Source organism: Hemitrygon akajei, chromosome 17 (genome assembly GCF_048418815.1).
Source record: "Hemitrygon akajei chromosome 17, sHemAka1.3, whole genome shotgun sequence".
NCBI lineage: Eukaryota > Metazoa > Chordata > Chondrichthyes > Myliobatiformes > Dasyatidae > Hemitrygon > Hemitrygon akajei.
Window position 1 is genome coordinate 70,337,692 of NC_133140.1, and position 144,179 is coordinate 70,481,870.

Here is a 144,179-nt window from a genome sequence, read left to right on the forward strand (position 1 = left end):
ACTTAGCTGAAATTCTCATCTGATAGACAACATTTCACACAATACAGCACTTCTCCTGTATTGCACTCTGGTTACCTATACATTAATCACATATTTACAGCAGTGTTTATGCTCCCTCTTTTTATTCACGTTACTCTCGTTCTTCCTTTCTTTATTGCTGTGTACATCTGTCTGGAATGTCTATAAACCTTTCCTAAATGGCATGTTTGCATAGCATCTGATTCTCTGATTATTCCTCCACCTCACTTGTCTTCATCAAGCCTTGTACTTACAGAGTTTAAAATGCTATTCATCAACTAAGGTAATTAATCATGTTCATTAGTGGTTGGTGAAGATGAAGAATTTTTATTCGGGGAAAAGACAAACATCTACTTGTTTCCACTCAGCTAATGCATCATTATTAAAAGCATGACAAAGTCAGAGGGAAAAAAAATCTATTTAAATTCTAGCATCACTATAGGTTTTAATAGCATATATGCAAATCACCCTAACCTGTGCAAAAGGAAATTGCAAAGAATTTTAAGCATATCATAAATAAGCCATATTTATTTTCAGTGGTTTGAACATAGAATAATAACATTGTGATATCTTCCAATCACAAAAGTAGATCATTCACAGGTTTAATTGAAGTCTTTCAATTGTTTCCATCCATTCTCAGTTTTTCAGAGAACCTTTTTATGTTTAGCTATAAACACACAGATACTATTTATTTAAGAATTATTTACTTTGATTAACAAGAACATTCATCAATGAAACTGTAAGTATGAGATTTGGCCTTGCTAAAAGCTTCACTTCACAGTTACAAATTGACATCTAGTGCTACTTTAGAGATTTGATGTTAAAATTAATGTTGATAAGTAAATACCAGACCTGATGGAGTTGCTCTATTGTCAGAGATAACATATTTCTGATGAGATGTTAAATTAAAGGTTCTGTCTGCCTCCTCAACTGGACAAATGTAATTACTTGCCGTTACTTCCAAGAAGAATACAGAGACATCTTCACCAATTCTTGATTCTCCTAATATTCAAACAACTGTCAAACTTTTTTTCTTGTTATTTACTGAGTTTCTATTTTCCTTTTCGAAACATAGAAAACCTACAGCACAATACAGACCCTTTGACCCACAAAGCTGTGCCGAACATGTCCTTACCTTAGAAATTACCTAGGGTTATCCATAGCTCTCTATTTTTCTGAGCTCCATGTACCTATCCAGGAGTCTCTTAAAAGACCCTATCATATCCGCCTCCACCACCGTCGCCGGCAGCCCATTCTACACACTCACCACTTTCTGCATAACAAACTTAGCCCTGACATCTGCTCTGTACTGTACCTAAAAAGTCAAATTCTGTATGTTCTTGGCCAGATGGCCAAGCCTGTCAAGTCCATTAATAATGTTATGGACAGAGTTTACGTTTCAGGTTGGAAACCCTTCAAGGAGTGTCCAAAGTGAAAAGCTGAAGCTTTATTTTCGTATAGGTGCGGCCTGAACTGTATTTCCAACAATTTTTGCTTTTGTTTTTAGAGTTCCACTATCTGCAGTTTTTTTTCTTAATTTTCACTCACTATAATATTGAATCATGACTGAGATTAGCAGTGAGATTATCTCTCATTCTGCTAAACCTAAGGCAGTATAGTTTCAATTTGGTTAATAAATCCTCATAACCCACCTTTTCCCAAGAATCAGTCTGGTAGGGTGACCAAATTTATGTTCAAAATTTCTAAAGTTATCTCCCCAAGCCTTCACATACTATCAATAAGGAGAAGCAAGCAATTAGGATAACAATGGGCATGTTGCAATAAAGACCATTATACCATTATCCTTGAAAAGTGCCAAAAAAAAAGCTGTGTAGGCTGGAAATATGAGAAAAAAACAGAAAATATTGTAAACACTCTGCGGGTCAGGCAGCATCTGTGGAACAAGAAATATATGTTTCAAATTTAATAAAGAGTCCTTGATATGTTCCTCTACCCATAGATGCTGTTTGACCAGCAGAATGTTTTATTAAGGTTCAGCTTTTGTACCATTTGCCCTCTCAGTTGCTTACTGCACTGGCTAACTGCTGAATGCCAACACCTCTTAATCTCTTACCATTTAAAAGAAAAAGACACCCCATTTGGCTTTATTTCCAAATAGCTTGGATGAACTTACTTTTGATATGATTTGCTGTCTAGTATGTTCCTGCCCATTCACTTAATCTGCCTTTATACCATTGAAGCCCTCTGGATCCACCACACAAAGTACACTGCCATCTAACTTTGTATTATCAGCAAATCTGAATATATCACATTTCGTTCCCATACCTAATTAATTGATATAGATTTTAAGCAATTCAGATCTATAGTATTACATCCTACTAGGCACAAACTCCCAACCCAAAATGAAACGATTATTCTTTCAATGTGCTCTCTATTTGCAATTCTATCTCACAGCTATATCAGCTTCAGTATATCACATCCAATTCCATGCGCTGTAATTTAGTTTGATAGCTACTTGCATGGTACTTTATATGCCATATTCAAGGGCTCCCCATACCTGTTGTGTGAATTGCAACCTCAAGAACTGCCTGGAAGGAGTTTGCACATAATTCCTGTGACTGCTTGGGTTTCCTTCAGGTGCTCCAGTTTCCCCCCACAATCCAAAGAGGTACCGGTTAGCAGGTAAATTGTCACATGATCAGGGGATTACTGGGTGGTGCGGCTTGAATGGCCAGAAGAGCCTATTCCGCACTGTATCCCAACAAGTAAATAAATAAAACTTTTGCAGTCTGATCATTAATTTTAATTTCATAAATCCTATCTTATTTTATTTCTAAGTGACCTGTTCTTTCAGAATGGATTCTAACACTTTCCTTGCTACTAATGTTTGGTTAGCTCCCCTGTAAGTCGTTTTATTTTCTCTCCTTCCCGTCATATGTAAGTAGTAGAGTTATATTTTCTATCTTTCAATCTGTAGAATTGTTTTAGAATCCATAGAACCACAGAACCATAGAACATTACAGCACAGAAACAGGCCCTTCAACACTTCTTGGCTGTGCTGAACCATTTTTCTGCCTAGTCCCACTGACCTGCACCTGGACCATATCCCTCCATACACCTCTCATCCATGTACCTGTCCAAGTTTTTCTTAAGTGTTAAAAGTGAGCCCGCATTTACCGCTTCATCTGGCAGCTCATTCCACATTCCCACCACTCTCTGTGTGAAGAAGCCCCCCTCCCAATTTTCCCTTTAAACATTTCCCCCTTCACCCTTAACCCATGTCCTCTGTTTTTTTTTTCTCCCCTAGCCTCAGTGGAAAAAGCCTGCTTGCATTCATTCTATCTATACCCATCATAATTTTATACACCTCTATCAAATCTCCCCACATTCTTCTACGCTCCAGGGAATAAAGTCAACCTATTCAACCTTTCTCTGTAACTCAGTTTCTCAAGTCCCGACAACATCCTTGTAAACCTTCTCTGCACTCTTCAACCTTATTAACATAATACAATCCATGGTTGATGACAACCAATGAATCTCTCTTTTCCATAGCTACTTCTTTCAAAACCTTGAGATGGATTCATTAGGCCTTGAGTGCTTATTGGTTATCAGTGCGGACAGCAAGTTTGTAAATCTGCTGGGAACAAATGATGTTGGGAATAGTGAAGGTGGAATGCTTCAGGAAGGGGTGTGGGACAGGTGGCAGAGAAGGAGTGCCAGGTGCAGAGAATGGCATGTGTTCAGACATACTGAGCCCTGAGACACCAGGCAAGGTCACTTGATTCCAATTAATTGGTTTATTGATCATTATGGAATGTCTCTCTGGTGTTTCCCACTCTCTCCTCTCTCCCTCCCCCTTTTACCAACCATGATTCCCCTCTCCCCGTCCCCTTCCCACTCTCAATCGACATTAGAGACCTTTATCAGAATCAGGTTTATCATCACTCACTTATTTCTTTTTTTTTCACTCACTTATTTCATGTAATTAGTTTTGTTTTGTGATTTCAGTAGACTGCAATACATAAAATTACTACAGTACTATGCAAAATCTTAGGAACCCTAGCAATACATGTATATGTCTAAGAACTTTGCACAGTACTGTATGTTTTTGCTGTCTATTTTCACATTTCTCACTGGATACTTCTGTATTCTATTTTTGCTTTTTAAAAATCAATTTTCTCTTTTGCTAAACTTTACACAATCTCATGAATACTTCTCTTTTTAATTACATTTTAAGCCATTTTCCGTTGATGTAATAATATCTTCAACTTCTCATGCCATGGCTGGACCGACTTAAGCTCAAGTTCATTCAAACATACATGAATACCCACAAATACAGCCAAGTGAAACAGTGTTACTCTGGGGCCAAGGTACAAATCACAGGTACTAACAGTTATACACAGCACAAGGTATATATAGCACATATAAGATAGCAAAATATAGTCACACAAAAAAAAATAACTGTCCAAGTCTCTGACTCCATGAATGTTGCAGTAGTCTGCAGTTGAACAGATTACAGCTTGTGTTCTGCCAAGTGAACACTGGGGGGCAGCACCGATACCAGCATGGACACTGTGCCACACTGACTGGCACCAACTTTGATGCCATTCTTCTGAGTGGCTGCCAACAAGCAACACCATGGCTTGAGACATAACTTTCCACTGAGCGAATACTGGAGAGCAGCATTGACACCAGCTCTGATGCCTCTCCCCTGGAGACACCATGGCTTGAGGTCTAGTCCTCGCTACGATGGAGGCTACGTGCTTCTCTGCCGTCAGTCCTGCCAATATACCAGTAAACCAGACCCGCAGCATTCCAGATTACCAATGGCCTACAGGGTCTTGCAATCACATGAAAAGTGACAAAGACAGTCACTCACTGTTAGACTGGACACCACCTTTGTGCGCCAATTCCGACACCTCTCTGTAGCAGGCAGCACCACGGTCCAGCTCCTTCAGTTTTTCTACTAAAGAGCAACTCACTGATGGGGTAGACCACAGTATTTTAAATTTTTCGTGTCCAGTAGCATCTTGTGATCATAAAAACTGCACTTAAAAAAGACAATAACACCTTTGGTTGGCCCTGCAGAGGACACTGCATCTGAGCCCACCACCATCTTACTGGAAATTCTCTTCCTCTGTCTTTTTCTGTCTCTATAGTTATATTTAAGGACACACAGTTTTTGTGAATTGTGTATCATATCTTTCGATGTCATCCTTACTTGTTTATTGCTGTACCATCAATACATTCAAGCCAATTCATCACTAAGCTTACTTGAATTTCAGATTGAGACAACTCAATTTCAATTGCAATGATTCAACCACATTATGACCAGTCAACCCTAAAGATGCAGTGGTCAGTTTGCTCATCCGCCCAGCAACCTCTAGGCAAAGAGGTGGCAAGAAATGAGTAGTAAGTGAGAGGGCTGAAGAATCTCCAACATTACCCTATGGATCTCTAGAACTTCCTTACTCAGATTCTCCCACATGCCTTCCTCTTATCTGACCAGTTCTACAGTGCATAATGCAAAGTCTATGACTGCATTATAGAACAAAGTGACCAGGTAACATGCCTTCTCCCTGATGAAGAGTGGTGACTGAATGTTAAACTGCTGATGCATACTGTAAATGTAGTTGCCGTGGATCATATAGACCTCCACCAGCTCTCACACCCTACAGTGACAACATATCATTTGCCCTGCCATGCCTGTCTTATTTTAATTCATGTAGTTTTTTTTAACCCAGTTAATTGTTTGAATATGAAGCCACACCATTGCTGTTAAGTCAGCAAAATCCCCTACAAACCAACATCAGATTCCATGGTCACTCCACTCTATAGGCTCTAAAAAGCATGCTTCAGCAGAACCCACAGATGTATTCCCAGGTACCACAAGTTCTGAGTCAGTTCTCTTCAACTATCTAGTTCTGGTCCCTTGCTTAATTACGGAGAAGATTACAGCTTACTTGCTTTACAATTTAACCTATTTGTTTACCCCTGCAAATGAAAACTGCGCATTCAAGAAAATCCTACAGTAAAACAAAATTAAATAAGTACTTAAAATGAAATCACATCTCTATTCACCAGAGTCCACAAACTCCGCACTCAGTGGGCACAGCATGCTGTGCTAAGGCATGCTGTGGCTTAGCTACTGGGATAACTTAAGGCCTTGAAGGATGTTGCTGTAATATAAATATAACTTTGGTGAATGATTCACTTTCAGATTTAAAGTTTTTTTTAAGATCAGAGTCTAGTTCGGAACAGAGAGAGGCAAGTGTACTGGTGGTGTCCTAGTAAAGCAATTCAGCCGATTCAGCTGATCAATCTACAAAGCCTTGCACATTCTTTCCTTTCAAATATGTACCCAGCTCTCTCTTGAATGCTAGTTTGAATCTGTCTTCACTAGAACCCATGGCAATACATTCCAGGCCTTAACCATTCAGCTTATGTTCGAAGTTCGAAGCAAGTTTATTATTAAAGTACATATTTGTCACCCTGAGCTTCATTATCTTGTGGGCATACTCAATAAATCCAATAACTTTAATAGAATCAGTGAAGGACCACGTCAACAAAATGGACAGCCAGTGTGCAAAGAACAACAAACTGAGCAAATACAAAAAAAAGAGAAATTAAGAAATACTACTACTATCATCACTACTAAATAAACAAATAAATAAATAAATAAATAAAGCAATAAGCATCGAGAACAAAATATGAAGGGTCCTTGAAACTGAGTCCGTACATTGTGGGAACAGTTCAGTGATGGTGCATGTGAAGTTGGGTGAAGTTATCCTCTCAGGTTCAGGAGCTGGATGGTTGAGGGGTAATGTCATTCTCATGTTACCTTTGATTTGTTGACCAATCACATTCATTTTATGTCTTCTGCTTCTTGACCATTCTGTCAATGGGAACAGTTTTCTTCTAGAACCTTCATGATTTTAAATGCCCTATCAAATCCCATCTGAGAATCTTTTGGTCCCAGCTTTAGAATGTCGAAAGAAAGTAAATAATTTCATGCCAAAATTTTTCCCAATTGCATTCATTCAACCGAAGGTTTCAGGCTTGTGATTTTGTAAGTTTGAGGAGAATCTTGAACCATCACTTCCCTCAGAAAAACAAACACAATCTCAGGTACAATATGTGCCATGTTGCTGATTGTGCCCAAAGTAGAGGTACCAAGTTGTAAGTTATTACACCCATCTATGCAGTTTTTAAATTGAGGTGGCAACTCACTCTATTTTATTTATACATTACAGAAATTTAAAGATTAGATAAGATTTAGAAAGATAAACTTTGTTTGTCATACGTTTATCAAAACATACAGTCGCTGGTGCCAATGGCTGACACAGTCTGAGGATGTGCTGCGGTCACCCCTTAAGTGTTGGTATGATTACAATGCCAACATAGCATGCCCACAATGTACTTACCCTTACCCACATGCCTTTGGAATGTGGGAACAAACTGGAGCACCTGGAGGAAATGCACATGGTCATGTGGAGAACGTACAAACTCCTTACAGGAGTTGAACCCTGTCTGATGAACTCCATTTCTGCTAACCACTGCACTAGAGATCTATCCTACTGACTGAATGGGCTGCAGTTGTTGAAATGTTGTTAGTCCTCTGATATTTTACCACCATTGTCAGCAGATTATTCTATGATGAAGAACATTCATGCACACATTGTGGACAGAGGTAAAGAACAGTTTAATGCCTAACCTCAGGCTGGTGATATTAAGATGCTTGCTACCTAAAGTCAGAGCCATCATTATTGATATCTTTACAGACAAAAATAGTGTTAATCTTTATTGGTTTCAGAATATAGGAAAGAGAAGCAGAAGTAGAACACTCAAAGCCTTACCTCTGCTCTGACGTTCAATATCATCATCGCTGATCTTTTACCACTGTGTCACTCTCATCCACTAATCCGGTGTACCCTGCTTACCCTCATACCTCTCGCTAAAGAAATGTCTTCTGATCTCTGTCCTTTGCTTTCTCTGAGAAGGTTCTGGGAGGTGAACAGCGTCCTCGAGGCCTAGAAGCCTGGAAAGTGGGTGTGAGCCTACGATCGACTCCATTTCTTGCTGATCTTGCCAATTAAACCATCAAGGAAGGCTGAAAACATTGAGGCAGGTGTGGATGGCAAACGAGTGTTTAGTGCTAACACGAGGAAATCTGCAGATGCTGGAAATTCAAACAACACACACAAAATGCTGGTGGAACACAGCAGGCCAGGCAGCATCTATAAGGAGAAGCACTGTTGATGTTTCGGGCTGAGACCCTTCGTCAGGACTAACTGAAAGGAAAGATAGTAAGAGATTTGAAAGTAGGAGGGGGAGGGGAAAATACGAAATAATAGGAGAAGACCAGAGGGGGTGGGATGAAGCTGAGAGCCGGAAAGGTGATTGGCAAAAGGGATACAGAGCTGGAGAAGGGAAAGGATCATGGGACGGGAGGCTTCGGGAGAAAGAAAGGGGGAGGGGAGCACCAGAAGGAGATGGAGAACAGGCAGAGTGATGGGCAGAGAGAGAGAAAACTAAATACATCAGGGATGGGGTAAGAAGGGGAAAAGGGGCATTAACGGAAGTTAGATAAGTCAATGTTCATGCCATCAAGTTGGAGGCTACCCAGCCGGTATATAAGGTGTTGTTCCTCCAGCCTGAGTTTGGATTCAGTTTGACAGTAGAGGAGGCCATGGATAGACGTATCAGAATGGGAATGGGATGTGGAATTAAAATGTGTGGCCAGAGTGTTTAGTGCTGTCTACCAGCCTCTCATTCACTGCTGCCGGAGAAGTTGGCTGTGCTGGCACCATCCTCCAACAGCATCGATGATCGCTTTCTTCCTCCATGCTGTCAGAGGATGGTGCTGGAGCAAGGTTTAATTGATGCAGTTTGTGGATTGGACTGTAGTTCAAATTATGATGTGTCCTCTGGTTTTAGGTCATTTCCTTTTCTGTTGCTATTTTTGGGCGATTTTGAATTAGGGCAGCTTGCAGTGTTACGGATTCAAGCAACAATAAATATATGAGTTAGGCAGGGGTTTTTATAACAAATAACATGTTTATTAAACACTGAAAACAAACCCCCCAAAAGTAAACAAATCACTAACCTAACCGGAAATCAGCTGCTGTGCGGCAGCTTAAACAGTTCTTAAAGCGATGTTGCAAAAAAAACAGTTCTTCAAAGTAGTATTGCCAAAAGTTCAAAATGCTCACGGTCCATTTAAGGGAGAGACTTTTTAAGACGATTTAAATTCTCTTTCACGTCGTGTTGTTTCGGTTCCTAAATCGAACTTTTCCCACCAAGAATTTACGAAACGAAACGGCTTAAAGGCACTGCCCTTTCCTTTACAACACTGTTCCCAATCCTTTCTGATATTTCACAGGGATTAACACTAGAACAGTCAACGAATTCCTTCTGAATAAGGATCAAACAAGGTCGAACCTGTTTCACTGTCGAAATCGATTCTCCTCGATCTTTTATCTCCCGAACTCCGATCTTCACTCTCCACTGAATCTCAACTAGCAGTGTTATAAAGAAACTGCTGGCAATGACCTTTTAAACTTTAGGCATTAAATAAAACCTCATCTTTCAACTAAACTGCGTCATAACATTAAATCACGCAGTGGCATGAAGTCAACATGGCAAATCCAGCCACGAACTGCCCCTCCTCACAGGGAGGGGTCCTCCTTTTATACCCTGTAAAAAAAACCTGTCACATGACCTCTACTGGTGGGAAAATGATGTCACTCCACCATCACAAGACCACTACCTCAAGCCCAGTATAGCTTCAACCCCAGTCACGTGTCAAGGGTACGTAACAGCAGATAATGAACCCTGAGCTGAACTAAATAGGGACTCTTTCGTTTCTGTGTTTTATATTCTGTGCTTTCACTCGTTCCTTTCTGTTGCCCTGTGTGCGGTTAGTTTTCTGTGCTGGGAGAGGGGTTGATGTTTTACTTTGAGTGGGTTCCATGGCTTTCTTTGTTTCGTGGCTATCTGTGAGGAGACGAATCTCAGGGTTGCATACTGCATACGTGCTTTAATAATAAATGTACTTTCAATCTTTTGAATATCCAACCACAGATTTTGAGACCATTGACTCGAGACATTGGTAAGCAGCGAAAACATGGACACTGCACCTGCTCTCTTTACTTTCATTATACTTGTGCATATGGAAATAAACTCAACCTTACTCTGGCAAACATCTAAAGAAACTTGTCCATTTAACGAGACTGCCCTTCATTCCTTTGAAATCCAGAGAGTATCAGCTCTATCTGCTTAATCTTTCCTCATTCACAGCAGATCTGTTACCCTATTAATCAACTTTTTCCCAAATTCCCTCCGATACAAATATAAGCTTCCTCAGGAATGAAGAACAGCAATGTATACAGACACCAAATCTGGCATTACTGGAGCTGGAAGCAATTGGAGGGAGTTGCCTTCATACTTTTACTCAAAACCTCAAGTCAATGCCAACACAGTTTTGCCTTTCCTAATTACCTGCTGAAACAGTATATCAATACTCCACCATTTCTAGCATACTCAGTTCGAGTGGGTGATCTTAACTATTTCCCATATTGGGTTTTATTGGTCATTTCCTTGTCCATTCATGTTACATTCACTGTCTTCCTGAGCCTTTTTGAATCCTTGTGACAGCACTCTCTTCTGCCTGGCTTTGTATCATCAACTACACCTCATCCCTCAGGCAAATGACTGATACAGACTGTGAACAGCTGGGCTCCAGCCCCACTGGTTACAGCTTCCTTACCAAAAATGACCCTTTTATTCTTAACTCTGTCTTCTCATTCATCTATCCCCAGTTAACCTGCTACGTTACATAGTCTAATTTTGTTGAATAAACTACTGTGTGATACTACATTGAAAGCTTTGTGAAAGTTCAAATGCACCACCTCAATTGCTTTGTTGTTCTACTAGATATAGGCAGTCCATGCATTAAGGCAGTTTGTGAAATGGAAACTTGTTCTTACAGAATTCACATATCACTACCAAGAAGTCTAGGTATGGAATAAAAAAAAATACTTTTTTTTGAAATTTATTTGAAAAAAATTAAAAACAATGATGTTTGTACTCACTTTTCTTGACGCTTACACAGAAGTATTATTTATTTTTTGTTATTGTGGCGAGCATTCGGTCAATGATGACAGATGAGAGAAGCTCGTTTAGCTCAACTGCCGGTTTTATTGCGAGAAGCACAAGAACAGACCAGGCACTAAGACCCAGGAAGAGAAACCCCTCAGTCATGTACAGTCAGAGGAGGCGATGATCCCTCAGTCAGTGTGACCCACAAACACACATGCAAATAACTGTATAACCCAAGCTAAAATGTAACAATAAATGAACTTGAACACCCCAGCATTTTAAAGCAAGAACAATAAATAGCACTGGCCACTAGGAAAGCTGCTGACCACAACCCCCCTCCCCTGGAGTGCTACATTATTATTTGTATTTTTTGGTGTTTGCATAGCTTGCATACTTTTATCCATTAGTTGTCTGTCAGTCTTTAGTGTATAGTTTTTCATTAATTCTGTTGTATTTCTTTGTCCTACTATGAACGCTTGCCAGAAAATAAATCTCAAGGTAGGACATGGTGACATATACATTGTTATGTTTTCCTGATCTGGATTGTTATGTTATCTCTAATTACCGGATCTCACTAGTTGTAAGTTCACAGCTGTTGATTGCTCATTATCGTGTTGTTATGCAATTCCTTTTTGTCATCAGGGCAGCCATTTTTGTACATTTCAGTCTGTTAGAAGCAATTTGTTGAATGTCGACGGAGTTATAATCAGTGCTTGAATCTTTCTTTTATTAGAACACTGAGAAGTACTGCCTTTTTACTTACACACGCTCTTTGCGTATTGTAACACATTGGTGAATAATAAAAGCACCTTCAAACTACAACTACACTAGGACTGGAGTTACCTACCTAGCTAGCTTAAGAAAATGGGAAAATTCTTGATCGAGAGCAGGATATACGTACATTGATAATAACTTTACTTTGAACTTTGAAATTATAATTTTACATTAGGAAAATTGTGATATGAACCATTTTTAATATCACAACTTCTGTAATATGGGGGTCACTTGTACATCATCAAAACATAATTTCCCTTTCATTAATTCACATTGACATTGACCATTTCTATTATTGTTTTACAATGATAGATTCCAACATTCTGGGTTTGGAGGTCAAAGTTAAAGTCAGGTTTATTATCATGTGCACAATTGTATGTATGCACGGGAGCAATGAGAAACCCGCAGCAGTGTCACAGGTACATAGTACCATATAAGCAGCATTCACCAAGGAAAATATGAATTAAACACAAATTGTGTACAAATTTTATATGGAAGAACACAAACTGAATAAAGAAAAACAAAATTCATTGTAGTATAATTTGTTCAAATTAGTCCTAGTATTGCTCTTCTGAGGTAGTGATTCGGGTAGTGTAGGTTGGTTTGAGAGTTGAATGGTTTAAGGGAAATAGCTCTTCTTGGCCCATGGTGATGTGGTCTTTGGGATTCTGTACTTCCTGTCCAGTGGTAATTGCAAGAAGATGGCCTAGTCCTGATGGTGGGGATCACTGATGATGGATGTTGCCTTCCTGAGACAGCGCCTCATGTAGATACTACCTAAAACCTATTCTACGGGGTGCAATCCTGCTGCAACTTCTTTCTCCTGAACTAAATTCAGCCAAAGTGTATGTGCTCAGTGGATATTCAGTCTCCAGTGAAGTCCACTGTTGAGTACAGTGCAGTACAGTTCTACACTGCAGTCATTGAGTCTGTCCTGTGCACCTCCATCATTGTGTGGTTTGGAGCCGCCACCAAGCAGGATAGAACCAGACTACAGCACACAGTGAGGACTGCTGAGCGCATCATTGGAGCCTCCCTGCCCTCTATTGTGGACCTGTACTCTTCCAGGTAGAAGAAGAGGGCGGGGAACATCATAAAGGACTCCTCCCATCCTGCGCACGGACTGTTTGATCTGCTTCCGTCTGGTAGGCGCTTCAGATCCCTCCAGACTAAGACTAATAGGCACTGGAGAAGTTTTTTCCCTACTGCGGTCAATTTGCTGAACAGTTAACTGCCGGTTAACTGTCGGCTAACTATTACTTGGATTGCACTACCTGTATGTATAATCTATATTTTCATTTATATTTATCATTATTATTGTTATGAGCAGAGAGACAACATCTGCCGGATGTAAATTCCTTGTATGTGCATAGGTACTTGGCGATTAAAGTCTGATTCTGATTCTGATTCTGATTCTGATATACACAGGTACACATGAAACACAAGGAACTCAGACAAAGTAGTTTATTCAATGGCTCTTCACAGATAGACTGTGGAACTCTCAATAAAATATTGTTGAATCCTTAGAACATTTTGCTTCACTGCTGGACATGCAATGGAACCTGGAAGAGAGGACTAGATGCGCAGAGCAAAGTTTCCTTCTCGAACTACTAACTTGTGGATTTTTCTTTTTTCACATGGAGTCTCATACTCATACAGAATGGACACAGATTCTTTGAATCCCGCTCACCACCAACCATCTAGATACATTAATCCCTTTGTTTTTCATCTATCCACATTCTGCTCCACCCTCCACCCTCTACCCTGATTCTACCACTCACCTACACACTGCAAGTAATTTACAGTGTCCATCTTGCTAGCCTTCACACCTTTGGGATGTGGGAAGAAACTGGAGCACCCTATCACTATGTAATCACAGAAAGAAGGTACTGGCTGCACAGACAGTGCAGGTGGTGAGGAATCAACTAGGACCATCTCAGTCACCTACCAAATCATGTACATGACTCTTCCATTTCAGTAGGGATTTTGGGGCCCATAGGAAGGAAAGGGAAGAGTAATTTACTTTTTCTCCCTTATATTATTTCACATTAATTATATTTGTTGTGGTTTTCTTAAGCTAAGATTTTAAATACCTATTCCCATTTTAGTGGATGTTAAATGAAGAGACATTTGAAAACTTCTGAAGTAATTTATAATTTTTACCATCAGCAACAGCTCCACCTGCTTCCATTAAGTCTGCTGGTTATCATAGGCTGTTAGAGGCAAGTCTCCTCTCTGGGCTGTGAGTTCCTGTATAAGTTGCAGTGCTACAGGCCACTCAGATAGGCTGTTTGTATCCAGGGCAAATAATTATATGTGGAATCATCGGCAATGACTTAGGGTGTGAAGACTGAACCAGTGTAACCTACTAAACAGTGGTAATGTGGGATGGAGTGGTAAGATAGCGGTTAGGAGAGGAGATACACACGAATGCTATGGTTGAGGGACTCCTGTAAAGTGTAAAACCAGAGAAACTTTGTTTGTCAGTATTCAAGTGAAGAAGAGTCACAGAAATTTTAAAAGAGTGGTCAAAATTGTGAATGGTTTTGACAGGATGTAAAAAGAGAAAATGTTTTCACTGGCAGGGAGGTCAGTTAGCAGATTTGAAGAGTATTGCCAAAAATACCATGGGGAAGAAGAGGATTTATTTTTGCAGGATGAGTTGTGAGCTGGTATGCCCTGCCTGTTGGTGTGGTGGAAGCAAATTCAATGCTAACTTTCTAGAAAAGACTTTACGCCTGCTCGGAGGAGCTGGGCTGTAGAGAGAAAGAGAGCTGAGAAGTGGAAAACTGGTGAGCCACAATGGGATAACTAGTCATGTGCTGCATGGTTCTATGATTCTATTCTTTATATTCGGAAAATTCTAGCTCTAAAGTTTAAATTAGTTGGAAAATAAGTAAATTTTATTATATGTAGCAAGTATTGTAAATTCCTTAGGATTCACACACACTATGTATTGAATTACTTAATTCTAGTGGACATTGAGACTGTATAATTACCACCCAGTATCATAGAGTCACACAACATGGAAACAAGCCACTTAGCCCACTATGTCCATACTGACCAATATGACCTGACCGATATTAATCCCATCTTTCAGTACTTGGCCCATAGCCTTCTATACCTACAGTAACTGATTTAATGCTCATCTGATCACAATGTAAGACTCTGTGGCATGGGAGCAGAATTAGACTATTTGGCCCATCGAGTCTGCTCAACCATTCCTTCATGGCTGATATATGAGCCCTCTCAACCCCTTTCTGCTGCCTTCTCTCTATAACCTTTGACATCCTGATTAACCTCTGCCTTAAGTGTACGCAACGACTTGGCCTGCACAGCATTCTGCGTCAATAAATTCCACAGATTCAACACCCTCTTGCCCTCTGGTCCTAGACTCCCCCATGATAGGAAACATACCCTCTACATCCAGTCTATCTAGTCCTTTCATTATTCGATAGCTTTCAAAGGATCTTCCCTCGTTCTTCTAAACTTCAGTGAATACAGACCCAGAGCCACCAAATACTCCTAATATGTTAACCCTTTCATTCCTAGGACAATTCTCATTAACCCTCTCTGGAACCTCTCCAATCCTTTCTGAGATAAAGTGTCCAAAACTACTCACAATGCTCCAAGTGTGGTCTGACCAGTGCCTTATAAAACTTCAGCATTATATCCTTCTTTTAATATTCTACTCCTCTCAAAATGAAGGCTAACATTGAATTTGCTTTTCTTACCATCGAATCAACCTGCAAGTTAACCTTTATGGAATTCTGCACAAGGACTCCCAAGTCTCTTTGCACCTCTGATTTTCTCCCCAATTAGAAAATAGTCCATATTTCTATTCCTTCTACTAAAGTGCTTGACCATGCGCTCCCTTACACTGTAGTCCATCTGCCACTTCATTGTCCACTTTCCAAATCTGTCTAAGTCCTTCTGCAGACACCCTACTTTCTTAGCACTACCTGTCTCTCCACTTATCTTTGTATCATTTGCAGTCTTGGCCACAAACCCATCAATTACTTCATCCAAAAACAAGAGAAAATCTGCAGATGCTGGAAATCCAAGCAACACACACAAATGCTGGAGGAACTCAGCAGACTGGGCAGCATCGATGGAAAAGAGAAAACAGTCAGCATTTTGGGTCGATTCGATGCTCCTGATGAAGGGTCTCAGCCTGAAACATTGAATGTTTACTTGCTTCATTCAAATCATTGACATTTAATATGAAAAGCAGTCTCAACACCGACCATTGTGCCATATCACTCGTCACTGGCTGCCAATCAGAAAAGGCTCTCTTTATTTCCACTCTTTGCCTCCTGCCAATCAGTCAATCTTCTGTCCATGCTAGTATTTTTCCTGTAGTACCATGGGCTCTTATTTTGTCCCACAGTCTCATATGTGTCACCTTGTTTGAAGGTCTTCTGAAAATCCAAGTAAGTGACAGCAGCTGACTCTCCTTTGTCTATCCTGCCTGATATTTCCTAAAGAATTCCAACAGACTTGTCAGGTAAACTTTGCCCCCTTACATGCCTTTTTTATCTCCTGTTGTAATTTGTCGTTCACTTCCTGACTACTGTTATGAGGCCCATGTATAACTCCATCAGAGTCTTTGTACCCTTCCAGTTTCTCAACTTTACCCACAAGGATTCTACATCTTCCGATCCTTTGTCAGCTTTTTCTAAGGATTTGATTTCATTTTTTTACCAAGAGAGACACTCAACTCCTCTGCTTACCTGCCTATCCTTTTGATACAATGTGTATCCTTGGATGTTGAGCTCCCAACTATGATCTTCTTTCAGCCACAACTCAGCCATGCCCACAACATCATACCCACCTGTATTGTGTGCATTCAGGTATAACATCTTTGGTCCTATGTTCATCATCCTTTTTGATTTTGGCCCCTTATTTCACTTTAACTCATCCCACTGCACTTTTGCCCTATCATCTGCCTGTTATTCCTCTTAGTCTCACTACACACTGCGCCTTGTTGCATACCAACTGCCCTGTCCTTCGCCCTATCATTCTGGCTCCCATTCCCTTGCCACATTAGTTTAAACCCTTCCCAACAGCTCTAGCCAACCTACATGCAAGGATATTGGTCCCCTTTGCGTTGAAGAGTAATCAGTCCTTTTTGTACAGGTCATACCTTCCCTAGAGGAGATCCCAATGATCCAGAAATCTGAAATCCTGCCGCCTGCCCTTACCCTTCAGTCATGCATTCATCTGCCAAATCATCCTATTCTTATCCTCACTGGTGCATGTCCCAGGCAGCAATCCAGTCATTACTACGCTAGAGGTTCTGCTTTCAGCTTTCTCCCTGACTCCCGATATTCTCCTTCCGGACCTCCTCCCTTTTCCTACCTATGCCATTGGTACCAATATGTATGTACCACGACTTCCAGCTGTTCCCCTTCCTCCTTTAGAGCTGTGGCCCAAATCCACAGACATCCCTGACCCTGGCACCTGAGAGACAACATACCATCTTTCATGTCCACAGAATCTGTCATCTGCTCCTCTAATTATAGAATCCCCTATAACTACTGCACTCCTCTTCTCCCTACTTCCCTTCTGAGCCTCAGAAGGGAATATGCAGCCACTGGGGAGCACATATGTATGTGAAGTCTTTGGTTAGATCATGAAATTTGGCAGGAGAATTCAGATATCAGAATTTTAATGTAGTATCCATCACAGCAATAATAATTTGATTTGTATTATTGAATTATAAATTGGGTTAATGAAGTGAGTTTAATGTCAATTTGACATTTACAAACCCCATTTCCAGAAAAGTTGGGATATTTTCCAAAATGCAATAAAAACAAAAATCTCTGATATGTTAATTCATGTGAACCTCTATTTAACTGACAAAAGTACAAAGAAACGACTTTCAATAGTTTTACTGACCAACTTAATTGTATTTTGTAAATATGCACAAATTTAGAATTTGTTGGCTGCAACACACTCAACAAAAGTTGGGACGGAGGCATGTTTACTATTGTGATACATCACCTTTCCTTTTAATAACACATTTTAATCATTTTGGAACTGAGGATACTAATTGTAGTAGATTTGCAATTGGAAATTTTGTCCATTCTTGCTCGATATAAGACTTCAGCTGCTCAACGTATTTTAAAGTACCAGGCAGTCCCTGGGTCACGAAAAAGTTCCGTTCCTGAGTCCATCTTTAAGTCTGATTTGTACATAAGTCAGAACAAGTACATCCGGTATTATTTAGCGTCAGTCAAACGTTTGTCTTAGTATATAATATATATTTTACCTTTCTATGCATATAAACCACTTAAGAAGCATATTTACTCCAATAATTAAACCACTGTGTTGCTTAGTAATAATTGTAGCTTTCATCGGGGCAGGGCCGTTCACATGCTCCATTATTCTCACTTTATCCTTTAAAATTGTTCCGATCATTGACCGACTGTAGCCTAATGCTTTTCCAATGACCGATGGCCTTTCACTTCTTTCCAAATGCTTTATTATTTCCACTTTATTTTCAATTGCGATCACTTGTCATCAACGGAACAGAAACACTGCGGGCAGCGGGTCCCGACCTCTGCCGGCTTCCAAGGTCTGCATCCTAACGACCACCGCACTGAATTCCTGGGTTCGAAAGTCCACCGCACTGAGACAGGTTAAATGGGACAAGTGGGGGCGGTGCTGGGTTTGGGTATTTGATCCTCCTCAATATTCTGTGTGGGAATTTAAACTGGAGGTGGCAGTGTTTTTTTTTTACGATGTCCAGTTGTGAGCTCGACATCAACCCAGCATGGATGGTACGGGAGTCACTGGATCGACATTAACCCGGCACGGGAGTGGTTTGTCACTGGATCGAACTTGGGAAACTTCGTTCTCAAGCCCAGCGCTGATCTCACTGCGCCACCAGCCAAATGAATGGTGGGGGGGTGGTGGTGGGGTCAGGGTGAATCTTGCTAAGAAAAATTTAAGCCAAATACAAAGTTACACACTCAACACAGTGTCAATGGCAATGACGTAAAATGCCGGACGGCATTCTCCTTCCTCGGTTCGTAAGTACAAGTTGTCTGTAAGTCGAACGTTCATAACTCCGGGACTACCTGTATTATGAAGGGGTACATTTTCAACAACGGTCTAATTGATATGGTATTCAGATTGCAATCTCAGAGAAAATGCTGCTTATTATTCATTTGGGCTGTCAAGCAGGCCATTAACTTTCCAGTTATAATGATAGTGTCATCAACCCAATATTCAAGAGCTCTCACAGGTATATGACTGGACATGAGTGTGCAGTGGCACACAAGCAGCCCCAACACACCACCAATGATTATGAGGGGTGATTGATAAGTTTGTGGCCTAAGGTAGAAGGAGTCAATTTTAGAAAACCTAGCATTTTTATTTTTCAACATAGTCCCCTCCTAATAACTCATCTCCTTCTACCTTAGGCCACGAACTTATCAATCACCCCTGATGCGTTCTTAACTTCAAACTTTCTGCATAATCACTCAAAGATTTGGACTGCATGCGCATGTAACAAGAACTGTATAACTCATTTCCTTCTACCTTAGGCCACAAACTTATCAATCACCCCTCGTAAGCTGTGCTTGTAATCATGTGCATCTGTTTAACATTGCCTTACAAAACTTTCATTCTTTTGTGACTTGATATCTTCCGCCCTGTCATCCTCACTAAATACCTTCCATTCAAAATATCCCAAAAATCCCACTCATAAATCTTTTCTCTCGCTCCTTATGTAGGAACATATGAGTTAGGAATAGGGCATTCAGTTCCTTGAAACTGCTCTACCACTTAATAAGATTGTGACTCATCAGATTGTACCTCAACTCCGCATTCTCATTGACACAAAGTGGCCTTCTGGCCCACGGGTAACAAGGAATTATATATCTCAACTACAAAAATATTCAGCCACAAAACTTCTTAGTGGAGAACTCCAAAGGCTCATGATCATCCAACAGAAAACAGAATCAATTTTATACTAAGTATGTGACTTCCCATTTTAAAATAGAGATCTCTATTCTGGACTCACCCACATTTTCTCCCCATCTACGCTATCAAAACTGACATACTTCAATCAAGTTACTTCTCATTCTTCTGAACTTCATAAATTGCCTCACTACGTTTTCCTCCTAAGGCAATCCACCCATTCCAAGTGTTGGTTTAGTATATCTTCTCTGTACTGTTCCCTCCCTCCTTAAATAAAGAGTCCAATACGTGGCTTTAATTAATGCCCTATGTAACCGAAGCAATATCTCCTTTTTTTCTAGTTTATTTCATAAACAATTACATTCTGTTAGCTTTCCTAATCAATTATACTTGCACACAAGACTTCTTTGAATCAGGCCCTTGGACCCTCGGATTTCTCTGCAATTCAGAATTCTGCCAACTCACACAATTTAAATGATATGCTTTGCTTCTTAATTGTCATGTCCAAATGAACAATCAAAACCAGAATGAGGTTTATTACCATTGTCTTATATGACATTAAATGTGTTGTTTTCAGCAGCAGTACAATATAAAATTACTATAAATTACAAAATAAATAAATAATGCACAAAAAGGGAATAATGAGGTAATATTCATGGGTTCATAGGCAATTCAGAAATCTAATGGAGAAGGGGACATTTCTTTCTGAATCATTCTAGACCTCTTCTCTGACGGTAATAATGAGAAGAGGACATGTCCTGGATGGTGAGGGTCCTTAACAACAGATATTACCTTCCTGAAGATGTCTTCAGTTTTGGGGAGGGTTGTGCCTGTGATAGGGCTGGCTGAGTCTACAGCCTTCTGCAGTTAATTGTGATCCTGTGAATCGGAGCCTCCATATCAGGTTGTGATGCAACCGGACAGAATGTTCTCCATCTGAAGAATACCATAGAAACCTCAAACTTCTTATGAAGTGCTGTTGGCGTGCCTTCTTCATAATTGCATCAATGTGTTGAGCCCAGGATAGATCCTCTGGAATGTTGACACCCAGGTTCTTAAAGCTGCTCAACTTTTCCACCACTGACTCCTTTGAGGACGGGTGTGTTTGCCCCAGTCTTCCCCTTCATCAAGTCTAAGGTCTATTCCTTGGTTTTGCTGACACTGTATGTGAGTTTGCTGTTGTAACGCTACTCAACCAGGCTATCTTTTTTACACCCATATGCTTCCTCATTGCTATCTGAGATTTTGCCAACAACAGTGGCATCATCCCTGATTTTAGATGATGCTTGCTTAGCATCCATTTTCAGGTCTTTTGTCCAATTACGTATTCTGTCTGAGCAACACACACAAAATGCTGGGGAAACTCAGCAGGCCAGGCAGCATCTATGGAAAAGAAAACAGTTGATGTTTTGTGTGTGTGTGTTGTGCTGCTTGGATTTCCAGCATCTGCAGATTTCCTGTTGTTTGTGATTGGAATACATATTCTATCTGCATACATTTGTGGCCTCCTTAACTTTGTAACTTTAATTTCTATCCCTGAAAGGCCCTGGAATGTACAGGAGTACAGAGGGACCTAGTGGTACAAGTATATACTGTGGAACAGAAAGACTCAGGAATACAATTTATAAGATTCTCCGAAAATGGTGATACAAGTAGACAAACTGGTAAAGAAGGTGGGTAACATGCTTGACTTCATTGGCCGGGGCATCGAATTGACGTTGGGACCTCACATTATAGCTACACAAGGCTTTCATGACATCACATTTGGAATATTGAGTACAGTTCTAGCTGCCCACTTATAGGCAGGATGCCATAAAGCTGGAAAGGATATGTAGAAGATTTACAAGGATCTACTGGGGCTAGATGATTTGAGCTACAAGGAGAGACTGGATAGGAAGTTGAGTGGTGACCTTTAGAGCTTTATAAAATCATGAGGGGCATAGATAAGGTGGATGATCAAGGTCTTTTTCCCAGGGTTGGACTCCGGTTTAAGGTAAGTGGGGAAAGATTTGAGAAGCACATTTTTCACACAGACGATGGTAAGTGTATGGAATGAATTGCCAGAGGAAGTGGTAGAGCAGTTATAATTAAAAGTTGAAATGTTTAAAAAATATTAGATACTGGATAGAAAAAAAAATGGTGTGATTATAGGTTAAGGGTAGACAACTGGGACTCGCTGAAGAAGACATTTTGGTCAGCATGGACATGTAGGCCCAAAGGGCCTGTTTCTGTGCTGTATGATTCTATGACTCCATGTATCCTCAAAATCTCACTTGCTGTTAATACAAAATCTTAAGGCTCCAAGCCCTAAATGCAGTGAGGCGAGTTCAAAGAGTTGGTTAATAAAGAACACCTATCATAATCTTCATTTGGTTTATTATTTTAGCTTTTATGTTCTTTTTACTGATCTACCCTTCCATTCTTATTAACATACTTGACAAATAGAAGCCAGATTCCTTTTCCAATTTTACATGAATGTAAAGAGCCTTAATGCTACATTTTATTATATGTATCCAGAGTACAATAGAATTCCTGCCTGTGAGTAGAAAATGGTGCAGCAGAAACTACAGGTTCATACAGTTTAGCAATCCTTTATTTTCTTTTGGAACTGGTTGCCATGACAACATCTGTTTCTGTGGTTTGTAATGATTCATTTGATGTCCTGTACTATTGCTCACATTTCATATACTGCCAAGAACACAAATCTAATGCTTAGATGTGAGCTTGGCCTAACTCGTGTTCATATTTTTAGTTAGCCTCTTCAAGAAAAATGTTAAGATATGTGCTAAGCTTCACTAGATATTAATTATTGGCATTCTTGCATGCTGCTTTATGAAGTTGGGCACTATGGAAGCATAATGGTTAGTACGATGCTATCGCAGCTTGGGGCAATGGAGTTTGAATTTCAATTCCAGCTTCCTCTGTAAGGAGTCTGTAAGTCCTCCCCATGATTGAGTAGGTTTCCTCTGGGTGCTCCAGTTTCCTCCACAGTCCAAAGACATCCTGGTTAGTAGGTTAATTGGTCATTGTAAATTGTCCTGAGATTAAGTTAGGGTTAAATAGGTGGGTTGCTGATTTTTTTTCTATAACCTAAAGAAACCTTGGTTATTAAAGACAGACAAGAAAAATTGGAAATAATTGGATTTAAACTTATTCAGTTGTTGCTACAAGTATTAATGCATGGTGTATAAAAACTTCTCTGAAATATCTATGTCAATGGCTAGTGTAATTATGGATTAATGCTATAACATGCTATAACATCCAGTATTTGTTCTAACTGGGATACGAAGAAATACGGAAAGATTTGTAGACATCTGTATCTCGTTTATTCCACCCTTCTTAACCTAAGCCTGTATGCATATATTACAAATATACTGTATATGATATATATTATCTGTGCTACCTTCTCATTGTTAAAGAGAAGAACGATCTGAACATTTACCAATTTAATGTTTACATGTTTCCTGAGTCTTTATGTTCTTCCCAAAAGAATTTGTGCCCTTGTAGTTTTATCAGCTTCTTGTCCTAAATTAAGTACTTCTTGACTGATCAGTACAATATTATTTAGTTTCTGCCAGACTTTCACTGGATTACCTCCTGGAATACACTTATCAACATATAAATCCTTGATATTCTCTTGCAATTACACAAATACTTCACATTATTTCAAAGGGCATGTCTTGGTTTCACAAACTTCAAGTATCATTCTACTCCTGAATGGCAGGTTTATTAGACTGTGTCAACAGACAAATTCTACTGTATTAAAATTTGAGTTGCTTTTCTCTAGAGCTTGGGTTCATTCCCGTCTTAAATGTTTCTTCCCTACTATCATTGCAAGATTCAGTTGATCATGTTCTGAACCTCCTGTTCATTAGGAAGTTAGCAAGAGAATGACCTCTTTGTAGATTCTGTACTCTTACAGAGAGTTTTACAATCTCTCATTTCAAATGTAAGCGCCCCTGTAATACTTGCTTCTTCATTGTTTCCTTGACAATTATCATTGGTCACTTTGTTGTAATGTTTAACATTGAATGATATAGTCCATCAGGATATGTTTAATAGTATTTTTCTCATAAGGAGCTCAAATAGAATTGAATGAAACTGAGGACAATTATCTGAAATGAACACATTTGGAATGCCATGATATAAGAACTCAGTAATATAGCCACACAGTCATGAGTCATACTGAACAGAAATAGGTTCTTCAGTCCATCATACCATGCCAGTCATTTTATGTTCATTTCTAATATAGAACCTAAACTTTTTCACCTTGAACTAGACTGGATCATGACCAATTAAAAACTGAACAGTCTTGCTGTTAGAACAATCAAGGCATATTCTTTGCAAAGATCATATTAGACTCTTCCTATTCTATAACAGTGTCTGCATTGGTTTTTCTCTCTGCAATCTTGAAAATCAGTGTACTGTTCTGTTTATTTAGCGATACAGCACAAAATAGGTCCTTCCAGCCCTTCATGCTGCAGCACCCAGTAACCCCTGACAAACACAATTAACTCAGATCTATTCATGGGACAGTTTACAATGGCCAATTAACCTACCCAGCACATCTTTGGACTGTGGAAGGAAAGTGGGGTACCAGGAGAAAACCCAAGCATTCCCAAGGGAAGACACACACACACACACAGGGACTCCTTAGCGAACAGCACTGGAATTGAACACTGAACTCTGAAACACTCCAAGCTGTAATAGGGTGGAGGTGCTAACTGTTACGTTACTGTGATGCCCGTTTTACTACAGTAAAATGTTTATAAAATTCATGATTCATTGTTTATTGTCATTCGTCAGTATAGAAGTGTTAAGGAAAACAAAATGATTGTTACTCTGGAACTAATGCAGCATAAAAAAATAAAAACACAATAAATACAAATACTCAAGATTAGACTGTGTGTATATTATGGACATTAGGTATAGGAGTATCTGTGATAAAGTTACTGAAAGGAAATGATAAAGTAGTGGTGGTGGGGAGTGCAGTGAGATGGGTTAATGAGTGGAGGTGTTGATCAACCTGACAAAATCCTGATCAAGAAACAATGCCTCTTGTAAACCTTCTTATGAATAATACCAGAATGTTAAGTTCAAAAATACTTCTGCTCAACACTCCCAGAAGACAACTGTGTTCTCATTTAACATAACCTTGCTCTTGACAGCTCAAATCCTTGATTGTTGTAAAGCTCTGCTCTCATACTCTAAACGGTTACTCGCACTGGTTGATGCCAAAGTTGGACCACAATCAATTGGCCAATCAACATCTACAATTACATGTGGTAAATAGGCACCTGAGCCAGGTGGCAGTGTTCATACATAGGATGCAGATACTGTAGGCAATGCCAGCACTTGTTGTCTATTCATAATTGTTCCTGGATCATTTATAGGCCAAACTTTTCTGTGGGACTTTAATGAATAAGGTAGGGGTTTGTAACAATCCAGTAACTTAAGCTGATCTGAAGAGCTTGAGAGCAGCTTGGGGCTGGGTGGCAGAATCTGGGCCCAGAGCAAGTTGCTGGGTGGCGTGGTCTATGCCCCAAGTCCTAGTGCGAAGCACAATCTGCTGTTTAGACAATTTAAATTTTCGGCCCAGATCGGAGGTGAGAGTTTATTTTGCTTGCTCTCTGCGATGTTCACTATTTGCTCCAAGACACTGGAACCTTGTGCTGTTCCATTGTTTGGTCAATTTAAACACTGGCCCAGGTGGACTGAAAGACAGGATGTTGGGATCTGAGGCGGGAGCCGCTTTTGCTCATTCTCCGCCATGGTCACTCCTCTTTCCATGGTGCTGAGGCTATGAAGACTGCTGTGCTTTGTGCCTGCTAATATGATGATTTGATAAGTGAGGCTTTGGGCCTACTCTGGGGTGCTCTGGGGTTTGCATCCGAGTACTCAATTTGGCTCAGAATGTTGCTGTTTGCTTCAATTGTTTACATGATTTGTATTGTTTTTTCCCCCTTTCTCTTGCATATTGGGTGCTAGTCTTTTATTTTTATTCTTTAATTGAATTATTTTGAGTTTCTGGCTTTGTGACTACCAGTGAACAATCAAATCTCAAGATTGTATTATTTATACATTCTTTGAAAATAAATGCACTTTGAATCTTTGAATAACACACACAAAATGCTGGTGGAACGCAACAGGCCAGGCAGCATCTATAGGGAGAAGCACTGTCAACGTTTCGGGCCGAGGCCCTTCATCAGGACTAACTGAAAGGAAAGATAGTAAGAGATTTGAAAGTAGGAGAGGGAGAGGGAATTGCAAAATGATAGGAGAAGACCGGAGGCAGTGGGGAGAAGCTAAGAGCTGGAAAGGTGATTGGTAAAAGGGATACAGAACTAGAGAAGGGAAAGGATCATGGGATGAGAGGCTTCGGGAGAAAGAAAGGGGGAGAGGAGCACCAGCGGGAGATGGAGAACAGGCAGAGTGATGGGCAGAGAGAGAGAAATAAAAGAAGGGGGAAACTAAATATATCAGGGATGGGGTAAGAAGGGGAGCGGGGGCATTAACAGAAGTTAGAGAAGTCAATGTTCATGCCATCATGTTGGAGGCTACCCAGATAGTATATAAGGTGTTCCTCCAACCTGAGTGTGGCTTCATCTTGACAGCAGAGGAGGCCATGGATAGAAATATCAGAATGGGAATGGGACGTGGAATTAAAATGTGTGGCCACTGGGAGATCCTGCTTTCTCTGGTGGACAGAGCGTATGTGTTCAGTGAAATGGTCTCCCAGTCTGCGTCGGGTCTCACCAATATATAAAAGGCCACACCGGGAGCACCGGACACAGTATACCACACCAGCCAACTCACAGGTGAAGTGTCGTCTCACCTGGAAGGACTGTCTGGGGCCCTGAATGGTGGTAAAGGAGGAAGTGTAAGGGCAGGTGTAGCACTTGTTCCACTTACAAGGATAAGTGCCAGGAGGGAGATCGGTGGGAAGGGATGGGGGTGGGGGGGGACGAGTGGACAAGGGAGTCGCGTAGGGAGCGATCCCTGTGAAAAGCAGAAAGGGGGGGGGGGAGGGAAAAATGTGCTTGGTAGTGGGATCCCGTTGGAGGTGGCGGAAGTTACGGAGAATTATACATTGGACCTGGAGGCTGGTGGGGTGGTAGGTGAGGACAAGAGGAACCCTATCCTGAGTGGGGTGGCGGGTGGATGGGGTGAGGGCAGATGTGCGGGAAATGGGAGAGATGTGTTTGAGAGCAGAGTTGATGGTGGAAGAAGGGAAGCCCCTTCATTTAAAAAAAGAAGACATCTCCTTCGTCCTGGAATGAAAAGCCTCATCCTGAGAGCAGATGCGGCAGAGACGGAGGAATTGCGAGAAGGGGATAGCATTTTTGCAAGAGATAGGGTGGGAAGAGGAATAGTCCAGGTAGCTGTGAGAGTCTGTAGGCTTATAGTAGATAACAGTAGATAAGCTGTCTCCAGAGATGGAGACAGAAAGATCTAGAAAGGGGAGGGAGGTGTCGGAAATGAACCAGGTAAATTTGAGGGCAGTGTGAAAGTTGGAGGCAAAGTTAATGAAGTCAATGAGCTCAGCATGCATGTAGCAGGCAATGCCAATGCCACAGTGACCCCGCAGCTAAACCACTACATGGCAACAGGCCAAGTTAAATTCAGACTAACTATTTTGAATCATATTTAACAAAAAGTCCTTTGCAGAAGAAATAGACTATTCTTACCTAGTCAGGAATACACACTAAATATACATTGAGCGGCTACTTTATTAGTGTATATTCATGGTCTTCTGCTGCTGTAGCCCATCCATATCAAGGTTCGACATGTTGTGCATTCAGAGATGATCTTCCGCACACCACTGTTGTAACACTTGGTATTTGAGTTACTGTCACCTTCCTGAACCAGTCTGGCCATTCTCCTCTGAACTTTCTCATCACCAAGGTATTTTTGCCCATAGATCTGCTGCTCATTGGATATCTTTTGTTTTTTGCACCATTCTCTGTAAACTCTGGAGACTGTTCTATGTGAAGATTGCAGGAGATCAATAGTTTCTATCAAATCTCCCCACCTGTTATCAACAATCTTTCCACAGTCAAGCACTTAGGGTACATTTCTTCCTCATTCTGATGTTTGGTCTGAACAACTTGACCAGGTCTGCATGCTTTATGCATCGAGTTGCTGCCACATAATTGGCTGATTAGATATTTATATTAACGAGCAAGTGTACAGGACTACCTCACCGTGTAAATATGATTGAAGAGCTATTAATTCTGAAATGGCCGATTTCCATTTGGGAAAGGGAGAGAGCTCCCTCTGGGGTAATAGCCACTGTAGTACCCAAGACATCTTCAAGGAACGGTGCCACAGAAAGGCAGTGTCCATTAATTAAGGACCCCCATCACCCCAGACATGCCCTCTTCTTATTGTTACCATCAGGAAGGAGGTACAGAAGCCCAAAGGCATACACTCAGCTTCTTTGTCTCTATCATCCAATTCCTCAATTGAGATGGAACCCACTTTTTATAAAATATTATTTCTGCTTTGCATTACTTTGAAACTAACTATTTAATATATTATATATATATATTACTGTAATTGATTTACTTATTAATTTTTTTCTTTCTATATTATCATGTATTGCATTGAGCTGCTGCTGCTAAGTTAACAAATTTCACTACACATGCCGGTGATAATAAACCTGATTCTGATTCTGAAATGCTTGCACTGACAGTGATGCCCAGGAAAATGAATAAATAACAACAAAATGTCTTCTATCACAGTGAAAGTCAGGATAGGAAAGGTGAGAAACGGATGAGAAGAATGGGAAGGACTGTACAAGTTGGATTTGTTGTTTGATTTTCCCATTCATTTGCAAGTAAGCTTCTCATCTTTATGGAGAATTGTCCGTGCTACATCACATCATCATCATTATCATCAGGTGCCATGCCCAGTTTGAGCTTTGACTGCCATGGCCCACACACTCCTGTTTCAGGTCCAGTGGATCAATTCATTGGTATTCATTTCCAGTTCTCTGGCTGCTGTCTCCATCATCATTTGTCTTTGCCTTCCTCTTGCTTTCTTCCCTTAAATCTTTCCCATACTTACCGTGCATTCTAATTTCTCTTTCCTAATCACATGTTCAATGAAGTTATGTTACCTTTTCATGATCTCATACATTATTTCTCTTTTCGTGCTTGCTCTGTTCATGACATCCTCACTAGATTTTCGTTTCATCCAAGATATTCTTTCAATTCTTCTCAAAAACCACATCTCTGCTGCTTCAATTCATTTCCTCATGTTACTAGATATTGTCCAATATTCTGAACCATATAACATAACTGGATAAATGTAGCATTTCAGTACTCTGAGGCGGGTTGTAATGCCTAGTTTAGTGTTGGTCAGTACATTCTTCATTCTCATAAAGGTGTCTTTTGCCATCCCTATTCTTCCTTTGATGTCCATGTGGCACCTGCCATCTGATGTCACCCAGCTTCCTAAGTAGCAAAAGTTCTGTACTTGTTTTATGTCTTCTCCATTTATTCTCTGCCTGCAGATAGGATTCTCCTTCTTTTTGGATATCACCATACATTCTGTCTTTTTGCAATTGACAGATAGACCCATTTTGCACTTTCTTCAACAACTATATCAATTAAGTTTTGTAGTTCTTCCTCTGTACTTGCAATTAACACAGTGTCATCTGCATATCTGAAATTATTGATGTTTTCACCAACAACTTTGATTCCCCAAATGTCTCTTATTTTTTGTAATATTGTTTCACTGTACACATTAAAAAAATCAGGGGAGAAAACATACCCTTGTCTAACGCCTCTCTTGATTTTCGTAAACTGACTCACTTCTCCATCTATTCTTACAGCGGCAGTTTGTTCCCAGTACAGATTTCTGATTAGGCAGAGGGCTTTCGAATCTAGATCTAGAGTTTCCTGTAATATTTCAAATAACTTATTATGCTTCACTTTATCAAATGCTTTTGTGTAGTCGATAAAACAAACAAACAGATCTTTTTGCACTTGAATAGCTCGTTCTGATAATATCCTTAACATCAATATCACGTTTCTTGTACCTTTGTCTTTCACAAAACCACATTGTTCTTTAACTATTTCAGCTTGTATCTTACTTTTAGCTCTTGTCATCAATATTCTTAGAAGTATCTTGGTGATATGACTCATTAAACTTATGGTCCTATGTAATTCACATTCTACTGCTCCAGGTTTCTTCAGAAGAGTGATAAATACTGATTTTTTCATTTCTTCTGGTATTATTCCAGTGTCATAAACTTCATTGATTAAATCATTAAGTTTTACAATTCCATAATCTTCAAGGGCGATAATTTGTTCTATTATTAATTCATCAGGACCTGCTGCCTTTTCTTTCCTCATTTATTGCATTACGAACTTCAGATTTTAAAATACTTGGACCTTCAATGTTCTTCTTAATTTCTGGTTTTTTGCCTGAATCATCTTCAAACAATTCCTGAATATGCACGGTCCATCTGTTCATAATCTCATCTTTTTCCATGATAATGGTGCCGTCCTTTGCTTTCAAACATCCACCTGAAGAACAGAGGAGCTTTTTACCAGGGATATTCCCGATTTGTTGATGTAATCTTTTTGGATCAGTAATAGGGATTCTTTCTAGTTGTTCACATTCTTGGTTTAACCATTCCTCTTTGGATTTTGACGTAAGATTTTAACTCTTTTATCTAAGGACTTATATTGCTTTCTTCCATTAGATTTTTGATTTCATCTGTCGTCCATTTATTCTTTGTGCTTTTTCCATTTTTAGGAATCACTGACTTTGCTGATTCTACCAAGGCATCCTTTAGAGAGTTAAACTTCATTTCTACATGATTGCTATCATCTTCAACAGATTCTATTTCTAGACTTTGAAATCTATTCCTTACTTCAATTGTAAATTTTTGCCTTAAGTTTTCTTCTTTAATAAATTGCGAGTAGTGAAGGGATTGTTCAGGTTTTTGCTTCTTTAGTTTTTTAAGTTTTACTTTTACATGACATATTACTGGGTTATGGTCACTATTACAGTCTGCACCTGGATATGTTTTGCATTGAGTCACTGAGTTTCTAAATCTTTGGTTTATAGTAATAAAGTCTATTTGATTTCTGGTGCTATCACCTGGACTTTCCCAGGTCCACAAGCGTCTTTGATGGTTTTTAAAGTAGGTATTCATAATGACCTGATTATTCACCTTACACCATTCTAACCATTTCTCGCCTCTTTCAGTTCTTTCCCCTAGCCCAAATTTTCCTATGGTATTTCCATCAGCATCTTGTCCTACTTTAGCATTTAGATCGCCCATGACAATAACAGTATCTTGAGATTTGTATCCATTCTTTGCTTGTTCAAGCTCTTCATAGAATTTATCTATATCCTCATTTGTTCCATCTATTGTTAGTGCATACACCTGTATAATTGCTAAATCAAATGGTCGTCATCTAAATCTAACAAGGAGCACTCTTTCTGATATTGCCCAATGTCCTAAAACAATTTTTGCCATGTTCTCATCCATAAGAATTCCTACTCCATTAGTATGGGATGTCCCTCAAGAATAAACTAGTGTTTTACTTCTATTCTGACGTGTTCCAGCACCTGTCCAACGAACTTCACTAATTCCCATGATGTTAATCTTTAGTCTTTCCATTTCATTTATCACATTGTCCAATCTTCCTGCTTGACGTAGGGTTCTTACACTCCAAGTGGCAATAATTTTCTTTTGTGTTATTTGAATTTTATGAGCAGTAGCTTGATGAAGGTTGGCAATCCCCTGCTGCCCAGAATCAACCCTACCGAGCGAAGAATCTTCAGAATTGTCTTGAAGATCATCTTGATGCTGTTGTTGTGCGATACATTTTGTGAGTATGACCATGGTTTCCTTAGCAAATAGATTCTAGGAAACCTAGTTACTAGCAATGGTGGTTTGCTGTTGCCTTCCGTTGGGTGAACTAGAGAAATCGCCATTCCTCTTCCCAAATGTTCGTCTGCCTGTACTATAGCAGTTGTCATTTGAGGTCCTAGCTCATCCACCTTCTCCATCATAAGTTCAGTTGCTGAACCTGCTGGATCTGCCCTTTGCCTTTGCGTGTATCCTGAGCAGGAACCCTTGCAGGTGCTACCGTTTCGGGTCAGAGCGGCCCTGGGAGCAATGGGTGACTAAGGGGTAACTCCACTTTCCCCAAAGCTCTGAAAGTCCCCAATCAGAGTCTCATCACTGGTTGCAGTTTAGAGTCATACCACACAAGTGATAGCTTTGAACTCAGAAGATACTCCAATATGGAATGGGAGAAAAGAACATGGGCCTCTGTAACTGGATCCTCAGATTCGTTATCATAATACCACAATTAGTGCAGATTGCTAATATTCTTGCCGTGAAGCCAATGATAATAAATTTGATTCTGACACTGCCACAAGTATTTTAATAGTAATTGAAGGAATTTACCGTTGGTTAACAGAAACAGTTCTCAAACTGTGAAAAATTTTACTTGCTTCCCATGATTAAGGCTTTTGCCAAAACAACTTATTTGTAAACTGAAGTGGGCATTTTTCTTTCTAATTCCTTTCATTAGAAATAGCACTGACTTGTGTCAAATTGAAAGCCAGTTGCATTTTAGTTTTGTGTGTTTATGGGTGTTCCAGCTCGGTGCATTTAAAATGCTAAAGATTTGGCAAGTATACATAATTTTTAAATGTTTTTTTTAAATTGTAGATGTCAGGTTTATTAAAAAGTGGATTTTAGGCTTCTATAAAAGCCCCTTTGTAGTTTAGAAAGGGTTAACAGTCTGTCTCACTCTACATCTCTCCCACACAGTTTTCTGGATCACTTCCCATGCAGTCAGGAGCTGTGGATAGTAACCTGGGAGGTGTGGAGCTAGTGTCGGTCTCTCCAGCTTGAAATTGCCAGAAAACCACTATAAAATTACCATTTTCCTTCTCAAGCACAGCGTCCAGTCCCAATGACTGGGCACATGGTTCTCAACTGTTGACGAAAGGAAATCGTTGTGATTTCTGCTTGTTTCTTACTTCAACTACAAAAAAAGCTCTATTCATGTTGGCTAATTATGGATCAAGGAAAAATATCACAAGCATGATCTGACCCCAACACATAAGGAAAAGTTTCAGTGCAGTTCATCTGCAGGAATTTATAAGAGAATTGAACAATGTAAAAGTAGATTTCTGCAATCTATCCTCTTGTAGAAATATGGGTTGACATATTTAAATTACAGCTATATTGTTGGTTCAATGTCATTTTCTTCAATGGAAGTGGAGTAAGAGTTCAGTCTGTGTTTATTCCTGCCCTTATGCATCACTTTAGGATCAGTTCAGGATCAACCTCCAATGACTGGTACAATTCTTAACTGTTCGTAAAACTAATGCTAACTATCCAATTACCCCTTCAAACTTAAAGTTTAATGTTACTGATGGTTTGGAGGAATGCTTGAGAAGTTTGACAATTCAGCTTTTCCAGAGGCTGCAGCCAGGCTGAGACTAGCTAACCTGGGTGGTCCCAGTGCACAGGAGCAGTTCTGACCCAAAGTGATGTGGCACAGTTATTCTAGACTCGCGCCTTTGCCTTGCTTCAATGCAACACAAAAACTATGTCACACTACTGCACTACAAAATATACCCACCAGCATCCCCCATGTACCATTTTCAGCCACTTTTCTTCAATTACAACATTGACACTTTATATAGCTAATAAGATCTGCAATATAAATATTAATTTGTGGCTCAATTTTGCTCAGATCTCGCATTTTCAAAGTGTGCCTGTATAGTGGTTATGCTGCTTGACTGATAATCCTGAGGTATGGATTAATGATCCTGAGTTATGAAATCCCACCTATTACATGAGCAGGGAAATCCAAATGCAGCTAATAAAATAAATCTGGAATTAATATAAACTGGCATTGGTGAATCAGAATCAGGTTTATTATCACTGACGTGGCAATGAACTTTGTTGTGTTGCAGCAACAGTACGGTGTAATAAATAAAAATTACTTTAGGGTAAGATAAGAAAGAAGTAAGTAAGTAAATAAATAAATAATACGAAGCAGAGCAAAACAGGTAGTGTTTATTGGATCATGGACCACTCAGAAATCTGATGGTGGAGGGGAAAAAGCTGTTCGTAGTACATTGAGTGTGCATCTTCAAGCTCCTGTCCCTCCTCCCTGACTGTAGTAATGAGAGGAAGGCATGTCCTGGATGGTGAGAGTCCTTAAATATAGATGCAGTCTCCTTGAGGCAAGGTCGCCTTTTGAAGAGGTCCACGATGGTGGACCCATGATGGAACTGGCTGAGCCTACAACACTCTGCAGCTTTTTATGATCCTGTGCATTGGACCCTCCATAGCTGGCAGTGATGCAACCAGTCAAAATACTCTCCACAGTTCATCTATAGAAATTTGCTCATCTCTTCAAATTCCCAATGAGGTATCGCCGCTGGCATGTGTACTTTGTGATTGCATCAATATCTTGGGCCTTGGATTGATCCTTTGAGATTGTGACGCCCAGGAACTTGAAGCCGATCACTCTTTCCAATGCTGACCCCTAGATGAGGATGTGATTATGGTTAAACCCTTACCTGGTTTGCTAATTTCCTGTTGGGAGGAAATCTGCTATCATTACCAGATATAATTTGCATAGTGGCACAACTATAGAACTGCTTTCTCACACCTCCAGGAGATTCTGCTCTCTGGTGCTGTCTATGTGGAGTATGCATGTTGTAGCTATAACTATGTTTATTTTCCCTACACGGTGTCCTTTCACATCCCAAAGATGTGCTGATTGGTAGATTAATTGGGAGTGGGGGTACTGAAATAAACCCCAGTGGAATGAATGCAAGGAGAATCAGAAAGGAGATCAAATGTAGAAGAGTACAGCACAGGAACCGGCCCTATGGATAATGATGTCTGGGCTGAACATGATGCCTAATTAAACTAAATCTCTTCTGCCTGCGCATGATCCATATTCCACCATTCCGTGTATATTCATGTATCTATTTACCAACCTCTTAAATACCACTGTTGTATCCAATATCATTACAGTTGTTGATACCCAGTCCAGGCACCTACTACTCCCTGTGTAAAAAAAATATGGCCCACTTCTCTACATTTATTTGTTCTCAGTTTAAATGCTTGACCTCGTGCAATAATGACCATGTTAGAGAGATTAAATTACAAGGAAATATGTGGGGGAATGGGAGTGATATGATTGCTCTAAGAGCCAATGAGGAATTGATGGGACATATGTCCTATGAAGAGATATGAATATGGGTTCTAGGTGACTCCAGTCCTGAAGGAACATGGTTGACTTAACTGGTCTCTGAAATAATCTTTTGAATCACCTTTCAAGGGCAGTTAGGCTTAGGTGCAAAGACACCATGAAAGAATTCAGCATTATGTACAGGTAGGAAAAAATGTTCTTAAATACAAGCACACCTATTAACATTTTACATCCAACAACATTAATTTTTTTACCTTTCTTCCAGATAGAATATCCTTCATTGCCACTTGCTCTTAACTTTGGAAATCATATAAGGAAACTGTATTGTGTAAAATGTACAGTTTTCTTCCTCTGATCCACAGACTGTACAGAGACATTATCTGTACATCTACAGATATTTTATCAACTATTAGTATTATTGTGCTAATATTATTTTATATGCTATGTGTAATATTTGACTGTGTTTTGCACCTTGTTTCATTTGGCTGTGTACATATACAATGACAATAAACTTGAACAGAGTTAAAAACTGACATCAGGCTAAACAAAGCCATCCTTTAAGTTTCTTCAGAGTTAGCCATTAAATACTACCACCCCTCAAATCTAAATGATAAGCTTCAATACCTCCTTTTGCAGCTAAATCCTCAATTTCCTCACTTGCAGACCCCAGTCAGTTTGGATTGGCAACATCTGCTTCATGATTTCCACCAGCACAGGTGCATCAAAAAGCTCTGTGCTTAGCCCCCCACTCTACTCAGTTTATAGTTATGACTGTGAGGCTAAGCACAGCTTGAAAGCCATATTTAAATCTGCTGACAATACCACTGTTGTTGACCGAATCAAAGGTAGTGGCAGATCAGCATATAGAAGAGAGATTAAAAATCTGGCTGAGTGATGCCAACAGCCACGATCTCTCACCAAATGTCAACAAGACTAAGGAGCTGATTATTGACTTCAGAAGGAGGAAACCGGAGGTCCCTGAGCCAGTCCCCAATGGGTGATCAGAGATGGAGGAGGTCAGCAACTTTATTTCCTTGGTGTTATCATTTCAGTGGAAAACACAGCAGTGCCTCTACTTACCTAGAAGTTTGCGAAGATTTGCATATAATCTAAAACTTCTATAGATGTGTGGCGGAGAGTATGTTGAGAGATTGCATCATGGTCGGGTATGGAAACACCAATGCAGTTACATGGAAAACCCTACAAAAAGTAGTGGATATGGCCCAGCCCATCAAGATAAAGCCCTCCCCAACATCGAGCACATTTTTTGCGGAGTGTTGCCACAGGAAAGCAGCATCCATCATCAGAGACCCCCATAATCCAGGCTATGCTCTCTTCAAAGGTTCAAAGGTTTATTGTTAAATTATGGATTTACAGTACAACCCAGATTTTCATCTTCTCCAGATAGCCATGAAATACAGATATCAAACCCCCACATGAAAAAGAAAGAGAAACAAAACTTGCAATCCACAAACCCTCCATCCCCTCCCCCATTTTTAAAAAAAACTAACAGATTGCCCACACAGAAGGTGGCGGCTGGAACATCAAACCCCCAAACCCATCCCTTGCAAAAACCAACAACAGCAATAGCATTAAATCCCCGATCTGCTGTTTCTTCTCATTGCTGCCATCAGGATGAAGATACAGGGGCCTCAGAACTCACACCACCAGGTTCAGGAACATTTATTAGCCCTCAGCCATCATGCTCTTGGATCAGAAAGGATGTCTTCACTCAATTTCACTCACCCTATCACTGAACTGTCCTTTCAGGATCTCTTCATCTCATGCTCTCGATATTGATTGCTTATTTATTTATTATTATTAGTATTTCTTTTTTTTTTGCATTTGCACAATTTGTTGTCTTTTGCACATAGGCTGTTTGTCAATCCGGTTGGATGTGGGCTTTCATTGCATCATTGTGCTTCTTGTACTTACTGCGATTGCACAAAAGAAAATGAATCTCAGCATTGTACATGGTGACATCTGTATATGTACTATGATAACATATTTATTTTGAACTTTGAACTAGCATCCCCATCAAAGTGCAGGTACTGATATTGGAAAATGGAATCATTTTCTGTTTTAACCACCCTGGATCCAGATTGTACCGAGCATGGAATTATTGCGGAATAAATATTCAATACTTTTCCCGACAATACACTTCAAGTTCAAACCTCAGAGCATTTCCCACTCTTCACGCTGCTTCGGTGTGGCATATCAATTTCCCACACATGCCATTCCTGTGGCATCTCGCAGCAAGGCAGACAGCATAGCTCCAATTAATGCCAAACTATGGTCAGCCTAGATCTGCTGAGTCGCGCTCACCAGGTTCCTGAATGAAAGAGCCAAAAGCTATTTCAATTAGGACCTTTGTAAATAGCAGAAAGAAGAAGCTTTGCATCAGTGTTGTGGATAGAAACTTGGATTCTAGAAAATTGTATTTAGCCAGTGCATTAACCATTCCACAGCATACTTCCTGACAAATAAAAAATGGACATACTTTGTGTGTGTGTGTGTGAATGTGAATATGTCTGTGAATATTGATAAAATCCAACACCATGCTGAAGGCATTCAATAAATGTTTGGTGGTACATTTTGCTAAAAAAAAATCACAATTTAAATTGGAAACTTGGTGATGTGGCAGAGCAGAAAAGTGGGGTGAATTTAATTTACCAAGCAGTAGAAATAGCTGCTAAGTAAAATAATGCTGGAAAATGAGGATTGTATAAATGCAACATTTTGAGGAATGCCGAAAATTTAAAAAATAATAATCGGAACCCCTTTGAGTTGTCCAATATAAGATTATCCTTCTCCACTCATACTGCCGGAGCTGTGTGTGTGTTTCTAAGTTATTTTATGTTTTTATTTTTACTGAATACTAAGTTTCATGCTAAGAGTGTCAGAGTGTTGCAGTTGAGTTGTAAGCTTGCCAGCATTTCCCACATCCCAGAAATTAATAGAAAAATAAATTTTAAATCACAGCTCCGGGATGTGCTGTGCTGTTTATCGAGGGTTTTGGGAAATGAACTCTTTTCCAATTCATGTAGCCAGGGCCAATATTGACCACTTCAGTTACTTCTGGTGAAATGTCCAAAATCTGGTGCTTTGGCCCAACAATATTTCTTTATTCCAATTATGAGAAAGACCTCCACTGTGCTATTTTCTGTATCGGGCCACTAAATGTCCTTTGCGTTAAATCTTCCAATGTAAGAAATTCTATTGTCTGAGTTTTAACAACTGGTGTCCTATTGACCACCAGTCTCTCAAAACCAGGCCAATACTGTTCAAATTAAAGCAATTCACTGAGGATACTTGTAGTCAAAAATTTATATTTCCCAAGAGAACTGCTAGAGGTTATTAAAAACAAGATTAGAACATTTTGAAATTAAAAAGCTGCGATGCAGGGATGTGTTTTTCTGAGGATATAGTGACTAGCAACAGAGGATCGGATTTTCAAAATCAGGACTGAAAATGTTGACGACGTGTTTTTTCACCAGAGGACAGTGAATTTGGATTTCTGCAACCAGGAGGACATTGGAAGTTCAGTTGCTAAGTGTACTCAGGACAGAAATTGATAGATATTTTAATGTCGAGGAAAAATAAGGAGAAATCGCTTCATACAACAAAGTCAAGGTGAAGTAAAAGAATATTTAGTTTCATATTAGACTACTGTTTTTATGTTCTTAATTATTCCTGATGGCGCCAGAGGATATGCAGACCAAGGTGACTTCTTCCAGTTGGTCTCTGAAAAAACATATACATTTTCACTAATGTCTCTATTTTCTCTTTTCAAGGTGGCTGGGGTCCTGTCAAAGTCCGTGATCTATAGGTCAAACTGTGGTTCTTCGTGGGTGGTGGGTGCTTGCTCTCGAACTCACTGTGCGGCCTGGCATTCTGTTATCTCCAAGTACTGCATGGAAGACTTGTGCCTTCAGGGTGGATGACTGTATTTCTCACCAATGTCACTGACTGAAGCATCGCAGGAGATTGAAACATCAAGACAGTGGTGGAGTACACTGCTGTCGAAAGAAGGCAACCCCTTCCCTCCACGGCTTTCTCTCTCCCTCTCAATGGTGAGTGAGTGTCTGTTGGTCCTCAAGTTAGACAAGCGTCAGGGCGTCTTGTAATATTGAAACAGTGAGCAGCTAGTCTCCTCTCCCATTGTTGCAGGGGAAATATCTCTCTCTGAGAGAGAGAGAGAGAGAGAGAGAGACAGACAGACAGACAGACAGACAGACAGACAGACAGACAGAGATAGAGAGAGAGAGCCTATTTTATTTGTCGAAGTGTTGGGATGGACAGTAGTTTTTGATGGACTATCGATCATGGTCTCTTTGTGGAGCTTTGCTATTGCTTGCATGGTGGTTGACAGGGTGGTTGCTGGAGCAAGTGAGGGGACAGGGATGGAAGGGTTGATGCTTGTGCATGGGAGGGGGAGGAGGAGCTTTGTTGTTCTAATGTTTTTTGTTCTTCATTCTTTAGGGTTCTTTTCTGTTTCATGGATAAATGCGAAGACTATGAATTTCAGGTTGTACATCGCATGCATTCTCTGATAGTCAATTGAACCATTGAGCCAATGAAGCATTGATCTTATTCCAGAGCTTCCCATATGGCACCATCAATGGATTTCCATGTATGCACACAGCAGTGCAGTAATTGACTCCCTTTGTGAAGCTAATTTTAGATGAATAGTTATCCTGGCAATTATTACACTATGACTGTATCCCATCAGACTTGGCCAACTCAGATGTTGGAAAATATGTTAATGCACTAAGCTAAACCTCAAGATGCAAGCAGAGAAAACTTTTAACACTATGTTTAATTATTTGTTGAAGTATATGACAGTAAATATGTTAAAAGAGATCAGAATGGGTAAGATTAAGGGGAAAAATGGTTTTCAATTGTAAGCACCAGGGATCTAGATAGACAAACTCTATGAGTGTCTGGGGAGATTACAATAAGTAAAAATGATGGGAGGAATTCAATGAAAGGGAAAGATAGTCCAAATAATGGATGTGCCAACATGACACAGTTGTTATGTGAGCTGAGGTGAGGTCCTCCATTGGTTAGAGTTGACCATGGATGTTGCTTCCTGGCTGTCTAGATATTCAAGCCTGGCCAGTACAATATGGAGAGCAAGCTGTTGCCCATGTAGCAAGTTTCCTCTCTTTACACATCTGATAAACCCAAAGGAGCGACAGAAACCAATACAATTTGGTTCCAGCAGCGTTGCCTGAGCTGCCAGTTAACACTGAACTCAGTGTAGGACTGCCTTAGGGACTCCAGCTCTGGATTTTTCCCTCGGGGTTTACTGCTGAAGCCTTCCCCAAGGCAGAGGAGGTTTGAGATCAGAATTTTCCTTCTCCTAGATGAGCTGCCCGCCACAGCTAACAAGCCCCATCTACCATGTGATGCACCATAAATTGCCATAACTTCAGGATGTCAATCACACTAATAAGAATGGGGGAATGGTATATAGCTTTCACAGTAAATAACTTCAGGATTAGGAATGTAAGTACAATCGGTTGCAATTTTCTCAGCAGTGAAAATGACAAATGGTGAGAACAATTCAAGACTGTCAATTAAATAAAGTCTAAATGTATACAGCACTACTCACTAATATAGATAAACACGGCTTCAATTTCAGCTCAGTAATTTTCCAGAAACTGCCATGAGATAAGTGAATAGACAACAGGCTAGAAATTATAACGTACAAGGCAATATGCACTAAAATGGCACTGAGTCATTAATAGACACCAGATTTCTTCAGCATTGCATGAGAGGAATTCCTTTTCCTTACATAATGTGCAACGACCTTGTGAGCAATGCAGTGCAGTTTCCATTCCTTCAGTATGAGTTGGCACTCTGACTGTAGAATCTCTGCAATTATTTGGAAGCATCACTTTATCTGGGCAATCCCCATCTGTGAAAAAAAAGCAGTTCCCACTGACAATGGTGTTTCAAGTCTGGGGCTTGATTCAGGTGGCCTACTGCTGGGAGTGGGAGATTGAACTCAGGAACAGGTGCACAACTTCCTGATGCATAACTGAAAAAGTTCAAGAAAAGTTCAGAAGTAAATTTAATATCAAAGTACAAATATGCCACCAGGCACAACCCTGAGATTCATTGCCTCATGGGTATACTCAAAAAATCCACAGACTAATAACCATAGTAGAATCAATGACAGACCGCACCAACTGGGGCAATCAACCAGTCTGCAAAAGGCAACAAACTGTGAAAATACAAAAAAAAAGAAATAATAACAATAATTAAATAAGCAATAAATATCAAGAATGTGAGATGAAGAGTCTTTAACAGTCAGTCCATAGGTTGTCAGAACATTTCAATGATGGGGCAAGCGAAGTTGAGTGAAATTATCCCCTTTGGTTCAAGAGTCTGATGGTTGAGGGGTAATAACTGTTCCTGAACCTGCTGGTGTGAGTTCTAAGGCTCCTGTACCTTGTTCTTGATGGCAGCGGTGAGAAGGGAGCATGTACTGCTTGGTGGGGTTCCTGATATTAGATGTTGTTTTCCTGCGGCAGCATTTCTTGTAGATGTGTTCAAAGGCGGGGAGGACTTTACCCATAATGCACTGGACCTTATCCACTACTTTTTGTAGGATTTTCTGTTCAACATGATTGGTGTTTCCACACCAAGCTGTAGCGCAGTCAGTCAATATACTCTCCACAACACTTCTACAGAGGTTTCTCAAAGATTTAGATGTCATACCAAATCTTCGCAAACTTCTAACGAAGAAGAGGTGCCGCTGTGCTTTCCTCATAGTTGCACTTACGCGCTGGGCCCAGGACATGTCTGCCAAAGTAAGAACAGCAAGGAATTTAGGGTTACTGACCTTCTCCATCTCTGATCCTGTGATGAGGACTGGCTCATGGATCCCTGGTTTCCTTCTTATGAAGTCAATAATCAGCTTCTTGGTCTAATGCCACCGAAATGAGCAGTCACTGGCTGTGGCTGAAAAGAAGGGATGCTGTCTGGGCTGCCAAGTGACCATCTAGAGATTAACCATTTGACACACACCCAGGTCTGATCTGCCTGTGGTGGGCCTGCCTCGGCTGAGACTGTCTTGTGATAAAAGGCCGAAACACCCAATGATGTTGAGGTACACAACTGAAGATGTGTTGTAATGGTGGTAACATCATCAAGTGGTCATCTTAAAGAACTACTTCCACTCAAGTCAAATGCAGTGCAGAAACTTTAGGGATTGTAACATCCAGTCCTAAAAATCAAATTGATATTGAGTAAGAATTGTTATTTTGGCACCACTCAGTCAATCTTCTTCCATATTCTGATTCATCACCACATTTGATTCAGCCTACAATGGTGGTGTTGTCATCAAACTTGAACATAGCACTGGAGTTGTGTTTAGCCACACAGTCATAAGTGTAAAGTGAGTAGAGCAGGGGGCTAAATACACAGCCTTATGGTGCATCTGCACTGATCGAGATAGTGAAGGAGATGTTGTTACCAATCTAAACTGATTTGTTCTGAAAGTGAAGAATTCAAGGATCCAGCTGCACAAGGAGGTATTGAGGTCAAGGTCTTGAAGCTTAATGATTAGTTTTGAGGGGATGATGTTATGAATGCTGAAGTGTAGTCTGTGGATGTTGCAGTGCTGAGTGAAGAACCAATGAGATGGCATCTGCTGTGGATCTGTTGCTCCAGTAGGCAAATTACAGCAGATCTATGTCTCTTCTCAGGTAGGAGTTAATATGTTTCAATACTAACCTCTTAAAACATTTCATCTCTGTGGATGTATGTGCTACTGGACGATAGTCATTAAGGCAGATCACCATGTTCTTCTTGGGCACTGGTATAATTGAAGCCTGCTTGAAGCAGGTGGGTGCCTCACACTGCTGAAGTGAGAGGTTAAAGATCTCAGTGAACACCCCAGCCAGTTGATCAGCACAGATTTTTCATACTTGGCCAGGTACTCTGTTTGGGCCAGATGCTCATCATGGGTTCACCCTCCTGAAAGCTGCTCACGCATCAGCCTCAGAGACTGAATGTTATAATGGCAATGCGTGGACTGGAATTGTCAGCTTCCTCTCCCACTTGATCATTAAGAAATCACCCATTACTTGAAGGATTCTGTCAATTGTTTATTCCTCTTCATAGATGTTGACTGACCTGATGAGTTCTTCCAGCACTTTGTGTGTATTGCGCTGGCAACATCAGCAGAACATCTTGTGTTAATTCTCAGCCAATCCGTTTTCCCCATTACAGTCTATGTTGGATCTACATCAAGTATGACTATTTCAGCACGATAGCAGGGCTGTCAAACATTTCAGAAGGCATCACAACTGAATGATAAGTAACACAATGCATTTTCTAAAATTTCAATTTCCAGGATGTGGGCATCAGTGAGAAGGCCTCCATTTATTATACATCCTTTGTTACTATTTCAGAATCAATTCTATTTGAGTGTCTGGAGTTATAAAGAGCATAAAAGTGTCTTCCCCTGAAGGGCACTGGTGAACTCAATGATTTTTATGACAATCTGATAGTTTTCTGTTAAAACTAGCTGCTTTTGAAAAAGGAAATCTGGATTATTTAGACTCCACCTTTGTCATTGTGAGATTTGGGCTTGTGTCTCTAACTGCTGCACAATTATTTGAAAAATTTAGAGTGAAATTTTCAAAATCAAGTTTATTGTCATACATGCATAGATGCACATAAAACTTACAGCAGCAACACAGGTTCAGAGCATCAGGGAAAAATATTCACATGAAAGACATAAATTAATGACCATAAGACCGTAAGACATGGATGCAGAATTAGGCCATTCAGCCCATCACGTCTTGTCCACCATTCCATCATGGCTGATTTATTTCAACCCCATTCTCCTGCCTTCTCCCTGTAACCTTTGACACCCTGTCTAATCAAGAACCCATCAACCTGCGCTTCAAATATACCCAATGACTTGGTGTCCACAGCTATCTGAGGCAACAAATTCCAGAGATTCACCATTCTCTGGCTAAATAAATAACTTCTTATCTCCGTTCTAAAGGTATGTCCTTCTTTTCTGAGGCTGTAAGGCTTCCAAAACAAAAATTCACCCTAGTGACTTGGCAGTACTTCATGGACAATTTCCCCTCATAAGCACTGTAGCAACAAAAATCTAAATCCCGTTTTAGAGATTGATTACATGTGGAACTTCTCCTGCTCTCACTCAAAGCATACTTCACAAGGAATAAATGTAGAGAGCTGAAAGTTATTCATTAAAATGTATCTGATTACATTCTCAGGCTTTAGTGAAACAAGAATACGTACAGAGTGTGCTGTTTTTGTGTCTATTTCCATTTATGCGTTTCATTTTACCAATGGAAAAAAATGACCTTTCTATTCGTAAAATGGAAGTGCATAAATGGTCATACACCAATCACAGATCACGATTGATACCAACAGCATTATTTCATCCACCTTCAGTCTCTGCTCATACAGTACTCCAAACACTGAAACTTCCCATTCAACTACAAATACATAAAGTCACGATCGAGGCATAAAATGTTCCCTACTTCTCCAGTTTTTTTTTGAAGCTCTGGACACTAAATACAGTCGATCCACTGCTAAATGTCAAACCCATCAGCAGCAGCACCCTTCGGTAACCTAATCGCATTTGTGCAAAATATATGCCTCCATTCAGTGTTTTCTGTTTTCATTTTTGATTGAATTGCAGGACAGATGTTTTAATAGGCTGTGGCACAAAGATTTACCAAAATGCCCTATTTATCCATGGTTTATAGAAATCCAGGTTTAAGCTCAATCCTGATTCAAGCATAACATTTCTTGGCAAAGTCATGTTTATCAGAAATCATGTGGACACACATCAGTATCCTGTGACATTTCAGTCAGTAGGAAAGTTCAAATTCATAATAAATTGGTCATTTCTCTAATCGTGATTTAATTACAAAAACAGAAGTCCTTTTGGCACATTTCCCCTTCCACGCCCCTCCCAACCACTATAATAGAACCTTCTTACTTGCCACTTCTTGGACTTTAATATAGCGTAGTCTACTAATATTCAGCTCTGGGATGTTTCAATTGGCAAGGAGAACTACATTAATTCTGCAAATACACTGCAATCTCAAAAATGCTTTTTTTTTTAACTTCTTTTAAGGATGTGAAGAATCTTTCTCTTTAACCTCCTTGCTCCCAATGTAATCTCAATAGATCAGAGTAAAATTAGCCAGTGATATTTCTTCTCAGAATCAGAATCAGTTCAATATTACTAGTATACAGTGTGTTGTGATATTTGTTGTTTTGCAGCAGCAGTACATTGCAACACAAAATAATAAAAACTATAAATTACATTAAGTACTGTATATATAAAAATCATTTAAATAAAAAGTGTGAAAAGAGAGGCAAAAGACTCAAGTAGTGTTCGTGGGTTCATTGTCCATTCAGTAATCTGACATCAGAGATGAAGAAGCTGTTCCTGAAACATTGAGTGTGTGCCTTCAGGCTCCTGTACCTTCTTTGTCATGGTAGTAATGAGAAGAGGGCACATCGTGGGTGATGAGGGTCCTTAATGACGGATGCCGTCTTTTTGAGGCATCATCTTTTGAAGGCATCCTGGATGTTGGGAGGTTAGTGCCTGTGATGGAGTCTGCAACTTTCTGCAGCTTTTTTTTGTCTTGTGCAGTGGCCTCTCCATACCAGAAAGTAACGCAACCAGTTAAAATGCTCTTAATGGTACATCTGTAGAAATTTGCAATTGTCTTTGGTGACATACCTTTCTCCTCAACCTCCTAATGAAATATAGCCACAGCTGTGCCTTCTTTGTAATTGTATCGATATGTTGGGTCCATGATAGATCCTTAGAGATATTGACACCCAGGAACTTGAAACTTCTCACCTTTATCGATCCCTTGATGAGAAATGATGTGTGTTCCCTTCACTTCCCCTTCCTGAAGTCCACAATCAATTGTTTGGTCTTATTGATACTGAGTGCAAGTCTGATACTGCAACACTACTCAACCAGCTTTCTCAACTATTTCACTCCTGTACACCTCCTCGTCAACATCTGAAATTCTACCAACAATAGTTGTGTCACTGGCAAATTTATAGATCTATTTGAGCTGTGCATAGCCTCACAGTCATCATGGGTGTAGAGAAAGAGAGAGAGAAAGAGTAGAGCAATGGGCTGAGCACAAATATTTGAGATGTGACAGTGTTGATCATCAGCAAGGAGGAGATGATATTTCTGATCCCACAGGCTATAGTCTTCCGGTGAAAAGTTAAAGGTCCAGTTGAAAAGGGCAGTACAGAGGCCCAGATTTTGGAATTTGTTGTTTAGAACTGAGGCCATGATTGTGTGGAATGCGGAGCTGTTATCAGTAAATCTATTGTCTTGGTGATCAGCCGATTGGCGAGCCAATGAGATTGCATCTGCTGTGGACCTATTGTGGCGTAGAGTAAGTTGCAGTGATCCAGGACCTTGTTTAGGCAGGAGTTGATTCAAGCCAAGAACAATCACTCAAAGCACTTCATCACAGTAGATATGAGTGACAGCAGGTGATGTTGAGGCAGCTAGCCCTGCTCTTCTTGGACACAGGTATGATTGCTACCCTTTTAAAGCAGGTGGGAACTTCTAACCTCAGCAGTGAGAAACTGAAGATGTCCTTGAACACTCCCACCAATTGGTTGGCACAGGCTTTCAGATCCCTTCCAGGTTCACCATCAGGGCCAGATGCCTTCGCCATCTTGAAAGATGTTCTGACATCAACTTCTGAGGCAGAGAATACAGGGTCATCAGACACTGCAGGAATTCACACAGATGTAGCTTTATTCTCCTTTTCAAAGCACGCATTAAAAGGCATTGAGCATATCTGGGAGTGAAGCATCACGGCCATTAATGAGCTTAGATTTTTTTGCTTTGTAGTAAGCAAACCCTGCCAGAGTGATGTGCATCCAATTCTGTCTCTGCTCTTGAACAAATTTTTACTTTCTAAATGAGACAAGTGGAGGAGAAATGCTCTTGACAACCGAAAAATGTGATTTCCTACAAGTAATAAGGATTGCCACCATAACTAGCTCTGCAATTATTTTTGTAAACATGATTATTGATTAGAAATCGTCAGAATGGCACCAATCCTGAGGCAATCTGTCATTAAAATCCAGGAGCTTTCTCTGGTAGATACTCATTAAGCTAAATAGAAATATCTTGATTAAGCAGATACCTCAGAGGTTTTCTATTCTGCTCACAGATTTATTCACAGTTCAGGGGCAAACCTTCTTCCTCCTTGTTCCATATACATTCAGTAGCAACTTTATTAGGTACACCTTTATGCCTGCTTATGAATGCAAAAATCTAATCAGCCAATCATGTGGTAGCAACTCAATGTATAAAAGCATGCAGACAAGTTCCACAGGTTCGTTTGTTGTTCACACCAGCATCAGAATGGGAAAGGAATGTGATCTAAGTGACCTTGACCGTGGAGTGACTGTGTCAGACAGGATGGTTTGAGTATCTCAGCAAATACTCATTTCCTGGGATTTTCATGCACAACAGTCTCTTGTGTTTATAGAAAATGGTGTGATAAACAAAAAAAATTACATCCAGTGAGGAGGAATTCTGTGGGCAAAAATGCCTTTTTTTTATTGAGAGAAGTCAAAGAGGAATGCCCAAGTTGACAGGAAGGTGACAGTAACACAAATAATCAAGTGTTACAATAGTGATGTGCAGAAGAGCATCTCTGAATGCACAACATGCCAAACCTTGAAGTGGATTGGCGATAGGAACAGAAGAAGACAAACATACACTCAGTGTCCACTTTATTAGGTACAGGAGGTAACTGATAAAGTGGCCACTGAGCGTAGCTCATGAAGTTAATTGCAAGAAGGTGAAGTAATAGATAAATAAAAATAATTCTATACTCTGCATCAGGAATAAGAATATTGGATCAACATTCAGCTGCCTTTAAGTTCAATTTGTGGTAATTCAACTTTACTCCTCTTTTTTCCCCATGTCTCTTAAGAATTTATTCACAAACAAAATCTTTCCTTCAAATGCAAGAGACTCTGCAGATGCTGGAAATCTTCAGGAACACACACAAACTGCTAGAGGAACTCAGCAGATTAGGCAGCATCTATGGATAGGAATAAACAGTCGATGTTTCGGTTCCTGAAGAAGGGTCTTGGCCCAAAACAATGAATGTTTATTCCTCTCCACGGATGCTGCCTGACCTGCTGAGCTCCTCCGGCACTTTGTGTGTCTTCATTTAAAATGCGTTAATTGATTTTACATTGCTTCTTTGTAGTCAAAAATTATAACCCAAAGATAGGAACATAATTCTAAAAAAGGATTTTAGGATTGCTTCATGTATATACTGACCAAGGAAGAGCAACTGCTAAATTAAGCTTGCAGTAATGGGCATGTATGATGTGAGGTGGGGTGTACAAATCATCTTTTAGTGGGTAGGATCAAGAGCTTTTGAAAGGTGTCAGCAAGTATATTACTGCAAAGTGGGTACCATTTTCCATTCAGAATTATACCAATTTTGATTTTGTTACTTGATAAAACAACATACTGCTTCATTTTGTAATTATCTGCCTCCACTAACCATTGCCATCTTTAGTGTTAAAGTTATCCTTTATGAAAAATCACAGCTATTGAGGAATTTTTTAAAAATCACAAAGATTGTTAAGCTGTAGAATCAATAAAAATAATTTTGCCTTTCCTATTCCATCCTTGTCACCCAGCTGCATCAATGAAACAGTCACTGAACTACTATAATTTTATATTTGTTTGTTGAGCATTCTCAAAATTATGGTCCCTTTAAATATCTTTGGCATTTGAATGAATGAATTAGTTTGGTTCATTAAACAAAACCAGATGTTGATGAATTGCTAAATAGGCATGCAGTTAGCAAATTCTGACCAGATCACAGACTTTAATTAGTCTTGCAAAATTCTTTTGTAACCTTAGATTTCTAATCATCTGCTGCCAGTTTTTTTTCAATTGGAATATGCGGTCATGATTGGTAATGGTTGATTGTACACAGAATAAAATTCCGACTATTGTCCTAGTTTAGCTATTGCTTTTTAATGTAAATATTAATTACTTTTCAGGGATTATTCATACATGTATCTCTATGAAGTCACAATATTTGATTTTACGTTTCACCAACTAGCTGGTGGTCAGCTAACTGATGATTGGCTTCATATTTCTATTTGGGATGACATATGTTGGATCACTCCTGAAATTTTATTCTTCTTTTATTTCATCAGTTTTGCAGCTTTCTAGTTACCCTTGCCTCCTTTCGTGGATGTGACTCACACCGCAGTCACAAAGCCTGATGAGTTCCACCAAAGATGCCTCTGATAGAATATGTTTTCATGACAAAGATATTGTAACCACCATTGAGGTAATGATCCTCTGACATCAGCACAATTGACATTGTGAAGTTTTGACTCCTGAAAGAAATTGCTCAGATTTGTATGGAGACATGAGAACGGTAATGTACCGTTGAAGGTTATCTTGAGAAAACAGACATCAATGGATCTCATTGATATAAAAACCTCCAAGTGGAAGTCTGCCTTATAGATAAATATTTTGCTCTCAAAGCCAAGAAGAGTGAAGAAAGGAAAGGGAACGGAAAGCAAGAATGGAGAAATGTTTAGGATTCCGACGTGGAAATGTGTACTTCCTACGCGAGCATCTGTGAGTCTTAGATCTGATTGCTGATTCACCTCAGATGCATTCGTGAACCACAGTGGAGGTCATCATCAGATGATCACACGGATGAATCACTGTCTATGGTTTCCTTACATTTTATTTTGGTATTAAAATGTGTGCACTATCTTCAAAGCATGAAAACTTCCCACTCCCACTGGAAAAATTAATTGTCAGAAAAACATTAATCAGAAAAAATATCTATGAAAATTGGGTCATTAAACAGGAAGTTAAATTTGCAATTATAGTTATAACATGATCATAAACACTCTGCTGGTTTCATTATTTATTATGAATTTACTTGTTTTTTTGTACAAAATGAAACATCCCTGTTTTTGCTGTGTAATATTCCTTTTTTTTGCAAGATGATTATAAATCAGCCATGAATGAATAGCAGAGCAGAATGTCTTCTGGTCTTATATGGTTTTCAATGGCATCTGCATCAACAAAGACTGCATCTGTCTTTTCCAGGAAATATATAACTGAGTTCCTTATTAATTAAATGTACTAAATAGTAATATTTTAGCTTCTGGAATGTATATAAAATGTTTCAGAGAGGTGTCTGGGCCTTTTAAACTCGTAATACATGCTAAAGCACCAATAGAATTAGATCCTAATAGCAAAATGCTGAAGGTACAGCGGAAGAATGAAAATCATATCCGAAGTAGATCTGCTCCATTTCCGCTCAGATGATCATTTACTGTGCAAAAAAAAATCTAAAATTCAATCTGTAGCTTATAAAGAACATATAATCTTGTCAAGTTTAGCTTAACCTGAAGTTCAAACATTCTGACTTGGCCCAATAGACTATTACTGTGTTTTGAGATTATTAATACTGAGGATAAAACATGGCTTGTTTGATTTATTTACCACAGCAAGAGGTAAGCACATTTAAGTTATTTGTATTAATAACTCCGCATGGCGTACTTGTCTAAGAAAGTAGTGTCTAAATTCTTTGGCTTTCTGGACTTTTCAAACAGACCCTCAAAACAATGCAGTTATTATTTATCTTAATTTTCCAATTAGTTTGCATTTATTGTAGCTGATTCACAAGATGAAGTACAATGGAAAGTTGGAGATACAAGAGAGTCTACAGATGTTGACATTTGCTTAAGACAATGTCTTTAAACATTCTAATTGTACCTGCCTTTACCATTTCTTATGGCAGCTCATTCCATAGACTGCCATCCTTCTGAAAAACTTGCCTCTCAAATTCTCTTTAAATCTTTCTCCTCTCAACCCTATTCCCTATCATGATCTTTGTGCAAATTTGGAGAATCCTTGTGCTTGTAAACTGAAATTCACAGCACTGATGATTTTAGATCTTGTCAATTAAAAATATACTTCCAATCGATTAACATTTTTTCAGATTATTTTCCAGGACTGAAATGGCTAACACAAGAGGGCATAGTTTTAAGGTACTTGGAAGCAGGTATAGAGGAGATGTCAGGGGTAAGTTTTTTTACGTAGAGAGTGGTGAGTGCGTGGAATGGGCTGCCAGCAACTGTGATGGAGGTGGATACAAAAGGGTCTTTTAAGAGGCTTCTGGATAGGTACATGCAGCTTAGAAAAATAGAGGGCTATGGGTAACCCTAGGTATTTTCTAAATTAAGTACATGTTTGGCACAGCATTGTGGGCCGAAGGGCCTGTATTGTGCTGTAGGATTTCTATGTTTCTATGTATTGTTGCAGGCACTCGAATGCTAACTTTCTAACGTGTGTCGTGCTTGTTCATCTGAAATTGTTTCTGTCAGATGTTGATTAATTTAAATCATTTCTCTAACACACAACTTAGGGACATTTCAGGAAAAATTAGACCATGCTTTTGTCGGGTAATGTAATGGGTGGAAATATATGCACAATTCCCAACCACCAACACTGGGGTGGGCTTCACTTCAATAGGTTTCAATAGGTACAATTAATGTCTCAGAAATGTATACAATATACACCCTGAAATTCTTTGCAAACGTCCATGAAAACAGAGGAGTGCCTCAAAGAATGAATGACAGTTAAATGTTAGAACCCCAAAGCTCCCCCCAGCTCCCCCCTCCCACACACAAGCAGCAGTAAGGTAATGAAGGTAATGACCCCCCCCCCCACCACCAGCAAAGAAAATCCCTCACCGGGCACTCAAGCGTGCAGCAAGCATCAATAAAGGCACAGACTTGCAGTACCCCAAAGACTACTCGTTCACCTGCTAATTTGACATACCACATGGTGGTCTGACAAGATGGCATGATGACATGAAGTTTTTTTTACAGCACTTTCTGCACTTTACGTTCTGTGTTTGTTATGGTTTCCCTCAAACTTAAAGTGCCTCTGCCATTATTTATACTTTTTGTTGACCACTGAAAAATGGGTCAAATAGCCCCTGTACAGCAATATCATATTAGAGACCTATGATGGTAAATCCCATTCTTACTTTTCATTCTTCAGCTACCATTAACATCACCCTCTTCTAAACCTTCCCACCAATCTTAGGCTATAGGAGAAAGGGAAGGAGGAGGGGCACGGGGGGGGGGGGTAGTGCTAGGTAGGGGAGAAGAGGTAAAGGCCAGGGTGGGGAAATAGAAGAAGGGAGGGGAAGGGAATTTTCTTTTATTGGAAGGAGAAATCAATATTCACGTCATCAGGTTTGAGGCTTCCCAGAGTATTGTAAGGTGTTGCTCCTCCATCCTGGGGGTGGTTTCAACACGGAGCAAGAGGAACTGTTTCAAAGTACTTCTGAAAATCAATGACATTTAAATCAGTTGAGACGGATTTCACTAAAGCAAGACTTAACTAATTGTGCAGTAATTAATTAAGAAGTTACAATATTAACAATGATTATTTTATTTACAATATATTTAACAGATACAAATTAATTGAAAAACTTTAATACATGTTTTAGTTAAAATAAATAAAAACGAGGCCACTTCCCTTTTCTATCCAAATTGATATCAACTGAATAGGATGATCCTCCAAGTGGACCTTGTCGTAGGGCACCGAGGCTTGTTTGTCTCAATGACACTGAGAGCCATGTTAGCTAGGGTCAGCACCTTGTGCTTTGACTCGTGGTAGGGCCACCCTTGCCAAACAGGTCAAAGGGTAGAAGCCAGAATAAAAGTGGTCTACCAGTCTTCCTGACTGGTCGATAAAAAATTGTTATGGAAACAGCAGTGAAGAATCCTTCCACATCTGTGTGCCACAGTATTGACAGACAGAGATGAAGGACCTTCATTGTAGCCCTGACAGCCAGTAAGTAAGTAAATGAATATGATTATGCTAAATATGCCAGTTAGTGTTGACATAAAGCTATGCAAAGTGTATTTGGCTAACTATGATTGAGTTTGCCTCTAGATTTAATTCTGAATCCACTGATGGAGTGCAAGACCAGATCATAGTGTATAGAGTCATACAGCACAGAGAAATTTTTGTGTACCCTGTCAATGCTGACTACCAGGTACCCATCTAAACCCATCCTGTTTGTCCATAGTCTTTCACATCTTGGCAATTTAAATGTTCACCTACAGTAGCATCAGACCTCTAGGATGGTCCATGTTTCCATGGAAGTCAAAATCATTCTGACCCACACAATACCACAGATGCTGGTTCTCTCCCGAAGCATTGACTCAAGTGTAGCACAACAGTGTGTGAGATAAAACACAATGGACTGGGAGCTGGGAGATGGGAGATATAATTAACCTGATAGCTCTTTACAGATCAGCAAGCCTGTTTGTGTTATAATGTTCGAAGATTCTTACTTACCCTTTATCTTGTGTGTAGCTTCACCAAACAGAAAATGTCTGCCTTCCCATCAAGAGATTCTGACTGTGGCACAACCTGTGAACATCACCTCATTATTCTTCATTTATACTATTCACTCATTCATTTGTTTATCTGTCTTTCTACTCATTCAGCTATATATTTAATTATTTATTTGTAACTTAGTGATTTTTATGTCTTGCACTGTATTGCCACTGCAAAAAAGAACAAATTTCATGACATATGCTAGTAATAATAAACCTGATTCTAAGCCTGCATGTATGTCAACCAAGATGTCAAATGTTGAACAAATGCAGATTTTATCTGTACGATATTAAAGATCTTGCATTTACAAAAGGGAAAAAAAAAGTGCTTGGAACATTTAAAAGATCAGGCAGCATCCATGAAGTAAAGATCTTTAGTGCAGATCAAAGAAAATAAGGGAACAAGATACAGGTGCAAGTTGTTCTGCTGTTCAATAAGATAATGACTGACACTTCACTTCAGCTCCTGCACTAACCCTATATTTCTTGATTCTCTTAATGTAGATGAAGCTATTGAACTTTGTGTTGAATATACTCAGAGAGTATATACTCAGTGTCCAGACAGGTATATGTAGTTCACCACATTGAGATCCTCTAAACTTGAGAAATAATCGACCAAGTCTACAAGAACGTAGCAGATGGAATATAACATGGAAAATTATGTGTCCCTAATTACTTATTGTAGATAAAAGTCCTAACTGATTGCATCATGGCCTGGTATGGAAATGCCAATGCCCAGGAATGGGAAAGACAACAGGAAGTGGAGGACACAGCCCAGTCTATCATAGGCAAAACCCTCCTCACAGTTGAACACATTTACCATGGAGCAATGCAAGAAGCAAGCAGTATCCATCATCAAAGATTTCCATCATCCATGCCATGTTCTCTTCTCGCTAATACCATCAGGCAGGAGGCACAGAACCACATCACCAGGTTCAGAAACAGTTATTTCCCTACAACTATCAGGCTCCTGAACGGGTAACTCCACTCACCACAATTCTGAACAGATTCTACCACCAATAGACTCAATTTTAATTATTCTTTACAATTCATGTTATTATATATATATATTGTTTCTTCAAAAATTGCTTTTATTTTCTTGTAAATGCCTGCAAGAAAATAAATCTCAAGGCATGGTAACATGCATGATTATAAATTTGCTTTGAACTTTGAACGTTCGGTCTCATTAAGGATCTCCAAGTTGAAACATCAGACTGTTTCTCTTTCTGCAGATGCTGCAAAACCACCATGTGCCTCCCACACTGAATTCATTTTGGATTTTGAGCATCTGAACTTCTATTGATTATCATGAACAACTGGGATGATAACAATGCCCATGACATCTCACTTGTCATAGTCTTGCAGTCTGGAAATTACCTATCTATCCTTATTCTCTGCTATCTGACTGACAACCAATTGTCAGTCCATACCTGTATATAACCCTCAAAGCTGAATTTGTTAATTTTGCTCGATATCACAATTTGGTGCCTTATTGAAGGCCCTCAGAGAAACCCTAACAGGTTAACTTTCCCTTCGCACATTCTGCCTGCCATTCCATTTTTATTCCAGATTTCCAACATCTACAGTGGTTTATTTTTGAGTAAAATTCTTGAAATTACCTCATATTATGCCATGATCAGATATTTTAACAGCTATTTGTATTTTTTAATATTTTGTCTAACACACTATGTCCATTCCATTCATAAATACAATGTCATTATTTAAAAATCATTCAGAAAGGGGTACAACAACTATTTTGCAATCCTACATAACCACATTGACTGATTGTATATGGATCTTATCAAGCTTGAGCCAACCAAAGAGTTAAAAAAGTGCATTAATTTGGTCTGCAATCTGTTCTTAACAGGGACTTTTATCCTGCCAAGTTTGCATTTAAAACTTCCCACGCGTCTTTCCAACATTTGGAAATAAAAATGCATGGAATTGAATCTTCTGGTATGGTAGTGGTTAAGAACAATCACTGTGGTCACAAATTTGAGTTCTAGGGCTTAGTCCTCACTGTAATAATGTTAGTTCCTCTTCTCATCGCATCCTAGAAAGAGGAGCTGAAGTTATTTATTGTGTTGACCAGCAAACACTATGTATTCTTAGACTTCAATCCTGTTTATCCCTCTTTTCTAGATACAAATAATTAAGGAAGTTTAAAGCAAAATTTTAAAGAGAAACATTGTGGATATAACTTGTTTCTGATCTCTTCTAAGGTACTGCATTTGCTAAGACTGCTGAACCAAAGTTACTTTAATAGTTAAAACCATAAGACATAGGAGCATAATTAGGCCATTTAGCCCATTGAGTCTGCTCCACTATTCTATCATGGCTGATTTATTACTCCTATCAATCCCATGCCCCTGCTTTCTCTCTGTAACCTTTGACACCCTGACTGTCAAGAACCAATCAACCTCCACTTTAAATATACTCAATGACATAGCCTCCACAGACTCACTATCTTCTGGCTAAAGAAATTCCATTTGATCTCTTTTCTAAATATACATTTCTCCATTCTGTGGCTGTGCCCCCCAGTCCTAGACTCTCACACTATATGAAGAATCCTCTACACATTCATTCTATCTAGGTCTTAGAATTTTTGATAGGTTTCAATGAGAGCCACCCTCATTCTTCTAAACTCCAGTGAGTACAGACCCACAGCCATCAAATGCTCCTCATACGTTAACCCTTTCATTCCTGGAATCATTTTTATGAACCTCTTCTGAACCTTCTCCAATGCCAGCACATCTTTTCTTAAATAAGGGTCCCAAATCTGTTCAACTATACCATAAGAGTGGACTGACCAATACCTTATAAAGCCTCAGCATCTCATCCTTGCTCTTATATTCTAGTCCACTTGAAATGAACGCTAACAGTGCATTTACTTTCCTTAAAACCAACTCAACTTGCGCAATGACTCCCAAGTTCCTTTGCACCTCAGATTTTTGAATTTCTCCCTGATATAACAAATTTTTTTAAATTCTTTCTACCAAAGTGCATGAGTACTTTCCTATGCTATATTCTATCTGCCACTTCTTTGCACGTTCTCCAAATCTGTCTGATTCCCTCTGCTTCCTCAAAGCTACCTTCCCTTCCACCTATCTTTGTATCACATACAAATTTGGCCACAAAGCCATTAATTCCTTGACATATAACTTGAAGACAGGTAGTCCCAACACCACTAGTCATTGGCAACCAACCAAAAAAGGCCCACTTTATTCCCACTGTTTGCCTCCTGCCAGTCAGCCAATCTTCTATCTATGCAAGTATCTTTCCGGTAATACCAGGACTTTAATTCTTTTGGCTAGCTTTCCTTCATATTCCATATTTTCTTATTTATGGCCTTTTTGTTGCCTCCTGTTGGTTTTTAAAACATAAACCAAGAAATAGGAGCGGGGTAGGCCATCCGGCCCATCGAGCCTGCCCTGCCATTCAATAAGTTCATGGCTGATCTGTCCGTAAACTCAGCTCCATCTACCTGCCTTTTGCACATAACCCTGAATTCCTCTACGATGTAAAAATCTATCTAACTGTATCTTAAATATATTTAGTGAAGAAGCCTCAACTGCTTCCCTGGGCAGAGAATTCCACAGATTCACCACTCTCTGGGAAAAACAGTTTCTCCTCATCTCCGTCCTAAATCTTCTCCCCTGAATCTTGAGGCAATATCCCCTAGTTCTAGTCTCACCTACCAATGGAAACAACTTTCCTACTATCTTATCTATCCCTTTCAAAATTTTGTATGTACCTATAAGATCCCCTCTCATTCTTCTGAATTCTAGAGAGTATAACCATATAACAATTACAGCACGGAAACAGGCCATCTCGGCCCTTCTAGTCCATGCCGAACACTTACTCTCACCTAGTCCCACTGGCCCGCACTCAGCCCATAACCCTCTATTCTATTCCTGTCCATATACCTATCAAATTTTACTTTAAATGACAATACCGAACCTGCCTCTACCACTTCTACTGGAAGCTCGTTCCACACAGCTACCACTCTCTGAGTAAAGAAATTCCCTCTCGTGTTACTCTTAAACTTTTGTCCCCTAACTCTCAACTCATGTCCTCTTGTTTGAATCTCCCCTACTCTCAATGGAAAAAGCCTATCCATGTCAGCTCTGTCTATCCCCCTCATAATTGTAAATACCTCTATTGAGTCCCCCCTCAACCTTCTACGTTCCAAAGAATAAAGACCTAATTTGTTCAACCTTTCCCTGTAACTTAGGTGCTGAAACCCAGGTAACACTCTAGTAAATCTTATCTGTACTCTCTCTATTTTGTTGACATCTTTCCTATAATTCGGTGACCAGAACTGTACACAATACTCCAAATTCGGCCTTACCGATGCCTTGTTCAATTTTAACATTACATCCCAACTCCTATACTCAATGCTCTGATTTATAAAGGCCAGCATACCAAAAGCCCAGGTGACTCAATCTCTCCTCATAGGTTAACCCCTTCATCTCTGGAATCAACCTGGTTAACCTCCTCTGCACTGCCTCAAAAGCCAGTATATCCTTCCTCAAGTATGGAGACCAGAACTTCACACAGTACTCCAGGTGCGGCCTCACCAGTACCCTGTATAGCTGCAGCATGACCTCCCTGCTCTTGAATTCAATCCCAACATTCCGTTTGCCTTCTTAATAACCTGTTGTACCTGCAAGCCAACTTTTTGCGATGCATGCACAAGCACTCCCAAGTCCCTCTGCACAACAGCATGCTACGATCTTTCACCATTTAAATAATAATCTGCTCTTCTATTATTCCTTCCAAAGTAGATGATCTTACACTTACCAATGTTGTATTCCATCTGCCAGACCTTGGCCCACTCACTTAACCTATCTATATCCCTCTGCAGACTCTCCACATCCTCTGCACAATTCGCTCTGTACAATTTTCTTTTCCATTCAGTTTAGTGTCATCAGCAAATTTTGCTGCGCTACACTCAGTCCTCTCTTCTAAATCATCAATGTAAATGGTAAACAGCTGCAGGCCCAGCACCGACCCCTGCAGCACCCCACTCACCACTGACTGCCAACTGGAGAAACACCCATATATACCAACTCTCTGACTTCGATTGGTTAACTAATCCACTATCCCTGCCAATACACTTCCTCAGACTCCATGCATCCGCATCTTATTTATATGTCTCTTGTGCGGCACCTTCTGGAAATCCAAGAATACAACATCCACCTGTTCCCCTCTATCCACTGCACTCATTATGTCCTCAAAGAGCTCCAGTAAGTTTGTCAAACGGGACCTGCCCTTTCTGAATCCATGCTGCATCTGTCTAATGGAACCACTCGTTTCTAAACACTTCGCTATTTCTTCCTTAATGACAGCTTCAAGCATTTTCCCGACTACAGATGTTAAGCTAACTGGCCTATAGTTGCCCGTCTTTTGCCAACATCCTTTTTTAAAAAGTGGCGTGACATTTGCTGTCTTCCACTCCACTGGGACTTGCCCAGAGTCTAGAAAACTTTGGTAAATGATTACCAACGCATCTACTATAACATCCGCCAATTCCCTCAGCAGCCGGGGATGCATCCCATCAGGACCAGGGGACTTATCTACCATCAGATCCTTTAGTTTGCTCATCACTATCTCTTCAGAAGTTCCCAATCCACAAACTTCCCACTATTTTTACAATATTATATGCCTTCTCTTTTTCTTTTATATTGAATTTGACTTCCCTTGTCATCCAAGCGTACATCATCCTCCCTTAAGAATACTTATTCTTCTCTGGGATGTGTCTATCTAGCACTTTCCAAATTGGTCCCAGAAACTCCAGCCATTGCTGTCCTGCCATCATCCCTGCTTTTGTAATTCCCATTATTCCACTGTAATACTGATAGATCTGACTCTCTCTTTTCCGTCTCACACTGTCAGGTGAATTTTAATGTATTATTCTCACTGCCTCTCAAGGATTCCTTTACCTTAAGCTTCCTAATCAAATCTGGTTCATTACACAATACGCAATCCAGAATTTCCTTTCCCTTAGTGGGTTCAACCACCAGATGCTCTAAAACTCCAAACAACAACACGCACAAAATGCTGGTGGAACACAGCAGGCCAGGCAGCATCTATAGAAGTACTGTCGACGTTTCGGGCCGAGACCCTTCTACAGATGAAGGATCTCGGCCCAAAACGTCAACAGTACTTCTCCTATAGATGCTGCCTGGCCTGCTGTGTTCCACCAGCATTTTGTGTGTGTTGTTGTTTGAATTTCCAGCATCTACAGATTTCCTCGTGTTTGCTCTAAAAATCCATCTTGTAGGCTTTCTTCAAATTTCCTCTGTTGGGATCCAGTCCCAACCTAATTTTCCAAATCTACATGCATATTGACATCCCCCATGACAATTGTAATATTGCCCTTTTTACATGCCTTTTCTAACTCCTGTTATAATTTGTATCCCACACCCTGGTTACTCTTTGGAGGCCTGTATATAGCACTGATCAGAGTATATAACTCCCATGCTGCTTCCTAACTCTACCCATCAGCATTATGGATCTTTTGATCCTATGACACCTCTTTCTAAGGATTGATTTTATTTTTTACTAACCGGTCCTCTGAACATCCTCTGCCTACCCGCCTTTCAATACAATATGTATCCTTGGATGTTAACCTCCCAACAATGATCTTCTTTCAGCCACAACATTGTGTTGCCCACAATATTGTGCCAGCCATTCTCTAACTGTGCTACAAGATCATCTGTCTTATTCTGTATGCGTGTTACATATGCCTTTAGTCCTGTATTCATCACCTTTTTTGATTTTGTTCCCCCATGTTACACTTCAACTCTTCCCACTGACTGCAATTTTCCCCTACATCTGCCTGTTCTTCCTCACAGTCTCACAACACACTGCATTTACTTGTATACCAAACGCCTCTTCTTCAGCCCTATCACACTGGTTCACAGCCCCTGCCAAAATCGTTTAAACTCTACCCAACAGCTTGAGAAAACCTGCCCCTTTGGGTGCAGGTGTAACCTGTCCTTTTCGTCCAGGTCATACCTTGCTCAGAAAAGATCCCCATGATCCAGAAATCTGAAACCCAGACCCCTGCACCAATTTCCAAGCCGTGCTTTCATCTGCCAGATCATCCCGTTTTTACCCTCAGTTGCACATGCCACAGGCAGCAGTCCAGAGATTACTACCCTGGAAGTCCTGCTTTTCAAAGTTCAAAGTGCATTTATTATCCAAGCATTTATTGAATATGCAACCTTATGATTCGCCTTTTTGCAGGCAGCGTCAAAACAACGAAATGCAGTAGAACCCGTTCAAAGGAAAAACCCACAAAACAAGACCATCAAATGTGCAAAAAAAAAGACCAAATCAGCTTTTTGCCTAACTGCTTATGTTCTCTCTTCAGGACCTCCTCCCTTTTTGTACCTGTATCATTGGTGCTAATCTGTACCACATTTTCCGGTTGCTCCCCCTCTCCCCTTAGAATACTGTGGACCTGATCTGAGACATCCCTGACCCTGGCACCTGGGAGGCAGCAAACCATCGAAGTATTTTTTTCTCATCCGCTGAACTTCCTGTCTGCTCCTCTAACAATGGAATCCCCAATCACTGCTCCACTCAACTTCTCCTACCTTTCCTTCTGAGACATAGAGCCAGACTCAGTGCCAGAGTCCTGGACACCAAGGCTTCCCGCAGTAGGTCAGCCCTCCAATAGCATCCAAAGCAGTATTATTGAAGGGAATGGCCACAGGGGTATTCTGCACTACCTACCTATTCCATTTCTCTCCCCTGACAATTACCTGAGTAGTTGTCTCATGCAACTTAGGGGTGACTACTGAACCTCTATAGCTCGTATCTATCACTCCTCATTCTCATGTGTGAGCCGAAAGTCATCGAGCTACAGTTCCTGTTCCTTAGCACGCTCTTTAAGAAGCTGCATCTTGATATACTTCATGCAGGTACGGTTATCGGGCAGGCTGGAGGTCATCCAGAGTTCCCACATCTCACGCAAAGAACATTCATGAACTCTGGACCCATTTTCAGTGCAATAGTTATGTACTAATAGACAAAGAAAGAGAGAAAAGTACTTACTAGAAACTTACTTACCAAGCCTGTTGAGCCAAAGCCTCCCACTCTAACACGGGCCCACTCCAACCATGAGGAAATTCAAGCAACACACACAAAATGCTGGTGGAACACAGCAGGCCAGGCAGCATCTATAGGGAGAAGCACTGTCAACGTTTCGGGCTGAGACCCTTCATCAGGACTAAGGATAATCTTTCTAGGACTAGGCAAATCTGCACACAGTGAATAATTGCAGGCGATTCAACTGAAACAGATAACATTAGTAACTGGCACTGTGACCTTACCAAGCAAGGACACAAGTAATACTTTCAACAATGACTGCTTGATAAGAAGCAGAAACAAAAATTATATTATTTTGATTATATTAAAGTAAATATAGATGTGACACTGAAGAAGGGTCTCTTAAATTTACTTGGCTTATGGACAAGTTGATCCATTGGTTGAGTTGGAGGTGGAGTTGGGGAAAGAATTCTATTTTATTTGAAATATACCACCATGAGCAGAATCTATGTTAATGGTATTTTGGCAGCTGTTGTTCACTTTTCCTTTTAAGCTTACTAAGTTACTGTCTCCACAACTCCAAGCTAACAAATGCTTCTGAGGAAAGTTGGAAATGATGAAATGTGAATGAGAAGACTAAGTGAGATGTCAAAATTCCTAGCAGGACTGTGGTCTGCTCACTCTTTGAATGACACCACGAAATGGACGTGGAGTACAAAACATGATCCAAAAGAAATTTTTTTAAGTCTGGAAATTGTTCATTTTAGTCACATAATGGAATAAATCTCTGGTGGCCTTGTTTTCAATGAAAATACTTGTTTCTCAAAATTTTGATTAATATCGGGTTCTAAAATCACTCTGTAGGCCTGAATGAAGCCAGGCTAAGGTGGCAAGAAAGATTAATATGGATAGTTCATCACTCCTGTGGCATCCATTTACTCCATGGTATGATAGATGGCAGCTTTGGAACACTCCTACTTTTGTAAAATGTGTCTGTGTTACTTATCACATCCATTTTATTCTTGAACTTGAGCTGATCAGAAAATTACTCACTCAACAGATGTTTCATGTTGTCCCAACACAGGTTTAAAATCACCATCCAATTTTTTTTGTAGAAATTTTGAAACACTTATCATTTCAACATTGTTTCCAGATTCTAGTATTCAGTATTGAGAAATGCACAACAAATCCACTTCTTCTCCCACAAGTTCTGCAAGTAGTAATTTTTGTTTAATGAATGAACGTGGAGATACTGGCTGCATTTTTCTAGCTTTATTGTAGTATTCCATGCTTGGAGTTCATCGTTCCAAAATAAATGGTACCTGAACAGTGAAAATGTTTTCAATTCACGTCCCCCTACATCTGCTTTAAATTTGTCTTTCTTGGCACGAAGGACCACAGCTATACTGAATCACAGAGTGAATTGAGTGGAATCAGAAATTTGAAGAACATTACATTTGCTAAGCCCAGTGGAAGGATAGAATGTCAAGCTTCCATGGCACGGAGAATAACGAGAGCACATTAGCTTATAAAGTGCAGCTTTTAATTCATTGCAGTGTTAGTTGAGAAATGGAGGAGATGTGTATGAAGGCAGCATCAATGGTGAAGGGAAACCCTGTTCTTTGAAGAAGGAGATCATCACTGATGTCCTGGGAAAAACCCCCCACATCCTGGGAACAGTAAAAATATGCACAGAGAGCTGGGGAGTGGGACTACTGGAAAGCCGTTATATAGAAGCAGTAAGGATCTGACAGATGGAATGGCTTGTGTTCATGCTGTAAACATGTGAGCCTCACTCATAGATGAGGAGATGAAGCTATTGGCCTGAAAACCTCACCCCATCTGTCATATAGTGTTTCCTCTAGTGGCTGGGCTGAGAGCCGGGTAACAATCAGGATGCATAAGTGTGTTAACACTCTTCCTTTTAATCTCTGCAAAATAAAAAGAGAGGAAGATCGATTGACTTTCCGTGGTTCATAAGATGCACATAGTTCTGATGTAAAACTGTATGAGCGAGCCATGCCAGGGAGCTTGCAAATCACCTGTTTCTGGTGCGTTCGGAAGTTACAACAGCACCTGATCTCACGTTGAAGCTCCTACTTACATGAGGATACAAAGCCAAAGTCACCTCACATCAAGTGGAAAACAAATTATAGCTGCAGTTGAAATCAATGGTCCACCATGTTGCCTTTTATTTCATTAGTTAAGTAAAATTCAGAGATTCAATGGCAAAGCAGCATTAAAAGTATTTTAAAAGTGAGGTGGTTAGTGTAACAGCACCAATGATCTGGGTTCAATTCCCGCCACTGTTTGTAAGGAGTTTGTATATTCTCCCCTGGGCTGTCTGGGTTTCTTCCGGATCTTCTGGTTTCCTCCCATATTCTAAAGATGTACAGGTTAGTAGGTTAATTGATCATATGGATATAATTGGGTAGCATGGGCTTCTTGGGCCAGAAAGGCCTGTTACCATGCTGTATTTCTAAATAAATAAATAACTACAAAGGGACACACCATGCTCCTGTTATCCAAAACTAGTAAGTTTCTGTGGTCACTAGCTTTCTCAAATTTATGTCTTAAGTTACTATTCATTTTGTCAAGTTGTACATACTGATGACTACACCAGCGTATTGAATCGTGAGATTGGCGAGGTGACAGGAAGAACATACAATTCGTAGACAGCAGGAAGAGGATGGTTGAAATAGCTAATTACCTTTCCCTGGAGTGTGCTCAAACCAGGATAACTAGAGATGAGCTTTTATATTATTCGCTTACTCAGACTGAGTATAGAATAAAGATTAGGTTCATTTGTCGCATGTATATCGAAACATTGAAACATACAGTGAATTGTGTCACTTTACGTCAATGGCCAACAAGGTCCGAGGATTGGGCTGGCAGCAGAGTCCGCAGGCGTCACTAGGGCTCCAGCAGCAACGTGGCAGGCCTGTAGCTCACTGATTCTAACCGGACATCTTTTGAAATGTAAGAGGGAACCAAAACACCTGAAGAAACCTAAACGGTCATGGGGAGAACCTACAAACTCCTTACAGATAGTGTTGGGAAATGAACCATGAACTGTGATCGCTGGCATTGTAAAGCAATTGTGCTAACATCGTACTGTTACTTAGAATGAACCGTCAACCCACATCTGAAGTACATAAATAGGTAGCTTACTTTGCTGTAACATCATCACTCTCAAAGAGACAACATCCAATTAAGTTGAAATTTTGCAACTATTGTTGCAGTTTTTGCTTTTACACAGGATTGTATCTAGATAATGGTGGACATACATAGGTGTATTCTTGAATAACCATTGTCTGGAAGAAGACCACTAGCTTGATCTGTTACCTTAAATATGTGTGACCTTCTATTTATTAAGCAAAGCCAATGTGTGCTGAACAGTTGAATTCCATTTCTATTATACACACAGAGGCAGATCATAAGCATTGCTAAATGCAGATCAGTAGCCATGCCAACAGTGCTGCCACCTTTCTGTCAATAGCCTAAGACCTGCCGTAGGTGGATCAACTCTCTAGTTGTGAAGTGGATAATGATGCCAAGTTTAATGCTACTTGCATGAAGGGGCAGTAGTTGGATCAGGAATAATTCCATTGATTGGAAAGTGTAAAGAAAATCATACATGGAGTTAAAAATAGCAAAAAAAAAGACACAAAATGTTCCCAGAACTTGTTGATAAATTTATTCTATTTTAATTTCTCAGAGAAACCAGAAATTAGATATAGATTTTAGAGCATGCCCCCAAATTTCAAAGCTGATTTTGAAATACTATTTATTGCATAGGTGAACTGAAAGCCTAATTTAAGGAACACAGATTTCATGTCACCTATAATTTATTCTGACATTCTATTATGCCTAGCTGGATGCTTTCCATTTGATCTCCATTTTTCATTAGTATCGTTTATCTATAAACTAATGCAGAACAGAGGACACTTTGATCTCTGACATTCTGAGCATAGAATTTTCCAAGGGATTGGACTAGTTATAAAGCTTAGTTCTTCAGAGAATGCTCAAACCTTATTTTAATCCATTCACTTTGTGGGATGTGAGCATTGCTGGCAAAGCCAGGATTTATTGTCCATTCCCTATGGTCCTGAAAATGTAGTAGTGATTTTCCTTCTTTAAACCATGGATCCATTCTATGGAAGTTACTTCTACAGTACAAACAGGAAAGATGTTCCAGGATTTAGACTCAACTATGATGAAGGATTTCCCCGTGACTGCTTGGGTTTCCTCTGGATGTTCCAGGCTCTTCCCAAATTCCAATTTGGGAATTTTGGGGTTAGGATTAGTCAGCTGTGGGCATGCTATGTTGGCACCAGAAGCGTGGCAACACTTGTGGGCTGCCCTTAGCACATATTCAGTCTGTGTTGATCTTGACCCAAGTGACACATTTCACTGTATGTCTTGATGTTTCTGATGTATATGTGACAAATAAAGCTAACCAATCTTTAAAGACCTTTAATTTACTATCATGTGGAGTAAATCAAATTGGTTGAAGGTTAGGTTCAGTAAAAGTGGAAACCATGGAGTCACAGAATCATACAGCATGGGAATTGGCCATTCAGCCATATTTGTCTATCTCGTCCAGTGGCACCTATCTGCAAGGATCCCATCTCCAACATTTGGCCCATAGACTTCTATGCCCAGGCAGTTCAAGTGTTCATCTAAACCAGGGGTTCCCAACCATTTTTTATGCCTTGGACCAAGACAATTATGCAAGGGGTCTGTGGACCCCAGGTTGGGATCACTGATCTAAACAGTTCTTAAAAAGGGGAAACACGAGGAAATCTGCAGATGCTGGAAATTCAAACAGCAATACACACAAAATGCTGGTAGAGCACAGCAGGCTAGGCAGCATCTATAGGGAGAAGCAATGTCAACGTTTTGGGCCGAGACCCTTCGTCAGGACTAACCGAAAGGAAAGATAGTAAGAGATTTGAAAGTAGAGGGGGGAGGGGGAAATGCAAAAAGGGGCGCTATGTTTGCTTTCATCTGGTAACCCATTGGCAGTCATCTTGTGTCTCACATGTGTTGGCGCATGGCCTAGTGGGCAAGGCATCAGATTAGTAACCTGAAGGTCACTGGTTCGAGCCTCAGCTGAGGCAGCGTGTTTGTGTCCTTGAGCAAGGCACTTAACAACACATTGCTCTGCGACGTCACCGGTGCCAAGCTGCTTGGGTCCTAGTGCCCTTCCCTTGGACAGCATCGGTGGCATGGAGAGGGGAAGGGCCTGCAGCTTGGGCAACTGTCGGTCTCCCATACAACCCTGCCCAGGCCTGCGCCCTGGAAACTCCAGGCGCAGATCCATGGTCTCTCGAGACCGACGGATGCCACCACAGTGTGTCTCACGTGCATCCAGCTAGGGTTTAAAAATCTCTGCTGTAACAGCAGCAATCTCTTTGCTTGTCTCCTATATGTGGAGCAAAAGGATGTTCGATCACCTCAAGAAAGTCGTTGGATCATCTCAAGATTTTAGAAGGAAGACAAGAAAGGTAATTTCTAAGGTAAGGACATGTTCGGCACAGCATTGTGGGCTGAAGGGCCTGTATCATGCTGTAGGTTTTCTATGTTTTCTAAGATATATCAAAGAAGAATTAAATTGGTGGAAATATGCCCTACTGCACCAATTTGGTCTTCAGGCCTTACAGAGGTTGACATAACAGCAAATATAATGGTGTCATACAGTCACAGAGAAGTACAGCACAGCAACAGGCCCTTTGGCCCATCTAGTTCATGCCAATAACATTCAGATTGTTTACTCCCATCAACCTGCACCAGGACCATAGACCTCCATACCCATTCTATCCATGTACCTATCCAAACTTCAAGCTTGCATGCGAACACTTGTGCTGGCAGCTTATTCCACACTCTCATGACACTCTGAGTGAAAAAGCTCCCCCTCATGTTCCCCTTAAACCTTTCATCTTTTTACCCTTAATCCATAACTTTTGGTTGTAGTCCCACCCAACCTCGGTGGAAAAAAATGTGCTTGCACTTACCCTATCTATACCCCTCATAATTTTGTGCTTTTAAGATTACATGTTCATTAACTTATTATGAGCAACACCACATGAGGTTTTTAAGTTTAATTAATGGTGAAATTAGAGAGTGCAATATCCAATTTTTAACCGCATTAAACACAGATAATAAAACTATCATATGATATATATTTTAAAACAAGGGACTGCTACCTTTTTGTGGTATTAATTTTTGTTTAATTATATACATGGTATGGTTTTCTATTTTCATATTCCTCTAAATTAAAAAAAAACACATTTCCCCAGACGCACTGAGTTACTAACATTAGATTTGAATGTCAGTTCCTCTAAGCTATCACCAAAGTTGCCCCAGTGAAGCATGAGCAAACTGTGCATTCTCCTACTTATGATAATTATAATTAGAGAACCAGCTTCAAAGTTTCTGATGTGTTTTCTTACATTTCCCCTTGTGCGAGTTTGTTTTAGAGTAGATGAACTATTTACCAGCCTTGTGGCAACGCATTCCCCATTTAATTCTGCACCCCGTCTCCTTCTCCACTAGAGGCCCACCATTCAGGCTGCTACTGAAAGCAACAAGAGTTAGCAAGGAAACCCCCCAACCACGCAACCACAGCAAAATACAGCTGATGGTGAGAGAACCATCTATCCATTGTGCATCATCCTAGTAGGTTTGTCTGCTGGAGGAAGGAACAGTGGTCAGGAAGTGATTCTTTTCCACATTCCTTAAACACACATCTCCTGACTCCAGCAGTAGGAAAAACCATGAATTCAAAAAGACTGGCTGGCGCAGGATTTTACGATTTGGAGTCACATCTTTTGCAAACCAAAGGAAGTGTTTTATTTAGTGGGATAGCATTTGGTGTATTTGTACAAACCTCTGTTTAATTTTTAGACATCTTGGTGCCTATGGTAAGTCAAATAAAGTGGCATTGCTTGTAGTTTAAAGAAAACCTCTACCTTCCAAATATATTAGAGTTGAAGAAAAATAATCACAGGATGAGCTAATGGTGAAACAAGGTTTGGGTTAAATGGGTTCAATTCTGCTGAATTCCATCGCTGATAGCAAAATACTATCTGATTTATATTTATAATATCTTATAATTCCACTTCAAATACAGAATTCATTAAAAAATTTGAAGATCATTTGGAGAAAAATCTTAGAATCCTAACTTAAATTTGCATTTACTAACAACATGAAAAAGCATGTTGTGAGGAGGACACAAAGAGTATGCAATGGCATATAGGTAGTGTTGTTGTCTGAACAAATTCATCAGATAGACCTATAGTAGCCAGTAGATATGAAGTAGGCTTTTATTCAACAAAATGAGACACTGCAGACATATTAAGACCCTTTCGGAGGAAGATGCCTGTTCGATCCAACATCACATGACATTTTATATGCTAAAGATCAAAGGACAATTCTATAATCTACAATGCATCGACAATGCTTCTTTTGAATTATTTATTATGTTCACACCTCCATACTCCAGACAACCAAAATGAATGTCAATTGCATTGTCTGTTTTTTTCAGTTAACAGCTCTAGGAACTTAATTGTCCAGAGCTGAATTTTAGATGTAATCTGCCATCTATGTTCAGGTCTAAAGATTGGTGGCTGAAATGAGTTGCTGAAGTTAATATTTTGCAATACACCTGAAGTCCAGAATATGATATAACAGGTAGATCAAATGTACATTGGGAGATGAATTATAATGTAGTGAAATGTGAAATTGGCCATATTGGAAACAAGAATAAAAGAGCAGAATATTATTGAATGGAGATGGGCTGTTGTTGTACTGAGGGATTAAAATGTCCTATTTATCAAACATAGGAAATCTGTTCAGATGTCATCAGTCAAGTCGAGTTGAGTTTACTGTAAGTTTCAATGTGCATGTGATAAATAAATGAATCTGAATGTACAAAGGTTAGGTTAAGTACGTCTACAATGAAAAAATTACATCACAGGCATGTAGCTTCAGACTTAACACAAAATGTAAATTATACAAGGCAGAGAGAAAACGACTTTGCATGGCAAGACCTTAATGCAAAAATATCAGAGACAAGGTCATAGTAGTGCAAGAGGTGATCTCTGTTCCAGAGGTGAAGTAGTTAGGTTCGTGCAGGTTGGTTGAAGAATCTGATAGTTGTAGGAAAGCAGCTGTCCCTGAACCTGGTGACGTGGGTCATCAAGCTTCTGTACTCCTTCCTGACAGTAGTCGAGCAAAGAGGCCATGAATTGATTGGTAGGGGATCCTTGATGATGGCCGTCACCTTTTGCAGCTGTGCCTCTTGTAGATGCGGTCAATAGTGGGGAGGGTTGTGTTCTCTACTCTGTGCAGCCTCTTGCATTGGTGTTTTTTAGACCGTGATGCCACCAGTAAGGATATTTTCAAAACTTCATCTGTAGAAGTTTGCTAGAGTACTTGATGATATGTTAAATCTCTCTTGGCTTCTAGGTAAGTAAAGGTGTTGACATACCTTTGTGATTGCAGACACAGAAGGCAGATGTAAACACAAAGCTGGGGGAATATTCCGCCCAAAACGTCGACTGTACTTTTTTCCTAGATGCTGCCAGGCCTGCTGAGTTCCTCCAGCATTTTGTAGGTGTTGCTGGGGGAATATTACCACAATGGTGCAAGACTTCATTGAAATCACATCTGGAGCCGTCTGTAAAAAGAGAAATACTTGTGGCAGTTCAGAGAAGATTTTGGGATGCAGGTTTATCGCATGAAGACTGAGCAGGCTTGGTATAAACTGTAGGAAAAGTATGCAAGATATTGAGACAGCTTGACAGGGTAGATGTGTGAGAATGATTCCCTTGCTGGGAAATCTAAAACTAAGAGGTGTATTTGTAGAATAATGGTTGCAGGGTATTTCATCTTCTGATCAACATGTAATTGCATTTGTTACATTGTTGGCAAGAAGGGCTATTTTATTAAAATGGAAAGATATCTCTTCCCCTACATTAATTGAATGGTTTTCTCAAGTAATGTTATGTCTCAGCTTTGAAAAAATTAGTAGAACTTTTGAACCTCGATTTGATTTTGAGAGAAGATGGGGTTCTTTTGCCAAATATTACCATTTAATTTGAATTATTCTATATGGTTTCCTTCCAATTTTATTATCTTTTTAAAAAAAATGTGAATTGGCAGTTGATGACCTTTTTCTATATATCTAGATGAAGGTTAAACGTATTGCTTCCGGGGGTTGATTCCTAATGGGTTTTTTTGTAGTTAATGTGGGTTTTTTTCTTAGTTAGATGGGGTTCTTTTTATTCCCTTTTTTGCTATATATATATATATTTTCATTTTTATATATTACGATGATTTTTTTCTTCAGCTCTATTAATTGTATACATATTAATTTATTGAAGTTTTGTATTATTCTATAGTTGTTGAAGATTATGTATTAATAAAAAGATTCTAAAAATGAAAATGAAAATGGTTTCCCTATTTAAGATGGATAAGAGGAGGATTCTCCCATCTCAGGTGGTCATGAGTCCTTGGAATTCTCTACCCCAAAGAGACACAAGGGCTATATCATAAAAATATTGAAAACTGAGATAGATTTTTGAACCGTACTAAAGCATATTCTCTTTTTGTTAACATGTCAGGCTAGGTAACCCTTAAGGTTTTTTTTTGGTTGAACTGAGAATCTTGATTTTTAATATGCTGGGACTACCTTCCCTGGAGTGAAGAAGGTTGATGGATGGATTTACAGAGGTTTCTGAAACTGTAAGGAGCATAAAGAAGACAAATAGTCACACAGGCTTTCTGTCAGAGTAGAGGCTAAACCGCATCAGTTTACGGTGAGAGGGGAAAATTTGAAAGTGGATCTGAGAAGCAAGCTTTTGTGGGTGGTGGGTAAAGGGAATGTGCTGCCAGGTGACGTAATAGAGGCAGGTACAATTACAATATATAAAACTTATGACAGGCACACGGATAAGAAACAATTGGAGGCAAATGCAAACTAATGGGTTTGCCGTAAATGGGTTTAGATAAGATTGGTATTTTGGTTGTCATGGATAAGTTGAGCAGAAGGGCCTGTTTCCAAGCTGCATACTTCCATGTCCAATCAAAATGGGGCAAAACATGTTGGAAATCTGATGGAGGTGCATCTGAAGTCCTTCTCCATCCCTGGGCTCAGCACTAAGTTAGGAGCAATTCCTGAGATTCAAAAGCGTAGGGGCTGGGAGCACTTTGCACCTGGACACTCAGCTTTCTGTCAGCTCCTACTGCCTGTGAATAGGATTGCCAGCCTTTTTGGTGAACAATTAGTGTGACTTTATTTTAATTAATATTAATGTTTTAATGAATGTAACGCCCTGTTTAAGAACATGTCTTATTGTGTTTCTACTACTATGCTGTTAGGTATTGTATTTCAGCATCTTTTCTGAAATATGCAGTGTGTTCTATAATTTGTGCTTTACAGACTAATGTTTTGGTGTCTGCTAAGATAAGGAGTTGTTTCCTCAGCTTAGGAATGTTGTGTCAGCTAATTGGGTTTGTCTTGGTAATGTTCTGTAACGTTCTGTCCAGTGGGATGCAGCTCGGCAGGATCAGATTTCTCAGGGACTGTGGTCTGGGTTTGGGGTCTTTTGTTGCCAGGTGTTTGAAGAGAAAGAGGTGCAGAGAAGATGCTCAGAGAATTCGCCCGGAGGGGAGACCCTATTGCAAGAAGTGCTTTGTGCAGATGAATGGTTCAAGGAGGAAGTGCCAATACTTCTGACTTAGCCAGTTTGTTTGAAACGTTCCTTGAGGGAAGTTTCAAACTGTGGCTGGCAATGTGGTCTCAGCACTGTAAGTAATTAAAGTGATACTCCCAACAACTTCAGAAACGAGCTCCAATGTTTATGTGCAAATTTAGGCTGTTTTAACTTTAATGGGCCCTTTTACTTTTTCTATTAGCTGTTTGTTAAAGTTTAAGTATCTATAAATATACTTCCACTTTAATTTTATGCTGGTGCAAGGTCTGTTATTTTCTGGCGAAACTCAGCAACGGGCAGTAATTACACAGCATTTACCACAATATCCGTTACTCATTGGAACCTTCAAACTTTCCTGTTCGGTTGAACCCGAGTCATACCGACCCTAGACATGTGTTGCTTATTGATGGTGGCCTTCTCACCATTACCCCTGCAGTACGGAGTTATCTGGCTATTAGCCAGAGGTAGCTAATGAGCCTGGTTTATTTCAAGCAAAGGTGAGACAGATACGTGCACTTATTCCAGACGTTTAATTCTATTAATCACTTTTAATTTATACTTCTAATTTTTTAATTATATAAATCATTATCATATTTTTTAAGGAACACTGAAAAGAGTTTTAACTGCATAAGCTCTCAGATGGTCATCAGGAATACCAAGAGGACTATTTCAGCTTGTGTTGTTGAAGCCTGGTTACCACTTGTGGCTGACACTTGCTAGGGCTCCGATCCTGATGTTGAGAACGTAAGGTTCACAGCTGGACAAAAGGGAAGTGTGACTGTGCGAACAGCTGGGTGGGGGGGGGGGGGTGGTGTGAGTCGCGTACTCAAGTGTGGGCTCAATCACTCATGATCTTGTCTTAATATCAAGGTTGACAATTCCATTCAATTGAATGAAGTTTATAAATCTCCACATTGCCCACTAGGGCCCCAGTAATCCAAGATATCCTCACCTGTATGTGAAACAATAACTAAAGAAGCTAAACAATTTCTTTTTGGGACTAACGTTTTTTTTCCTTGGACACTCTCTGGGTCTAATGAAAGTCAGCCGCCTTGAACTATTACATATCTCCTATCAGACAGAGTACAGAGCAGAATTCCTAGAATAACTCGAGCAACCCCAGACATATTCCCTCTCTCTATCAGATGAAGGGAAACAGGCAGATAAGATTACTATTGTTCCAACCCAATTTGAGGAAGCCAGTTGTTGGGTTTATGACTTTAACCCAAAATATATTTCTGTTTCAATATTCCTATTTCAAAGGATCAAACTATTTAGTTTTCCTTTGCTTTTCAAAAAATATTTTTGCATCTCTTAAGAAAGAGAAATAGTCAACAAAATATGACAGGAAATGTTGAAATGAAACACAACTTGCCAGGGTTGAATGACTTAGAATGCACTTTAAAATTGCTGTATTTTTATTCTCAAGTTTTTATCCAACCATAGATTTTGATTGAGTTAAGTGAGATTCCACAAAATGTGTTTTTGTTATATTTCCAATCACAAACGAGAGAAAATCTGCAGATGCTGGAAATTCAAGCAACATGCACAAAATGGTGGAGGAACTCAGCAGGCCAGGCAGCATCTATGGAAAAGAGTAAACAGTTGACGTTTTGGCCGAGACTCTTCATCATTCATTCTGATGAAAAGTCTCTTCCCGAAACGTCAACTGTTCACTTTTTTCCATAGACTGCCTGCTGAGCTCCTCCGTCATTTAGTGTGTGTTGCTTTTGTTACATTTGTTCATGCTTCATTTAATGAAGTTAAATGAACAAGTCGTATTATACATCAGCAATATTTTTTCGTATTAATGCTGGATTAACATTTTATATCAATGACTTTTAGAATTTTATTGCATCATTTCAGCCAATCAAATCATTGCCTGTTGGATTCCTACATTTCTTCTACATGAGTTGTTAATCTATTCCTTATAAAAGCAGCAATTTTGTATCCTTGGCCTATTTTAGACCATCAGACCATAAGACACAAGAGCGAAATTAGGCCATTCAGTCCATCAAGTGTGCTCTTCCATTCCATCACGACTCATTTATTATCATTCTCAACCCATTCTCCTGCCTTCTCCCTGCCACTTTCGATGCCCTTACTAATCAACCTCCACTCTAAATGTACCCAGTGACTTGGCCTCCACAGCCAACCATCCCAATGAGTTCCACAGATTCACAATTCTCTAGCTAAAGAAATTCCTCCTCAGCTCTGTTCTATTTTCCTGTTCTTCCACCTGTGCTTTGAATAGTCCTGCAGAGTTGCTCTCATCGCTGTTAGTTCTTGTGCAGGGGTACGCCTGAAAGATCAACTGATCTTCCTCACAATATGTGCATTGCAAGTTGTTCATCATTTTGTATGTTTTCTTTCCATATGGTCTAGACCTTGTCTTTCTTATGAAACTTTACTGCTACGTTTATTGAATGCACCTTCAAGTGCCAACGCGTGACAAAATGCAGCAAATAAGGGAACATGACACATGAAGAGAGCTTTAATTGTTTGCAAGTACAGTATTATCCTTATGATTTTCAGAACCCCCCCAGAACACTCACCATCGAAATGCTCTTCTCCAACATCCTGGGTATCACTTTGCATGTTAAAGTTTCAAATAACTTGTGTATTAAGTAAAGATTGGCTTGAAGGCTTACCTCAGTGTAGGTAAAGTAAAATAAATTTTGATTGTTGATTTTGGCAGCCCTCCTCCATTTCTAGCATAGATAAAGTAAAGAGTAATGCTGAAAATCTGTGTGCATTAGTACCGGATAACCTGTAGTAGCTAGATCTGCTGTTATTCTGATTACAAGACAATAGCAGCGATGTGCTTGTATCTGTACTGGTCATCTGTTCAGAGACCTGCAAGTTAAGACCCACCAGTGGAGCTGAGTGGTGAAATAATGCAAGGTTGGGTGTTGATGGAGCAGAGAGCAAGAAAGGCTATGGAATTATGAGGTAAAGAGATCAAGGATCATGGATCAATCTTATTCACCATAATAATTTACCTATTAGGTATTTGCTGTGTTGTGTTGGTGTAACATGCAACATTAAATCAACAATTATGCAGGGTAGAGAATTATATACAATTAAATTAGAGGTTAAAGTATGGCTATGGAATAAAATGTGCATAAGTACATAAATACCAACATGCACTTACAATGTAATTAGCAGGATAAAAATAGTTTGAAGTGTTTAAAAATCAGTGGAGTGACTAATATATAGAGCAGGTGGGAGGGTGTGTAATTTAATAGCCCTAAAGTGTTTTCCAAATGGGAGCTTCAGAAAGGGGAGTTTCTGGATGTATTTGTAATTATCTTCTTTGTCCTGGACACATACATGCCCCACAGTAGGTAAAGAAACAACACTTTTTGATGAAGAATCGGTGGTGCTGTAAAAATGTGCAGTGATATCGAAATAATAGGAGATCTAGCAGATTTTTTTGTAACAAGTAGAAACATCATTTAAATTTAGCATAAATAATTTTAGATTATTCTCCTTATTGCCAGAGAATAGTGTGAGAAATGGAGGAAAGAGAAAGCAAGAGGAAAGAAGAACCTCAGGAATGAAAGAATGAAAGTTGGAATGAGAGGATGAAACGGCAAAGTTTAATGCCGGGACTTGGCTGTTTGTACGTGCATGAATTATCTCTACCTTCTGCTCTGATTTTGAAATTTTGTTGCATTGACCTTAGTGAAGACAGATTACAAAAGAAGAAGTTAATGCACAACCACCACAATATTTAGCTGAGGAATGATTTCTATCAACAGATCTGAACACTGTGTCCAATTTGACCTGGAATGGATGGCATTATCTTTACAAGTGCATGCTTTGTTTTCTCTCCTGCATATTCCTTCATGTGCTGAGTAACACAACATATAGAAAAGTAAACAGGGTATAAGAAGACTGTGCAACATGAAAAAGACCTGTATTAAAACTTATTATACATTGGTAATTTCAGACAACCAAATTAATTATTCCTCTGGTTTACTGATGCCAAGAATCAGAATCAGAATCATTTTATTGCCAGCTGATGAAATATACCCAAATTGATTGGTGCCAAACAGAAAACACAGGACAATACCATAATGGTCAATGCAATAGCAACCAATCATTAACAAGACAATAGTGCAAATAGCCTTGAGTAATTAACAATTAGCAGAATGGTCACGTGCAATAATCAATAATCAAACTTAAATAAATGTGAAAATATGAACACTAAATAGTGTAATTATCAACAGAACAAGGAGAGCAGGAAAGACCATTTAACAGATGTTGGTCAGAGACAGTTAGGGTATTGTACCAGAGTGAGTTTTGTTGAGAAGCTGGAGAGCTCCAGGAAAGGAGCTTTGGAGATAACATGTAGTCCAGGTGGTGATGGACCTGTACTGTCTTCCTCATGGCAACTTGGTGAACAGGTCATCAGAGAATTATCATGGGAAGATTTCCTGAAACGGCCAATTCACCAATGTAGAGCAAGGGTAAAAGTTGCAAGGTTATAAGCAACCATGGAACAACTAACTAACTTGTAACCGAGAAAATGATCCTCCCTCCTCAAATGAATAATTTTATACCTTAAGGAAGGGATCAGAAAATACGGTACAACTGGACACTTGAAAAATTTATTGCACATTCGGAGCAGAGATATAATTCTCTGTCAGTGGCAAGATCCAGATACTGTGTGTTGGCTCCTGGCAGAAGGATAATTCTATGCTTTCATTGAAGAACATAAATCAATCATAAAATGCACTGCGCCTGCACTGGACTCTGCACACAGTAAATGTGTCAGAAACCCTCCCATAATCACTACTTTGGATCTGCTCTACAAAAATATGAATTTTTTAGCAAAATTATCAGCTGGCCAAATAAAACAATATAACCAACACAATGCTTGTTCATAAGAATATTCCAAACCCAGGAACACTTTAAAATCTTAAATGACATTTATATTTTTTTGAAAACCTTGAAAGTTTAATGAATACAGTCCCTGGAGAATTCCTGCAGTTAATCCTTAAGGAATGCACGTTTGGTTAAAACATGTGGCAAATGATTCAGCTGTGAAAATTGGACCATTGCCACATTGACACTGCAGCTAAATTACCAATGTGAAATATTGCTGACAATTTCAGGTAGGTCTGAACCTCAGACAAACCTCAGCAATTTGTAGTAGATTTTTACTGGCTGTTTTTTTCCATATTCACAGTGAAAATTGTTTAACTGATGTCCTGGGCTAAACTACTGAATTACCCTTTCATGCCAAGTATCTATGTGAAATGAGAACAAAACTTAATTATACACTAGTAATTGTAGATAACCACTTGAATTACTCCTCTGGTTTATTGATGCAAACAAGCTAATCATCAGAGTTTTTCTCACTGCTGCAGAATTCAACCATGAATATAAAAGGCTATATAATGGGAGTTACTTTTGGCTATTTCCTTTCATTCCCTTATCTCTGATCCAAATTACAGAATACTTTTGCAAAGCAACGCAGTTCCTGTAATTTGTTAATGGCATCAAAATACTATGGATGAACCAAGATTAAGTGGAAACCCCGTGAATTTTGCCAGAAATAGAATTATAACGTCCACATTTACTGGTTGTCAATATAAGTAAGACAACAAAATTCTGATGCATTTTAGCAGTAAGTCATTCACCGAAGTGATGTGGAATCGTCTTGTCCTCTCAGAGGCTTTTAGCAAGCCTCATTGCCACTTATGAAGAAAAAAATATTTTATGCTAGATCCTAACATTTGCCAGAAGTAAATACATTGCACAAAGCATTCAATCATGGCTGGTAGTTTAGCTCAGAGGGTGACCCTTTAGCTTTAGATCATTGTCAATTAACTGAGTAGTCACCGAAGATGATAGCCCACAAGATCTGCTGCTGCAAGCACTGACTCTATACCCTGATGAAGGTTCTTTGATCCTGCATTTCCTGAATTTTCTTATTTCATACTTCCAGTACCCACCATTTCTTTTGATTTTCTTTTACCATAGGCCCTTTCCTTCTATAAAACATTAGACTGATGGAAAAATGATCTCAATCTCATCCATGTTTTAGATTTGCCATTACTGTTGAGGTTGACATCAGGAATATGGTAACTCAATGGGCCAAATGGCCTAATTCTGCTCCTATGTCATATGGTCTTATGGAACTCCTGGAGAAGTTTGTACTAACGTACATTCGGTTTGTCACCTACCGTACACCATGATACGGTAATAATGAAGTGGTTTCATTTGCCCTCCGTGTCCTAGAATGGGTGCATTCCATTACGAAATGTCAGAGAAAACTTCTGGAATTGTATTACTGAAGTTATCATTTGCCTAACCACTTTTTCAAAGCAAAAGGAGAAATTAATTTCAACTTGGAAGGTGAACTCAAAGACAATGCCAATGGTGATTCAAATCTCTGAGGAATTTAAAATCTTGCAACTGAACTAGAATTCAAAAAGTGTTCCTACAGCTCAGGTGGGACTTATGTTCCTTGACTGATTTATTATGTTAGGAAGTGGTTATCTACATTATCTTTCAAACCGATGATCTAAAATTCTTTCTTCAATTAGTACTGGTTAGTATATCCTCAACAATATAAATTTTAAAATTGTATTTAAATTACATAATGGAATACTAGTGAGTTAATGAGTATGTTAGTACTTACTAATAATATGCCTTCACTAAAAACATGGAATAAAAGGTAAGTAACATGACTTTACTAATAGCAAGGAATTAAGCATTACTAAGTCTGTATGTGAAGATCTCCAATTACTGAACTTTGAGAAATTTTGTTTATTTGCGGAATGGAGTTTCAAAAAGAACATGAGCATCCTTCAGAATTAAGAAAGCCACAGACTGGCCAAAGGAGAAATAGCAAGTTGATCACATTTAATTATGCCTATACATGCAAATGTGAAAATTTTCATTACAATCTCCAAGGCTAGGCGAAGAAATTGTCAATCCTTTTTGCCTTTTGACCCTGATTCAATTGTGTCCCCATCACCCTTGGAGTACTTGCCCCATTTCTCTCCATATCCATTTAAAGCTGATCCTGTAGCCCAGGAGCACTTTGTGCAAAATCCTACTGTGTGGGCATTTGTTCCTTTGGTGGACAAAACCACCAGAGCTGCACTTTCTTCTTGTGAACTTCCAAATATTAAACATTGAATCACTATCTCCGATTTTCATATTCCAAACTAGAAATTACTTCTCCCAAAATGGTCATTGCTCTTTCATCAGCATCTAAGTTACAATGGCAAAAGGCAAGCAGCACTAAGCTTATGAATTGCCATGGCAACTACTAGGCCATAAACTCTAGACAGAGCATTTGTTGTCAAGGAAAAATGCCATTAAGTCTCCTCATAAACCTTTCACAAAAATACTGAAAGCCAGGCTTACTTAACTGATTCCTATCCAAATGTAAGCAAATTACTAACAAATAAGTACTCTGAAACATTTTTATATACTTTTTTTTATCCTGAAGATATCGTCCCATTCCCATTATACTTCCTGTGTAAAACTTTGCTGTCACATATGGAGCTGAATTCTCAAATTATGTATTCCTAAAACTATGACAATAAGAATTACATATGTAGGGAAGTGGACAGTTCAAGCACAATTAAAATGTATATGGTTGAATTTTAGTGATTAATAACAGAGGATTTACCTCAAATCAATCAGTCATCAGTAAAACAAGAGATTCTGCAGGTGCTGGAAACCCAGTAGACAAAATGCTGGAGGAACTCAGCAAGGCTGGCAGCATCTATGGAGAGGAATAAATAGTTGACATTTTGGGTCAAGAAGCTGTTCCCTTTTCTTAGTTCCTCTAATCCTGATGAGCAGTTACAGCCTGAAACATCTACTGTTTATTCCTCTCCATAGATGCTGTCTCGCCTGCTGAGTTCCTCCAGCACTTTGTGTGTTTTGCTCAAGCATTAGTAATACAGTCTATCCAACGATAAAAGTTCACACTCTTTCCGTCTCAAATAATTTTGGTGGTCACATTGAATCCTTCCCATTTGAGAAGTGTTGTGGAAAATAAAAGATTAAATTTACCTTTAATAAGCAGTTTTTGTGTTCAAAATATGATCAACAACGGTTTCCCTTGAAAATTGGTGCTTCTCTGAGAAGCATGGTCTGGAGTTCATTTTTTTTCCCTTTGAGACAAGTATGGGAGTTGATGGAACAAGTATTTCTCTCAGCAGCACCTGCACATAAAGTCATCCATGCTGCAGGTTGGTTCGGAATGCACAGAATCGGGAGCACCTGAAATACCAGAATCAGGTTTAATATCACTGGCATACGTCATGAAATTTGTTGTTAAGAGCAAGAAGCTGGGAAAGTAGTTACAATTTTATAACTACATATTTCAAAACTTTGAAAGCGTACTTTAAAGCTCCAGTTTTCTCCCTGCTGTAAATTACCGGTAGTATGTCGACAAGCTGCAAAATTTTAGAGAAATCATTGGGAATTTGGTAATAAAGTAAATGGATATTCGATGGTGCACAAAGTCTGGGTGGAGCAAAGAGCCCAAATGGCATATTTCTAAAGCTCTTCTTTAATAGTAGAACACTTGTGATGCCATGAGATTGTTAAGAGCATAACAGAAATGTTAGCCTATTTTAATTTTGTTTCTTGAGATTTTCCTTCCAAAGAGGTTTTGAAAAAAGTTGATTAATTGATTTGAGACTTACTTTTAAATAGAGACAAATGATGTGTGTGTGTGTGTGTGTGTGTGTGTGTGTGTGTGTGTGTGTGTGTGTGTGTGTGTGTGTGTGTGTGTGTGTGTGCGTGTGTGAGAGAGAGAGAGAGAGAGAGAGAGAGAAATGGCTATGAGAGAAGAGACGCAGACTGAAGTTTTGAATAGATGCTTGTATTTTTAGATCACCTTTCATGGTTTTAGAATACCCAGAAGCTTTTTACAACAATTGGAATCTGAATCAGGTTTAATATCACTGACATACGTCGTGAAATTTGTTTAGAGCATATGGAAACGAAAGGAAATCACTCCAGATACTGGAAATCTAATATAGGAACAGAAAATGTCCCAAATACTTAGTAGGTTAGAATGCAGTCATGGAAGAGAAAGCATAAACAGTTTACTCTATTTCTCTTCTCTCAGATGCAGCCTGATCAGCTCAGTGTTTGCAGCAATTTCTGTTTTTATCCCCTGCGAAGTATAGTCACTCTTATAAAGGCAGGACAAGAATGGCAAATGCATTGCAGATAGCAGGGCAGTGAAATTGTTGGATGAGTATTGGATCATTAATCCCAGGATGAATAACCAAATCCCCTCATAACTCTGGTGAATTTAAATGCAAGGATGAGTTTGGTATTAAATAGCTAGTATCAGTAATGATTGTCACAAAACTATTGGATTGGATTTAAAGTCCATCTGGATGATAATGCCCTTCTGCAAGAAATTTGGTCTCTCACTTCCTGCAACAAGGTTGAGGCAATATTGCTCAAGTTTATTTATGGGTTTGTGATGTTTGTTTATACTTCAAGAATTCCAGTTTCCTATCAAAGACTAATTTAAGGTAAACCACAAGATCCTAAACAAGTTGTGGGACTATGATCATTGAAGTTGGTTCTGGGGTAAATATTTGTTGTTGTTATTGTAATGTCCACCTCCGTACATGCAGCAAGGAGATTAGGTTTACGCCTGAACTCCGTTGGTTGCGGTCAACCATGGATATTGTGATCTAGCTGTTTAGTCAATACACAAGCCAGGATGGAGGGCAAGCTGCTGCCCGGGTAGCAAGCTCCTCCTCTCCAGGCAGTTGATGCATCCAAAGGAACGGCAGAGACTGATACAGTCCGGCACCAGTGACATCGCAAGAGTTATCAGTCAGCATTGAACACAACTTAAGGACTCCAGCTCTGGATTTTTCCTCAGAGTTTATTCCTGAAGCCTTCCCCATGAGTGGGTATTGGCATAAGTCAGTGGAGGTTTGAGATCAGAGTTTTACTTTTCCTGGATGAGCTGCCAACCATAGCTGATTAGCCCCACCTGCCCAAAGCAACTCGCCTTTGCCCCTTCTCCCATCAGTAGAAACAGTTCTGCTGAGCTAAGCCACAAGTGAAGACTGAGAGTTAGATTGGTTGTCAGAGGCTATTTGAGACACACGCCATTGGGAGCATTTAGTGAGAGCTTATCCTCACCCTACCCCACCCCCAGCTATGACAACCTTAAGGAACTGATTGGATTTATACGAAGGGGAAAACAAATTCAATGAAGAGGCAAACACAGTTTCATTAGCAGTGTGTTCAACAATTCCTTCTCTCCTCATTTTTCTAAACCCAAAAGAATGCGGTCTCACTCTGACCAATCTTTCCTCAAATTGTCAAATATGCAGTCCCGGGAGCAGTGCACAGAATCTTTGCAGCATTTCTTCTAAGGCAAGGAGTTCCTTTTGTACGTAAGGAGACTAGAACTGTACACAGTGCTTCAGATGCACTATCACCAAGACAGTGTACTATTGCATCCTAAAAACTCCAATCAATCTGATTATAAAGGCAGACATTCCATTTGCTAAGCCAATCATCTGCTGCACCACAGTGTTCATGACCTGTGGACAACCACACACAAGTCTCTGAACATCATTAGCCAAGGTCTCACCCTTTAGCAAAAGCAACACACACAAAATGCTGGAGGAACTCTGCAGGCCAGGCAGCATCTATGGAAAAAAAAGGTATAGCTGACATTTCAAGCTGAATTCCTTCAGCAGGACTGGAGAAAAAAAACTAAGGAGTAGATTTGAAAAGTGGGGGGAGGGGAGAGAGAAACACTAGACGATAGGTGAAACTTGGAGGGGGAGGGATGAAGCAAAGAGCTAGGAAGTTGATTGGTGAAAGAGACAGAAGGCCGTGGAAGAAGGAAGGGGGGGAGTGGGGGAGGAGCATCAAAGGTGATGGGCTGGCAAGGAGATAACATGAGAGAGGAACAAGGGGATGGGAAATAGTGAAGGGGGAGGGTTGGAGGCATTACTGGAAGTTTGAGAAATCGATGTTCACGCCATCAGTTTGGAGGCTACCCAAACGGAATATAAGGTGTTTAATTTTTAAATCTTGCCCTTTAACATAAGGTTGCTTTTCTGTTACATCTACTCACTTTTTGTGGATGAATTCACTTTTTGTGCTGGAAGAATGTATCAGGTAGCACCTATAGATGGGAATAAACAGTTGACGATTTGGACAGAGACCCTTCATCAGGACTTGTCTTGCCCCAAAACATTGACTGTTTACCCCCATCCATAGATGCTGCCTGACCTGCTGAGCTCCTCCAGCACATTGAGTGCATTGCTGTAGATTTCCAGCATCTGCAGTACCTCTTGTGTCTATGACTTCACATTTTTCCACATTATATTCCTTCTTCCATATTTTCCCATTTAGTTTGTCTATATCCCCTGGAAGCTTTTTTATATCCTACTCTGTCAATGAAAGAACAGTTTTTGTTTGAATTTAGTGTTGAGTGATGGCTCAGATTTAGTGAGTAGTTAGGACTGTGTGTGTATTCATCGAAAAGCTATGATACAATGATCAATCTTCGGTTCAGGGTTAGGGTGGGGGGGCAGGAAGGATCAGAAAACCATCAACATATTACATTTCTTTGAGGTTGACTTCCATGTGATGTAGAGTAAATAGACAAATCTGCTGGCGGATAAAACATGGTGAAGGAGTGGCAGATGTTTATGAAAGGACGTTAGAGTCAAAGTACGGCCCAGTGGGTCAAGAATTCCAATGTTCATAAAAAACCTCACGGCTGAAGAGGTGAAGGACAGCATAGAGTCAAAGAGTCATAGAAAAATACAGCACAGAACCAGGCCCTTCAGCCCATCCAGACTGCCAAACTATTTAAAATGCCCATTCCCATCGAACAGCTCCTAGACCATGGACCTCCATACCCTTACCATCCATGCACTTGTCCAAACTTCTCTTAAATATTGAAATTGAGTTTGCATGCACTGCTCTCACGACTCTCTGAATGAAGATGTTTCCCCTCATGTTCCCCTCTAACTTTACACTTTTCACCCTTAACCCATGACCTCTGGTTGTAGTCCCATCCAACCTCAGTGCTTGTATTTACTCTATTTATACCACTCATAATTCTATATACCTCTATCAAATTTCCTCTCAATCTTCTACGTTCCAAGGGATAAAATCCAAACCGAACCTATTCAATCTTTCCTTATAACTCACATCCCCCAGTCCCGGCAACATCCTTGTAAATTTTCACTGTACTCTTTCAACCTGATTTACATCTTTCCTGCACATAGAATTACCATTTAAAGGTTTAATAATGGAAAAGTCAAGGGTAGATCCTTCCAGCTGGAGCTACAAAAGGGAGTATGAATGGAAATAAAATCAGAAGAGACTAGAAATGCTTAGCAGGTCAGGCAGCATCTATGGAAAGGGAAATAGAGATTATGTTTCATGTCAAAGACATTACAGAAGTCTAAGAATAGGTTTTTGACCTGAGACATTAATTGTGTTATGTAAACACGAGGAAATCTGCAGATGCTGGAAATTCAAGCAACACACACAAAATGCTGGTGGAATGCAGCAGGCCAGGCAGTATCTATAGGAGGAAAGAACACATTAGTTGTGCTTTTCCTTCCACAGAGCTTGCCAGGAATATCAATAGCATGGTAGTGAAGTAGTTAGCATAGTGCTATTACAGCATCAGCGACCTGGGTTAAATTCCACTGCTGTCTGTAAGGAGTTTGTATGTTCTCCCCTTTATCATGCTGTTTCCACTGGGTGCCCTGGTTATCTCTCACATTCCAAAAATGTACAGGCTGGTAGGTTAAATTGGCTACAGATTTGTAATAGGGTGGGATGGGCTTGTTGGGCTGCGAAGGATTGTTTCTCTACTGTTTTTGTAAGTAAAAGAAGTAAAACAGGATGTATTTAGGCCATGTGTCACACCAGCTCGAAGCAAAGCAATCCCAGTCTGTTCCATTCCCCTCTTAATTACGTGAGACCTATTGTCTCTTTTGTAATTTATCTATCCTAAGGGTCACCAACAAAAGCCTTTTTATCTTCCCAGCATGTCTTTAAATAGTGGCAGCCAACTCACACCCGGTGATAGAACACTATCATAGAGAGAGGGTGTAAAGTGCTCACTGTTCCTTAGGTCAGGATTGAAACCAAATTATTGAAAATGTGATGAGACATCATTCACTGCTCAGGTATTAAGCAGGCAGTTGGCAAACTTTGAAGATAATACGGATAGACAATTAAAAGACAGTAAATTGGTGAAGTGGACAGAGAAAATGTAACGTCAAGAAATAATATATTTTGGGAGAAGGAACAAAGAGAGACACAGTATAATGTATAGAACACAATTGTAAGGTAACAGCACACAGTGGAGGTTGGGGGGGGGAGTGGCAATCAAGCATACACAGTAGTAGTGTGATCACTTGAATCGAGTATGAGTTTCTTGCATGGGATAATCCCCTTAATGGAGAATGCCTGTGCATGACTTTGTTTGATAAGGGGAGGCTGATGCAAGGGGAGCCACCACACAGTCCTTGATGATGAGTTCAGGGGCCAGTGCATGGCAACCAATTTTTGGACCCTTCACTGCTGCAGCCTTCCTCTGCCTTCATTGCCATTCTGATGTGTCATCATCTTCCGCCAGCTCCACTGTTGAAGTCTTGTTTGGATCGTTGTTTGTCTGGGTCTTCCCCCTGGACTTTACCACCATAGTTGACCCTACCAGGAGTTAAGCTAGCCGGCATCACTCCCGGGTTCTCAGCAACTCATAAGCCTCTCCATCACAACAAGGTGAGAATCCTCGGAGGGTGTATATGCACCCAAGTCGCTTAAGCTGATAGGTTGAGAAAATGGTAAAGTAAGTACAGTATATGGGAACCAGAGCTACATTGAAACACGGAGCATAAATGCATCCTGTTATGTTGCAGCGTGAAAACACTGGCTTACCAATGAGGTTTTTCATTTCTGAAAACTTCACTCATGTGAAGGTCTGAAGGTGTTAAAGAAGGATAAATGAGTTAAATAGAGGAAAGTGAAGAGAGATTTGATATAAATGTCAAAATTATGAACAGTTCATCAATCCTGAACAAATTATCATGATGCAGAGAGATTGAATAAAGAGAAGTTGTTCTCATTTGCAGTAAGGTCAAAAATGAAAGGACACAGATTGAAGGTGACTGGCAAAACAACCAAAGGTGACAGAAGGAAATATTTTTCACACAATGAGTGGCTATGATCTGAAATTCATTGAATGAATGGGTAATGGAGGCATTTTCAATGCTGGCTTTTAGAAAGGGATTAGATCAGCTGTTGAATGAAAACCATTTGCATGCCTATGGAGAAAGAGCCATGGAATGTGATCAATAGACAATAGACAGTAGGTGCAGGAGTAGGCCATTCGGCCCTTCTAGCCAGACCGGTGTTATAAATTGCCAGATCCAACTTGACAGACAGAATAACATATGAGTCAAGGTTTCAATAAATTTTGCTCACCATTTTGCATGCAGTTTGATGTGGTAACTGCTGCTCTGCGGACAGTTGACAAGTCAGGACCTGGACTTCTTTCATTCTCACATGCAACCTGCTTTTAGAGGCGAATTTTCAACTTAAATGCTTGGATGGTAAACTGGCAGAATGAACTATCTTCTCAACATAGAATGTACACTATTTCCACACAATGATATTATCTGTAAGGTTAGCAAAGCTGAAAATAATGCACCTAAATTATGAAAGCGGTGATAGGAATGTTTCTTTAGGAGATACAGTTATGCTGTAAGAGAAATGCGAGAACTCTGGAGAAGAGTCCCTGGGATAGCAACGAATATAATTAGCAAAGGGAACTGGTCTTGGCAGATATAAGTAAGGGTCATTGAAATTAATAAGATACTAAAACATTACAAGGCCTGGAATTCATACACTTCATGCTGCAAAGCAACTGCACTTTCAATCAATGCACTTTCCACTCTCAGCTAGTGCCTTTCAGTTCATTTGGATGCAAGGTTGACTTTAAAGTTAATATATCTTTACTGCACACTACAAAGTGTTTATATGGACACACTTTATTTTGGCGGACAGAACTGGGCCCTTTAGACTCTAGAATCAGACATGCGGGTAACGATCAAACAACATCTGTATCATGTCAACTGTATGTTCACTACAGATGTAGTGGAGTCTCACTGGGAAAGGCTCCCATGTTGTGTTTACATGATGGTTAAGTGCAGCAAAGACATGTCAATGTGGGAAACCTACTGTCTTTGTATTTTTCTTTCTTATTCGATTCGCTTGCAGCAATTGTTTAAAGGAAAGTGATAAAACATATTCAATTGCACTTAGATGATGCTCTTCCATCCAGATGCAAATACATTTAGTTGTCCAACTATGATCAACAATATTCATTCAATCTGAAGCAACGTTTAAGCTTTACCTTGGTTAAACTGTGCTTAGAATACTGCAAAAAGTTCAGAACTCCTTATTATAGTATTTGAGGAAATGCAAAGCAAGACATATAAGGATAATATTAGGATTAAATGGTAAAACTATATGAGATGACGAAACAGGCTGGAATATTTTCTATAAAGGGAAGAGTAAAAGGAGACCAGATACGGATTTTTAAAATGTTGAAAGATTTCCATTGGGGAGCACAGAAATAATATTCTATTTGTGAAGAGCCAAAAGAGCGCAATAAATATCAGATACTTACCAAGAAATATAATAAGGAATTTAAGGGAATCTTCTCTTCAGCAAGTAATAAGAATGTGAAACACTCCATGTGGAGAGTTTAAGGTGCAGAGCATAGGTACACTTAAGGGAAGATTGTTAAGTACACGAATGTGAAAGGATTATAAGGATATAGTGTTATGGTAGTTGAAGTTAAGTTCATGTGGAACATAGATTTTTTTTGACTGAATACTTTAAATTCCATGCACAATGGAACAAAATAAACTTCAGAATAACCTTTAAACTGTCCTGGAATGGTAGTAGGCACATACTGTAAACACCAATTGTAGTAGAAAATAGATTCAAGATTGTTTACTGTCATTCTTCAGAAAACGAGTGTAAAGGAGAATGGAATGATTGTTATTCCAGATCTGGACCAGCATAAAAATATATAATAAGCATAAAGAACACAATAAAAAACAAGAAAAAAACAAACTAACTTTAAGTATAGAAGTAACCTTATAAAACGCAGTGTGAAGTGACTATTATGTACCTAGACCAATTGTATCTAGCAAACTAGGCTTTGACACATGCTCAGTACAAAAGTTTGCAGCTCCCCCCTGGTGCTGCTGCTGCTGCTACTGATGTTTAAAACAGAGACCCATTAATATAATAATCACCACCACCTCATTTTAATGACCATCTAGTGCACTCATTTTTGTGCACTTGCAAATGCAGTTGTGTTCCTTCAAGGAAAGTCCAACTAGTCACAAAAGATGGTTGTAGAATCTAATAAACCTTCTAAAAGCTGAGCTGAGAAACTGTTAGATCGAGGACTATTTTAAAACTTTGATTTTTTTAGGCAATAGAAAAAGTGGACAGCTTATGCATTCGAAGAGCCAAATAGACTCTGCTCAGTAAAACTTAGTGAATTTATATTTCAGTTTATTCCATCAGCAATAACCTAAGAAAGATGATTATAATATATACAGAAAAGTGCACGTGGTTTGATTGTTACTGTTTACATTCAGTCAGCAATCAATCTTTGCCATATCCGCTTCCAAAACTAAGCAGCAGGTGTCAGTTTCTTTTGCATAAAGTGATTGAAATGAAATTTAAGATTTTAAAATATCCAGTAGAATAGATTACTGAAAAAGCAAACAGATTTTCACAGATTTAACTTTGTGTCCAGAAAGCGGGCAGTGTGGCTCCTTTATGGTAAGAGCAAAAGTGGGTAATGATTGAAAAGACAGAAGAAATGTAACCTAAACTTGAATATATATCTTTGGCACTGAGTTACTGTGGTGACGTAATTCTAAGGGATAATAAATCAGCCATGATGGAATAACGGAGCAGAAATGATGAGAAAAATGGATGAATTTTGTTCCTCTGTCTTATGGTCTAAGTCTTTATCAGCTCCGACATTAAGAGGGTAGACTAAAGACTGGGAGTAGTAAATTAATTTTCCTAGTCCAGCCAATATTGCACACAGTCTGCAGGCTCCAAGTGTCCAAGCTGAAGTGCGAGCAGCAGATTAATGTAAAACAGAACACCGACATAGAACTTGGGTGAGGGCTTGTCTTTTTATGAATTTTTTTTTCTTTCTGCCAAACAAAAATACTGAGGATGAATTACATCTGGCATCATATATCTCAAAGTTTAAAGTTCAAAGTAAATTTATTATCAAAGTATGTATACCATGCAGTATATAACCTTGTGATTCATCTTCTTGCAGGCTGCCATAAAACTAAGAAACACAATAGAATCAACAAAAAACCCTACAAAACAAAGACCAACAAATATCCAATGTGCAAGCTAAGCAAACAACAACAAAGTAAGCAAATGATACACGGGACATGAATGTGAGTCCACAGCCACAGAACCAGTTCAGCGCTGAGATGAGTGAGGCCAGTCCAGGAGCCCGATGGCTGCAGGCCGCAGCGGCAGAGTCTGCAATTCAGCGCCTAGGAACTGCTCCCAAAAATGGCGGTGTGGACCCAAGACTCCTGCACCACCCACCTGATGGTAGCAGGGAGAAGAGAGGAAGAAAGGCCAAACCCAGGCAGATCGGATGGGCTCAAGTCAGGCATCTTGGCTGAAACAGAGAAGTTATCTAAACATTTACATGGGTATCAATCATCTCGTTGCATGCAGCTCCGTTGAAGACTATAGAATCAAAGCTGGATAAGAGAGTTTAACTGGTTACCAATATTTATATATTTAACACTTTAGCATGGTGAACCTATACGTGATATTGAAAAGCCTTACCAGGTAGAGATTGCAGTCACATGCAATCCAGATTAAATAATAGTGGTAGGTTCCTGTTTTGTTTTTTAACTTCAAAACATTAAACTATTTCAAAGGAAGTCAAAGAAGTCTGAAATGTAAGTCTATCTTTTGTGTTTACTTTAAGCGAGGCACTCATATCACGTGATAGCATGGTGACAAATGCAATTTATGTATTTATACATATAACTTATAATGAATTATTGAAATAAACAAGAATGATTAATCAAACAATATATTTACAAGATCACTCAAATATTACTGAAATATTAAATACACAAGAGTTCCCTATCATGATCGACATCTGGACTGCCGTGACATCTATTAGCATATAGAGTCATAGAGTATTATAGCATAGAAACAGGCCCTTCAGCCCAACTAATCCATGCTGTCTAAGATGTACACCTACTCTAGTCCTGAATTCAGTCCATATCTCTCTAAACCTTTCCTATCCATGTACCTGCCCAATTGTCTTTTAAGTTCTGTCAATACGTCAACCACTTCTGCTGGCAGTGTATCCCCTATACAAGCCACCTTCTGGGGGGACCCTTCTGTTCCTATTAACTCTCACTCCTCTTACCTTAAAAATATGCCATCTGGTTCTGGATTCCCCACATTGGGGAAAATGTACAGCCAAGTCTGACTTATTTAGTTTTGAAGAGATGTAACTGATGATGTGGTGAAGTGGCAGCCTTGAGATTCTCGCCAGAAACAATGAGTGTCCCTTCACCACAACCAGCATATTTTTGGAGTATACTCATTGTTTATTTGTAGACAAATGAAGCAGCCAACAAGTACACAAAGCACAGTTCCACAAAACATAATTAGTTTTTCTCCTTCACTTACATGATAAGTGACAGAAGGGTGAATTTGGAACAGGGTCTGATGGAAATTCTGTTCTTTTTCAATTGGTAACACAACCCTATTACAGTCAGCAGAGCACGCAGGCATTTAACTGAATAAAACATTTGCATTAATGTGGCACTGTCTCAGTAATTGTCATGTTTGGGAATGGCAGAGAACCAAAACATTGACTGTTCATTCCCCTCCATAGAGACTCCAGCATTTTGTGTGTGCTGCTCTGGATTTCCAGCATCTGCAGAATCTCTTGCACTTAACATTTGGGGTAGACTATACGATGCAAATCTAACACATCTCTACAAGAATTTACATTAATTACTGAAACAGAATATTCTTCACACTTTTCTTATTTTCTTCACAATTTTTTTTATGGTAAACCAACTGTTAAGGTGTATTCTGGAGTTAGGGTCTATAGCAAATATTAATTTCAACAGCAGCCATTCTTCAGATTTGAATGTGGATTGCAGAATGAATTTAAAACACAGCTCAAAACAATGGTCTTCCTGGAGCTATAGGTTGGGGCCAATGATAAACAAAGAAACACTCCACTGAGACCTCAGATACCTGCATACGCATGAATGTGGCCTAGAGTCAGTAGGGATTCACATTCATTCTGGGTGTCTGGAGTGTGGGTGTGAAGAAGGAGGGTTGTGAAAAATATATGTAATTCAAAGGAAGCATTGTAGATACATTATAATTATAGAATTGTCCAGCTGCTACCTTTGATCTTGAACGTATAAAAGTATCATGTAACATTGGGCCGACCAGGTCACTTCTTCCAAGAATGTCGTGAACTATGAAGCCTTCTGCTCATTTTTGCTAAATAAACACTTCTATATCCACTAGCTTCAGTTTTTCTTCGATGACTTTGTTTGCGTCACTGCGCCATCAATATCCAATATTATTTGAACAGCATATATTTAAAACTTAGCCATCACTTCAAATTCATTGGCTGATTTAAACATTTGGTCTACGCATCCCCATAGCCATTTCATGTACTGTACTTTGAACATTAGTGACCTGTAGTCTAATTTTCATTCTTCTCTTGTTTTTATTTAAATTGAATAAAAAGTAAATTATTCTCTGTAAAGTTGTTTATACAACAGCACTCAAAAATATATTGCTATGGACAATATCCCTTCTTGATTTAGTTTTACTTCATCTAAGCATTTTTATCTATGGTATATTTTAGTCATTACAGCCTTATGTCAGATTAAGTTTGACTATCTGACATATCATTGATAAGTAATCAATAAAAAGATATATGTATTAATTATTAGTTCAGAGTCATTTTTTCCAATATTTGTTCTAATCCATAATGCTTATGCTTATGGACTGTTACCTGCTTATATACTGCTTGTCCCACTCCCAGCGGGGACGAGGTTACGCAGCATCCACACCAGGACCACTAGACTCAAAAGTAGATACATTACTTCACCCAAGCCAACTCCACTCACCCACCACCACTGTCTGTCTTAACAGTTACTAGTGCATTATGTTTCATGAGTGTTTTTATATTTATATTTATTGTGTTTCTGTTTTGTTTTTATAATGGTCTTTATGCTTACTGTTTTTATGCTCCATTGGATCTGGAATAACAATCATTTCATTCTCCTTTGCACTCATATACTGAAGAATGATAATAAACCATCTTGAAGGTTGAATCTTCAATCTTGCTTTGTTAAAACCATTGGCCTTTATGCTTCAAGACTGAAGCAGGATTAAGGGTTAAATCCTAAGAACCACCAGGTCAGTAAATCTTACCTTATAAGCTGTGACATTCTTCTTCTGCATGTACAGTATGTTCTCTATTTTAGAAGGCCTCTTCTTTAAAGGAATCCCTGGCTCCAGCTCTGTCATAATAAAAGATTGTCTTTCCATGAAAAAAGGCTCCTATTCATGATTGTTTGTCAGGAAAGTAAAAAAAATCAAATGGAAATTGTAGGCAATTGGAAGTAGATAGAGCTGGTCATAATGCCAATTCCACTCTTGAACTGAAACTGATTGCCAACACTCACCCTGCACGCGAGACCCCACACATCGCCAGAACCACTCACCAAAAGCATATCACACATAACTTAACATCTTGACCATTGGCTTCTCTTGCTCTAGGCATTCTGGTATTTAAAGTCCATCACAATACAAAGCAATACAAAAGTGACGATGGCAAGCTTGGCTCTGTTCTAATAGCAGAACAAATATTTATTTTATGACTCATCTCGTGACCTTTTATTTGAATGTTTAATGTAACTTGCTCTGTTTACAATAGACTAGGTAATTTTTCTTTCTCTTCCAACTTTAACAAGGGTTATGTAAACAGAACAGCCATAGACATGATAAACACCTGTTCAGAAAAAGAATTGTTTTGGATGAGCCACTTCCAGCGGCCTGTGGTTCACTGGCAGGGGATCAACTGAAAATTACTGCAGAATTCTGCATGGATAGTGTCAAAATTCAATTCCGCATAATTTTAGCATGTCTTTGTTCATTGTTGGCAGAAATCTTGGAGTGTTGCTTACCTGTTCTATGTCTTGCATGTTTGTATTCTTTGTTTGAAAGAATGGAATATCTCAGTGGCTGATTTTAGTTAACAAAGAAAATTTTCACTTTGAGCATTAAAATTTTCTTTAATGTTAATGTCCTTTCAGCTTCCAAAAGCAAGTGTCTCTTTATTGAAGACAGACAGGGGCGACCTTTTCATGTTCATGTTACCAGACAAGTTGGAGCACCAGTTCTTCAAGACCAGGGAGTGTAATGGTTGGTAAAAGGACAGATTGGATTTCTTTACCAAGATCTAAGGCCTGTCTTGTACCCAAGGTTTAAAGAAGGGAAAGGCCAAAATAACAAACACAAATCATACTTCTTTTTCCCAAGTTTAGAAGAGTGGGCAATTTATGAACCATGAATAACCATTTGCAGAGCTGTCACCCACAAACCAAACACCAATCCTGCATCCACCTTTAACCTGATGGGACCTGGTGCTCAAAAGAGACAGGAAAGTCAGCTATAGCTTGAAGACCTTTCATAGCTCCAACCATCTGTGAGACATTGGAGATCAGAGCTTTCTAATGTACATTGCTGATTGGAGGAAATGTTGAGGAGGAAAAGGGTTTGAGGAATGAAAGGCCACCTATGGTTCTACAGTCTGTTCCTAGAATTCATGGCAATGTCAATTTAGAAGCACGTTACGATGTTATGTTGTGCGGGTGTCTCTGTAGTTGGGCATCATCAATAGACATACTGGAAATGTGGCAGTGAGCTTGGGCTATCAACTTTCCTGCTCCTCATTTACATAACCAAATGTCCATGTTTACATCAACATGGTCCATTGTTCCATTCAAAATGTCTTGGAACTCCAGTACTGAGTTCTGGCAAGCTCAACATTATCTGCTTCTTTGACCACTGCATCTAAGGTACTATGTGATCTCAGCAGCCAGTTCTTTGGAGCAGCCTTAAAAAATAAGCTGCTGAAAGAACTTAGTGGGTCAAGCAGCATCTATGGAGCAAAGGGATGGTCACCATTTGGGTCTTGAGAGTCAAGAGGGAAGAGAGCCGATACATAGGTGTGAGAGGGAGGGTTGACAGCAAGTAGATAATTGGTAGAACCAGATAAGGGAGAGATGACTGTAAGATAGAATCAATTGGGAAGGGACAGGAAAACCAGGTGGATAGATATAATGGAACCAGGTGGGGGAGGGTAACCGATCTTGGTAATAGAACATAGAACATAGAATAGTACAGGCCCTTTGGCCCACAATGTTGTGCCGACCCTCAAACCCTGCCTCCCATATATCCCCCCCACCTTAAGTTCCTCCATATACCTATCTAGTAGTCTCTTAAATTTCACTAGTGTATCTGCCTCCACCACAGACTCAATGCACCATCCACTCTCTGAGTAAAAAACCTTCCTCTAATATCCCCCTTGAACTTCCCACCCCTTACCTTAAAGCCACGTCCTCTTGTATTGAGCAGTGGTGCCCTGGGGAAGAGGCTCTGCTGTCCACTCTATCTATTCCTCTTAATATCTTGTATACCTCTATCATGTCTCCTCTCATCCTCCTTCTCTCCAGAGAGTAAAGCCCTAGCTCCCTTAATCTCTGATCATAATGCATACTCTCTAAACCAGGCAGCATCCTGGTAAATCTCCTCTGTACCCTTTCCAATGCTTCTACATCCTTCCTAAAGTGAGGTGACCGGAACTGGACACAGTACTCCAAGTGTGGCCTGACCAGAGTTTTATAGAGCTGCATCATTACCTCGTGACTCTTAAACCCTTATCCCTCAACTTATGAAAGCTAACACCCCATAAGCTTTCTTAACTACCCTATCTACCTGTGAGGCAACTTTCAGGGATCTGTGGACATGTACCCCCAGTTCCCTGAGAAAGGAATGAATGAGAAAGGAGAACAACGTGAAGAAGTAGCCTGGTGGATATGTGGGAATGGAGGAGGAATACCAGGGGTTTGTTGCTACTTGAAGTTGGGAAATTATATTTTCATACCAAGTCTACACAGGTGAAATATGAGCTGTTGCTTTTCCTGATAGGATTTGGTGTTACTGTGGCAACGGAGAAGGTTAACATTTGACAGATTGGTGTGGGAATGGGAAGGGGGACTCAGTATGGATTGCAGCCAGCAGCTCAAGATCATCAGTGCAGACAGGTGCTCTGCGAAACAGTCACCTAGTCTGTACGTGGTCTCGTAGATACGGAGAAGGCCACTTCGCAAGTGTGATGTGCAAAGAACAGCTTAGAGGAAGTTCATCAGCTTCCACCTCTCAGCTACTGGCCTCTGTCTCGATACTCCCTCCTCCCCCCTACACCGTTGCTCCATCTGCCATCATCCTCTCTCACCAGCTTCTCATGCACCACCCTCTGTCTCATTCCCCTCTCCCTCTTTTATATACTGCCTATCCTCCCTCTACACATTCAGTCCTAATGCAGGATCTCGTACCTGAAACGTCAGAATCAGAATCAGGTTTAATATCACTGGCATACGTTGTGAAATTTATTGACTTTGCAGCAGCTGTACAATAACAATGGAGAAAAAAAACTGCGAATTTCAGTATGTGTGTATATATATTAATTAGTTAAATCAAATAAGTAGCGCAAAAATAGAATCTCAAAAGTAGTAAAGTATTATTCATGGGTTCAATGTCCATTCAGAAATCAGATGGCAGAGGGGAAGAAGCTGTTCCTGAATCATTGAGTGTGTGCCTTTAGGCTTCTGTACCTCCTTCCTGATGGTAGCGATGAAAATAAGGCATGACCTGGGTGATGGGGATCCTTAATGGTGGATGCTGCCTTTTTGAGGCATCTCTCCTAGAAGATGTCCTGGATACTACAGAGGCTAGTGCACATGATGGAGAAGACACTCACCATTCATTTGTTTCCACAGATGCTGCTTGACATGCTGAGTTCTTACAAAACTTTGGTTTGCTCTCAGTTCCATCATTTGCTGTCTCTTATGTCTCCTGGCTCTATGTATTATATTGATTACAATGCAACATCCCAAAACCAGGAAAGTTTATGAAAATATGCTAAAAGATAAATTTTAGAAAGTTTATTTATTTTATTTAGTGATATGCACAGTAGTAAGTCCTTAAGGCTCAACTGGTCTGTCGTCTACTTACACCCATGTGACCAATTAAAATACTAACCTGTACAGCTTTGGAAAATGGGAGGAAACCAGAGCACCCTGAGGAAACTCACGCAGTCCCGGGGAGAACATACAAACTCTTTACAGACAACGTTGGAAACGAACCTGGGTCACTGGCGCTGCAATAATGTTGCACCAACATTTATTTATTTATTGTTATTAAGTGCAATCGTGAACAATAGCCGGATCAGAAATGCTGATCAAGTCAACTAGTTCCCAAAAAGAACTCTGATAGGCCAATCAGATGGTTCACTGCTGCTCAGCGATAGAACATAAAAAAAATCATACGTACAATTAAGAAACATTAAAAAATAGTAGAAATACTGGAGTCATGACGATCATGATGAAGTCTGCTGGAGAGAGACATTTATACACATGCTGTCCTCCATAATTTAGAGACAATGAAGGATAAGCTTACAGGGTGACAAAACGTGACAGGAGCATTTGGAACAAAAGACTAATCCCTACCGGGAGAAAACAGCACCTGATCGTTCCGCACCGTTCTCCAGCAGTTTAAGGACTAAGTCCAGCTGGAACATAACTCACAAGTGCTCTTGAAAGTCAGGTATTAACCCTACCTGCCAACGACCAACAATGTGCATTACCAAGTAAAAATTACATCATGCCATTTCGTTAAAGTCTAATCTTGGCTTTAAAAATCATTATTACATCAAGAGCTTCCAACAATTGCCGTCCCACTTCTTTGAACTCATTTTTACAGCACTAGAGGAGGCTGTGCTCCTTATAAATGTACAAAAACATAAAAGGTGATTTTTTTTTCCCCTCCCTAAATAACTCTGAACTGGAAATACATTTAAGTAATCTATTAATTTGGACTTCCAGATAAGTAGCAAACACTGGGCCAATTAAAAGCTTTAATAAGAATAGGTCAAAGATCTGCCAAAAAATGAGTCTAAGACTAAGTGCTAATAAAAAAAAGCGGATGCTGTATGAATTACAACAGTTTCAGGGCTACTGGGTCCATGGGAACACTGGGCTGTTGAAGGCAACTGTCCAGGGTTATGCAGTGGAAGTTATAAAACCGTAGAATCCTTCTCATATATGTTCAATATACTCTTAGGGAGGCAGGGGGGGAAGTTCATGAGACCCATTCCCAGGATACAAAAGGAATTTTTCAGCTCCAGTTGGAACTTGATAATGTGCTCCATTTAAAAGCTCACCCCCATGAGCCAGAATGCCCTTCCTCATCTCATGATCAGCTTAACCTTTCTGTGATGCTATACAATGGTCATTAGGAAATGTGCTGTTCCTTTTACAAGCAGGATTTCCTGGCGACCAACCGCTTTAATTCAACTGACCATTCCTATTTTGAGATTTTGGTCTATGGCCTCTCTGTTGTCATGATGAGGACACTCTCAGGATGTAGGAGTAACACCTCATATTCTTTCTGGGTAGCTTCCAAACTGACAGCATGAACATCTATTTCTCCAACTTCTAGTAGTATCTTCCCACCCTCTCTTTTTCCATTCCCCATTCTGGCCCCCTTCTTACCACTTCACTTCCCCCTCACCTTCCTCTGGTGCCCCTCCTCCTTTCCTTTTCCCCAGGGAGCACTCTCCTCCAATCAGATTCCTTCTTCTTCAGCCCTTTACATTTTCCACCTATCACCAGCCTCACTTTCCTATCACCTTCCTCTGGCGCCCCTCCTCCTTTCCTTTTTCCCATGGTACACTCTCCTCCTATCAGATTCCTTCTTCAGCCCTTTTACTTTTTCAACCTATCACCTTCCAGCTTCTCACTTCATCCACCCTCCTGCACCCACCAACCTTCACCTCACCTGGATTCACCTGCAAATTGCCAGCTTGAAATCCTTCCCCTCACCCCCCCCCATCTTCTTATTCTGGCTTCTTCCCCCTTTCTTTCCAGTCCAGCTGAAGGGTCTGCTGAGCGTCTCCGGTGTTTTATGTGTGCCACCCTGGATTTCCAGAATTTGCCAAGACTCTTGTGTTCATGATTTGAGTGTGACCCTTTCACAGCCCACCTCATCGTCTTTGAAAGGAGCAAACATCAGCAGGGATGTTGAGGCTGGCTGCTGATTGGCTACTGGCCTGTGTAACCATCCAAACAGTTAGAGTTACCGCTAAGATGTGTCATAACAGATGGAATTGTGGTGTGCTTGCTTTGGCACTGCTGTGTAAGATATTCACATAAACTGTCAAATATCTGTAACAAATCCGCTGAAACTAATCATCAAAGAATCCCAAGTTATCTCCAGATCAAAATATAAAAATCTGTTTTTTTTGGAAAGCTTCTGACATGGCAGAAGACAGGGTACAGTATGGAGTGGTTACCTATTATGCTTGTTTTTTGAGGAACTACTCAGAATAGCTCTGTAAATCTCATAGCCCCTACTACTTAAACCAAGACCACCTTTGCCTGTCCATTTGAATAAAGCACCTTTCTGGATATTTACAACAAACTTTCCATGCTGTAACCAACATTTACAGTATATTTTCCAGGTAATTCAAGAAAAAAGGAGTGATTACAAGAGAAATAGACAAATAATTACTGATAAAACGAATATAGTGTCATTCACAAATTCAGGGTACTCCCAAACCAGTTTAGCACTAAAGAAATGCTGCTGAAGTCCAGGCACAGTTGTATGGCAGGAAACACAACAAATAGTTTGAATTAGAATCAGAATCAGGTTTATTATCAGTCTTACAGTACATAAAACAGTACAGAACAGTACAGGCCACTCAGCTACAATGTTGCAACGAGCTTTTAACTTACTCTAAGATCAATCCTTCAATGCCCTTCCATTTTTTTCCATCCATGTGCTTAAGAATCTCTTAAATATCCCTAATGCATCTGGCTGTACCACTATCCCTAGCTCTATGGACCCACCTTGTTCCAAGCACAAAAAAAGATTGTGTTGAAAACTTACCTCTGTCGTGCCCCCACTATACTTCCCTCCAATCACTTTAAAATTATTTCTGGCAGCGTGTTCTATGCACCCACTTTGTGCCAAACACACAAAAAAGATTGTGCTAAGTACCTACCTCCATCATGTCCCCTTATACCTTCCTTCAATCACTGCCCCCTTATATTAGCCATTTCTGCCCTCGAGAGAAATCTCTTGGCTGTCAATTCAATCTATGCTTCCTATCATCTTGTACACCTCTATCAAGTCAACGCGCGTACACCCTCACTCCAAAGAGGAAAGCTCTATCTTGCTCAACCTATCTTCAGAATACATCCTCTCTTATCCAAGCAGCATCCTGGTAAATCTCCTCCTCACCCTCTCTAAATCTTCCACATCCTTCCTATAATGAGGAAACCAGAACTGAACGCAATATTCTAAATGTAGTATAACCAGAGTTTTATAGAGCAACAACATTACCTCATGGCTCTTTAACAGAATACCCTAACTAATGAAGGCCAACACATCGTAGACCTTCTTAACAACCCTGTCAAATTCTATGACGTTATATAACATGAAATGTGTTGCTTTCTGGCAGCAGTGCAGTACAAAGACACAACATTACTATAAATTACAAAATAAATATATGATTCATAAAAAAAGGAACAATGAAGTAATGTTTGAGGATTCAGAAATCTGATTGTGGAGGAGAAGAAGCTGGTGTGAGTGGGAATTCAGGATCCTGTAGTTCCACATAAATTTTCCATTATTATACAAGAATAACCAGTCAATGAAAATAAAACAAAAATGAATAATCTGAAACTGAAATTGAGGGAAACACCCAACAGGTGAGGCAGCATCTCTGAAAAACAAACAGTTAATACTTCTGGTCCAAGAGCCTTCATTAAAGTAAGAGCAAGTTTTATTAATGTTGGGTGAACGATGACTACTCTATAATTCAGTGCACTGGGCTAACAAACCTGCTCACCTTCAAAATAATCTATAATAAATAATTAGGGTGACACAGTAGTGCCGAGGTTAGTGCAAAACTATTATATTGCCAATGACCCTGATTCAATTCCAACACTGTCTGTAATGAGTTTGTACTTTCCCCCAGCTGCTCTGGTTTCCTCCCACGTTCCAAAGACAAGTGGATTAGCAGGTTATGGATTGCCTGTAATTGGGCGGCATGGGATTATTTGGCTGGGACGGCCTCTTACTGTGTTGTATCTCTAAATAGTAAAAAATAATAATAATCTAAGGTGAGAACTGACGAGGTGCTGTCTTCCATTTCAGACATTAAAGCAGAGTTTGTCTTCTTTCTCGGATGTCAATCTAAGTTACTGTGCACATACTGAAAGGGGAGAAAATGAAATCGCAGCCAAGGAAACCTGTCACATCCCTCCCAAGGGCTTCACTTGCTGCTGCAAGCTTTCTGTATTTAAACTGAAGTAGTGCTTCGTCTACTTGGCCTTCTTCATCATTTGAAATGCCCTGCAATTACTGCTAATGTTGTAAATGACAAAACATACCTTAAGACTGCACCAATTGTGGGCAATCATAAGGCTTTAAAATATTAACAATAAATCTCTGGACAGCTTTATGAATCATGTGACTCTTTAGGTTATATTGTTAAACATAGTGTCCACTACTGAAATGCTTAAAAAATAAATTGTGATAAAGATCACTTTATTAATATTGTGAGTAAAATTCAGTTTTCACCTTTAATGTTTGGCTGGTGACCTGAGGTAAATTCTTCCTTTAATTAAATTCGAAAATGCTGTGTGATAATCTTGTATTTCTAATTTACAGGATTAATGCCAAGGCCACATTAATCCAACTTTTTTCCCAGGAACCGCCAAATTTCTGAGTGATATCCTGAACACTAGACTCCTGCTTTTAATATTCAGTAAACAAAACTTAAAATAACATCAAAGCAGTGAAAAAGTCAGAGCAAGCAGCTGCTATTGGTGGAAACAAGAAGTGTTAATGCAAGGGTGAGGTCATGTGTAGATGACACATCCAAAAGTCATAAATAGTTGATATTGTTAAGTCTTAATATACAACCACATACTATAAAATCATTGAATATAACATGCCAAGTTTTCACTACAGATCCAGGATCTTTACATAGCTTTCCCATCTTTAAAGTTAATGCTTGCCTGATCTTTCACCCCATTTTCCTAGTTTTTTCTCTCCCTCTCTCTCTTAATTGATTCATTCAATTAAATCAATAAAAGTATATTAAGTCATATTTTGGGATAATGGCTTTAACAAGGTAATGTTACTTAAGGGAACTATATAAAAACGAAAAAAAAAATTCCACTTCTCCACAGTAACCAACATTTGACATAAAACTGACTGTGAGGTCCTAGATCGTAACTTACATTAATCAGTTAGATCATTTACTAACATTTGTCCATTTGGATTTATTGCAGATTTTCAACATCACATCTCCAAATACAAATTAGTTTCTGTTTATTTTTCTTTCAATATATATTGAGTGCAATGGTATGAGTAGGATGGTTTCATTTGTAGATACATACAATTTCACTTCAAAGCTGCTGTGTTTATGTGCTGTTCATTTGCAATTCATTATATCAGGATGACTAGTGCAATTGCCTATATTTTTTTGTCTTAAAGGATGCAGAACTAACATGAACAAGATGGGTCATGTGCTTATCATATTGACTTGGTAACCGGATAGTTGGAATTAAAGCTAATAATTAATAAAGTAAAGTAAGTTTATTGAGTTGAACAGTGCACTGACAAGTAAAATCCGGAAGTGAAGGGAAGAGATCACTGCTCCCAGATCCCACTGGAATTCCTGAAGGAAGTGGGTTGGGACGTTATCAGTGCAATTTTTTTTTCAGGTACTGAGCAAGTACAGTATCCAGAAGCAGGTTCAACCTTGGCTTACATGGCTGAATTTGGTGATTACAGTGAAGGAAAAGGATTCAAAGGAAGACAAGGGAAGATGCAGGGAATGGGCTAAATGAACTTTGCTGACAATAAAACATCACGATGGGCTAACTGGTCTTTCTTTACATTAAAGTTCTGTTATTCCATGATTCAGGCACAGTGAAACCACAACATAAATGGTCCACAATTTGCAAAATATTGGCATTATATTAGTTTTTAATACTTTACAAAATCTTTACTGTTGCAGGCTGAAATAATATCAATACTTGCAATATTTGAGTTTGAGGGAGGGCTGAAAGTTTCTGTATAGAATGCAATACATGGAAATAGTTCAGACATTGTAACAAGTCAGGCAATATGGGTTCAATCTGACTAATACTGGGAAAAACATTAAAGTCAAATGGCTGAATAGGTAAAATTCAATTACAGAAGGGAAATTATGATCAAACTAGATTATGCCTTGCATATGTTTGCCAAATGTGGCCACACACACACACACTCACTCACACACACACACACACACACACACACACACTCACTCACTCACACACACACTCACTCACATACACACACACACACACACACACACACACACACACACACACACACACACACACACACACACACACACACACACACACGTGTGACAATATCGTCTGGAGAGGCATTACAGTAATCTGGTTGAATACTTTGCTATTCATACCAAAATATAGGCAGCAACCACACCTGCTTTCAGAAGCAAAGTGAAATTTGACCAAGGAATTTTCTTTTCCCATCACTGATCAAGCTAACTGCTAAATCCAAGGTCTGTGACAATTATTACAGATGCACTATATCTGGAAACAGTTAATTAAAAATTCATGAAGATGGATTACAGTGCTATTTTTCAATGAACAGCCACTCATCTTCATGATGCGATAAATGGAAAGCATATATAAAATGACATCATTTATGAAATACACAGGGCTTCATTTCTACTTCGTAAAATGAATATTGTCTTCATTCTGGAATAATTAATAACTCAAATACACAAATTTTTTAAAAGTTTGATAGAACATTTAAGAACATTAAGTTTTTTATTTACATAACACAATTCAGAATTTCACAATGTGCTGGTCACATTGAGTCTTCAGTAATATAATCACTGTGGTGTAGGAAGCACATCAAGCTCCCTCAAACAGGAAAGTGATAGTATTCAAGTATTTTTGCTTTTTGTACTTGGCTAGATTTATATTTAATATTCCACTGGCAGCCTGGCAATGACAGCATTACTCTGACATCATAAAGAAAAATGGCTGACAGTGGAGGAGAGATGGGTGGGGGGGGGGGAGCTCATTAACAGATCAAAGTGGCTCTCTTATGTCTGGATTGTACATTTTAATTAAGTGCAGCTCTCTGTCAGAAACTTCCCTTGGTCTAAAACTGATCTATAAGCAAGTAAATTAAACAAATATACAGAATGATTGAATGGATGCAGAAATTCAGCCTGGCCCATCGCATGTATCACACAGTCACATTCTGAGTGAACATTAATATCCCAGCACATAAATGCTGCACAAGGACGCAGTAACATAAAATTTTAAATGCTGGGCTAAATTCACCCAGAGAAATGATGTTCTGGACAACATTCACAAATTGCAGGAGGAACTCAGCAGGTCAGGCTGCATCTATGAACAGGAACAAAGAATCAATTCTTCAGACTGAGACCCTTCATCAAGACTGGGAAGGAAGTGGGAGAGAACCAGAATAAGAATGTGGTGGTGGAGGTGGCAAGGGAGGGGAGGACTACAAGCTAGAAGGTGAAAGGTGAAATAAGGTGAGGGAGAGGTTGGTGGGTGGGGAGGGGTTAATGAACTGAATGGGAGGTGATGGGTAGAAGAGGTAAAGGGCTGAAGAAGAAGGAATCTGTTAGGAAAAGGATAGTGGACAAGGACACCAGAGGAAGGTGATGGGCAGGTGAGGAGAAGAGAAGGGGTAAGAGGCATACAAGAATGGGAAATAGAAAAGGAGAGAAGGGGGATGGGCCCAAACCATAAATTAGAGAAATTGGTGTTCATGCTTTCCGGTTGGAGGCTACCCAGACAGAATATCCGTCTTCCATCCTGAGTGTAGCCTCATCGTGGCGGTGGAGGAGGCAATGAACCAACGTGTCTGAATGGGAATGAATTTTAGACATCCACTTTCTGACCATTGTCACTCTGCTGTCCATGGTCCTTGCCTGATCCCAGCCATCTCCATTAATACAGAAATGGATTCCAGATAACCTCATTGCTCATTACTATCGGGCCGTCTCTTGGGATCGAGGACAATCTGCTTTTACTCCAGTTCTGTATATTCTGAGGTGCCTGACGAGGCCATTCTGCGACCACTAGATCCTGCCTCGTATGAAGACACACCTGATGAGATGGTGGGTGCGTGCACTGTGAGCTCCTTCTGCTGCATACACTAGGTTCATAACAAAGAGGCTTGACCGTCAACGTCATTCTGAATGCTCCATCACTACTTTGAACGGCCATGGCCAAGGATTCCATTGAAGGCACCAGTGGTGAAATGGTTAAGGTTGATTAGGAAAATATGTTAAAAGAGTTGTCAGTGAATAGGCAGTGGATAATTCTTTACAAATAATCCATGATTTGTAAAAAAAAAAATAGATTCTTCAAGGCATCCATTTCCAGCAGAAAAAATGGCTAATATTTGACAGAAATTTAAGATAGCCCTGTAGCAAGGAAAGAGGTTTTTCAAGAAAGACTTAAAGGCCTGAAGACTGGAAATATTTTAGCATTAATGACAAAGAAATTAATAAAGAAAGGAAACATAGGTATGATATTTGTCGAAAGAGAATCTTTAAAAAAAGCTTCAATAGATAAATCAAAAGGAAACAAAAAATATTGGTGATGAAAGAAATTTGAATTAAAAATACAAACTACTGGAAAAACCAAACTACATATCATTCAAAATGTGAGAACTGCATACTTTTGTAGCCAATCTCCACCTCGCTCTCACCCCCACATCAGGCAACTCTGTGGACAATCTGCATTCCATTACAATCTTTCATTTGCCTGCTTCCCACTCCCACTCTAACCCTCTGTATTTTTTTCAGAAATCTTACCTGCTTCCCTCCTGCAAAGAAGCCATTCATTTTTGCTTTAGTTAAGGCTTATATAAGGACTTGCACCAAAAAAACACCACAGTGGTTTATTTATATATATTGGTTATCCCCATACTGCATCCTGCTAAGTGACAGATCATGGTATATAATACTTAATAAAATAATTTCCTGTAGTATTGTTTTATTTTGTGTCTTAAAAACATGAAGGTAAAGTGAACCCATCTCAATGTCAGTGGTTGTAAATTCTGTAGGTTTCCACTAATTGCATTAGCCTACATAGACACCCTCCCCCTCCAGAATTCACTAAAATTGGCATTGTGAGGCCGTCTGGAACTCAAACAAGCCATCCGCCTTTGGTCCTGTGTCCTATGAGTAAAGGAACAACAGGTGCCTCTGGCTCATCCAGAGGTGTGTGGACACACTCATGGTCGTGTCATGATGGCAGGAGCATGGTAGCAGAAGTCCTCGAAGTCTTGGTGGGCCAGGTTAAGGGGGTCTATCGGAACACATTCAGGTTTACTCCCCTTATCTATGATAAGTCTACTTTCTCCATTCCAAAATGCGGAACAGGCCATCTTAAGGTGGCCTATTGGTGTGCATCATGGCAGATGGCAGCAACCGAGGAAGAATGTAGGTCAAAAGGAACCCAAGAGTGCTGTATGCCTTGATGGGAGGTAGGAATTGAATTTACTGAAGAGGGTGGTATGCTGTTGAGAGGCTGGCCAGGCAGTAGTGGTAGATAGATAGATAGATAGATAGATAGATACTTTATTCATCCCCATGGGGAAATTCAACATTTTTTTCCAATGTCCCATACACTTGTTGTAGCAAAAACTCATTACATACAATACTTAACTCAGTAATAATATGATATGCATCTAAATCACTAACTCAAAAAGCATTAATAATAGCTTTAAAAAAAGTTCTTAAGTCCTGGCAGTTGAATTGTAAAGCCTAATGGCATTGGGGAGTATTGACCTCTTCATCCTGTCTGAGGAGCATTGCATCGACAGTAACCTGTCGCTGAAACTGCTTCTCTGTCTCTGGATGGTGCTATGTAGAGGATGTTCAGGGTTTTCCATAATTGACCGTAGCCTACTCAGCGCCCTTCGCTCAGCTACCGATGTTAAACTCTCCAGTACTTTGCCCACGACAGAGCCCGCCTTCCTTACCAGCTTATTAAGACGTGAGGCGTCCTTCTTCTTAATGCTTCCTCCCCAACACACCTGGCACTCATAATGGCTGCCCATATACCGGGTCAGCCACAGGCAACTGCAGGTCCTCTTTTGGAGCTGTTATCAGCTGCAACTGGACCTCCAGGAGATGATCATGCCAACACTCACCGTCAGGGAAGCCCTCATAGCTGCCTTTAATGAGCTGCGAAACTGCTCGCATAGGCCGTTGGACTGTGGGGGATACACCATGGTGTGACATAGCCTAATTTTGAGGTTCCAGGCCATCACAGCCCAGAGGTCTGATATGAATTGGGGACGGCGGCAGAGGAAATATCAGACGGGATGCCACACCGAACAACCCAGGTGCTGATGAACGGCTGTGCCACATCTGTGACCATTGTCGATGCTAGAGGAATGACCTCTGGTCACCTGGTGGTACAGTCCACCATGGTAAGAAGGTGCATGAAACCATAAGACTGGTAAAACGACCAATAAAGTCCACATTGACGTGGTCAAACTCTTGCTCAGAGACCTCAAGAGGTGCCAATAGTTAATTTGTGCCCGCTGGTGCTCCATGCAGACTGCAGTCCAATCACGCATGTCCTTTCTAAGGCCATGCCACACAAACTTCAGTGCAACCAGCTTCCGTGAGGCCTTCCGGCCCAGATGCGAGAAGCCATACGTGGAGTCAGAAACAGTCCAGCTCCGGTTTGTGGGCACTATGGGGCGAGGACGATCGATTGAACATAGCACAAGAGAGACACTCCAGCTTCCCCCAACTTAATGTCAGGAAACCGTAGGCCTGTTACCGCTGTTCAGTAAGCATGTACCTCTGCGTCAGCAGCTCAGTTGGCTGCCATGCTAGCATAGTCAGCCCCTACGTGTATGGCCTCAATGGTTGGCCGTGAGAGGCAATCAGCCATGGCATTATTTTTCCCCTTGACAGGCCGTATATCAGTTGTGAGCTCTGATATGTAAGCCAGTTGACATCACTGCCATGCAGACCAAAGGTCTGATATTTTGGCCATCTCGTGCACGAGGGGCTTGTGGCCAATGAATGCTGTGAAATGGCAACCCTCCAGAAGGAAACAAAAATTACGGACAGCCAGATAGAAGCCCAGAAGCTCACAGTCAAAAGTGCTGTACTTCCTTTTGGTGGGTGGGGGGGGTGGGGGTGAGTAGTTGGAGCTGCAGGCTGAAGAAGGCGAGTGGCTGCCACACACCTCTGATCAACGGTCCATGCACAGCACCTACAGCATTGTCTGAAGTGTCAGGAGTAATGGCTATAGGTGTGTTGGGGAGTGGGTGCACTAGTCAGGTTGTATTGGGAAGAGCTTGTTTGGTATCATCAGATTCCCTGGTCATGTCCACTAGTCTGTTTACAATATACATGAATGATTTAGATGAAGGGATTAAAAGTAACATTAGCAAATTTGCTGATGACACAAAGCTGGGTGGCAGTGTGAAATGTCAGGAGGAAGTTATGAGAATGCAGGGTGACTTGGACAGGTTGGGTGAGTGGGCAAATGTATGGCAGATGCAGTTTAATGTGGATAAATGTGAGGTTATCCACTTTGGTGGCAAGAATAGGAAGGCAGATTACTATCTAAATGGAGTCAAGTTAGGAAAAGGGGAAGTACAACGAGATCTAGGTGTTCTTGTACATCAGTCAATGAAAGCAAGCATGCAGGTACAGCAGGCAGTGAAGAAAGCTAATGGCATGCTGGCTTTTATAACAAGAGGAATTGAGTATAGGAGTAAAGAGGTCCTTCTGCAGCTGTACAGGGCCCTGGTGAGACCCCACCTGGAGTATTGTGTGCAGTTTTGGTCTCCAGATTTGAGGAAGGACATTCTTGCTATTGAGGGAGTGCAGCGTAGGTTCACAAGGTTAATTCCTGGAATGGCGGGACTGTCATATGTTGAAAGATTGGAGCGGCTGGGCTTGTATACACTGGAATTTAGAAGGATGAGAGGGGATCTGATTGAGACATATAAGATTATTAAGGGATTGGACACGCTGGAGGCAGGAAGCATGTTCCCGCTGATGGGTGAGTCCAGAACTAGAGGCCACAGTTTAAGAATAAGGGGTAGGCCATTTAGAACTGAGATGCGGAAAAATTTTTTCACCCAGAGAGTGGTGGATATGTGGAAAGCTCTGCCCCAGAAGGCAGTGGAGGCCAAGTCTCTAGATGCTTTCAAGAGAGAGTTAGATAGAGCTCTTATAGATAGCGGGGTCAAGGGATATGGGGAAAGGGCAGGAACGGGGTACTGATTGTGTATGATCAGCCATGATCACAGTGAATGGCGGTGCTGGCTAGAAGGGCCAAATGGCCTACTCCTGCACCTATTGTCTATTGTCTATTGTCAGTCAAGCATATCACTGGGGTATTGCCTTTAAGCACAGGAGAAACATAAGTTCAGCGGCTCGCAGAATGAAGTGGTGATAGAAATTCACTATGCCTAAAAACTCATGTAGATTTTTGTAGTGCAGGATGGTGGGAAATCCATAATAGCGGCTATTTTTGAGGGGAGGGGTTTTGCACCTTCTGCAGAGATGCGGTGGCCGAGAAAGTCAATGGTTGATAACCCAAACTGGTATTTAGCAGAGTTAATAATCAACCCCACTCGAAAAGTGTTCACAGACGAGATATGAATTTGGATTTGTCATCCAGGTAAACAAACAGAAAATCTCAATCTTTTAATACAGAGTCCATCAGCCGTTGGAAAATTTGTGCTGCATTTTTCAGTCCAAACGGCATGGTCAGGGTCACCAATGTAGGTTTTTGCTAATAACACGATGTGAGGTGTTTTAAGTTTTTGAAAACCGTGACAGCACTTTTATTGATCCCCAGAACCTAAACACACAGCGTACAAAAAGTCCTTCATGTAATAACCTCATCGCGCCAGACCAGCCTCTTAAAGTGAACCCCAACCCAATGTCAGTGGTTGTGAATTCTGTATGCTTCCACCAATTATGTTACGCTACAAAGTCGTAAACATATTCCCCTTCAATCCTCTAGCCAAACCCCTTACAGAATGCCATTTGTCAAGATGAAAGATTAGCTCTATTTGTCACATGTACATCAAAACATACAGTAAAGTGCACTGTCTGCATCAAATTACACCAGCGAGGATTTTCTCAGCAGCCCTTAAGTGGTGAGATGCTTCCAGTGTGATGTACCATCAAAAACTCTCGGAGATGGGAGGCGAACGATAGGCTTTTATTAGCATCAAAACGGAGCACAGCATCTTGGAGACTGAGGAGGGGAGCAGTGCCTCCAATCGCCTTTATACAGGGGTCTGTGGGAGGAGCCACAGGAGCAGTCAGCAGGGGTCTGTGGGAGGAGCCACAGGAGCAGTCAGCAGAGGGGCGTGTCCAGACAGGTATACATAGTTTACCACACAGTGCCAATACAGAATGCCCACAGCTCACTATCCCTGACACGTACATTTTGGAACGTGGGAAGAAATTGGAGCACCTGGAGGAAATCCACGTGGTTATGAGGAGAACGTACGAACTCCTTCCAGACAGTGGTGGGAATTGAAACCAGATTGCTGATCACTGCCACTGATACGCTATCCACTATGCTACCGGACTGTCTTTCCTTCCCATCGATTGCCTCTCCCACTCATAACATTTGCATTGTTCTCCCTTGTTTTCCAGGCCTCCAATGGCTTCCCCTTACCTGTCAACACTTCTAGGGCATTGGTCTTCTCAATTACAGGTAGCTAGGGCAGATATGTGTTTTTAGTATGCATTGATAGTCAAAACTTGCATTATCCTCCATTAATCAGTGTCATTCTCTCGTGGATGGCAGAGTGATCCTGTAGAGTAACTGTTCTTTTGCAGTTAACCACTGTAAGGTACCTGTGAATTACAGTTCACCTTCCCAGCTGGGGAGTTCATGAAGAATGGGGGGGGGGGGGGGGGTGGCTGGTGGAACCTCATTGAAACCTATCAAACATTGAAAGGCTTCGATGGAGTGGATGTGGAGAGGATGTTCCCTATAGTGCGAGAGTCCAGGATCAGAGGACACAGTCTCAGAATGGAAGGACATCCCTTTAGATGAGAGAAAAGGAGGAACTTCTTTAGTCAGAGGATACTGAGTCTCTGGAATTCATTGCCACAGACGGCTGTGGAGACCAAGTCACTGGGTATATCTAAAGCGGAGGTTGATTAGGTTCTTGATTAGCAAAGGCATCAAAGGATGTGGGCAGAAGGCAGGAAAATGGATTAGGGAATGATAATAAATTAGCCTTTTTGGAATGGTGGAGCAGACTTGATCGGCTAAATGACCAATTTCTCCTCCTGTGTCTTATGGTTTTATAGTCTTATGGGAAATGCTTGGCCTCCAGCCCGAGACTGGAAAGGTACCGGATGGAGAATCCTTGCCACTATACCCATGTCATGCCAGCTTATGGTGTATGGGTGGGTGCTGTGTGTGACGCACCCCTCCCCCAGCTCCCCACACCACCAGAAATCTTGACACTCCTTGTGAAAATATTTGGGAAGTCATAAATATTAAAGCTCATGTTATCCAGTCACAGAAGTGGTTATGTAAGCATAATAATGCAAATTTCTCACTTTTAGAGTCTTAAATGAAAATACAGGATGATGGCAAAAGAACACAGAGCTTCCTGTGAAACTTTCATGGCACGTTCTCCCAAAAGCAACACAGAGGTTGTCAGCACATGCTCTCGTGAGTGTTTCATTTCAGGCAAAGTCTTTGTTTCTCCATAATAAAATATTTCACATTGGAATGTCATATTTAAATCAATTTTCCCAACATGATGGCTGCATTCTGATGATAGTTTTATGGGTGGTAATGAAATGACACAGAAACTGAAGTGTTTCCTATTAACTTCCACATCCAAAAGATATCTGGAAAGGAATGGAAGGTGCCAGCATTTTTCAGACAGCAAGTAACACGAGGACCCACAGACTTTATAGAATGTGCTTTGTGCTCACTAGTGAGCACTCTGCAGTGGATTTAAATGTAACCTAATCTTCACATTTTGTGCAGCAGAAACCTTGAAAACATTAATTTGGTCACAGACTCGGAATAGATTTGATCTTGATGGTACAGAGTATTCAGTATTTTTGAAGAGGAGATTGCAGCAGTGGACAGGGGAATGCCCATGGATGTTTCTTCCAGATAATGTATGTCATAGGAGATTGTAAGGTAAATCTGAAGCTCATGAAAATGGGGACAACTTGCTGGGGATTGTGAGGCAGGGTGCTGGGGTTATGGGGGAGTAGACACAGGAATTCTCAGGATATGATGAGTGATGCTCTTCAGACCCATGTTTCTAAATATCCAGGTTGCCAGCACATCAGTTTAAGAAATGCATGAATATACTTTGCACTCATGGCTGTATTTACTGTTGTTTTTATTATTACTATGTATTCCGTTTCTTCTGTGACATTCATATGAGCTACAAAGGTCATTGCACATTGGTGTACATGACAATAAACAAATCTGAATCTGAACATGTCCAAACTCAGCAGGAAACTGTTTGGCGAAGAAATATTTGATGAATATCCATCGATCTGGAGCATTAACTCCTCTTGCCCTCAGTCAGTTGTGGCCTGGTATTTTGGGCATTAGTACCATCTTCTGTTTTGTTTCATATCTCCACCATTCACAATATTGTGAATAGGAAAAAAAGGTTCTTATTGTCACATACACCAAGACGCAGTGATAAGCTTGTCTTGCATACCTTTCATACAGATCAAAATCATCACACAGAACGTTGAGAATAAGGTAAACTAATAACAATGCACAATAAAGTGTAAAAGCTATGGAGAAAGGCTTGATGCTAAAATGACCATTACCAGGTCCAGATACTGTAAAATTTGATTAGATCTGCTAGGAATTCTCTGGAAGGGAAAAATAACAGGAATAGTCCTAACCTTCTGAAGGACCTATGCTACACATAAAGCATATGGATATATTAATTGCACAAATTATTGTCCTGATCATTTATTAAAAAAAACTTGAACATTCCTTAAAGTAACATACAATATTTGGAGCCATTCAAATATATAACTACAAGAAGATCTTTATCTGGGCCTGCATTCAATGGAAATCAGAAAAATAAGGGAGATCTCATTGAGACCTATAGAATATTGAAAGGCCTTGATAGAGTGGATGTGGACAGCATGTTTCCTATGGTGAGGGAGGCTAAGACCAGAGGACATGACCTCAGAATAGAGGGACATTGGAGACGAGAAGGAATTCCCTTAGCCAGGGAGTGGTGAATCTGGGGAATTCGTTGCCACGGGTGGCTGTGGAGGCCAAGTCGTTTAAGGCAGAGTTTGATAGATTGTTGATTCATCAGGACATGAAAGGATATGGGGAGAAAGCAGGAGACTGGGGCTGAGAGGGAAATGGATCAGCCATGATGAAATGGTGATGCAGACTTGATGGGCCAGATGACCTGATTCTTCTCCTACTGTATATCTTATGGTCATCCATGCTATACTTAACAATAATTTTTTTTAATAGTGTATCATCTTATTTTTTACAAGTAATTAGAGCTGGGAAAAGAATGACACAATTTTGCTGTTTCCCTTGTGTTGCTGATACACTATTGTTTGCAGATGACTGACTCATGTGGTCAACATACCAGTATGTCTCTAGAAAAATACTACAAGATGTTGACCAGAGCATCATCTAATTAAATTTATATATCCATAAAGCATTCCAAACTACTGGCCCCGCACAATCTGCATTGAAAATGGACCTGGTGATTTAATTATTGGCTGCATTTTCAGAAGATTTTGCAAAGACCATATGCAAAACTGAAACACACACTGAGACGCAATTACACCCTGTGCTGGGGCGGACAGTTTGGTAGTGGAGTGTGGTTCTATTGTGTGCTCTATTGTTCCCTAACTTTAGAAAGAATGCTATTCAGCTGAAAAAGCTACAGAAAGGATTCATGAGGCTGGTACTAAATCTGGAAGGCATGAGTTAAAAAGAGAGACTGGATAGAATGGGGCTTTCTACCATGAAGTGTAGGAGGGCTAGATCAGGTGAATTGTCACAGATGTTTCCCAGAGTAGGGTAGTTTAAAACTAGAGGGAATGGATTGAAATTGAGAAGAGAGAAATTTAAAGGAGATATGAGAGGCAACTTTTTCATGGAGGGTATGTGAAATGAGCTGGCAGAGGAAGTATTTGAGGCTGGTACAATTAATTGGACAGATTCATGGATAGGAAAGATATAGAGGGAAGGAGGTCAGAAGGCACAGGATAGATATATCCCAGAGATGAAGATGTATTCTAAAGGGAGGATGACGCAACTGTGGCTGACAAGGGAAGTCAAAGACAGCATAAAAGCAAAAGAGAGGGCATACAATATAGCAAATATTAGTGGGATGTTAGATGGAGAACTGTGAAGCTTTTTAAAAACCAACAGAAGACAAATTAAAAGAAGCTTAAGGAGAGAAAGATGAAATATAAAGGTAAGCTAGCTGATGATATAATAGAGGATACCAAAAGTGTTTTCAGAGGTGTTGAGAGAGGTTGCTGAAGAGGTAACAGATGCATTGGTCATGACCTTTCAAGAATCACTTGATTCTGGCATGGTCCCGGAGGACTGGAAAATTGCAAATGTCACTCCACTCTTTAAGATGGGAGGAAGACAAAAGAAGGGAAATTATAGGTAAGTTAGCTTAACCTCAGTGGTTGGAGTCTATTATTAAGGAGGAGGTTTTGGGGTACTTGGAGACTAATGATAAAATAAGTCGAAGTCAGCATGGAATACAGTGTTGGGAAATGTATGATAAGGCATTTTGGTAAAAGGAACAAATATTATCTAAATGGGGAGAAGGTTCAAATATCAGAGGTGCAGAAGGTTTATTTATAGGCTGAGTCTGTGGTAAAGAAGGCAAATGCAATGTTTGTATTTATTTCAAGGGGAATGGAATATAAAAGTGAAGAGATAATGCTGAGCCTTTATAAGAAACTAGTCAGGCTGCACTTGGAGTATTGTCAACAGTTTTGGGCCCCATATCTCAGAAAGGATGTGTTGTCATTGGAAACAGTCCAGAGGACTTTCATGAGGATGATTCTGGGAATGAGGGAGGTTTGGCCACTTTGGGTCTGTACTCACTGCAATTTAGAAGAATGGGTGGGAATGCTTTGAAACCTACCGAATGTTGAAAGGACTCGATAGGGTGAATGTGGAGAGGATGTTTCCTATGGTGGGGGTATCCAGAATTAGAGGGCACAGTCTCAAAATTTAGAGACAACCTTTTAGAACCGAGGTAAGAAGGAATATTTTTTAACCAGAGAGTGGTGAATCTGTGGAATGCTCTGCCACAGACTGTGTGTATATTTAAGGCAGAAGTTGATAGTTTCCTGATTGGTCAGGGCATCAAAGGATATGTTAAGGAGGCAGGTCTACGGGGTTGAGTGGGATCCAGGATCAGCCATGATGGAATGGCAGAGTAGACTCAATGGACTGAAGGGCCTAATTCTGCTCCTATGGCTTATGGTCTTATAGATACCATATAAGAGGTGGGATTGGATATCAGACAGCTAAAAAATGATGCTGGACAGGTAGAAATGGCAGAAAAATCTAATAAGATTATTTTGCGTCAGTCTTCACGGTGGAAGACACAACCAGTATGCCATAAATTTGAGAGTGTCAAGGGGCAGAAGTGAGTGAAGTTGTTACTAAAAAGGAAAAGGTGCTTGGGAAACTGAAAGGTCTGAAGGTATCACAACACGAGAAAATCTGCAGATGCTGGAAATCCAAAGCAACACACGCAAGATACTGGAGGAGTTCAGCAGGCCAGACAGTGTCCAGAGAAAAGACTACACAGCTGATATTTCAGGCTGAGACCCTGAATTGGGACTGGAAAGGAAGAGGAGAAGGCAGATTAAGAAAGTGGGGGCGGGGGGGGGCGGGGAGGAAGAAGTGCAAGGTGGTAGGTGTTAGGTGAATCCAGGAGAGGGTGAGTGCATGAAGTAAAGAGCTGAGAAGTTAATGGTGGAGAAGGGGGAATCTGATAGGAGAAGACAGGAGACCATGGAAGAAAGGAAAGGGAGAGGAGCACCAGAGGGATATGATGGCAGGTAAGGAAGTAAGGTGAGAGAGGGAAACAGGAATGGTGAATGGTGAAGGAGGGGGTGAACAATTACCAGAAGTTCAAGAAATCGATGTTCATGCCATCAGGTTGGAGGCTACCCAGATGGGATATAAGGTGTTGCTCCTGCAGCCTGAGAGTGGCCTCATTGCAGCAGTAGAGGAGGCCATGGACTGACATGTTGGAATGGGAATGGGAAATAGAATTGAAATAGGTGGCCATTGGGAGATCCCGCTTTTTGTGGCAGGTGGAGTGAAGTTGCTCAGTGAAGTGGTCTCCCAATCTACATTGGGTCTCAGTGATAGACAGAAGGCCACACAGGGAGCACTGTATATGGTTGATGACCCCAAAAGACTCACAGATACAGTGTTGCCTCACCTGGAAGGACCGTTTGGGGTCCAGAATAGTAGTGAGGGAGGAGGTGCAGGGGCAGGAGTGGCACTTGTTCCCCTTACAAGGGCAAGTACCAGGAGGGGGATCAGTGGGGAGGGAGAAGTGCACAAGGGAGTAGTGAAGGGATCAATCCCTGTGGAAAGCAGAAAGTGGAGGAGGGAGGAAAAATGTGCTTGCTGGTAGGATCCCTTTGGAGATGGCGGAAGTTATGAAGAACTATTTGCTGGACATGGAGGGTAGTGGGGTAGTAGGTGAGGACAAAAGAAACCCTATCCCTATTGTGAGATGTGGGTGAAGTTCGCGTTGATGGTGGAGAAAGGGAAGCCATGTTCTTCGAAGAAGGAGATTTCAGTAGTTCTGGAATGAAAAACCTATCCCGAGAGCAAAAACAGCAGAAAATGAGGAACTGAGAGAAGGGGATGGCATTTTTACAAGTGATGGGGGGCAAGAGGTTTAGTCCAGACAGCTGTGAGAGCTATTGGGTGTATAAAATATAACAGTAGATAGACTGTCTCCAGTAATAGAGACAGAAAGATCGAGAAAGGGATGGGTTGTATCAAAAATAGACGAAGTAAGTTTTAGGGTGAGTGCAAGTTGGAGGCAAAGTTGATGAAATTGATGAGCTAAGCATGGGTGTAGGAAGCAGCACCAATGAAGACATTGATGTAGTGTAGGAAGTGTTGGGAGCGATACTAGTGTGGGCTTGGAACATGGACTGTTCCACATAGCCAACAAAAAGGTGGGCATAGCTGGAATCCATGCGAGTGCCCATGGCTACAATTTTAGTTTGAAGAAAGTAGGAGGAGCTGTAAGGAGAAATTATTGAGGGTGAGGATCAGCTCTAGCAGACAGAAGAGAGTGGTGGCGGAGGGGAACTGGTTGGGACTGCTGACCAGGAAGAAATGGGGAGGTTTTAGGTCCTCTTGATGGAGGATGGAGGCGTATAGGGACTGGACATCCTTAATGAAATTAAGACAACTGGGGCCAAGGAACTTAAAGTCATTGAAAAGATCAAGAGCAGGTGAACTATAGATAAGTCTGTAGGTAGATAAGTGTTGTTCCTCCAATCTGAGAGTGGCCTTATCATGGCAGAAGAGGCCATGATCTGACATATCAGAATGGGAGTAAGGATTGGAAATAAGATTGTTAACCACTGAGAAATCCTACTTGCTGCAGATGGAGTGTGAAGGTGATCGACAAAATGGTTCCCCAATCTATGTCAGGTCTCACTAGTGTAGAGGAGGGCACATTGGGAGCACCAGATACAGTAGACGATGCCAACAGATTTGCAGGTGAAGTGTTGCCTCACCTGTTAGGACTGTTTTGGGGCACTGAATGGAAGTGATGGAGGAGATAAATGGGCAGATGTAGCACTTCTTTCACTTGCAAGGGTAAGTGCCGGGGGAGATTAGTGGGGAGGGATGAATGGACAAGGAAATCGTGGAGAGAGCAATCCCTGCAGAAAGCAGAGAATCGGGGGTGGTAAAGCGGTGTTTGGTGGTAGGTTCCCATTGAAGATGGTGGAGGTTGCAGAGCGTGTTGTAGATACAGCTCGGCACATCACAGGAACTAGTATCCCCTCTATAGACTCTGTCTATACTTCTCATTGCCTCAGTAAAGCAGCCAGTGTAATCATAGACCCCATTCACCGTAGACATTCTCTTTTCTCCCCTCTCCCATCAGGCAGAAGATACAAAAGCCTGAATGCATGTACCGCCAGGCACAAGGAGAGCTTTTGTCCCACTTTTTTCAGATCAAATGTAACTCCTGTACAATAACGTAGATGCCTGGTCTCAAAATCTACCTTGCTCTGATCTCGCACTTTATCATTTATCTGCAACTCATTCTTCCAGTACCTTTTACAGTTTATTCTGCATTGTTATTATTTTTACCTTATTCTAGCTTAATGGACTGTGTAATGATTTGATCTCTACAAACAGTATACAAGACATTGTTATTGATGAAAATAGGAAATGGAAGAGTCAGAAGGACCAACAGTATTTGATAAGAGAATGGTTCCTGCTTTAATTACAGATTTAACAAGTTTCTGACATAACATTAAGACTTTTTTTCCACTTTCACATGCTTATAAAGAACAGTTACCTAAAGTTCAGAGTTTTTATATTTTCCATATTTTCATTAATTGCTGTTTATGATAATTACATTGTTTTTGTAGCTAATGTAATTAAATCATAGTTATGCTCATTAGTCACTGCAGTTTACATTTTAAAATTAAATGGTGGGTGAAGTTCCTCTACTTCTGCTTCCAAAAACTTTTTGTTAAACAACCTGAGGCTTTGTTACAGCTCTAGATTAGGGATTTACACAGGGTGGAAGAAACAATTGGATAGAGTGTCTATCTCCATTGAAGCAGAAATCAAATGTGCAGTATAAGCTTTCAGCAAACATGTTTCCTTTTACTTTGTTCCGATTCAGTTTACCATTTAAACAAATGACAGCTGAGCAATTTTTAAAACTGGTGTATTGATTTACTATTGTCATGTGTACAAAGGTACAGTGAAAATCTTTGTTTTGAATGATATCAATATACCGTAGATCATTTCATCACATCAGTACATCGAGGTAGCATGAGTGAAACAGAATGCAAATTATAACATTAGAGTTTGAATTCTTGAAAGTGAGTCCCACGAATGCCTTGCTGCCTGGAAAGTTACGAAAATTTGAGGGGTGGCATTCTCTGAAGAACATATTATCAAGAGTTTTAGTGGACACCCATTGAATATCCGTTGGATTAATTGCTGGTTGATTTCTTCGGACTCTTACCGTGATTCCAAAAGCTTGATAAAGTTCATTCACGTTTTCACAATCTTCCAAAGAAGGTAGCTTTGGGTGATGTCCTCAAAGAGCTATGAGCTAAAAATTCTGTCTGTACTCCGCATCATCTTAGTTACAGCCTCCTCTATACTCATCGTTAACTCAAGCTTTCCAAACATCTGCATTTCATTTTGTATTTGGGGTAAGTACTGGAAATCCAAAGCAAAAGCAAGAAGTGCCATCTGTGGGGAAAGCAACTGAGTCAACATTTCAGGGTGGGGACTTTTCATGGGCTTTAACCGGAGCCTGCTACTCATGGAACTGTCATGGAACCATAAAGTTGTACAGCACGAAACAGGCCCTTCAGCCCACCACATCTCTTCTAATCTTTTTGCCTAGCCGTGTTAATCACATTTATCTTCATCAGGACCATTTCCTTCCAGGCCTTGCTTACTGAAAATTAAAACGAGAATAACTGCCAATATTGGGTATTTAAGATCAGACCTCTCCAAGACAGAGATTGTATCGGATTCTACTGGTTCTAGGCTCTTGTAAAATGTCTGAACCATCTGATCTTCTCACTCATAAACTTATGACCTTTTCCTTTTGATACACCTGCCATAGGGAAAAAAATATTTTGAATATTTACCTTAGCTTTGCATATTAACTTATATACTTTTGTCATCACCCTTTAGCCATGTAAGATAAACCAGCCTATGGAGAACAAGACCAGCCTAGCCAATCTCTCCCCACAACCAAAGTTCTCCAATCCAGGCAAGACCCTGGTGAGTCTTCTTTGTTCTGTCTCCAGTGCAATCATATCGTTAAACTAATGTTTACAATCACAAGATAGTTCAGTCAGCAGTAGACAATTATTTCTTAGAAATGAGCATAAAGTTGGCATGCTGCATGCTTTGCAATCAGCAGACGCAGGTTAATTGTGCATTGAGATCCTTTTTCTGCTGCAACACATGAGAAAAGTTAGCCTCAAAGAAGCTATGAACTGCAGAGTTTTGACCTAAAACGCTCTTCATTTGAGCTGCTGTGTGTGCCTAATATTTTCTATTCGCGTCAAATAAATCGGTTCATTCTGCTCTGTGGAAAATGCATTGCCAAGTAAAGTTCCAATTATTGGTCAGTTTTAGTTGATGACATTCATGAAATGCAGAAACACTGGCAAAAACTGAACATGATACTTCACTAGCAACCCATATGTTATGGGAATGACATCCTAGCATGAATCTGTAATACAATTACATTCAAATAAATCTGATAGACTGGTGCTAGAAAAACTTGATGACAGCATCTGTGGTTCATCTTTAAGAATCCAAGAGGTTCAAAGGACGCTTCTTGTGGAGGGGTGCTGGCAACAGTGATGGTTTCTGGATCACTGCATACCCCAGATTTATTTGTACATCATTGAATGGTCACTAAATGTTGTTTCATTTGTGTTGTTTACGTACTGAGTACAAATAAAAAAAGATAAATCTCTTATTCTACAATTTCTTCCACTAACAGCATTTTGTTCATGCAGTATAAAACAAATGCATCCATCTGCATTTTATTAAATATATTTCTGAGAAGAAAGCGAAGTGTGTTTATTAAATACTATATGCTATACTTTTGAGGGACTTTGTAGAACAGATCTAAGGTCTCTCCTCAGACCTATTGGTTTTCCTCGGCTGTCTGGGAAAATTTTAGTTTGCAGATGTTCCATGTTTATACATATGCACGTGGACATCGTGATTATATCAGCACCGATTATGTTCGAGTTTGCAGTACTCTGCACAGGAGTACGGGTCACATTGCATAAGCCTGCTCTATTACTAAGCATCTTTATTCCCCGCTCATTCATTGGCTGTTTAAAATGTGGGCACCATGGTGACTTAGTGGTTAGCTTGACGCTATTACAGCATGGGGTGTTTTGGAGTTTTGAGTTCCATGCGGGCGTTGCTCGGTAAAGAGTCTCTGTATGTCCAGGTAGGCTAATCGGTCACTGTAAATTATCCCGTCATTAGGTTAGGGTTGATCGGGATGGCTTGGTTCAAAGGACCGGAAGGGCCTACTGAATGCTGTATCACTAAATAAAACTAAAATGTTCTTTTATATCGAGGAGATCTCTCTGGGTAATGTGTACATATGTGTATCTTTAAAAAATATCAAATTGTATGTTATTGGGATGAACTTGGTTTATTTATTTTTATTTATTTTGCAATACAGTGTAGCTTCGGCCCTTCCGCCCCTTTGAGCTACACCTCCTAACAACCCCATAACCCCATAAATAATTAATCCTCGCTTAACCTGCCCAGTACGTTTGGACAGAGAGAGGAGACCAGAGCACCAAGGATAAACCTATGCATTGAACAAAGTGGACATACAAAGATTCCTTACACTGTGGCGCCCGAATTGAGCTCCAGACACTGACATCCCCAAGCTGCAATAGTGTCACACTAACTGCTATGCTACTGTGGAGCCCAAATATTTATTTAAATGAATAAAATTTATAAGATCGTTTGGTGGTCTCGTCTTAGTCAATTGATCGCATTTCATGGCTGATTTTCCGTTCTGTTAACAGGGATGCATTTGGATAATAGAAGAGATGCAGACTGGAATTTTCATGTGATATTTGTACTTTGCTCTGCTACCTGTTCTACTTGCACCACAATTTTCCTCAGAAGAGCAACTGCATTGCTGTTTACTCTCCGATAATAAAACTATACTATAATTTTACATTTGCATCTATGCAAAGCTTTGTCAATTTTCAATTTTTGTCTCTTTTTGTTTGGCCATCCTATACTTTTCACTCTCTCTTTGAGTCTATCCTCCTCGACCTTTCTTTATTCAATGCCTCTCCATCATTCCATCCCATATTATCCCCTTTTCCATCTCAAGGGGCAGCCATGGGCACCCGCATGAGCTCCAGCTAGGCCTGCCTTTTGTTGCCTACATAGAACAGCCCATATTCCAAGCCTTCCCTGGTTATGTTCCCCAACACTTTACGCACTACATTGATGTCTGCATTAATGTTGCTTCATGCACTCCTGCTGAGTTCGTCAATTTCATCAACTTTGCCTCCAAATTTCACCCTGCCCTTAAATTCACGGTCCAGTTCTGACACCTCCCTTCCCTTTCTCAATCGCTCTGTCTCCATCTCTGGGTACAAGCTGTCTAATGACATCTTTTATAAACCTACTGATTCCCAGGGCTATCTCTTCCCACACTGAAAAATTGTTATTCCCTTGTCTCAGTTCCTTCATCTCCTTTGTATCTGTTCCCTGGATAAGGCTTTCATTCCAGGACTTCAAAGATGCCCTCCTTCAAAGAATGGGGTTCCCTTCCTCCACCATTGATTTTGCCCTTAGCCGCATTTTATCCATTTCCCCGACATCCACACTCACCCCATCTTCCTGCCGCCTTATCAGGGATAGAGTTTCTCTTGTCCTTACCTACACCTACCAGCCATGATTCTCCACATCCAACACATCATTCTCCACAACCTCTGCCAACGGGATCCTACCAACAAACACATCTTCACCACCTCTCACACTTCACTTTGCACAGGAATCACTCCCTTTGTGATTCCCTTGTCCATTCATTCCTCCTCACTAATCTGCCTCCTGGAACATATCCCTGCAAATACCAGATATGCTACATTCACCTCCTCCTTTACCTCCATTAAGGGGTCTAAACAGTCCTTTCAGATTCCTTCCAGTCACTTCACTTGTGAATCTGTTGGAGTCATCTCTTATATCCAGTGCTCTCAATGCTGCCTCCTCTGCATTGGTGAAACCCAAGGTAAAGTGGAAGACTGCTTCGTTAAACACCTCTGCTCCATCTGATCAAAGTGAAATTTACCTGTGGCCAACCATTTTCAACCCTATCCTCATTCCTGTTCTGACATGTTGGCCCATGCCCTCCTCTTTTGCCGTGATGAAGCCACTCTTAGGGTGAATAATCAGCACTTCATATTCCATCGAGGTAGCCTCCAACCTAATGGCATGAACATCAATTTCTCCTTCTGGTAATAATTTTTCCCTCCCACTTCCCTCATCTTCTATTCCCCACTCTGGCCTCTTACCTCTTCTCCTCACCTGCCCATCACCTCCCTTGATGCCCCTCTGTCCCTTTCTCCCAGGGTCAACTTCCGCTTCTCTCAGATTCCTTCTTCTCCAGCCTTTTACCATTCCCACCCACCTGGCATCATCTATCACCTTTGAGCTTGTCTTCCTTCCTCCCCCCGCCAACCTTCTTATTCTAGTATCTTTCCCCTTCCTTTCCAGTAATGAAGAAGGGTTTTGACCAGAAACGTCGACTATTTGTTCATTTCCATGGATGTTACTTGATCCCCTGAGTTCCTCCAGCATTGTGTGTCTGTTGCTCTTTGTTTCCCTTCTGTTTCTCTTCTGTGTGCTGCTCTTGGCAACATAATTCTAAATCACATCTGTTCACCGCACAACTGCCACACTTAACCACTATGATATTCCTGAATTGCTGGCTGTCTTTCTTATTCCACATCTGCGAAGTTGAAGTCATCCAGCGTTTTCATTCCCATGTCCTAATTTACACCAACTCCTATTCAACCCTTCACTAAACTGCTCGTTTGTTCAATTCCATTGTCTCCATATTTTAAAAACCTCAATTTTAAAATGGTCATCCTTGTTTTCAAATTTCTCCACAGCCCACTTCATTCATTTCTTCCTCTAGCCTTACATATATGTAAACACCAGACTGCAGTTCCTCCACTAGGCTTACAAATGCTGCAAACCTCAGAGACTGCAGATTCCAGAAGCAAAAGATAAGCTCTTGAATAGCCTCTTATTCTGTACAGACACTGCTTCAACCATAGAGTCTTCTGGTGGTTTATTTTTGCTGCACAAATGGTTTTATCATCCTCAAATTTACTTCACACACTGTCGTATTCTGCATGACCAATGGAGCAGTCTTGCCAATAGCACTAACATTGACTTCTAATAGGTCTACCACAATCCTCCCATCTGATTTTATCTGTGAAAAAACTTTCCTTCCATCTCTGGTCCCTCCTGGATCTCAGAAGACCAACAATATATCAGACGCATCTTAATGTTCAACTTTATTTCTGCCTTTGACGTAACTCAAAACATATTCTGTACTCTTTTTTAAGGAAAGTTTCAATACCTGTTGCACTTAAGTGGTTAATCGGGCTTTCTATAAATTTGTGTTCTATGGTAACCAAGAAAAGGAACACAAAAATAATCTGTCTAGAAACTGAAGTTTATGAATGCCAGAAGTCAAACTAAAAGCTTGGCTTCAGAAACCATTTTCCTGGTCAGGCAATGGAAAACAGGACCAAAGACACAGCTGTCATGCCTGTGGCCCTTCCTCTTAAAAGGTGGAAAATCAGATAGCTTGATTACTTTGACAGTGTACCCTTTAGTACACTTAAAGAGGATCAACATCTTTGAAAATCTTTAACTTTTTTACAGAGGTGCTATAAAAATGCCCTATATATATATATATATATATATATATATATATGTATATACAAACGTGTGTGTATATATACACACACACAAGTGTATATTCAGCTTTTGATTTCCTTCTACTAACCATAAGCATTCTTGTAAACTTTAACCAACTAGGGTATGGTGAATAGCTCTGATCTCTCTCCATTGAGGGCATGGAGATTTTCTCTATCTATGTGCCTGTGATGCTGCTGCAAGTAAGTATTTCATGGTCCCTGTACCTCTCTGTACTTGTGTACATGAGAATAAGCTCAAATTGACTTGGCTTGAACACACTGTTCCATCACATTGTACTGAAAATCAAGATTACATTCTCAATACAAATGGCTAAAATGCATAACCAGCAGAAATAAATATCAATAACATTATTAAGTATATTACTGTGTACTTTGATTCACAGAAACATGCCTATCCCCTGCTATTTCGGACACAGTGCTGCAGTTCGATGGCTTCACCATTCACCATAAAGACAGATCAGCTCAGTCTTTTAAAATCAGGGGAGGTGGAGTATGTTTTATAATTAACTCATTGTGGTGCACAGACACTGCGGTTCCATCTCAGGCCCTAACCCTAACCCTAATGCAATGTTGGGTTTTGCTTTGTAGGAAGAAATAGCCTGCAAGCCTTGCCAAAGCTGAAATGCATTTGATTATGTTCCCAACCTCAATTGAAATTGTTTTCTCACTCTGAAGATAGTCTTCCGTAGGTTGTAGCTGGACTTCTTGTATAGTTCTGGATCACTGGTCTTGAATGCCACAGATCTAGGCCTCAGCAGATTACGAATCTCTTGGTTCATCCACAGCTTTTGGTTTGGGTAAGTGCAATATGTTCTCAAAGGCACACCTTCATCCAGACAGGTTTTGATAAAGTTGGTGGCAACTATGGCATATTCATTCTGACTCGAAGATGAATCCCTGAATATTGTCCAGCCCACTGACTCAAAGCAGTACTGTAAGTGCTCGTCTACTTCCCTTGATTATACTTCCTTGGTCCTCAGCACTGGTGCTGTGGTCTTTAGTTTCTGCCTGTGCACTAGGAGTAGAAGTACAGCCAGGTGATCAGACTTTCCAAACTGTGGGTGCGCGATGGCACAGTAAGTGTTCTTAATGGTGGTACAATAGTGGTCAAGTGTGTTGGCTCCTCTGGTTCCACAGCTGATATGTTGGTAGCTGTTCAGAGACTTCTTCAAGCTGGCCTGGTTGAAATCCCCCCACAATGATAAGAAAGACATCAGGTTGCAGTTTTGTGCCTGCTGATTATGGAGTTTAGCTCCTCCAATGCCTCTGTGATGTGCTAACCAACTGGTGGGACTGTTCAAGGGGATCTTCAATCTCTCACTGCTGCAGTTGGAGTTTCCCACCTGCATCAAAAGAGAGACAATCAACAAGAAGAGCAGGGTGAGCTGCCTCAATGATTATCACCCAGTGGCACTCATATCTACTCTGATGAAATGCTTTGAGAGGTTGGTCATGGCCAGAATCAACTCTTACCTAAACAAGAACCTGGACCTGCTGCAATTTGTCTTTTGCCACAACAGGTGTACAGTGGAATCTCAAATGGCTCTCCACTTGGCCTTGGTCCACATAATACTCATGTTAGGCTGCAGTTTATTGACTACACCTCAGCATACAACACAATCATACCCTCAGTTCCAATCAAGAAGCTCCAAAACTTGGGCCTCTGCAAGTGGATTCTTAGCTTTCTCATCGGGAGACTACATTCACTCCAGATCAGAAATAACATCTCCTGCTCATTGACCATCAATTCTGGTGCGCCTCAAAAATACGTGCTTAGTCCACTGTTCCACTCTCTCTACACCTACAACTCTGTGGCTAGGCACAGCTCAAATGCCATCTATACATTTGCCAGTGACACAACCGTTGTTGGCAGAGTATTCGATGATCACGAGGAGAGGTATAGTAGTGAGATAGATCAGCTGGTTGAGGGTGTCGCAGCAAAGATCTTGCATTCGTCGTCAGTAAGATTAAGGAATTGACTGTGGACTTCAGGAAGGGGAAGTCAGGGGAACACATGCTAGTCATTATCAAGGGATCAGGGTGAGCTTCAAGTTCCTGTGTATCAACATCTCTGAAGATCTATCCATTTGCTCAACATATTGATGAGGTTGCAAAAAAGGCACAACAGTGGCTATATTTCATTAGGAATTGGTACGTCGCTAAAGACACTCACAAATTTCTACAGATGTACTGTGGATGGCATTCTAACTGGCTGCATCACCATTTGGTATGGAGGGGGCATATTCTGATTCTGATTAACTTCTTCAGTAAAAAGAGATAACCTCTATCAAGTAACACATTCGGATCTAAAATTTTCCTAATTCCATCTATGCAATCACAATATTTTAAAATCATTCATTGAAAGCCATATTTATCCATTTCTCCTGCCAAAATCATGTTTCCCTTCATATTGACACCAACTCCTTTATCTTGAGAACTTCCTTCAACTATCCCTCTTCAGCTCTACGCAGAATCAGGTTTATTTTCTCTGATTTACTGTAGGTTGTGAAATTGGTCTTTTTGCAGCAGCCTACGGTGCAAATCATAATATACTGTATATATAAATGACAATAAGGTAAATACTATATAAAAACAAACAGTGTAGACAGCAAAAATAACAAGGTAGTTATAACAATGTTCATGGGTGCATTGACCATTCAGTAGTCTTATGGCAGAGGGGAAGAAGCTGTTCCTAAAATGTTGAGAATGTGTCTTCAGGTTCCTGTGCCTCCTCTCTGATGATAAAAATAAGAAAAAGTCACGTTTTGGTTGGTAGGTGTCCTTAATGAGGGATGCCACCTTTTTAAAGAAATCACCTTTTGAAGATGTCCCCATAGGTGGAGAAGTTAGTGCCCATGATGGAGCTGGCTGAGCTTACAACAGCCTGCATCTTCTTCTGATCCTGTGCAGTGTGGTGATATGATGTGCAAGAACGTGATTAGAGAGAGTTCTGAGCATGCGCAGGAATGATAGAAAGATTGAGAAAACCTGGCATTGTAAACACGTTGTGGTTGTTGTTAAATAAAAGTTCTATTCTTCCAGAATATGGTTCTTTATTAGTAACCTACGGTACATATGCATATAAAGAACTCCTCCATGCCATACAGCGATGCAGTCATTTAGAATGTTCTCCATCGTACATCTGTACAAATTTGCTAGAGTCTTCGGTGACATACCAAACTTCCTCAAATGACCCCTACTCTTGCAAAACTTTGTGGTTTTCTTTTTGTTCACTTCTTCTTTCTCCCCAATGTCAAGTGCCTTAACACACCTCCCTACGCATGGGATGTTGTATGGAAATGAAAACTATTGCTGCAAGAAAACAATTTTAATTTGGGAGAATAAGTGTTTACAGATGTACAGTAATTTAATTGAAAAGGTACCATTTCAGAGGGATGGAAACTGCATATAATCTCCTCCTCACATTTCAAAGCAATTTCCTGTGCAGAAAAATTATTTAGTTTGAATTTCTAACTGAGCACTTTAAAACACACAGCAAATGTAAGACCAAGCGCTAATTAAATTTGAATTATCAGATAACATATATTAAGCAAATTTGATTTAAAAAGTCAAACATGCATGTATTAGCCTAGTGCCTCTTCACATTTTGAATACCAAACAAAAAGGCTAATTTGAAATTAGTAATTAAGCATAACTACATTAAAATTAATTAAGATATTTACAGACAACAGTTTTACTTAGAAAGTGGAGAGAATGTGGAAGTTGCTGCTATACGAGTACCTGAAGAGAATATCATTGATACATTTCAAGAACCAGATAAGTACATGAAAGAATAAAAAAGAAGAATATGGAATTAAAGTGAGGAAGTGAAGGAATGTAGGCTTAATGTGGGATTAGTGTAAATGGGTGCTTTATGACTGGCAGGAAGATGATGGGCTGAAGGATCTGTTTTTGCAGGACCACCAGACTCAAAAACAATTACTTTCCCCAGCAAGTATGGCTGATCAACACCTCCAGATAATCTAGCCTACCACCACTACATTATCATTTCCTGTCAGAGTCAGCTTATGCACAGACACTCATAGCATCGCTCCATGTATAATCAATCTAAGTATATGTTATCTTATGTACTTATTTAACGATACAATGCAGAGTCGGCCCTTCTGGCCCTTTCAGACATGCTGCCCCAGCAACCCCCAACAAATCTGATTGAACCTAACCTAATCCTGGGACAATTTACAATGACCCATAGGGGATTCTAGGACAAGAGGGCATGACTTCAGGATGGAAGGATGTCCTTTTAGAACTGAGATACGGAGAAATTACTTTATAGACAATAGACAATAGGTGCAGAAGTAGACCATTCGGCCCTTCGAGCCTGCACCGCCATTTTGAGATCATGGCTGATCAATTACTATCAATACCCGGTTCCTGCCTTGTCCCCATATCCCTTGATTCCCCTATCCATAAGATACCTATCTAGCTCCTTCTTGAAAGCATCCAGAGAATTGGCCTCCACTACCTTCCGAGACAGTGCATTCCAGACCCCCACAACTCTCTGGGAGAAGAAGTTTTTCCTTAACTCTGTCCTAATAAGCCAACCCCTTATTCTCAAACCATGCCCTCTGGTACTGGACTCTCCCAGCATCTGGAACATATTTCCTGCCTCTATCTTGTCCAATCCCTTAATAATCTTATATGTTTCAATCAGATCCCCTCTCAATCTCCTTAATTCCAGCGTGTACAAGCCCAGTCTCTCTAACCTCTCTACGTAAGACAGTCCAGACATCCCAGGAATTAACCTCGTGAATCTACGCTGCACTTCCTCTACAGCCAAGATGTCCTTCCTTAACCCTGGAGACCAAAACTGTACACAATACTCCAGGTGTGGTCTCACCAGGGCTCTGTACAAATGCAAGAGGATTTCCTTGCTCTTGTACTCAATTCCCTTTGTAATAAAGGCCAACATTCCATTAGCCTTCTTCACTGCCTGCTGCACTTGCTCATTCACCTTCAGTGACTGATGAACAAGGACTCCGAGATCTCTTTGTATTTCTCCCTTACCCAACTCTACACCGTTCAGATAATAATCTGCCTTCCTGTTCTTACTCCCAAAGTGGATAACCTCACACTTATTCACATTAAATGTCATCTGCCAAGTATCTACCCACTCACCCAACCTATCCAAGTCACCCTGAATTCTCCTAACATCCTCATCACATGTCACACTGTCACCCAGCTTAGTATCATCAGCAAATTTGCTGATGTTATTTTCTATGCCTTCATCCAAATCGTTAACGTAAATGGTAAACAGCTGTGGTCCCAATACCGAGCCCTGTGGCACCCCACTAGTCACCACCTGCCATTCCGAGTAACACCCATTCACCGCTACCCTTTGCTTTCTATCTGCCAACCAGTTTTCTATCCATTTCAATGCCTTCCCCCCGATGCCCTGAGCTTTGATTTTACCCACCAATCTTCTATGTGGGACCTTATCAAATGCCTTCTGAAAATCGAGGTACACTACATCCACTGGATCTCCCCCGTCTAACTTCCTGGTTACATCCTCGAAAAACTCCAACAGATTAGTCAGAGGATGGTAGATCTATGGAGTTTGTTGCCATGAGCAGCTGTGGAGACTAAGTCATTGGGTGTATTTAAGGCAGAGATAGATAGATTCTTGATTAGCCAGGGCATCAAAGGGTATAGGGTGAAGGCATGGGAATGGAAATGAATGGAAGAATTGGATCAGGCCATGACTGAATGGCGGAATATACTCGATGGGCAGAATGGCCTACCTCTGCTCCTATATCTTATGGTCTTATGGTCTTAAGGAGCATTTAACCCACTTGGTATTTCTTTGGACTGTGGGAAGAAACTGGAAAACCCATGCATTCCACGAGGAGAACTACAGATTCCTTACGGAATGGAGCTGGAATTGAACTCTGCACTCCAGAATGTCTGGAGCTGTAATAGCATCATATTATGCTACCATGGCACACATGTATTTATATTTATTGTGTTTTTTAAAACTATTGTGTTCTTTATCTTAGTGTACTTTTATATGCTGCATCAGATCCAGAGTAAGAATAACTCTGTGCTTCTTTACACTAGTCTACTGGAAATGACATTAAACAATCCTGAATCTACGTTTCTGTTATCTCTATGACTCTGGCAGAGATAGCTGGGTAAATAGCCTGCAAATTTAAAATAATATTTCATTTACCTCCAGAATAATCTGTTACCTTGGAAAAGTTAAATTTTAATTTATTGTGAAAACCTGTCAAGGGTAAATGAATATTTACAAACTGTAGAAGATAGCTGGAAAATATGAGGAACTCTGAAGACCAAGAAATTATGAGGGAGAATTTTGTGATTACAAAGTGCAGTTGCAATGCAGAACAAAAGACCATTGACCTACAGTACAAAAAGTATGATGCTGGGAATGTCTTCTATATCTTGTGTTGGATGCATTTTATTTTTTGGAAACACATTTTGTTCTGACGAGCTGGGGTTTTTTTTTTGGTCTTATCTACAATTGAAACAATTTATGAATCTACAGTCAATCATTGTGTGTTTTATGGTTGCACCTCACAGTTTATTATACATTATGATATTATGATATAATTGTAGAAAAGCATTACGTAAAATGGTAATCTTGATTCGGATAACATGATGAAATTCTTGGTTTCTAGATTAAATTAAAATACAATCCCAGTTAGGTTTATATATCGCTGATATATGTCATATGTGGCAAAATATTTAGGGTGCCTTAAATGTTCATTTTGGGAAAGTACTTATTTTGGGATTCAGTGGCTTAGTGGATGTTATCGGAAAAGTATCTGGAGGTCCAGATGATTGATCTGGAGTCATGGGTTCAAAATGTTCTGTAGTGGATGAGGAATTTAAATTTAGCTAATTAATTAGTTAGGAATCAAAAGCCTGAATGAGTAACAGTGATCATAAAAGTTAAGTTTTATAAGTCCATCCTGTTCACTCAATTCCTTCGAAGTAGGAAAACTGCAGTCTGGTCCTAATGTAAATTCTTGAAGTAGTTTACTCCACCACTCAGTTCGGAAGCAATTTGGAATGGACCATAAATGCTCACATCCAATGAATGAACAATTTCAAAACTTAATTCCTTTGAATAGTTTGTTTTCAAAATTATTAATCAAAGCAAGCTCAATATAGTTGCTTTTACATGGAAATTGGATAAATGCCGATTGGTCCTCTTTTATTAATGGGTAGGCAATTGAATTGTAAAACTGACAGTAAATTACATGCGGAAATCACTTTATTGAGTTTAATCATTTTAAAATGACCACTCCAATGATAGTTAATATGTTTGCACTTAGTTAAACAAATTAAATGATATATTGGCCAAAACCTACTTATTCAAAGTTCAAACAAATGCCAGTACTTTAAAGCATTCTCCTTCCCTTGTATGAATAACCTCTAACTCTGAATGGGAGGTCAGGGCTGTGTTTTTTTTATGCTTATCTCCCAAGTTCTTCAGAATGGGTCTTTAAATATATATGCACATTTCCTGTCAAGTAATGTACATTCTTGCATTAACTTCCTAACATTCACTTGGAGAAAATAGCAGCAATAATAGATACACTGTTCCCTACTTGTCTTAATCACCTGCTCAGTCATAATCCATTTTTTCATTAACTCTCATTGGGTTTAGTAATGGTATAACTAAATGGTTCTGCTGCATTTAAGACTGTTCATCGATTTTTTTTTATCTATCCTGGTACATTCTGTTAAACAAGGTTACTTTGTGATTTAACATAAACCAACTTCTGTGAAGCATTTTTTCTTTTATTGGTTCTGTAATATGATAACTAGATGGATATTATTAATGCAGTAAGTCAATCAATGCAAGTAGGACCATCCAATTTTTAAGAGTGACATGGAATTTTCAAAAAAATTAGGAGATTTCCTGCAGTCGAAACAGAGATTCATTCTTCACACTGAATCCTAAAGCAGCAGCAGTGCCAGCTCTCCCTTACTGAGGAATGAAGAGACTGCATTCAATAACCTCATGGCTTCCTGCTCTGATTTAATGCTGCAACTTAAGTTGTTGCTCAACCAGACATTGCACTTCCTACTGTCGTCAATAAACAGTTTAACTCTGTCGCTGAGCATCTTCAGCATTAAAGGGGTCCTCTTTATACACGCTGAGCTAGCTACAATCTCAACCATATCTTAATTATCTTTAATGTGTAGTGCATTTGGCGAAAAAATAAGCTTTAATAGAGATTTCTGCACTAATAGAGTCAGCAGTAAATGAATTTCGTTTTCAGTTATCCATGCAAGAAGATATGATTCAGGTGGCATTTTATGGCGATAATAGATTTTTTAAGGCTGCTCTTTTACATTTTCTGAGGCTGCTTCTCTTTAACATTAACCTAAAACTGTTCATTATACTTGACTATATACCCCTTGCTTTAGATCAATCACAAATTTGTTTGAATTTATGGTAGCTTCATTTGATTTGTCAAATACGTAATTCATTTTTAAGTATTAACACAGAATTATGAAAAACATAAATTTAAACACCAGAGTTAAGCAACTTTGACTCATTAAAACGCCTGCTGTTGGAATCTTAACTTGCTTTTAGAGCTGGAAATGGAAAAAAACTAGAGCAGATAGTAGAAATTGGAAATAAAAACCAAACAGAAATGTTGGAAAGCTCAGAAGGTCAGACAGCTGAGTTTTCCCAGCATTTTCTGTGCTATATTTTATTTTGCTTTAGAGATATCTGCTTTGTAACTCTGACCTCATTCAAAATTAGGGGATCAATTTTCTTTTTTATTTATTAAAGTGAGTACACGGTCTTGTTAGGGACTGAATAAAATTCAACTTTAAATCCATCTTATGGTCCATGAAAAGGAGTGATTTCTTGTGCAAATAGTCAATCTTCCCGCATCCGGTGGACTGATATCCCTGCAGATGATATTACGAGTGTCAGATGAGCTGTGGTGAACAACGTAAGCTTTGTAAAAATAGTTCTGGAGCAGTATTAAAATAAATTCCTACATCTGCCTTTGTAGATGAGGTGGAGAAGTGGGTGGAGGGGGGGTCTGGTGTTATAAAATCATAAATAGGCTTCTGAGTAAAAGCAGCAGGATTTCCTAATAGAAACTGATTCATTTGGTTTTTTAACACTGTGGATAAATGTCTTAGCTGTAGTGCTGGAAATAAAACAAGAGAAAACAAAGGCCATTTATTGCATGCTTAAACAGGGTAGGAAAAAATGAATAGACCTAGCTCACCTTTAATTTAATATGTTACTACACATGTACTGAAAATATATATGTAAAAGAGGGAAGTTAGATTTGTCTGGTGCCTTTCATGACCTTGGGGCTTCCCGTAATGCATTAGAATTCTTTACCCTGCAGCTAAGATATTTATTCACAGTTTGATTCAAGGAATTGTTTAGATGTCAGCTTTGAATATACTTTATGGTTAATGAAAGCTTTCTATTTCAGTAGTGGAAATAATCAGACTTTGAACTATGATATTTCTGCATATAATAATACAGATAATTAATTATTAGTTAAAGCTATTTAACAACGCAATGAAAATGTGATGAATAAGATCCCACAATGAGAAATGTTGTTTCAAATAAAATTCCATAAAGTTTAATTGTCATTCAACCACATATGAATATCCATGAATACAGCCAAAAGAAACAGCATCACTCTGGGGCCAACGTGCAAAACACAGTACGGCTTGAGGTCTAGTCCTTGCATATACAAGATAACAAGCACCTATAGAATACCAGTAAAATATTCTATTTTAGTTATGTTGGCTCAGGTATACTGTGCATAAACTGTTCTTCTTCATGTATCATCACAAAATGGTTAACATTTCCCTGAGATAGAAGAGTAGAAAAGTAGTTTAAACTTTGCCTGAAGGGCAGCATATTAAAAAAATGTGTCAGCCAACATTATATGAAATATGTCTGGAGCTCAGCTTGAAATCAGAGACAAGGCCAGCTGATCCATAGCTAACAACTATTAAATGCAGGATCAAAGCAGAATTATGCTCAGTTGCCAGAACTTTATTCTTAATAATACAAATAATACATGAGTTATAAAGCTCTCGTTACATGCACGTGCAGTTCAACTCTTCGGGAGATTATGCAGAAAGTTTTAAGTTAATAATTCAACTTCTTTTACCTTAGGCCACAAATTTATCAATCACCCCTGCTGTGGACCACTTCTGGAGGTCCAAGATGCTGACTTCTACAAAGAAGGGATCCGTAAGCTCCACGACCGCTGGACTAAGTGTGCAAATGTAGGAGGGGACTATGTTGAAAAATAAATGTGCTAGGTTTTCTAAAATTGACTCCTTCTACCTTAGGCCACGAACTTATCAATCACCCCTCGTATTTTGTCTTATATCTGGACTTGCTCCTGAAAGTCCTCGCATATGATTGGATGCTGTGAGACTTGTGGCTTCTCCGGTTCGATATGGATTCAAAATACTTGTATGTGATATCCCAATTATACAGAAATCTCATTGATGGAACAGGGCAATTTTAATAACTTTTCATTTACACAGCATCTTTAACATAAAAACTGCCAGAAGTGATTCAAAGTCCAACATATGGAGAAAAGTGTCTGTCCAGGACAAGCTTTCTGAGATCACCCTTGACCTTCACAGTATGTTGAATTTACCCTGCACATTCCTACAAGCAGACACTTTTAGATAGCACAAGCAGGAATCTCTCCTGCAGGGACCTCCAATCTTTTTTATTCGACAGACCCCTACCATTAACCAAGGGATTCGTGGACCCCAGGTTTGGTGGAACTATCTCTAGGGGAGGAGATCTTCTGCACTGTAATGGGATCATGTAGGTAAAATAAGTAAAACTTTTCACTTGTGACCATGGCACCTGATTTAACCAGAATTATCAAGGCATTAATACACCCTCCGCATTCCTCAGACATTAATTTCAAATATATTTAAAACCAATTAAATAAATCAAAACAAAAGAAACAGATTAAGACAAAACTGTTAAAATACCAAAGGGTTAATATTTAAACTTCTAAACAGATTGAAATATATTTAAGCATCTTCAAATAATTTTTAAAAATCTAATCTAACATTCCAATGGAGAGATTGAAATAAGGTTTACAAAAATTAAGAGCGGTTTAACACTAAGAATCCATTGTCTTTTAAACTTTATATTACATTGTTTTATAGTACATTAATGTCTTCTGACATTAAAAAGTAGTTATCTGAACATCTTAGTCATGCTTTTCCATTTAAATCAAAGGCTAATCACCAGGAATTTAGCCCAAATTCCAACTCCTTTCCTTCACCCCATTAGGAGTCAAGCATTGGAACTCAGCCTACTGCCCAGCAGTGAGACACTGTCAGCAACTTCCAACCTCTGCATTCACACATAAAAAAAGGCAGGAGTTCCTGTCACTTACATGGGGGTAAAAGCAGCAAACTCTGTCAAATTCCTGGCATTTCCCTGTTAAATCATAGCCAATAATAATGGATTCTGAGTCAGGAAGGAAGTAATTAGGAGGAGCAACCAAAGGTTATGTCAGAGCGGGAGAATTTGATGGACAGTGTTAATGGGGACCAGGGAGATTTGGTAGAAATTCCAAGGCATCAGGAAAAGTCAGTTAATAAAATTCCCAGTGTGACGCAAAAGAGTTCAGAAAAAAGGATGGGAGGTAGAACTCAAGAAACCCTACAGAATGATTTTTTAAAATATAAATATTTTAAAGTTATGGAGTGGGGGATAGAGAAGTCACCATTGAGGAGATGAGGAAAGAGCAGATAGAATTTAGTACTACTTAATATATATGAGATGAGGGCAAAATGTTGGATCCATTGGAGCTTACAGAGAGTGGGGCATGAGAAGCCTGCCTTAGGACTATTCAAAAAATCACATTTAGAAATAATGACAATCAAACTTTTATTGGTTAAGGAGAAATTTGTGTTGCAAAGGTAAATGTAATATAAGGTGTAAAGCACAACACATGGCCACGCAGGGCACCAAGTCTGTGAGTGATCTGCTACACCAAAGGGATGGACAGGAATGGGAGTGGAGTTTACAATATAGATAGATAGATAGATAGATAGATAGATACTTTATTCATCCCCATGGGGAAATTCAACTTTTTTTTCCAATGTCCCATACACTTGTTGTAGCAAAACTAATAACATACAATACTTAACTCAGTAAAAAATATGATATGCATCTAAATCACTATCTCAAAAAGCATTAATAATAGCTTTTAAAAAGTTCTTAAGTCCTGGCGGTTGAATTGTAAAGCCTAATGGCATTGGGGAGTATTGACCTCTTCATCCTGTCTGAGGAGCATTGCATCGATAGTAACCTGTCGCTGAAACTGCTTCTCTGTCTCTGGATGGTGCTATGTAGAGGATGTTCAGAGTTATCCATAATTGACCGTAGCCTACTCAGCGCCCTTCGCTCAGCTACCGATGTTAAACTCTCCAGCACTTTGCCCACGACAGAGCCCGCCTTCCTTACCAGCTTATTAAGACGTGAGGCGTCCCTCTTCTTAATGCTTCCTCCCCAACACGTCACCACAAGGAAGAGGGCGCTCTCCACAACTGACCTATAGAACATCTTCAGCATCTCACTACAGACATTGAATGACGCCAACCTTCTAAGGAAGTACAGTCGACTCTGTGCCTTCCTGCACAAGGCATCTGTGTTGGCAGTCCAGTCTAGCTTCTCATCTAACTGTACTCCCAGATACTTGTAGGTCTTAACCTGCTCCACACATTCTCCATTAATGATCACTGGCTCCATATGAGGCCTAGATCTCCTAAAGTCCACCACCATCTCCTTGGTCTTGGTGATATTGAGACGCAGGTAGTTTGAGTTGCACCATATCACAAAGTCCTGTATCAGTTTCCTATACTCCTCCTCCTGTCCATTCCTGACACACCCCACTATGGCCGTGTCATCAGCGAACTTCTGCACATGGCAGGACTCCGAGTTATATTGGAAGTCTGATGTGTACAGGGTGAACAGGACTGGAGAGAGTACGGTTCCCTGCGGCGCTCCTGTGCTGCTGACCACCGTGTCAGACCTACAGTCTCCCAACCGCACATACTGAGGTCTATCTGTCAAGTAGTCCACTATCCAATCCACCATGTGAGAGTCTACTCCCATCTCCGTTAGTTTGTGCCTTAAGATCTTGGGCTGGATGGTGTTAAAGGCACTAGAGAAGTCAAGGAATGTAATCCTCACAGCACAACTGACCCCATCTAGGTGAGAGAGTGATTTGTGCAGCAAATACGTGATAAATACGTGATAATATATCTAGCATTTCAATGATTCATGGTTCCATTTAATATCAGAGAATGTATATAGTATATAACCTGAAATTCATGCTCTTCACAGACATCCGCAAAAACAGAAGAACCCCAAATAAACCCCCAGTAAAAAGATTAGAATCCCAAAGTCCCCTCTTCTCCCTCCCGTGCACAAGCAGCAGCAAAGCATCAACCCTCCCCTCTCCCCACAATGTACCTTCTAATTTGTAACGACCACTATGCGCTAAAATCTTGTGCTGTGCAATTTTTTGCCCAGTGACAACAACCTGTGCGCACTGAATTTTTAAAGTAGATGTAAACCTTAAGCTACTCTAAAGATAATAAACTATGAAGTCCAGTTCATTGTTTAAGATAAAGTAATACATGAAATACATGAATAATATAATTGTGTACGATTATGAAATATACTTAACTTGCCAATGAGGTAGAGGGTGACAACCTCCGGCGTGCAGTTTAAATTCCTTGCGCACGCACACACACACACACACACACCAGAGAGGGAACATTGCTCTCCCTCCCTCATTTATTTCAGCGGGAAGCATCTTCTCTTTACAGAGCTGAAGGAAATTGTGATTTATCCAGGTCCTTGTGTAGGGCAAGCAGGTCATCAATGTAAAAGCAGCATTCATATAAAAAAAACATAAATTGAACTTAAATCATATACAATTGTTACAAGAAATGGCCACCAGTAAACAAAAATATCTTGACATAATATCTCAGGCAGCAGCTATAGATAAAAAAGACAGCAGCAACATTTCAGGTTAATGACTCATTTGCCTTGATCAAAGGTTGTCTTTCTTCTTTGCTGATGCTCCCTGGCTTATTGAAGATTTCCAGCATTGTCTGTTTTACTGAACTTATGTGATCAGAGCCTTAGAACTTTTCCAATGCAAGTGGAAGATTGATTTATCTAACTTCTGGTAATTCCCACCCCCCCCCCCCCACCTTCACCATTCCTATTTCTGTCTTCCTCTCTCACCTCATCTCCATACCTGCCCACCAACTCCCTCTAGTGCTCCTCCCCATTCCCTTTCTTCCATGGTCTTCTACCCTCTCCTATTAGATTTCTCCTTCTCCAGTCCTTTATCTCTTTCAACTGTCAGCTTCCAACTCTTTACTTCACCCCTCCCCCTCTCCAGGTTTCACCTATCACCTACCACCTTGTACTCCTTCCTCCCCTCCCCTCACCTTCTTACTCTAACTTCTCATCTTTATTTCCAGTCTTGATGAAGGGTCTCGGCCCAAAACTTTGACTGCTTAATCGTTTCCATAGATGCTGCCTGGCCTGCAGAGTTCCCCCAGCATTTTGTGTGTGTTGCTTGGAAGATTCATTGTTTTATACAAATGAGATGGGGAAGGGTTCCACACCATTCACTGGCCTGTAGATACGCTGGGAAACAAAACTGTGGAATTGCATTCCTCTTTCTGTATGAATCATGATTTGCACTTTCTGGCAAATTAGACAGTGTGATAGTGTATGTGACTAGCAAGCTTCGGTATAGTAGCTCCCTATGTCTACACCAATCTGACTTTGACATTGCCAATTGGGGCTCCATGACCCAACTGTTACCATGTTACTCATGCAGGTAACCTGCTTATTCATCCAACCAAGCCATCCAAACCACAGTTACTGCTACATAAAGGAATCATCAGTCAGGTGTCTGTCTGTCTGTTGGAAATGGAGCAGGACTTCATGTCATTGGAACCAAGCTGGATGAAGAAACTTTGCCTAAGTTGTAACCTGAGACTTTTACCTCTTCCATTGTGGGCCTCAGTCCTTAAGACCATAAGACATAGGAGCAGAATTAGGTCATTCAGCCTATCGACCCCACTCTGCCATTCCATTATGGCTGATCCTGGATCCCACTCAACCCCATACTTCTGCTTTCTCACCATATTCTTTGATGCCCTGACCAATCAGGAAATAATCAATTTCCACCTTAAATACACCCATGGACCTGGCCTCCACTGCAGTCTGTGGCAGAGTATTCCACAAATTCACTCCTCTCTGGCTGAAATAATTCCTCTTAGATCTGTTCTGAAAGGCTGCCCCCTCAATTTTGAGGTTGTGCCCTCTAGTTCTGGATACCCCTATCATAGGAAACATCCTCTCCACATCCACCCTATCGAGTCCTTTCAACATTCATTAGGTTTCGATGAGAAAATCATGCATTCTTCTAAATTCCAGTGAGTACAGGCCCAAAGCTGCCAAAACCCTCTTCATATTGCTAACCATTTCATTTGGGGAATCATCCTCATGAACCTCCTCTGTACCCTCTTCAATGAAACACATCCTTTCTGAGACATGGGGCCCAAAACAGTTGACAATGCCCCAAGTGCGGACTGAGTAGTGTTTCATAAAGGCTCAGTGTTATCTCCTTGCTTTTATATTCTGCTCCCCTTGAAATAAATGCCAACATTATATTTGCCTTCTTTACCACAGACTCAACCTGTAAATTAACCTTCTGGGAGTCTTGCACAAGGACTCCTAAGTCCCTCTGCATCTCTGATGTTTGAGCCTTCTCCCCATTTAGATAATATTTGTTCCTTTTACAAAATTCATTATACATTTCCCAATACTGTATTCCATCTGCCACTTTTTTGCCCATTCTTCTAATATGTCTAACTCCTGCTCCAATCACATTACTTCCTCAGCTCTACCTACCTCTCCACTTATCTCCATATCATCCGCAAACTTTGCCACAAAGCCAACAATTCCATTATCCAAATCATTGACAAGCAATATGAGAAGTAGCGGTCCCAATACTGACCCCTGAGGAGCACCATTAATCACAGGTTGCCAACCAGAAAAGGCCCCTTTTATTCTCACTCATTGCCTCTCGCCTGTCAGCCATGCTAACATCCTCCCTGTAATGCCATAGGATTTTATCTTGTTAAGCAGCCTCACACTTGGCACTTATCAAATGCCTTCTGAAGATCCAAGTATATGACATCTACTACCTCTCCTTTTTCCAACCTGCTTGTTACTTCCTCAAAGAACTCTAAACAAATTTGTTGGGCAAGATGTCCCTTTACAGAAACCATGCTGACTTTGGCTTATTTTATCATTAGTTTCCAAGCGCCCTGAAACAGTGGAGGCTGTGGTGACCACAAAGGTGATGTTGACAACAGCTCCTACGATCAGGGGATGTAACGGCATTTACAAAACTGGCTCCAACCTACCAAGGTCAAGCAAGCTGAACATTAATTTCCATCTTCCAAAGGTTTCCTGGATGTTGCTATTTATACGCGTAGCATTTCCTACTATAATATGTGTGGCCGTATCAAGCAGGATTCCAAGTTTCTCCCACGCAGGAGAGCCAATCTCTCTTCAAAGGAAAAAGTAGACTGGCACATGTGAGAAACTTTATCATGATTGTGAACTTCTTCTTGGTGCAGAAGACACTAAGTATCAAACAGCAGGGGTTTCAACATTCAAAGTTCTATGTGAATGTATTATCAGAGTACATATATATCACTATATACGACCTTGAGATTTATTTTCTTGCAGCCATTCACAGTAGAGACAAAGACACGCTATATAATCAATGAAAAACTGCACATGAATAGACAAAGACAGACAGTCAACCAATGTGCACTAGAAGACAAACTGTAATTACAAAAAAAGTAATAATTATCATAATTAATTCTGAGAACATGAGCTGTAGAATCCCTGAAGGTGAGTCCATAGGATGTGGAGTAGTTCACTGTTGAGGTGAGTGAAGTTATCCATATTGGTTCAGGAGCCTGATGGTTGAGGGGTAATAACTGTTCCTAAACCTGGTGGCGTGAAACCTAAGACTCCTTTACTTCTTTTCCAAGGGCAACAAAACAGCATGGCCTGGATGATGGGGCTCCTTGATGATGGATCTTGTTTTCTTGTAGCAGCACTCCCTGTAGATGTGCTCAATGATGGGGTGTTTTCTCACCCCCTGTGATGGACTGGGCATTCTGTTAGCTCACTTAACTAACATGAATCAAGTCACATCAGCCCAGCCAGAACGTCCTGCAGGTGAGTTCCAGACATGTGGATTGCTCACTTTACCTCAGTGCAACCGTCTATGGTATTGGTTTCTGATCTCCCACACTGGATAAACAGTAACCAGGTCTATCCTTTAACAATACATCTAATGACATCCTCCAGGATACTGTTGAGCACCAGCAGAGTAAAATGCATGCAATAGTGCAGAACATTATTGTGTTTACCCGCACTGCCCAGAATCTAATGCTTAGCCTGACAATGCCATTTGGAATACTGATGTCAATAGTGTGACAGACCAATAAGATTATTAAAGACAACTTTTATTTGTCACAAGTACATTGAAACATAAAGTGAAATACATTGTTTGTGTCAATGACCAACACAGTCCAAGCTATTCTAGGGGCAGCCACAAATGTCACCAACAGAGTAGACCCACAACTTACTATCTTAACTCACACATCTGTGGAATGTGGGACAAAACCAAACACCCAGAGGAAACCCACAAGGTCATGGGAAGAATGTTCGAGCTCCTTACAGACAACCGCAGGAACTGAATCGCAATCTTATTCCAGGCGCTGTGAAACTTACACTATCCACTATACTACTGTGCTGATTACAAAGCATTGTGAAATTCAGAGAAAGTTCAATAATTAAGGTGGGCGGTAATAAGCACAGGATTTAACAATGTATTCCAGTGCTACTGCACAAAGTGCTGACTTGTTACTCTCACATCCTGTAGTCCAGGGAGAGAAGGGAGAGATTACTCCATGGTAACAAGCTTACAGTTTCACTGGCTTTTGAGCTTCCTATGATGAAGGAATGTCCAAACTGAGGAGAGTTTTGTAGCCAAGAAATGAGAGGGGGAGATGGCACTTTCCATTTTAACTAACAGGAGAAGATCAGGGAGACTACAGAAACCAGATGGTCTGTCAGCTCTTGGGACAAATGCTACCATGTCCCTGGCAATGACCCATACTCACTGTGCTGGCCAGAGTGCAGTTCTGGGACGTCACAGTAATGAGAAGCTCCACACTCGCTAGAGTCTGCCCACCACCAAACCTCATAGGCAACCTCTCCACGTGAGGCCAGGGGTGAATCATCGATGCATCTTTCCAGCTCTTACCATTATGTTGAATGAAAGAGCCATTATACTGTTTTCTTCTCGTGCGCCAAAACAAAGAATGCCATATCGTTCAGTCATTGAGTGCTCAGGAAAAACCCATTGGCACAAATCCCTGCCCTCTGCTGACACCCACTCAACAGAAAAAGAGAGGGTGAGCTGGAGGCACTGTGGCACAGCTTGTAGAGTGATTTACAGTAGGTTCAATCCTGTGCTGACTGTGTGGAGTTTGCATGTTCTCCTAACAACTTTGTTTGTTTCTCTGGGTGCTTCACTTTCACAAAACAAAATGTGCAGGTTGGTAGGTTAATTGACCACCGTAAATTAAAGATGAGTCTTGGAATCCTGGGGGGGGGGGGGGGGAGCTGATGGGAATGTGGGGACAGTAAAATGGTCTTCTTAACCGGAAGACCACAGTCTGAGAGGATTGGTGATAACATCTCCTCCTCGCTGATGATCCACACTGATGCACCTCAGGGGTGTGTGCTTAGCCCACTGCTCTACTCCCTCCATACCCATGACCGTGTGACTAGGCATAGCTCAAATACCATCTATAAATTTGCTGACGATACAACCATCGTTGGTGGAATCTCAGGTAGCGATGAGAGGGCATCCAGGAGCGAGATATGTCAACTAGTGGCTTGGTGTGGCAGCAACAACCTGGCGCTCAACGTCAGAGATGATTGTGGACTTCAGGGAGGGTAAAATGAAGGAACACATACCATTCCTCATAGAGGGATCAGAAGTGGAGAGAGCGAGCAGTTTCAAGTTCCTGGGTGTCAAGATCTCTGAGGACCTAACCTGGTCCCAACATATCGATGTAGTCATAAAGAAGGCAAGACAGTGACTATAATTCATTAGGAGTTTGAAGAGATTCGGTATGTCAACAAAAACACTCAAAAACATCTACAGTTGTACCGTGGAGAGCATTCTGGCAGGCTTCATCACTATCTGGTGGGGTGTGGGGTGAGGGGGAGCTACTGCACAGGACCGAAAGAAGCTGCAGAGGGTTGTAAATCTAGTCAGCTCCATCTTGGGTACTAGCCTACAAAGTACCCAGGACATCTTCATTTATACAAGGCAGCATCCATTATTAAGTCAAGTCACTTTTTATTGTCATTTCGACCATAACTGCTGGTACAGTACACAGTAAAAATTAGACAACATTTTTCAGGACCATGGT

The 144,179-nt window shown here is 40.1% G+C and overlaps 1 long non-coding RNA gene across 1 annotated transcript; it reads right to left on the reverse strand.

The window, feature by feature from the left end:
• Positions 1-52,136: 52,136 nt before the first annotated feature.
• On the reverse strand, positions 52,137-93,169 carry LOC140741003 (uncharacterized). Its single transcript, XR_012101982.1, has 5 exons — positions 93,076-93,169; positions 92,822-92,910; positions 61,563-61,672; positions 53,440-53,514; positions 52,137-52,416 (listed from the first exon to the last, which is right to left on the reverse strand). It is a non-coding gene; the product is annotated as an uncharacterized lncRNA (long non-coding RNA).
• Positions 93,170-144,179: the final 51,010 nt, after the last annotated feature.